Source organism: Salvelinus alpinus, chromosome 38, assembly GCF_045679555.1.
Source record: "Salvelinus alpinus chromosome 38, SLU_Salpinus.1, whole genome shotgun sequence".
Lineage (NCBI taxonomy): Eukaryota > Metazoa > Chordata > Actinopteri > Salmoniformes > Salmonidae > Salvelinus > Salvelinus alpinus.
Genome location: NC_092123.1, coordinates 4,836,354 through 4,980,532, shown reverse-complemented (window position 1 = coordinate 4,980,532; position 144,179 = coordinate 4,836,354). Strand labels below are relative to the sequence as shown.

General features: G+C 43.1%; 3 protein-coding genes across 7 annotated transcripts; 1 reads left to right on the top strand and 2 right to left on the bottom strand.

Moving 5' to 3' along the window:
- Positions 1–25,261: 25,261 nt before the first annotated feature.
- Positions 25,262–67,924, bottom strand: LOC139566343 (gamma-aminobutyric acid receptor subunit gamma-3-like). Of its 2 annotated transcripts, none has more exons than XM_071387458.1 (9): positions 67,047–67,924; positions 66,325–66,476; positions 55,781–55,848; positions 50,284–50,504; positions 48,297–48,379; positions 34,964–35,101; positions 32,799–32,951; positions 29,475–29,683; positions 25,262–27,036 (listed from the first exon to the last, which is right to left on the bottom strand). In XM_071387458.1, the coding sequence occupies exons 1-9, from the start codon at positions 67,097–67,099 to the stop codon at positions 26,725–26,727; spliced, it is 1,389 nt and encodes a 462-aa protein (XP_071243559.1). In that variant the 5' UTR covers positions 67,100–67,924; the 3' UTR covers positions 25,262–26,724. The 2 variants fall into 2 exon arrangements, with proteins under 2 accessions (XP_071243559.1, XP_071243560.1); XM_071387459.1 differs by having other exon boundaries at positions 25,262–27,006.
- A 1,163-nt stretch (positions 67,925–69,087) lies between these two features.
- LOC139566414 (gamma-aminobutyric acid receptor subunit alpha-5-like) lies at positions 69,088–104,763 on the bottom strand. The gene is made up of 10 exons (XM_071387572.1): positions 103,790–104,763; positions 103,085–103,169; positions 102,778–102,902; positions 101,187–101,254; positions 94,986–95,206; positions 91,902–91,984; positions 79,047–79,190; positions 74,471–74,623; positions 72,329–72,540; positions 69,088–72,064 (listed from the first exon to the last, which is right to left on the bottom strand). Exons 1-10 carry the CDS (start codon positions 103,806–103,808, stop codon positions 71,759–71,761), a joined length of 1,416 nt encoding a protein of 471 aa, XP_071243673.1. The 5' UTR covers positions 103,809–104,763; the 3' UTR covers positions 69,088–71,758.
- Positions 104,764–105,480: 717 nt separating this feature from the next.
- On the top strand, positions 105,481–135,078 carry LOC139566413 (gamma-aminobutyric acid receptor subunit beta-3-like). 4 transcript variants are annotated; one of them, XM_071387570.1, is made up of 10 exons: positions 105,481–105,539; positions 106,229–106,320; positions 106,459–106,526; positions 120,310–120,530; positions 122,525–122,607; positions 123,820–123,957; positions 127,174–127,326; positions 130,695–130,942; positions 131,114–131,197; positions 131,651–135,078. In XM_071387570.1, exons 2-10 carry the CDS (start codon positions 106,248–106,250, stop codon positions 132,005–132,007), a joined length of 1,425 nt encoding a protein of 474 aa, XP_071243671.1. In that variant the 5' UTR covers positions 105,481–105,539; positions 106,229–106,247; the 3' UTR covers positions 132,008–135,078. The 4 variants fall into 4 exon arrangements, with proteins under 4 accessions (XP_071243671.1, XP_071243670.1, XP_071243669.1 ...); XM_071387568.1 differs by lacking the exon at positions 105,481–105,539 and adding an exon at positions 105,697–106,142; XM_071387569.1 differs by lacking the exons at positions 105,481–105,539; positions 131,114–131,197 and adding an exon at positions 105,693–106,142.
- Positions 135,079–144,179: the final 9,101 nt, after the last annotated feature.

Sequence of the window (144,179 nt, the reverse complement as noted above, 5' to 3'; positions counted from 1 at the left end):
TGTTGACAGCCTCAAACTAGTGCCACCACTATCCTTAGAGGAAGTACACAAATATAGCCCTTTATTTTAGGACTTTGTTTACACAGATTTGGGTAGGCATGGGGGCCTGGCTGGGGTTGAGGTCATTTCCGATCTTTCTTTTTAATCACGTCAAATGAGAACAGAGAACAGATGATTCCACTGGTGGTGTGGGACAGAGTGACCCAAGCCAGACGGTGAACTTGGGTTGGCAGATGGGGGCACTGCATGCTTCTGTCTCGCTCAAATCACTCCATCCATCTGCACAGGCAGAATATATCTGATTTTAAAAGGGGAACCCACATTCACAGCTGTGGCGTGTTCAGTGGGGAGCTACTAGCTGAACTTATCCAATAAGAACACAATTTTTTTGGTTCAGTTGCAAAATATTTCATTAATGTGTGCCCAATAGAACACAACCCTGACATTCAACTTCAGAGATGTACAAGGACTACAGTATCTGGCCACCGTGTGGCGCCAAAGCCCTCAATTGAGAATCACCTCCTAAACTGATGGTGCCATATGAGACAGCCAGGCCTCGTACCCCACACAGGGCACAGTGGTCAGGTGCTTTGTCTGCTAGCTGGCAGAACACTTCGTTACTTTGGAGAAAGATCAGAATAGGACAGCTGTTGATGTATTAGTTGGATGACACTTTCATTCATTAGGGTTAAATTGAAACAATAAGAATCACAGATGTGCCCAATCATTGCTTTTCACAAGGGAACTGAAGACAGAGAACATTCTGTAATAAAAACAACCCAAAGGTATCCTGATGATAGTTGGGATTAAATATCATTTTCCCTTTCTTAGGTTACACCTTTCTTAAAGCTGTAGCATTTATGTTAGTGCTGGTTCCAGTTGTTGCATTGCAGCACCAAACTAATCATTTTAAAGCATTTGTTCATAGAGTCCTACAGTGGAGGTGTCATAATACCCATAAACCTAGCGGTCAAACAGGGAAATGTTTCCAATCGTTTTTCCACCATTCATTTTTCACATAGGGGATTTCAGAAACACTTAAAATAAGGGCTGTGTTTTGTGTAGGCTTACTCTAGCGTGACATTTTGAAAACCATGTAAATCTCTCTCGGACAAGGTGACTTTTATCAATATATTTGGCTCTATTTACTCTCAGATTCGAAAAATGCTAATTAGCATCAAAGTATACATCATGCAAGACTATGAATCCCTGCAAGCTCCTTCATGCCATCTCTAGCTGATACCTTTGCTAACAGGTATTGTGTCAACTTAAAACTTGCACAAGACAGTTCACAGAATTGTCTATTTAAAAAAATGTAGCCTATTTATTCATTACTACATTTAGCTAACATTAGATAGTTCATCCAGAGATTCTTACTTTAGTATTGATTGGGCAGTCTCATCCAGATCATTATGGGATTTGTAGTTCTTTATGATAGCCACGCAGCTAATTAGCATTTATTTTTTTGGGGGTAAATACAGTCGAATATATTGATAAAAGTCACCTTGTCCTAGAGAGATTTACACGGTTATAAAAACGTCAAGCCTGGGTAAGCCTACACGAAACGCAGCCCTTGTTTTAAGTGTTTCTAAAATCCCTAATGGGAAAAATGAATGGTGGAAAAATGATTGGAACCATTTCCCTGTTTGACCTCTAGGTTAAATGGGTATTATGACTCATACTGTGGTACTCTATAGCCTTTTCTAATGTTATGATCATATTCTCCCTATATCTATCAGCCTCAAGCCGCTGATACTGTAGTTTAGTAGTAGCAGGAGCTAAAGAATCCTTTCAATTAAAACATGCATTCATTGGGATGTGGGATTATTTGGCCCTGATTTAGCCTGCTGGGGTTTCATCAGAGTGTGCTCTGCTCAGGGATTAAGCACATAGGACCTGCTTAATCTTGGCCACAGATTACAGTGTTCTCCTATGGCCTGCCCTGTTTGCCGAGGCTACCCACAAACCCACCCACATGGATGACAGACAGATGATAATGCTCCAATGGGACATTTGTGCTTAGTGTTACATATCATTTACCTCACTTCAGACATGTCCACTCGCCTCATACCTTGACTGGAATGTACATGCATATGGCGAAGTGTGCATGGATGGAAAGATGTTCATAAGATTTAAATCAGGAAATGATTCTGTATTAGTAATACTGTGTACTATACGTAGCCTGCTTTCCATTAACTCACTACTTAGAGATTTGATGGGTTGAGGGGATTGGTTTAAACGATGACCTGCTAGTTCCATTGCATGAAGCTACTGCTTATCTAGCAATGTTTGGCTACCACGCGGTTCACGTGTGGCGTGTAGTGATTTCTGATTTCCTACCTCAACAAGTCCTTACCCTATGCCCCTCGGGCCAGCCCTATGTTGCACGGCTCGAGTGCCGTGGACAACATGAATCGAGTCACGTTTTTCCCAAACAATCTTATCAAGACAAGGGTTTTACCCACCATCCTGGTCGGTTATTAATCAGGAGTGCTGTGCAGACATGCACTCCCACCGTGCACGCTAGTGTGTATACACGCCCCCTGGACGTAATCTGCCCAAATATCAGTGACAACAGCACAGCTGTTGGAGAATCCTCTCGGGATCATCATCGGACTGGAGCGATAGAGCAGAACCGCCCGGGATTAGGAAGAGAGTATCACCCGTAGCCTTTTGCGCACAGTAAATAAGTGTGTGTGTGTATGCACGTGTGTATGTGTGGTGGGGGATGAGTGTGTGTGTGTGTATGTGTGGTGGGGGATGTGTGTGTGTGTGTGTGTGTGTGTGTGTGTGTGTGTGTGTGTGTGTGTGTGTGTGTGTGTGTGTGTGTGTGTGTGTGTGTGTGTGTGTGTGTGTGTGTGTGTGTGTGTGTGTGTGTGTGTGTGTGTGTGTGTGCAGAGCCATATATAGACTATAAATATATGGCCCTGTGTGTGTAGCTATGCATGTGTTTGTGCTTATGTGGGTGTGTCCAGAAGTGATTCCCTCAACTCATCCCCACTTGGTTGACCATACATACATTGTGGACACAGCCACTGCTGCCACATGCAATAAACAGACACCTGCTACAGCAGATATTATATTTTATATATTCCTCATAGTATTGATACATGTCTTGCTAATAGGGTAAAGACAGTACAGTATGATGCCGTATGTAAGTGCTCAGAGTAACATTGTTCCATAATGCACACACCGATCTTCATATCATTTCATAGATGGTATGACTGACAGGGGACTTCAATAGCAATGTGTTCTATAAATCCTTGCCACTGTAAGATTGGCCAACAAACCTTGACCCGTAGCCCTGCAGGTAGCCCTTACTGATTTAAACCAGGCCTCTGTCTCGATACGTTTTTTTTTTAAACTGCTCACATCATAGAGATGGATAGATGGTGCTTCTACATCTGCATTGCTTGCTGTTTGGGGTTTTAGGCTAGGTTTTTGTTTAGCACTTTGTGACATCTGCTGATGTAAAAAGGGCTTTATAAATACATTTGATTGGTCGATTGATTGATGGTACCCCTCCTATCTTTGCCATTGATCGCTCTGTGACAGCATGAGCAACACCATGGATGGCTATCTCCATATTAAAGTAGTCAATTGTCTTATTTTGTGTTTCAAACAAGCTTAAAGCCATCGTTGGCAATATACTGACATCATGTCATGCTGGAATGTTTTAACAGGAGAATACTTAATTGGCTGATCCCTCCTACAGACCTGGATTAAATTCTTACAAAGTACAGACAAACTCGTTTGAGGAAGAATAATATGCGTTGATCATTGGCCGATCACTCAGAAACCATAGCAAATCCCACCAAGTTAACTCTTTGAAAATGCTGAAAGCCCTTCATGGTGTTGCCTGTGCCATCACACCATCACAGTATTTTGTGGCAAGTGGGCCCTCTACCCATCTCTATGGCTCACTTCTACTACAGTTGAGTGGACTAAATTTAGATAAACTACCGATCAGATGAATTATAGATTTTTCCAACGCATCTCTGTGACCTGACCCGAAAAAAACTCAACACTAATGGTTCCTGTCATTTCCTTTATGCACTATGTGGTAAACTGTGATTTATCCTCACGTTGACAGGAGGACATAGCCGGGTCATATTGATATTTGCTCAGGGTTAGCTGCCAGGTATGTGGGGAGGGAGTGTTGTTTGTTGTTGTGGTGGAGGGGAAGCCATTGTGGTGGTCTGACAACCTGGATCCCCCCTCAGACGTAAGCCAGGCAAACCTTTCCAAATAAAAGCCCTATATTTAGGGAATTGAGCAGGGAGAGTTGTTTTGTTGTTAGTCGTGTCTGTTTCAGGGAGAGGTAACATATTCTCTTAAGTTTATTCCTCATTTCTATTCCTCCTTTTTGGTAGAGACAGATATTGGTTATTTGTTCTGTTGTTTGTGCTAAGCTAGTTTGTCAGAGGAGCAATGTGTTGCCTCAGTTTTAGGACGGGTGTGGTGAAGGTACAGTGGATGGGGGTGGCGGTTAGCCGCTACAGAGGCATGGAGATTCTGGCGGATGGATCAAACACAAGCCTGTGTGGTTGTGATGCAATCACAGCCGAAACTGAGCAACCGTGACAACATTCGACATTGTGACTTGTATTTAGCCTACTCCATCAACATACAGTACATGCACTCTCATTGGGTATTTATGTTACTGAACCACTAGCTATATGCAGCACGGGATGAACCCTCCGTACAATTACAACAAACAGTCAGTCATTGAGAATACATTATCTTTTACAATAATGACCTTGCCAAGATGGAGGAATGAGCTGTGCAGCAAGCAGACAGGTGACAACGTTACAGACAAAGCAGACAATATTTTTTTTAAATATAAATCAACTCATAAACGGAAAAAGAAAAATACATATTTACAACACATCGGTGGGGTGCAACACATATCATTAAAAACATAAAGGACACAGCTACAGTTAAGGCAATGTTTCCCAAACTCGATTCCGGGGAACCCAAGAGGTGCACATTTAGGTTTTTCCCTAGCACTACACAGCTGATTCAAATAATCAAAGCTTGATGATGATGAGTTCATTATTTAAATCAGCTGTGAAGCGCTCGGGGCTAAAATCAAAACGTGCACCCAGGGGGGCCCCCCGGGACGAGGGCCCCCAGGGACGAGTTAGGGAAACGCTGAGTTAAGGGCTAAAAGCAGTCACTGGATGGATAACCAGGTTGTTTAGACTGTTGACAGAACTGGAGAGATGAAGGGATCATTAAGTGATCATTGATTATGTATATATCTGGGTGGTTGAAACTCTGAATGCTGATTGGCTGACAGCCGTGGTATATCAGACCGTATACCACGGGTATGACAAAACATTTATTTTTACTGCTCTAATTACGTTAGTAACCAGTTTATTAAAGCAATATGGCACGATGGGGAGGTTTGTGGTATATGGCCAATATACCACGGCTAAGGGCTGTATCCAGGCACTCCACGTTGCATCACGCGTAAGAACAGCTCTCAGCCGTGGTATATTGGCCATTTACCACACCCCCTCGGGGCTTATTGGTTAAATATAAACCATGCGTGAGAAGAAACACCCTATAATGAGCCTTGTGTTAAGCTCCTCTCTGTCACTTAACCCTTAGCAGCAAATGGATCATTAGTGAGTGAAAAGCCCATATACATCCTAGTTGCTGGGATAATATCAGTAATGTATTCACTCAAGAACTTCAACCCCTCTCCAACCCCTGGTTGTGCAGGTTTTTGCCCCATCTATAATACACCTGATTCAGCTAATCAATGTGCTGAGGAGCAGCCGATCAGTAAAATCAGGTGTGTTATAGTAAGGGTGGAACTAGCTCCAACAGGAGTGTACTGCTCCCAAAAGGAAGATTAGCCACCCATGTCCTTTAATACGTTTCCACACCCGTATACTGGCCTCTTTTCACTCTTCTGTATTACTTATTCACATTTTAACAGCACTGTGGTGGCAAACGCCTGCAATTCTCACCGGGCGGATTCCTTCACAACAGAAGAATTGAAATGCCTCCATTATACCGAACCGTGTGTATATCCCGGTGTCCTTGTGTCAGTGAAAGAGGATTTGCTCATTTATCTGCCGTACAGGAACGAGCGATAAGGTTTCCTGGAGACGGAAAAACCAGGGTCGTGTTCATAAGGCACCAAACGAGAAGAAGAAAAGTCAAAGAAACAGGGAAGGACTATCTGAACTCGTCCAATAAGAAACACTTATTTTTGTTGTCCATTGCAAAACGTTTTGCTACGGTGTGCACTAATGAACACGCCACAGACCTGGTTGGCTGCCAAACACACCAAGCTTGTCGGCAACACAGCAGTGTCACCCACAAAGCAGGCAATTAACACGAGCTTCTCACCCCTTAATTATTTCTAAGCTTTCTTCCATTTTCCAAAGATAGAAATGTAGAGTTGTGCACCACACACCCACTTGTTATCACAATGGCAAATGTCCAGCCTCTACTTCGAGATATTTAGCTGGAAAGAGTCATCATTAGGATAATAGCGGGTATAGTAAATATGATCCCTTTGCATCGGTGCCTCTACGTTTTTGTATGTATTTTGTGTAACTCATGAAACCATTTCCCATTTCCCCCAACTACCAGGATACGTATGTGGCCCAAGGTGATTTTGTTATGGAATTTCAAACCTTTGTGTCTGATTGGTGACTGCATATCAACCATCCAATCAAAGGAGAAGGGAAAGTGGTGACTTCTGATTAGAGTTCACACTTAACTGTATTTGTTCTACTGTACATACTGGAAATGTACAAATAAAATGTGTTGAAAATCAATTTATTGTTGCGCAGCGGTCTGAGGCACTGCATCTCAGTGCAAGAGGCGTCATGACAGTCCCTGGTTCGTTTCCAGGCTGTATCACATCCGGCCGTGTTTGGGAGCCGCATAGGGCGGCGCACAATTGGCCCAGCGCCGTCCGGGTTCGGCCGGGGTAGGCCGTCATTGTAAATAAGAATTTGGTCTTAACTGACTTGACAAGTTAATAAAAAAAAAATGTAATATAGATTTTTTACCCCCCTAGAGTCTCTTGACGCACCCTTGCATCAATCGAAGTAACATAATAAAAAGAAATCCCTTTTCAAAATCCGTCAATTTAAACTAGAGATATCATTCTAGATATAGGACATACACGTCAAAACCTTATTTCTTATGATTTATTATTCACCATTTATTAATTCAATATTTTCTCTTTAAAAAAAATATATATCTAATGGAACATATGAACCCTAATGGAACATATTAACCTTGTGTGAAATGTTAGTAGGAAAACATAGGAAGCCCTCTCAGCTATTCCTGCCTCCCATTAAAGCTCAGCACAATGCATTTACACACACACACACACACACACACACACACACACACACACACACACACACACACACACACACACACACACACACACACACACACACACACACACACACACACACACACACACACACACACACACACACAGAGACACACACACAGAGACACACACAGACGGACATTAGGAATTGGTTTAGTGTGTGTTAACTACAACAGTAGTAATCTGATACAATTCTGCAGTCTGCACACACACAGACAGACGGTCTCATGCGCCGTATACAGAGATAGCTCCGTGGATTAGAGTGGGGGAAAAGGAGGTTACAGTAACAGGCTTGTATGCGTGTGTCTTTACCGGAGATTTCCCTGCATGTGCCTCCAGTGGATAAGAACTATGGGATCTTGGAGTGAGAGTCCTGCATATAAAGTTTCCTTGTTGGGACAGAACTGCAGGAATGTTACTACTAAGGCAGAGGGAACAGCCCGCCCTTGGAGCACCAAACCTTTCAAAAGGCTCATCACTTATTTAGACCGCTGAGCATGTAGTTCACGAGGGACTACTGTCAAGTTTGGCATGGTGAATCATTTGTTCTTGCCGTGTCGTGTATGCAATACAGTACTACCTCACCCGAAATGTCTCTTTCTCTACACTGACGTTTAAACCTTCTATTTTGCTTCAAATCTTAATAGTGAACTCCCTGACGACGGCCATTTGGTGTTGATGTCAGGGATGGGGGTCAATTCTTTATAAACAAGGAAGTGATTTTCAATTAGGAACGTTAACATTTTTGGGATTGTAATTTCAGTTTACTTCCTGAATTGACCAAACTGAAATGGAATTGGCCCCAACCCTGAATAGGGTGGTCTGTGTGTTCTACACTGAGTGTTCAAAACATTAAGAACACCTGCTCTTTCCATGGCATAGACTGACCAGGTGAATCCAGCTAAAAGCTATGATCCCTTATTGATGTCACTTGTGAAATCCACTTCAATCAGTGTAAACCAAATCAAAATGCATTGGTCACATACACATATTTAGCAGATGTTATCATGGGTGTAGCAAAATGCGTGTGTTGATGAAGGCGTTGGAGACAGGTTAAATGATTTTCAAGTCTTGAGGCAATTGAGACATGGATGACATGTCTCAAAAGAGAAAAGATTGAAGTGCCTTTGAACAGGGTTTGGTAGTAGGTGCCAAGCTCACCGGTTTGAGTGTGTCAAGAACTGCAACGCTGCTGAGTTTCTCAACAGTTTCCCGAGTGTTTCAAGAATGGTCCTCCATGCAAAGGACATCCAGACAACTTGGCATCCCTGTGGAACGCTTTCAACACCTTGTATGATGAATTGAGGCTGTTCTAAAGGCAAAAGTGGGTGCAACTCAATATTAGGAAGGTGTTGCTAATGTTTTGTACACAGTGTATATCTGACAATAGAAACTCTTCAGGTAGCCTACAGTACCTGTGGCAAACCACTCTGAATGCTAATCCAAAAACATGCAGTACCCAACTGAGAGTTGAATTTGATTCAATCAGTTTGGATTCAATTTTCCCACATCAAGTATGATGCACATATTCAAACCAATTATAAACTAAGGAGGGAGTATTTTCGTCCTTGATTTGGTATTCATGAAAAAGATCACACCCAGTTCTCAATCAAACACTTCACTGTAGTGGCTCAGAGTCTATCATACGAGTTAATTCAAAGTAAATCGAGTTTAGTGGGCTTTATTTTCCCTGTTTGTTTCTAAACAGAGTTCTACCAGTCTCTATAGCCTTCTGTTCTCCGTGCCGCCCCCCCATCTCCCCAAATCCGCAAGTGGTGTCTGTAATTGTCAGTGCCGATTGGCTAGTCTTCGCTCCACTCGCCAAGGGTGTTGGATGATTCAATCTTCACCTTCCGATGTCAGAGTCCTTTAAGAACAGTGGGCTGGAGTCAGTCGCAGAGAGAAGAGGGTTCGAATAAATGTACATTTTATTACCGGGAAAAACGGTCACGCCACAAACACAAGGCGCATAAACTGACCGGCCCATAAACAGGGCCCAAAAAGTCCGGAAAAACAAAATACAATCGAACATCCACAAACTAACAGAATAACAATCCCGCACAAACCTAGGCGGGCCTAACAGGCTTAAATAGACAAAAATCAAGAAACACAATAAGGAACAGGTGCAACTAATAAGACCAAACGAACAGAAAAGGAAAAAGGGATCGGTGGCGGCTAGTAGACCGGCGACGACGACCGCCGAGCACCGCCCGAACAGGCAGGGGAGCCACCTTCGGTGGGAGTCGTGACATCCGAAGCATAGCTGGTGGTATTTTAGACCAAACACTTGGTTTAAAGAAAGTACATTGCATTGCATTGGTTGTGGCTTTGTTTTTATGATAAATAAGTCACTTAGTCAGTGGTGTATCAATTTCAAAATCTGATTCCGCTAATTAGCACTTTTAAGTCCCTGAGTTTTTCAGTTTTCAAAGACCACTAATGATCTATGCTCTCTGCTAAATAATCACTTCACACAAGCATGCATGGATGACTACTATAGGTAAACAATACCTCTATGTAAGCTATGTAGATGTTTAACTGGAGTTTCAAATCTGCAGCACCACACTGCTGATCGTTTCAAAGCAGTTTAATCTCAAACAGGCACTTTTTGTCCTTAAAAAAAATCCCCTTTTTTATCTCAGTGGGACAAACTGGTAAAATTATAAAGGAAAAAAAAAGAATAATCCTGAAATATTCTGATAGTGTTGTGTTAGATAATAATGTAGAAACAGTCACAATGACCTAAACCCTTGTCCTGCTAGCAGACTAGCCACAGAGACAAAACACCCCTTGGTTTATGTTCTATTCTCTGCCCCACCACCACAGGGCATCTTTGGCTCCTCTCAGCTCCCATGGAAAAACATTACATAGCAGACCCCAACATCTCCCAGACTAATGCATTTTTCATTTGTCATTAATATTCATTATTGTCAACCGTACAGGAACAGGAAGCTCATCATACATCCTTCCCCTTTAATGCCCGGAGCCTGCTACCAACTGGTGTCATAGGTTATAACTGCATGTCTCAGTGTTCCGAATGAAATCTATCAAGGTTTTGGGGATATGTCAGGGATCGTTTTCCTTATGTGTTATTCATGTCATAAAAACATTTTTAAGGAGTTGGAGATTAACAGAAATAAAGGAAAAGGCATATTATTGACTTTGCAAATTACAAAAATCTGGTATCTCTCCACTAAGCAAGCTTTACCATCTATTGTTCCTATCTCCTAATCTTCCTATGTGCCCACTTCAATTCTTTACCTTATGGACTCATAGTGTAAATAGGCCGTTGGTGAGAAAACCTTATCTTTTTGAGTGTTCTGTTTTGGTCAATGTTGATTGAATGCTGTATACATTTACAGGGCGAGTGTAAACAGTTGGAGCAGTTTCCTCCCTCGTCATCCTTTCATTTCAATGTAATTTCCCATCGGCTGATTTATGCTGTTTGTCTGTAACTGAACCCGTCCCAGAGTCTCTGCTCTACGACTTTCTCACCGCTGCCTCCACCACTCTGCCTTGAATTATTATGGAATTTATGAACAGGAGGTTATATTTTCATTCCAGATATCACTCGGCAATATAATTTGAGAGTTTTATCTGTAGGAGTGAAGTAGAGAGTATTGTACTGTATTGTACTGTATATATCAATGATGTCGCTCTTGCTGCGGGGGATTCTTTGATCCACCTTTACACATACAACACCATTCTGTATACTTCTGGCCCTTCTTTGGACACTGTGTTAACTAACCTCCAGACGAGCTTCAATGCCATACAACACTCCTTCCGTGGCCTCCAACTGCTCTTAAATGCAAGTAAAACTAAATGCATGCTCTTCAACCGATCGCTGCCCGCATCTGCCCACCCGCCTACCATCACTACTCTGGACGGTTCTGACTTAGAATATGTGGACAACTACAAATAGGTGTCTGGTTAGACTGTAAACTCTTCTTCCAGACTCACATTAACAGGTAAACCATGGAGGGGAGTTCTCTGATTGTTTTACAGGTAAACCATGGAGGGGAGTTCTCTGCTTGTTCTACAGGTAAACCATGGAGGGAGTTCTCTGCTTGTTTTACAGGTAAACCATGGGGGGGAGTTTTCTGATTGTTCAACAGGTAAACCATGGGGGGAGTTCTCTGCTTGTTTTACAGGTAAACCATGGGGGGGAGTTTTCAGATTGTTCAACAGGTAAACCATGGGGGGGAGTTCTCTGATTGTTTAACAGGTAAACCATGGGGGAGTTCTCTGATTGTTTTACAGGTAAAACACGGGGGGAGTTGTCTGATTTTCAACAGGTAAACCATGGGGGGAGTTCTCTGCTTGTTTAACCTCTCTTGGGCACGTGAGACGGTAGTGTCCCACCCCTTCAACAGCCAGTGAAACTCCTGGGTGCCAAATTCAAATACAGAAATACTCAGAAAACAAAACATATTTTACATAGGTTTAAAGATTAACGTCTTGTGAATCCAACCACGGTGTCAGATTTAAAAAATGCTTTATGGCGAAAGCATACCTTACGATTATTTGAGAACATAGCCCACTAGACAAATCATTACAAACAGTAGCCAGCCAGATAGAACAGTTACACAATTTAGAAATAGAGATCAAATTAATCCCTTACCTTTGATGATCTTCATATGGTTGCACTCAGTAGACATTCATTTACTCAATAAATGTTCATTTTGTTCGATAAAGTCTCTTTATACCCAAAAACCTCCATTTTGTTCGTGCGTTTTCTTCAGTAATCCACAGGCTCAAACGCAGTCAAACAGGAAGACAAAAAAATCCAAATTGTATCCGTAAAGTTCATAGAAACATGTCAAACGATGTTTATATTCAAACCTCAGGTTGTTTTTAGCATAAATAATCGATAATATTTCAACCGGACAATAACGTCATCAATATAAAATGTAAACAAGAAACGCACTCTCTCGGTTATGCGCATGAAAAAGCTCAGTGAAACTTTAGGGTCCACTCATTCAGTCTGCTCTTACTTCCTCATTTTTCAGAATACAAGACTGAAACACTTTCTAAAGACTGTTGACATCTAGTGGAAGGCATATAAACTGCAATTTGAGTCCTAAGCCAATGGATACTGTAATGGCATTGAATAGAAAACTACAAAAACAAAAAAACAAATACTTCCTGAATGGATTTTTCTCGGGTTTTCGCCTGCCAAATCAGTTCTGTTATACTCACAGACACTATTTTAACAGTTTTGGAAACTTTAGAGTGTTTTCTATCCAAATCTATCAGTTATATGCATATCATATCATCTGGGCCCGAGAAAGAGGCAGTTTAATTTGGGCATGCATTTCATCCAAAATTCTGAATGCTGCCCCCTACCCTAGAGAAGTTAAGCATCTCCAATCCAAAATTAAATCTAGAATCAGCTTCCTATTTTGCAACAAAGCATCCTTCACTCGTGCTACCAAACATACCCTCGTAAAACTGACTATTCTACCAATCCTTGACTTCGGCGATGTCATTTACAAAATAGCCTCCAACACTCTACTCAACAAATTGGATGCAGTCTACCACAGTGCCATCCGTTTTGTCACCAAAGCCCCATATACTACCCACCACTGCGACCTGTATGGCCCTCGATTCATAATCATTGCCAAACCACTGGCTCCAGGTCATCTATAAGTCTTTGCTAGGTAAAGCCCCGCCTTATCTCAGCTCACTGGTCACTATAGCAGCACCCTCCCATAGCACGCACTCCAGCAGGTATATTTCACTGGTCACCCCCAAAGCCAATTCCTCCTTTGGCTGCCTTTCCTTACAGTTCTCTGCTGCCAATGACTGGAACAAATTGCAAGAATCACTGAAGCTGGAGACTCATATCTCCCTCACTAACTTTAAGCATCAGCTGTCAGACCAGCTCACAGATCATTGCACCTGTACATAGCCCATCTGTAAATAGCCCATCCAACTACCTCATCCCCATATTGTTATTTCTTTTTTTGCTCCTTTGCACCCCAGTATGTCTACTTGCACATTCATCTTCTGCACATCTATCACTCCAGTGTTGAATTGCTAAATTGTAATTACTTCGCCACTACGACCTATTTATTGCCTTACCTCCCTAATCTTACCTCATTTGCACATACTGTATATAGATAATTTTCTATTGTGTTATTGACTGTACATTTGTTTATTCCATGTGTAACTCTGTGTTGTTGTTTGTGTCACACTGCTTTGCTTTATCTTGGCCATGTCGCAGTTGTAAATGAGAACTTGTTCTCAACTGGCCTACCTGGTTAAATAAAGGTGAAATAAAATATTGGGATGTCTTTGAAAATTGAGGGTGTCGAAAGTATAGTGACCATAAGAGCATTCTGTGACTTTTTGTTATAATCGATCCATCACTCATAGTCCTGATCTCCCAAGACAACCCTCCAAGGCTGGACCTTCCGATAGTCCTTCAAGCTACAATACAAAACACTGTCTAGGAACTACTCTCATATCCAATCTACCAAGTTAATTCCATACATATTTTCATAACTGCCAATTCAGTTACTGTTTTTCTCTTAATCGCTTGATTTACTCGTCCCAATCACAGATGAAGATGCAGCCGTCAGTCAGTGCATAAATTATAATCACCATCAGTAATATAGAGCATCGCTCAGTAAAATGCTATGAATTGCAATTTTGCTGTCGCTTTTCCATGTGTGACTCTTTTCCTGAGATATTTAGTACAGTGTCCATTTTAGGACACCCTCAGCCTCAAGCCGAGTGAGGCAGAGGGTGTCCTAAAATGGACACCATAAAGGAGCTCTACTGAGAAGAGAAGCGGGGCTATATGCATTTATCTTCTCTCAAACCAATCAATATGCCACTGTAACCCAAGGCCATGCTATCGGAAAATTGCCAACGCAGATCACAATACCAGACAGCAGGAAACTCAACAGAAACTCACTTTATCGTATAGGCGGCAAAACAACAAATGACTTCTGTCTGTGCATGGTTTGGTCAACATGCCATCAATACCCTCGGGCTACAGACTGAGGTTTGAGGTATCTGAAATCCATCCCACTTTAGGCCTGGAATCCGTAGCAATCGACCCTTTGTGTGACCGCACCATCTTGCCTTGCTCTCGGCGACTGGTACGGGTTCCCATCGTATTTTAGTCTTATTATAGTGTCGCTCTGGAATCTCACCAACTGAACGATTGCCCAGGTATATCTAAAGGGCATGTCACATTTCTACACTGGACGGATATTGCGGAACGTGCAAAGTCAGTATTTGTACCATAAAGTGGGGAACAAATAGCCTGGTCCCAGATTTGTTTGTATTGTACTCTTATAACAATTGTTTAACAAATGTTTGGCATGACAATGACCAGGAGTTGGCAATACAGCACACACAGATCTGGGACCAGGCTAGGTAACAGATATGTGTTTATAAGGGCTCAGGGCCAGACCCAGATGCAGACACGGGAGGCAGATGGTTTGAGTGTTTGATATTTATTAGTTCCAAAAGGGGTAGGCAAGAGAATAGTTGTGGCCAGGCAAAAGATCAAAACCAGATCAGAGTCCAGAAGGTACAGAGTGGCCGGCAGGCTCGAGGTCAGGGCAGGCAGACTGGTCAGGTAGGCGGGTTCAGAGTCCAGCCAGGCAAGGGTCACAACCGGGAGGACTAGCAGAAGAGAGAATATCAAAAGCAGGAGCACGGGAAAAACACGCTGGTTGACTTGAAACAGACAAGACGAACTGGCACAGAGAGACAGGAAACACAGGGATAAATACACTGGGGAAAATAAGCGACACCTGGAAGGGGTGGAGACAATCACAAGGACAGGTAAAACAGATCAGGGCGTCACAGAAGTAAAATAACTGGACTATAATTTATGCAGTGAAAACCTCCTGTGTATCTCTTTTTACATAGTGTTGGCGCTGTAAACTACAGTATAAATCAGTGTTGTAGTGACTCAGACTCAAGTTAGGATTTTCATGACTCGACTCGGACTCAACCAGTGGTGACTCGGACTCAACCAGTGGTGACTCGGACTCAACCAGTGGTGACTCGGACTCGACCAGTGATGACTCGGACTCGACCAGTTCTCACTTTGTAGTCAGAAAATCTCTCCCTTTGTGACTTTACTACATCACTGATATAAATTGCAGCTGAAAATCAATCCAGTCCATTCAACATACTGTAGAACCAGCCAAGCTTGTCTTTTGATATGTGTCGAATGAGATTTTACACAGGTGACACTCAAGGCAGCTTGATTTGAAAAACGTTGATGATTGCCACGAGACAACGAATTTTACAGGGCAGTGACAAGCAGACAAGTCGGTCCTTTATGTGTATAGCTAAATATCTATTTTCGCTGCTGATTCTCCTTTGAGCCCCGCCACCTGCGGCTGTTGTTTTCATGCAGGCGCCAGAGGCAGATCTCTTGTGGTTTCACAGCTTTGGTAGCATCAGCAGTGCCACTAGAAAAAGGGGAAAAGGAACGAATACATGGCTGATTGGGTTATAAATAGTCTTGACGGGGGTCTCTGCCTCATAATGGGCCTTTGAAGCACAGAGAAAAGCAGAGTAAAAGCAGCATGCATTCAAAGTCACACAGAAATGTTTTATTCTACCTACCAGATATGCTGTAACAGTCTTTTGAGTAAGAATACAGTAGACTATTTTGCGATCTTGTCTCATCGCTACGACTCCCCAACGGGCTCGGGAGGCGAAGGTCGAGTCATGCATCCTCCGAAACATGACCCGCCTAACCGCGCTTCTTAACACCCGCCCGCTTAACCCGGAAGCCAGCCACACAGACCCGGGATCAAACCCGGGTCTGTAGTGACGCCTCTAGCAAAGCAATGCAGTGCCATAGACCTCTGTGCCACTCGGGAGGCCCGAAGGGATCTCACTTCTAAGTGAGATCAAGCATGAGAAGCAACATTCCATGAATACATTTATTTTATGTTGAGTATGACTGTGTTCTGGGGAAAGGCTAGCACAGTGTATCTATTGACTTACCCATTTTAGATATCTCATTTGCAAACTGAGACGTGACCATATTATAAACCTGTGGTTCAAAGACACGTGATATGATGTGACGTAGCTATGATAATAAGCAGTGTGTGTTTCGCTATGATACATAAACTGTGTGTGTTTATCTATGATACATAAGCTGTGTGTGTTTCGCTATGATACATAAACTGTGTGTGTTTAGCTATGATAATAAGCTGTGTGTGTTTCGTTATGATAATAAGCTGTGTGTGTTTAGCTATGATAATAAGCTGTGTGTGTTTCGTTATGATACATAAACTGTGTGTGTTTAGCTATGATACATAAACTGTGTGTGTTTAGCTATGATAATAAGCTGTGTGTGTTTCGTTATGATACATAAACTGTGTTTAGCTATGATAATAAGCTGTGTGTGTTTAGCTATGATAATACGCTGTGTGTGTTTAGCTATGATACATAAGCTGTGTGTGTTTAGCTATGATAATACGCTGTGTGTGTTTCGCTATGATACATAAGCTGTGTGTGTTTAGCTATGATACATAAGCTGTAGGTGTTTAGCTGTGATACATAAGCTGTGTGTGTTTAGCTGTGATACATAAGCTGTGTGTGTTTAGCTATGATACGTAAGCTGTGTGTGTTTAGCTATGATACATAAGCTGTGTGTGTTTAGCTATGATACATAAGCGGTGTGTGTGTTTAGCTATGATACATAAGCTGTGTGTGTTTACAGGGATGCAAACTAGTCATCTTTTGGCGAAATTCACCGTTTTGAATCCAAAATAGGCGACCTACGTGATTTGTGTAGATAGGATGAGAAATGTTTGGGAGGGAAGGCTTTGGATCACTACTGGCTGTATCCAAAGCTCAGCCAGTTGTTCACATAACAACATAATGCAGCACATGGCTGAAGAGAGAAGAGACAACCAATTTGCTAGTTACAGCATCAGCGTGCGCTCTGGAAAGACAGCAGAGAGTGCAAAGACAGTTTGCCAGTTACAGCAGCGCGTCCCCTGAATGATAACAAAGAGGTAGGTGAGAAGCTTGACCACGAAGACGGGGTGAGAAGGTGATGAAGCGTACTTCATGAGCTGTAACCGAAAAACAACTGGCATTTGGAAAGTTTAAGGTGAGGGAGAAAGTGTGGTGGAACAAATATTGTTAGCATTGTTAAGAACAGTATCTTGCTAGCTGGATCAAATTCTCGGTTAGCTAGCCAGATAAATGTTGAGCAACATTAGCCAACTTAACTGATCAACTAATGGAGTTTATGGTGTGAAAATTAGCTGGCTAACACAGTCAGACAGCTAACGTTATCTAGCTAACGTTACAACATCAGATGAGCTGGGCCTGGCTTAAACTGGATGCCATTATAAAGGTGAAAGGAACACCACACACTTTCTCACTTTTTCAACACAGCGGATAAAAAGGGGTATGCCAGGTGTACTCTCTGCCTGAAAGAGATCAGTTATGCCAACAAAGGGTATCATGCTCTGCTGGCACATTGTAGAACAGATGTCCACAGGCAGAAAGTGTACAATGTAATAATGTGCAGTGTAGCCCAAAGATATTGCTTTTGTTGTGTTGAACTTGACAGTAACACTTGTGTGAGTGAGGGGGGATTATTACATTTTTTACTCAGTGAACGTTATTTTGCACACATGTAGCATTTGATCGATGTCTACTATAGTGGGCCACTAAAATAGAGCAAAAATAGAATGTCCTGTTTGTTTTGTTCTATTTCTACTTTAAGATGTTTTTTTCTCCAAGTGCAATATTTAGCCTTCTATTATAAAGGCTTTCATTGCTAACTGCAATATTAGTGCATTATTCTTTCTCAAGACTTGAGTGTCATTTGCAGTAAAGTCTAGGCAACATATTACACTGGGTTGCTTTCTTTACATTTTTTTTAGCTGTGAGTTGGGTTCACATGAACCACTTTTTATTTTACACACAGAGACTGAACATGTTGATCATAGTCTTTGTTGTTTAATTAGTTAACCTGCATTTCCCCCTAGCAGGGAATTTCTGCATGTTTCAGTGCAACAAAAAAGTGTCACCTTTTTGGGCCCTCACCAGTTTGCATCCCTGATTTAGCTATTTTGTTCTGGTTTTATAGGTATCGGCCTGTTCTTCTTCCCGTGTCCTCTCTAGGAACCAGTATGCACACCACACACACATTTGTTTGACTATCAAACAATTGATTCCCATTCCAATTTTTTCCCCCCCTAACCCTAAATCCTACACCTAACCCTAAATCCTACACCTAACCCTAAATCCTACACCTAACCCTAAATCCTACACCTAACCCTAAATCCTACACCTAACCCTAAATCCTACACCTAACCCTAAATCTTACACCTAACCCTAAATCCTACACCTAACCCTAAATCCTACACCTAACCCTAAATCCTACACCTAACCCTAAATCCTACACCTAACCCTAAATCCTACACCTAACCCTAAATCCTACACCTAACCCTAAATCCTACACCTAACCCTAAATCCTACACCTAACCCCTAAGCCTAATATCGCCTTTTTCCTTGTCGGAACTGGCAAAATGTTCCTACTTTTTCTTGTTTTACTATTCTTGTGAAGACTTCGGGTCATGTTAGGGAAATGTTGTCATGTTTGTCATTGCATACCTTAGAGAGCTATTTATAACTTGTCAGAAATGTCCAGATCAACTAGCCCATGTCAGCTAACATTTATTTTTTATTTTTTTTGCCCATATACAGTATATTGTTGTAATTTTTTTGTCACTCAAATATCACATGAATACACCTTGTGAAAAAGTTTAGGATCCCCTGCTGTAGTCGACACAGTACAGGTGGGATTGGCTCTATACGCCAGCATTTTGGATTTGAGCTCAAATGTTTCATAACAGTACAGAATGTCACCTTTTATTGGCTTCCGTCTGGCCACTCTACCATAAAAGCCTTGATTGGTGGAGTGCTGCAGAGATGGTTGTCCTCCTGGAAGGTTCTCCCATCTCCACAGAGGAACTCTAGAGCTCTGTCAGAGTGACCATCGGGTTCTTGTTCACCACCCAACCAAGGCACTTCTCCTCCGTTGCTCAGTTTGGCCGGGCGGCCAGCTCTTGGAAGAGTCTTGGTGGTTCCAAAGTTCTTCCATTTAAGAATGATGGAGGCCACTGTGTTCTTGGGGACCTTCAATGCTGCAGACATTTTTTGGTACCCTTCCCCAGATCTGTGCTATGTCAATTTTGGGACCTTATACAGGTGTGTGCCTTTCCAAATCATGTCCAATGAAATTACCAAAGGTGGACTCCAATCAAGTTGTAGAAACATCTCAAGGATAATCAATGGAAACAGGATGCATCTGAGCTCAATTTCGAGTCTCATAGCAAAGGGTCTGAATACTTATGTAAATAAGGTATTTCTGGTTTTCATTTTGTAAAAATGTCTAAAAACCTGTTTTCGCTTTGTCATGGGATATTGTGTGTAGATTGCTGAGTATTCTTTTTAATCCATTTTAGAATAAGGCTGTAACGTAATAAAATATGGCACTGTATGTGTACAGTTGAAGTTGGAAGTTTACATACACTTAGGTTGGAGTCATTAAAACTCATTTTTAAACCACTCCACAAATTTCTTGTTAACAAAACTATAGTTTTGGCAAGTCGGTTAGGACATCTACTTTGTGCATGACACCAGTAATTTGTTTACAGACAGATTATTTCACTTATAACTCACTGTATCACAATTCCAGTGGGTCAGACGTTTACATACACTAAGTTGACTGTGCCTTTAAACAGCTTGGAAAACTCCAGAAAATGATGTCATGGCTTTAGAAGCTTCTGATAGGCTAATTGACATCATTTGAGTCAATTGGAGGTGTACCTGTGGATGTATTTCAAGGCCTACCTTCAAACTCAGTGCCTCTTTGCTTGACATCATAGGAAAATCCAAAGAAATAAGCCAAGACCTCAGAAAAAAAAATGTAGACCTCCACAAGTGTAACGACTTCCGCCGAAGTTGGTGCTTCTCCTTGTTCGGGCGGCGTTCGGCGGTCGTCGTCACCGGCTTTCTAGCTGCCTCCGATCTATGTTTCTTTTTCCATTTGTTTTGTCTTGATTGTACACACCTGGTTCCCATTACGTTATAATTATTTCCCTATTTAACCCTCTGGTTCCCATGATGTTTTGTGCGTGATTGTTCCTTGTCTAGTGTATTCAGTCTTCTGTGTTACTCCTCAATCACCTGGACCCAGTGGGATTCGGCTCTTGCTCCCGAGCGCATATGATGGGACGGCTGCCGGGTACCAAGGGTTCCTGCTTCAGTTGGAGCTCTACCTGGCGACCGTCCACCCGGCTTTTTTTTTTGTTGCCCATATACAGTATATTGTTGTAATTTTTTTGTCACTCAAATATCACATGAATACACCTTGTGAAAAAGTTTAGGATCCCCTGCTGTAGTCGACACAGTACAGGTGGGATTGGCTCTATACGCCAGCATTTTGGATTTGAGCTCAAATGTTTCATAACAGTACAGAATGTCACCTTTTATTGGCTTCCGTCTGGCCACTCTACCATAAAAGCCTTGATTGGTGGAGTGCTGCAGAGATGGTTGTCCTCCTGGAAGGTTCTCCCATCTCCACAGAGGAACTCTAGAGCTCTGTCAGAGTGACCATCGGGTTCTTGTTCACCACCCAACCAAGGCACTTCTCCTCCGTTGCTCAGTTTGGCCGGGCGGCCAGCTCTTGGAAGAGTCTTGGTGGTTCCAAAGTTCTTCCATTTAAGAATGATGGAGGCCACTGTGTTCTTGGGGACCTTCAATGCTGCAGACATTTTTTGGTACCCTTCCCCAGATCTGTGCTATGTCAATTTTGGGACCTTATACAGGTGTGTGCCTTTCCAAATCATGTCCAATGAAATTACCAAAGGTGGACTCCAATCAAGTTGTAGAAACATCTCAAGGATAATCAATGGAAACAGGATGCATCTGAGCTCAATTTCGAGTCTCATAGCAAAGGGTCTGAATACTTATGTAAATAAGGTATTTCTGGTTTTCATTTTGTAAAAATGTCTAAAAACCTGTTTTCGCTTTGTCATGGGATATTGTGTGTAGATTGCTGAGTATTCTTTTTAATCCATTTTAGAATAAGGCTGTAACGTAATAAAATATGGCACTGTATGTGTACAGTTGAAGTTGGAAGTTTACATACACTTAGGTTGGAGTCATTAAAACTCATTTTTAAACCACTCCACAAATTTCTTGTTAACAAAACTATAGTTTTGGCAAGTCGGTTAGGACATCTACTTTGTGCATGACACCAGTAATTTGTTTACAGACAGATTATTTCACTTATAACTCACTGTATCACAATTCCAGTGGGTCAGACGTTTACATACACTAAGTTGACTGTGCCTTTAAACAGCTTGGAAAACTCCAGAAAATGATGTCATGGCTTTAGAAGCTTCTGATAGGCTAATTGACATCATTTGAGTCAATTGGAGGTGTACCTGTGGATGTATTTCAAGGCCTACCTTCAAACTCAGTGCCTCTTTGCTTGACATCATAGGAAAATCCAAAGAAATAAGCCAAGACCTCAGAAAAAAAAATGTAGACCTCCACAAGTGTAACGACTTCCGCCGAAGTTGGTGCTTCTCCTTGTTCGGGCGGCGTTCGGCGGTCGTCGTCACCGGCTTTCTAGCTGCCTCCGATCTATGTTTCTTTTTCCATTTGTTTTGTCTTGATTGTACACACCTGGTTCCCATTACGTTATAATTATTTCCCTATTTAACCCTCTGGTTCCCATGATGTTTTGTGCGTGATTGTTCCTTGTCTAGTGTATTCAGTCTTCTGTGTTACTCCTCAATCACCTGGACCCAGTGGGATTCGGCTCTTGCTCCCGAGCGCATATGATGGGACGGCTGCCGGGTACCAAGGGTTCCTGCTTCAGTTGGAGCTCTACCTGGCGACCGTCCACCCGGCTCCCTCGGGATACGAGAGTATGAGTACGGGTTGATGAATGCTCCATCCGTCTTCCAATCCTTTGTAGACAAGATTTTCAGGGACCTGCACGGGCAGGGTGTAGTGGTGTATATAGATGATATTCTAATATACTCCGCTACACGCGCCGAGCATGTGTCTCTGGTGCGCAAGGTGCTTGGTCGACCGTTGGAGCATGACCTGTACGTTAAGGCTGAGAAATACTTGTTCTTCTAACAGTCCGTCTTCTTCCTAGGGTACCGCCTGTCCAAGTCAGGGGTGGAGATGGAGAATGACTGCATTTCAGCCGTGCGTAATTGGCCAACTCCAACCACGGTAAAGGAGGTGCAGCGGTTCTTAGGGTTTGCCAACTACTACCGGAGGTTTATCCAGGGCTTTGATCAGGTAGCGGCTCCCATTACCTCTTTGCTGAAGGGGGGACCGGTGCGACTGCAGTGGTCAGCTGGGGCAGACAGGGCTTTTGGTCACCTGAAGGCTCTGTTTACCTCGGCTCCCGTACTGGCTCATCCTGATCCCTCCTTAGCGTTCATAGTAGAGGTGGATGTGTCCGAGGCTGGGATAGGAGCTGTGCTGTCTCAGCGCTCGGGTACGCCACTAAAGCTCCGCCCCTGTGCGTTCTTTTCGAAGAAGCTCAGCCCGGCAGAGCGAAACTATGATGTGGGGGAACGGGAGCTGTTGGCTGTTGTTGGGGCTCTGAAAACATGGAGACATTGACTTGAGGGGTCTAAACACCCTTTTCTCATTTGGACTGACCACCGCAATCTGGAGTACATCCGGGCAGCGAGGAGAATGTATCCTCGCCAGGCAAGGTGGGCCATGTTTTTCACCCGTTTTGTGTTCACTCTATTCCACAGACCAGGTTCCCAGAACGCTAAGGCAGACGCACTGTCCCGGATGTATGACACAGAGGAGCGGTCCACGGATCCCACTCCCATACTTCCGGCTTCTTGCCTGGTGGCACCGGTGGTGTGGGAGGTTGATGCGGACATCGAGCGGGCGTTACGTGCGGAGCCCAGTGTCCAGTTGGACATAAGTACGTTCCGTTTGATGTTCTTGATCGATTGATCTGTTGGGCTCACACGTCACCCTCCTCTGGTCATCCTGGCATCGGTCGGACAGTGCGCTGTCTTAGTGGGAAGTACTGGTGGCCCACTTTAGCTAAGGACGTGAGGGTGTATGTTTCCTCCTGCTCGGTGTGCGCCCAGTGCAAGGCACCTAGACACCTGCCCAGAGGGAAATTACAACCCCTACCCGTTCCACAACGGCCGTGGTCCCACCTATCGGTGGATTTCGTGATGGATCTTCCTCCGTCACAAGGAAACACCACGATTCTGGTTGTTGTGGATCGTGGGATGTTCAAATTATCAGATATTTTTTTATAATCCAACCCTGATCTGTACTTCTCCACAACTTTGTCCCTGACCTGTTTGGAGAGCTCCTTGGTCTTCTTGCTTGGTGGTGCCCCTTGCTTAGTGGTGTTGCAGACACCACTCTGGGGCCTTTCAGAACAGGTGTAGATATACTGATATATATAGATATATATAGATATTCAGGCTCTGATCAGGCTCTACACCCAAACAAGGGCACTGCGTTCATCCACCTCTGGCCTGCTCGCCTCCCTACCTCTGAGGAAGTACAGTTCCCGCTCAGCCCAGTCAAAACTGTTCGCTGCTCTGGCACCCCAATGGTGGAACAAACTCCCTCACGACGCCAGGTCAGCGGAGTCAATCACCACCTTCCGGAGACACCTGAAACCCCACCTCTTTAAGGAATACCTAGGATAGGATAAAGTAATCCTTCTAACCCCCCCCCCCTTAAAAGAGTTAGATGCACTATTGTAAAGTGGTTGTTCCACTGGATATCATAAGGTGAATGCACCAATTTGTAAGTCGCTCTGGATAAGAGCGTCTGCTAAATGACTTAAATGTAAATGTAAAATACTGAGATCATGTGACAGATCATATGACACTTAGATTGCACACAGCTGGACTTTATTTGACTAATTATGTGACTTCTGAAGGTAATTGGTTGCACCAGATCTTATTTAGGGGCTTCATAGCAAAGGGGGTGAATACATATGCACGCACCACTTTTCTGTTTTTTATTATTTAGAATTTTTTGAAACAAGTTATTTTTTCCATTTCACTTCACCAATTTGGACTATTTTGTGTATGTCCATTACATTAAATAAAAATCTGTTGAAATTACAGGTTGTAATCCAACAAAATAGGAAAAACGCCAAGGGGGATGAATACTTTTGCAAGGCACTGTATGTTAGCATGTTTACACACACACACACACACCAGGGGTATCTATATTCCGTAGTGAGCTCCGGGACCGTATTCAAAAAGTATCTCAAAGTAGGTGCTGATCTAGGATCAGGAGTCCCCTGTGTATATGATCTCGTATGATCTACACTGCTACTCTGAAATTTTGTGAATACAGGCCCTGAACAATAACATCTGGTTATTTCTATATGGGGATACTAATTGTACAATGATCTACTCTGCAATAGACATGAATCGTGTGTAGAGTTAATTTCCTGCTGTGGGAATAAAAGGGTCTGTTTTGGATTTCCTTAGCCTACTTCCTAGATAGGTGTGATTATTGTGCATAATGACTTTTCATTGACTTGCCTCCTTACTTCGAAACAACAGGATGCACAGTGTGAGGTTTAAAGTGGGCTATCGCAACCACGTCAGAGACAAAACCATTCCTACATTTTGAAATATATTTCTATCTAAATAACTCTACAGTGTGTGTGTGTGTGTGTAAGTAAGATCACAGTTTGCTAATGATTCAAATGACCTACATGTGAATGCAAGCACCTACACACACACACACACACACACACACACACACACACACACACACACACACACACACACACACACACACACACACACACACACACACACACACACACACACACACCAGACCTTGAGCAAAGATAATTTTATTAATTTAAGCAATATCACAGACTGGATTCTCTAAAAAGCATAGCTGTACCTAGACAGTGGTTCTCTCAGATCTGCTTTAACAAAAGGGTGCGTTCCATCAGACTTAGAAAATAGTGTTTGATTTATTGTAAATACATTATATCAAACTAAGACACTTATGAAGTGCAATATTTGTGTTGTTATACAGAGTTGAAAACCACTATTTGTTGTTGGTCTAAAGTATGATCTACATTCAACTATGAAAATAGCATGAAAACATCTCTCACATACACGTTCTCTTAAAACATAGAATACAGGATACTACCATACTTCTAAGTCAAACCACTGCAGAAACAACAGTGTTACTTACAGTACATAAAACGATTTTTAACTCCAAAAACACACCTTTCACAATTCTTTGTGATGTTATTGTCTGTTTTCGTACAACGGCTACTATATGATATAACATGAACTATACATGTTCTTACTCAAGAAAATAGCAATAGTGTTGCTGGAGAGAAACCATTAAAAAAAATATTATTACTGTACTGAATACTAGCACAATATATACAGTACTGTATTGACCCAAATGCTACCCAGGCCCTCAGCCTATGATGTATTGTAGGCCTGCTGTATGGAGATAAATGTATGTCCACATTCTGTAAATTAATTAAACAACATCTCCATATTACTTTAGTTTGAAACCTTATCATACCTTGTCCTCAGACAATGTATTTAATTATCAAATCGTCTAGTAATACTTTCTGGAAAACTCTATATGTTACTAAAGAAAACTTTATTAGATACATTATTTTACAAAAGTAGTATTTTCATCTTTAAATTATTATGTTATGGTGTGTTGTAAGGTATACTATGCATGTTCTTGTTGTATCACCCTTGGTAGGAAACATAATTCAAATGTTTATGATATAAATGTATATGAATCTAAACCGAATCAATGTTATCAATGACCTAATATTTAAGATCCTGTTGATGCCTAAACTAAATCATATTGAAGTTCTATATATGTCAAATGGCTTGCAATGACTATGCAACTAACTAAGAAATACAAAGCAACAATAGAATCATTTCATAGTGCAGTCCACCCTAACTATTCATTGCTTTTAATGAACAGTATAGCATGCGTTGAAATGGCGTATGTGGGATAACCTATGTAGGAAAAACTCCAAAGCTTCTAGTCCCCTTATTGCACCTCTGTATAGGTGATGGCCCCTTCCTGAAGAAGGCACTATGGATGCTTCATTATCTCTTATCTGGCTAGCATCCTGGTGTTAGGGTCTCACAGCTGTCTATTGGTTGGCTACACTAACCCACCAACCAATCAAGTGTCAACGTGCACAAAGCTGCCACTGAGTGACATCGTATGTCTTGTGACATCTCCTCTCCCCATTTGAGTCTTGCCATACTTGTCCAAACGAATTCTATCAAATCCAACTGAAACTGCTAAAGGTAGAGGTAAGAGACCCAGTAGACGATGTTGAACAGGAGGAACGACGTAGGGAAGAAGACTCTCGAGTAAGCGTCCAGCTCCTTAATGTCGACATGGATGCGTCCTTTCCTCCACCCTCCCCCCTTGCACTCCTCATAACAGCAGAAGAAGCTCTGGCAGTCCTTCCCGTCCAGACACTCGTACACGTCCTCATAGTCCTGCCAGTATGAGTAGTTGTTGTTCAACGGAACCACGGTCGTGGGGGACCTGGGCCCCATGTCTAGCATCGAGTAGGTCTGTGGGAGGGGACAGAGGAAGGCCATCTCCTTAGATGTGTAAGCGATAAAGGGAGAGAAAGAGAGGGAGTGTGAGAGAGCAGGTAGGGCAAGAAATGTGGGGAGGGGGCAGAGGAAGGAAGGCCTCATACAGGGATGCAGCTTAAGCCCCACCCTCTTCAACATATATATCAACGAATTGGCGAGGGCACTAGAACAGTCTGTAGCACCTGGCCTCACCCTACTAGAATCTGAAGTCAAATGTCTACGGTTTGCTGATGATCTGGTGCTTCTGTCACCAACCAAGGAGGGCTTACAGCAGCCCCTAGATTTTCTGCTGATTCTGCCAGACCTGGGCCATGACAGTAAATCTCAATAAGACCAAAATAATTGTGTTCCAAAAAAGGTCCAGTCGCCAGGACCACATATACAAATTCCATCTAGACACCGCTGCCCCAGAGCACACAAAAAACTATACATACCTTGACCTAAACATCAGGTAACTTCCACAAAGCTGTGAACGATCTGAGAGACAAGGCAAGAAGGGCATTCTATGCCATCAAAAGGAACATAAAATTCGACATACCAATTAGGATCTGACTAAAAATACTTGAATCAGTTATAGAACCCATTGCCCTTCATGGTTGCGAACCAAGAATTGACAAAATGGGACAAACACCAAATTGAGACTCTGCATGCAGAATTCTGCAAAAAAATATCCCCGTAAATCACAAAATAATGCATGCAGAGCAGAATTAGGCTGGTACCCGCTAATTATCAAAATCCAGAAAAGAGCCGTTATATTCTACCATCACCTAAAAGGAAGTGATTCCCAAACCTTCCATAACAAAGCCATCACCTACAGAGAGATGAACCTGGAGAAGAGTCCCCTAAGCAAGCTGGTCCTGGGGCTCTGTTCACAAACACAAACAGACCCCACAGATCCCCAGGACAGCAACACAATTAGACCCAACCAGATCATGAGAAAACAAAAAGATAATTACTTGACACATTGGAAAGAATTTACAAAAACACAGAGCAAACTAGAACACTATTTAGCCCTAAACAGAGAGTACACAGTGGCAGAATACCTGTTCACTGTGACTGACCCAAATTTAAGGAAAGCTTTGACTATGTACAGACTCAGTGAGCATAGCCTTACTGTTGAGAAAGGCCGACGTAGGCAGACCTGGCTCTCAAGAGAAGACAGGCTATGTGCACACTGCCCACAAAATGAGGTGGAAACAGAGCTGCACTTCCTAAACTCCTGCCAAATGTATGACCATATTAGGGACACATATTTCCCTCAGATTACACAGATCCACAACGAATTCGAAAAACAAACCCAATTTTGATAAACTCCCATATCTACTGGGTGAAATACCACAGTGTGCCATCACAGCAGCAAGATTTGTGAACTGTTGCCACAAGAAAAGGGCAACCAGTGAACAACAAACACCATTGTAAATACAACCCATATTTATGTTTATTTATTTTCCCTTTTGTACTTCGTTACAACACTGTATATATACATAATATGACATTAAACATGTCTTTATTCTTTTGGAACTTCTGTGAGTGTAATGTTTACTGTTCATTTTTAATTGTATATTTCACTTTTGTATATTATCTACTTCACTTGCTTTGGCAATGTTAACATATGTTTCCCATGCCAATAAAGCCCCTTGAATTGAATTTAATTGAGAGAGGCAACAGGGAGGGGGCGGGGGGACAACAAAAGCCAGTCAGGAGACAATAAATACATGTGGGCAAACAAGGGAGAAAGACAGATGGAAAGATGAAAAGAGACAGAGAGAAAGAGATGAAGAGAGAAAGAGATCTGATGCGTTGTGAGTGGAGCTGTGCTGTCATGCATTAAAGCTCCGCAGCGGGCCGTGTCCTCCCACACCCAGCAGGACGCTGTCATAGCCCAGGCAGGCAATGAGATAGAACCCCTTGGCTTAGTGCTCTACCTAAGCTGGGACTCACTCACTGGCTCGACAGCACTACACAACATGACATGATGACATGACACGCTATGACACAACATTTACCAAGTACACTGTGTGACCGGTCGGCAGTGCAAGAGGATGGATATATGAAGGATGGGGGATAGACCAGACCTCAACCCTCACCGGGGGGGCAACCTCCCAATTTGCTACCATGCAGGCCAGAGACACTGACTGCAATACTATCACAGCCCGTGCACAGTGCGACTGATGCAAGAGGATGGAGATATGAAGGATGGACTAGACCTCCACCCACTGAGACCATAATCGCTACCATGGCTAGAGCTATTGACTGTGACAACACAAACAACCTCGGTCCATGTCTATAACAGCATTACACTGCATCGAGAAAAGATGCCCCATTTTGTCATATGGAGGAAAAGTACACCATTACATGGTACGGAGGAAAAATACACCATTACACCGTATGGAGGAAAGGTACACCATTACATCAATTACATGGTACGGAGGAAAGCTCACCAGTCTCTGTGTCTTGTTTGTCTTGTTGTAGCGGGGCTTCTGTGCCCTGTAGGCGTAGTAGTTTTGGATGGCGTACTCCATCATGGCCGCGAAAACGAACAAGAAGCACACAGTGACGAAGAGATCCATGGCCGTCACATAGGAGACCCTGGGTAGGGAGGTCCTGGCCACTGTACTAAGGGTGGTCATTGTCAACACAGTGGTGATACCTGAAAGGACAAAGTCAGCGTCATAACACAGATTTTTCACCTAGTCAGCTTGGGGATTCAAACTAGTGACCTTTCGGTTACTGGCCCAACACTCTTAACTGCTAGGTTACCTGCCACCCTGTACTAACGGTTTTGATATCTCTCTTGGCAAAACGGCAGCAATATTTTTGCAAATATGTTTTCAAAACATATTTGATCAATTACCGAGGGTAGTTTGTGTCTCTATGTAATTTTAACTTTAGAAATAAATGGACGTTTACATCAATACATTGTCAGTGCTTAAATATGCTGAACAAAAATATGAAGGCAACATGCAACAAGTTCAAAGATTGTACTGAGTTACAGTTCAGATGAGGAAATCAGTCAATTGAAATCAATTCATTTGGCCCTAATCTATGGATTTCACGACTCGGCAGGGGTGCAGCCATAGGTGGGCCTGGGAAAGCATAGGCCCACCCACTGGGGAGCCAGGCCCAGCCAATCAGAATTAGTTTTTCCCCACAAAAGGGCTTTATTACAGACAGAAATACTCCTCAGCACCACACCTCAGAGGATCCCGTATGTGAAGAAGTCGGATGTGGAGGTTCTAGACTGGCGTGGTTACACACGGTCTGCGGTTGTGAGGCCGGTTGGACGTACTGACAAATTCTCTAAAACGACGTTGGAGGCAGAATATGGTGGAGAAATTAACATTACATTATCTGGCAACAGCTCTGGTTCTCAAAACTTGAGACATATGTGCACATTTAAAAGTGGCCTTTTGTTCTCTCCAGCACAATGTGCACCTGTGTAATGATCATGCTGTTTAATCAGCTTCTGGATATGCCACACTTGTCAGGTGGATGGATTATCTTGGCAAAGGAGAAATGCTCACTAACATGGATGTAAACAAAATGTGTTCACAACATTTGAGAGAAATAATATTTTTGTGCTTTTAGAAAATTTCTGGGATCTTTTATTTCAGCTCATGAAACATGGGACCAACCCTTTACATGTTGCATTTATATTTTTGTTAAGTATACAGTATATAGTGAAAAGTGAGCTAAATGTACCGGCTGAGATTTTGCATGTATAGAGCCTTTGATATAACTCATATGCACACACCCTATATACAGTTCTCTCTCTCTCTCTCTCTCTCTCTCTCTCTCTCTCTCTCTCTCTCTCTCTCTCTCTCTCTCTCTCTCTCTCTCTCTCTCTCTCTCTCTCTCTCTCTCTCTCTCTCTCTCTCTCTCTCTCTCTCTCTCTCTCTCTCTCTCTCTCTCTCTCTCTCTCTCTCTCTCTCTCTCTCTCTCTCTCTCTCTCTCTCTCTCTCTCTCTCTCTCTCTCTCTCTCTCATCACCAGGAACCTCTCATTTGATGACTGAATGTGGTGCTGTTTCCTAGCAGTTACCATGGAGACAAGAAGGCCCATCTATTTTGAGCGGATATTTCATACTCAATCCCCCTTCCTTCAGACTCTGCTGGCCACGATGATTACCTTCACCTATTTCCCTTACCTTCTACACATACGTTGGCACTTAGTTAGTATTGAGTTCCTTCATAACTTTCAAACAGGCAAGGTGTAAGAGCAACTTTAACTGGTTCCTCCAAATAAAATGGCAAAAATTTTATAAATGACAAGAAGGTATTGTAAAAAAAAATACAAAATAGACCAGAAAATAATATAGATACAAAGAATGCATGTGGAAAGATGTCAGTACACCTACACTAAATTAGGGACACAAAGACCCATAGATGTTATTTGAACAGATACAGGACATAGAAAATAATACAGATAGAAAGAACATTGTAGAAAGATATCAGTCTACAGTGCTGTCGTGACACACAGAGAGAGAGAGAAAAGAAAGACAAAGAAAGTGACAAAAAAGAGGGAGGGGTCACACTGTATGAGTCACTGAACTGAGCATCCCCATCCCTTCCTGTACCTTACTCCCTGTCAGGTATATCCTGATAGTCATTACCATCTGTGGTGGCCCTTGCGAACCTGACTCTTTGGGAATGTCACCCAGTACACCCTGTCACTGCCCCCCAACCACACTACACCCTCAGGGGGCACCTGCATGTCAGCACCTGCCTCCTCCTTAGCCCCCTACCACCACCACCAGCCACTCTGACATATCTCCTGCTCTTTGCAGTCAAAGCCCATTTTCCTTATCACTCCTCTTTCTTTTCAACCCGCTATCGATCAGCGGGGAGGCCCGGAAAAATCAACGCTGCGCTTTTGTGCCCCAGAATAGACACTAAATGACTTCTTTTGTCAACGAGAATGGGATATTTATCTTTACTCCTACAGTCAGCATCCTTACCTGTTAGCAAGGGGAAAGACAAACATGTTTCCGGGCTTATCTTTGTACCGTGTCGTAACAGGTGTCAAGACTGTCGAGGGAGACTATTCAATGTGATTGTGGTGGTTCAAGTTTGGTTTGGTGATGAAATGGACTCGTTAATACACTTTAAGCTTTGACTTGTTTAACCACCATTGCAAATGTGGTTGTGTTGTCACTTAATTAAAGGCCATGTATAATGCTAATACTGTAATTTGGACTAAATGTGATATATTTGATCTTGAAGACAAAAAATGACCTGGTCAAGGTCACCTACAAGACCTGCCTGGAGGAATTGAATCGTACTTACCGCAAAGTTCAACTCAAACTCCAAATCACCTTCAACTACATAATCCAGACGAATGCACATGCACTAATGGAAAGCATGCATCGGGGGGGGAAAAAATCATGAGTGAATTACAAACGTAAACAAAAAGGTGATTGTTAAGCCTTGATGAATTACAAGCACATCGCATACACAAAATAAAACAGTACAAGAATCTGAAAAGCAGAACATAACATTGCGTAATTGGTCTCTAGTCTAAACAATAAAATATCGATTTTTCATGCAATCTTCCATTGTGGTACCCATCTTTTCAACCAACCAGCTAGACTCAGACGTATTTTTTTTCCTTTCAGAATAACACATGCAGAGGTAGTCATTTCTGAACACATACAGTGCACTACATAAACACTGGTGGAACAAGTTTGGTTGAACCCGTGGGGTTCTTCATCTACTTATTATCACATCAGTGTGTATGCTGCCAAATGGTATTCTTCAGATCAGGTACCTAGTGCTGTTCTGGCGGGGGCGGCATCGCTATTGATCCAGAAGGAGACCCAGGAGAGCACCACGGTGAGGATACAGGGGATGTAGGTCTGGATGGTGAAATAACCCATTCTCCTGCTCAGGTCAAAGTACACTGTCATGACCACATAATCACCTGGGAGTGGGGGGGTGAGAGGGAGGGGGATAAAGAGGGGGGATTTATATGGAGTGAGGGGTGAGCAGGGGTAGGGAGCAAGTTAAGGAGGAAGAGAGTGAGGGAGAGTGAGGGAGAAAGGGAGCGATTGAGGGAGAATCAGAGCATCAGGTGGAACAAGAACGAGCCAGCATGGGGAGGGAGAAAGGGGTGGAGGGTGGGAGAAAGAGAGAGATTGAGGGAGAATCAGAGTGTCAGGTGGAACAAGAACAAGCCAGCATGGGGAGGGAGAGAGGGATGGAGGGAGGGAAAGAGAGAGAGCGAGAGAATCATGAGAGATAGCATCAGGGGGAACCACAGAAGAAGGCACCATACACAATGCTTCAGGGAGTCTACTTTGGTGGGTTTTGAAGAGGGATGCTGTAACAATAGAAAAAAAGGAGGCAGATATAACAGCGGTAGAACCAGAAGTCCCAGATGGCAAGGTGGCATGGGAACTGTCCACTCGCCACTGTCCTCATTACCACGCTACAGCACAATACCTATTAATTTCATGCTGGATGAAGAACAACAAGAAGAAATTTAACGCTTTGTTTTCCGAGTTTGTTGAGATGTAAATTAATGATATGCTATTTTTAGCTGCAGGAGCAAGCTAGCTAATCATCATGCAGCATGATGCAAGCTGGGAGTCAAGAAAAAGTGAAAACAAGATGCGAAACGTCTCATTTCCTTGAACAGAACTGAAGGAAGATCTGTGGAAGAACTCTGGCATTCATGAGTTCTCCTTTCAGAACGTGGACTTGTATCACAGTGCACCAGACGCAGAATACATCATTTATTGGATCACCTGAGTTTTCAAGACAAGACTTCAAGACTTTCTTTTCAAAATGGAGATGAAATCATCGTTCTCCAAAAGGAATAAAGTACCTATGAAATTTGAGAATAGGGTCAATATGGGTTAATTACAGCTTGAGGATTCATACATAAGATCAATTTATCAGCCCCTTAAAACGCTGCTACATTAATCTTCAATGCTGCCACGAATGCATTAAAAATATATTGCAAAGTCATTCCAGCACGCACCACTCATGAGTATAATTAGATACCTGTTTGTAAAACACGACCTTAGTCGCAAGGAATGATTGTTGGAAATAAATAGATGTAGAATTCAGTATTAAAACCAACCCACATCCTAGGCCTCTGAAAATCATTTAAGTGAATAATTAAATATTTAGAATCTTTAATCCAAATGGTTTGTATAAAAATATGTTTGCCTTTATACCGGAGTGGACTACTGATGAGCTTCAAGCAGCCTACAGAGAAACAATATGTTAAATGTCACATTGAATTATGAAAACAGATAAATGCACTTTCATTGTGCACTATTTTATTACACAGTGAATGATAAAGACAACATCTACTCCCTGAACACTACTCTTAAGTTCTCTACCAAAGTACTACTCCCAAGTCTACCACCACAGTACTACTCCTACGTCTACTACCACAGAACTACTTCTAAGTCTACTACCGGAGTATTACTTCTAAGTGCAATTTCAACCTGTTTTCTGCCCTGCCAAATGCTGTCTTTGTCATTTCCATGGCACAATAATACTACATATCTTGACTATCTTCCAAGAAAAGGTATTGTCTTTGCTCTCTGGCAATATCTTGCAAAACTGGCAAAGCAATTGTCTTTGCAATGCGATAGCTAACAAAGACTGGAAAAGCAATTGACTTAAGCCAGAGTGGTGGCACCAGACCTCAAGACACCAGCTGGTAATGCCTGCTGTCTCACGCTGCTAACAGACAGATCATTTACAGTAAATGTAGACCATTTGATTAAAAAACAGCTAAAAATAGCACTTTGTCCTTTTTCCTTGGAATTTGTATGAGTCAGTATCTAATAATTCAGAGAGAAATTGGATGGAGAACACAGGAGCCAGCGAAGGGCTGTGATGAGGATTTATTTTATTGGTTGTGAAAAACAGGTCAGCTGTTTGGGTATTAAATGTACGATAACTCATTTACTGTACCTGCTGTCGTTTTTAGGACGTCTGTGGTATTCCGCAGGCCCATGAAGTCAAACTGGTAGAGGCGCCAGTACTTCTGGTCTGAGGTTTCGATGGAGTTCCTTTTCCATCTGTAAATCATTTCATCCTTGGGGTAACCATCTGTAAGTCAAGTAAATACACAGTGACCCTGTGACCCTATGGTAGCATTTCATTCTAATAATATAAGATTTATGTTTCAATCTGACCCTTACATGTTTCATTGTTTGATGGGTCTTATTGGACACATTCCTATGTATGTATTATATAACCTACTAATTGCATACTGTTAAATACACTTAAATACGGGAACAGCACACGCACACGCCGGCACACACACACACGCACAGTATAGCACCACTAGACTTTTAAAAAGTAAAAAACAGGGCCATAGTAAATCGCTGTAAGAGCAGATGAAAAGGGACACGGCCGAGTGTAATAGGATACGTTGAGGGACTGTGAGAGAGCGTTGTGTTGATGCTAGAGTTGACCTTCACTTTTCACAGAAGTGTGTGTGTGCCTCTGAAATCTAATTTGAAAGCCATGCAATGGAAATGAATCACTTCATTGTGCTCTGATGATTTCAAGCAGGTGAACTGTATCCCATTGACATGTTATTATGAGGTGTGTATCTCACACACACACACACAAAGCGACACTGTTATTCACATTAGCGAAAGCTACAACAAAGGGAAGCTGGTGAGATGATGTGGAATGTGCTGAGTGTATGTCCATATCTTCGAAACTATTATGCCGTGAAAGTACAATACAATAACGAGGAGTCAGAAAGCTAAGTTTAGGCTAGGGCTCAGCTGCAAGTTGGGTATCAGGGTTTGGCTCTGGAGTTGGCACTGCCTCCTAAAGGCGTGGTGTCCAGGGCATCCAGGCCAATGAGAGAGGAGGCTGCAGCTTCGTGGCCCTGCAGCTGATCCACATGGCGGTGGTGCACTTTACCGTCAGGCGTCCGACTCCTGTAAGAGGCCGGTCCAGTGGCTTCTTACACAACTGCAAGGACCTACATAGGGCCTCGAGAGTAGTTCCTCATGTACACAGACTCGTCAGGTAGAAAACGCCTTAAATGATCATGGCCCCTGTCTGCATCACCCTCCTGCCTTAGACGCATGTCACTTGCCATGTCCGGGTGCAGCCGATCTAAAGCAGTTGTCAATCGCCTGTTCATTAACAGCTCGGCTGGACTCTTCCCAGTAGACGCCGTCGTAACACGTTGAGACAGCAGGAACCTTGACAGTCAGGCCATGCCAGTCACCCACCGAGATCATAGATAGATCCTCCTTGGTTGTCTGAACCATGTGTTCAGCTTGGCCATTGGAGGATGGATGATATGGGGCTGTGGTGACATGTCTGATTCAGTTCCACCCAGCGAACTCCTTAAACTCAGCAGAAGTGAAGGCAGCTCCATTATCTGACACCAGGACGTCACACAACCCATGAATGGCAAACAGAGCAAATGGAGGGTGCTTATTACAGCACCACAGGGCATCAAGATAACCATGGCTACTTCCACTTCCATTTGAATGGGAATCTACTATAATGAGAAAAGTATTTCCTTTCAATAGCCCAGAAAAGTCCATATGAAGACAAGCATTTCTTTGTGGTCCACTCCCATGGGTGCAAGGCAGCCTTGGGTGAGCAGGGTGTGACTCCTGACAGGGAACACAGCGGCGCACCACAGCCAAAATTTCCATGTGCATCCCGGGCCACCACACATAGCTCCGTGCCAGTGCCTTCATCCTCACTATTGCATCATGGAAAAGACCCACTCGCTCGCCAGGCCAGGTACCACAACCCGACTGGCCCACAACACACAGTTCTTGTGAACCGACAGCTCGTTCCGACGACACCATTGAAGCCCAAACTGTCTGCCAGGAACCTCAGAGGCCCATCCATGCAGCACCCAGCGAAGCACTCGGGGCAGGACAGGATCCTTGAAGGTCAGTGTGGCTATCCTAGAAGCATGGAGAAGGGCATCAGGCACCACCTTCTACAGCATCACTTCCCAGGGAGGTGGTGGCTCAGACAAAGGGTTAGTGAGTGACAGGCAACTCAGGGCATCTGTATTAGCCAACTGCTTCCTTGGATAATAGCAGAGCTCATAACTATGTCCCAGTATCAGACTCCATCTGACCATGCACGTGAAAATACTTTTGGGCATGGGCTTCATATGATGAAGCACGCTCAGCAAGAGCTTGTGGTTGGTGTAGACCACAAAATGGCGACCTGACAAATACTGGTGGAACTTCTTGACAGCAAAAATGTTCGCCAGGGCCTATTTATCCGGCTGTGCATAGTACTGTTCAGCGACAGTTAGGGTCCTAGATGCGTAGCACACAGGTGCTTCCCGACCATCAGATTCCACATGACTAAACAAAGCTCATATGGAGATGCATCACAGACCAGTAGCAGGGGTTTTCTATCATCATAGTGGGCTAGCAGCCCATCTGCTTGCAGCAGCTGCTTAGCCTCTTTATAGACTTCTTCATGAGCGGCCGGGTCCAGTAGGCAACGCCAGGGCTGTAGCTTTCTCAAGCAGGAAGCAGTTGTAAAAATTGAGATGCCTCAGAAACGACTGAAGCTCAGACTTGTTCTGGGAAGAAGGTGCCTCCTGAATGGCCTTCACCTTATCCTGGGTTGGTCGCACGCCTTCCTTGTCAACGTGGAACCCCAGGAACTCAACACTGGGTGCAGCAAAAATAGACTTCTCCCTCTCAGGCTGTGGCCCCCCATGGGTACTAAAGACAACATACTTCTCAGGGTCTGGGTGACAGTTTACCAAGTGTGTTTGTTGTGTGGTCCTAGTGGGCATGAATGAACTGCCTGAGGCCTGGGACTGGGACCTTTGTCAAACAAAGTCGAGCTATATGTCCCCTCCGTTTACAGTAGGGACAGGTTGCAACCCGAAACCTACAGCTGTTGGAATTATGGGCACCTCCACATCTGAAACAGGCTTTGAAGTCCTCTCTGGACTCTGACTCCGCCCCCTCCGTGTGCACCGGCCTACTACGTTCAGTGAGATGAATGTCAGGCACAGTCAGAGGACCTGGTCGTTCAGGGTGAAGCAGGCAGGCATTATTTGCAGCAGTCTCAGCTGCCAAGGCTTTGACCTCAGCCACTCTAAATATCAGATTGGGCTCAGCCAATAGACTCAACTAACAATTCTGTCAAGCAGCATTGGCTCCAGTTGATCTCCAAAATGATGGTGCACCGAAAGCCTGTGCACACCAGCAATGAAACTGGAGATATTCTGATTTGCCTTTTGTTTACAATTATGAAAATAATATCTCTGCACAATTTCTGTTCTGGGCTGAAAGGTCGCTTCAAACATGCCACTATGTGATCATAACTCTTTGCAGTGGGCAGAGAACCTAATGTACACTGAACAAAAATATAAACGCAACATGCAACAATTTCAAAGATTTTACTGAGTTACAGTTCATATAAGGAAATAAGTCAACTGAAATAAATAAATTAGGCCCTAATCTATGGATTTTACATGACTGGGAATATTGATACAGATACCTTAAAAAAAATGTAGGGGCGTGGGTCAGAAAACCAGTCAGTTTCTGGTGTGACCACCACTTGCCTCATACAGTGCAACACATCTCCATTGCATAGAGCTGATCAGGCTGTTGATTGTGGCTTGTGGAATGGTGTCCCACACCTCTTTAATGGCGTCCCACACCTCTTCAATGGCTGTATGAAGTTGCTGGATATTGGCAGAAATGGAACACGCTGTCGTACAGGTCAATCCAGAGCATCCCAAACATGCTCAATGAGTGAAATGTCTGGAGAGTATGCTGGCCATGGAAGAACTGGGACATTTTCAGCTTCCAGGAATTGTGTACATATCATTGCAACATGAGACCATGCATAATCATTCCAAGATGGCATAGCAGTCAGACGTCCTTTGTCCTACTCTTGTCGTGTCCCGTGTATATATATATTTACATCTTTCTTCGCATATCTTTTACATATTTTTCTTTTCCAAAAACTCAACTTCAAAACACTCTCCTGCAACCCGCCTCATCAATTAAAAAAAAATATATATATTATTTACCTCAAATCTGAAATCCACAATAGAAGCTAGCCAGAAGCTAGCCAGTTTACTGGCTAACGTTAGTATTCAGCTAACCACGGTTTATGGTCATCAGCTATCCTTTAGCTCGAAAAGCTATCGCCAGTTTTGTACAACGAGACTCAGACCAGAACATACCGGACCTATTTTTCTCTCCATATCCCCGGATTTCAACCGCAAGCTGTGGACATTTATACCTGGATCTCGCAGCTAGCTGCTATCCGTGTGATTATTGGCTTACGTCGATCCCGGAGCAAACATCAATTATTCCGGAGCTAGCCAGCTGAAGAGTTCCATCAGCCACTCCTGGGCTACAATCACCTATCCGGACCCATTTTTCTCCCGATGCGGAGCCCCACCGGACCTTCACGACTGGACTACCGACATTATCTGCCCGAGGGAGTTATCCAACTGGCCCCTCCATTGCGACGTTACCTGAACGCCCATCTGCGGCCCGCTAATTGTAAGCTGTCTTATCGGCTGCTATCTGAATAGGTCTATCGGACAATTTTTCTTGGGTCACTATAACTATATATTTTTTGCCAACTGGATTGATCCCCTCTACCACACGGAACCCCACTAATCTACCGTCGGAAACGCACGAGGTGGCTAAAAACAGACCTCCATCTTATGCTAGCTTGCTACCGATGGCCCGGCTAGCTGTCTGAATCGCCGTTACCCCAACCAACGTCACTACTCACTGGACTCTTATGATCACTCGACTAAGCATGCCTGTCCTTAATGTAAATATGCCTTGTCCATTGCTGTTCTGGTTAGTGTTTATTAGCTTATTTCACTGTAGAGCCTCTAGCCCTGCTCATTATACCTTATCCAACCTTTCAGTTCCACCACCCACACATGCGATGACATCACCTGGTTTCAATGATGTTTCTAGAGACAATATCTCTCTCATCATCACTCAATACCTAGGTTTACCTCTACTGTATTCACATCCTACCATACCTTTGTCTGTACATTATACCTTGAAGCTATTTTATCGCCCCCAGAAACCTCCTTTTACTCTCTGTTCCGGACGTTCTAGACGACCAATTCTCATAGCTTTTAGCCGTACCCTTATCCTACTCCTCCTCTGTTCCTCTGGTGATGTAGAGGTGAATCCAGGCCCTGCAGTGCCTAGCTCCACTCCTATTCCCCAGGCGCTCTCTTTTGATGACTTCTGTAACCGTAATAGCCTTGGTTTCATGCATGTTAACATTAGAAGCCTCCTCCCTAAGTTTGTTTTATTCACTGCTTTAGCACACTCTGCCAACCCGGATGTTCTAGCCGTGTCTGAATCCTGGCTTAGGAAGACCACCAAAAATTCTGAAATATCCATTCCTAACTACAACATTTTCAGACAAGATAGAATGGCCAAAGGGGGCGGTGTTGCAATCTACTGCAAAGATAGCCTGCAGAGTTCTGTCCTACTATCCAGGTCTGTACCCAAGCAATTTGAACTTCTACTTTTAAAAATCCACCTCTCTAAAAACAAGTCTCTCACCGTTGCTGCCTGCTATAGACCACCCTCTGCCCCCAGCTGTGCTCTGGACACCATATGTGAACTGATTGCCCTCCATCCATCTTCAGAGCTCGTGCTGCTAGGCGACCTAAACTGGAACATGCTTAACACCCCAGCCATCCTACAATCTAAGCTTGATTCCCTCAATCTCACACAAATTATCAATGAACCTACCAGGTACCACCCCAAAGCCGTAAACACGGGCACCCTCATAGATATCATCCTAACCAACTTGCCCTCTAAATACACCTCTGCTGTTTTCAACCAAGATCTCAGCGATCACTGCCTCATTGCCTGCATCCGTAATGGGTCAGCGGTCAAACGACCTCCACTCATCACTGTCAAACGCTCCCTGAAACACTTCAGCGAGCTAGCCTTTCTAATCGACCTGGCCGGGGTATCCTGGAAGGATATTGATCTCATCCCGTCAGTAGAGGATGCCTGGTTATTTGTTTTAAATGCATTCCTCACCATCTTAAGCATGCCCTATTCAAGAAATGTTGAACCAGGAACAGATATAGCCCTTGGTTCTCTCCAGGCCTGACTGCCCTTAACCAACACAAAAACATCCTATGGCGTTCTGCATTAGCATCGAACAGCCCCCGTGATATGCAACTTTTCAGGGAAGCTAGAAACCAATATACACAGGCAGTTAGAAAAGCCAAGGCTAGCTTTATCAAGCAGAAATTTGCATCCTGCAACACAAACTCAAAATAAGTTTGAAACATGAGGTGATGGCGGCGTATGAATGGCATGACAATGGGCCTCAGGATCTCATCACAGTACCTCTGTGTGTTCAAATTGCCACCAATAAAATACAATTGTGTTTGTTGTCCTTGGCTTATGCCTGCCCATACTATAACCCCACTGCCACCATGGGGCGCTCTGTTCACAATGTTGACTTCAACAAACTGCTCGCCCACACGACGGCATGGTTACACGTGGTCTGCATTTGCGAGGCCGGTAGGACGTACTGCCAAAACGACGTTGGAGGCGGCTTATGGTAGAGAAATTAACATTAAATTATCTGGCAACAGCCCTGGAGGACATTCCTGCAGTCACAGCATGCCAATTGCACACTCCCTCAAAACTTGAGACATCTGTGGCATTGTGTTGTGTGACAAAACTACACATTTTAGAGTGGCCTTTTTTTGTCCACAGTACAAGGTGCACCTTTGTAATGATCATGCTGTTTAATCAGCTTCTTGATATGCCACACCTGTCAAGTGAATGGATTAGCTTGGCAAAGGGGAAATGCTCACTAACAGAAATATAAAGAAATGTGTGCACATTATTTTTGAGATATAACGATACGTTTTTTGTGCATATGGAACATTTCTGAGATCTTTTATTTCAGCTCATGAAACATAAAACCAACACTTTACACGCTGCGTTTATACATTACATGACCAAAAGTATGTGGACACCTGCTCGTCAAACCTCTCATTCCAATATCCTGAGCATTAATATAGAGTTGGTCCCCCCTTTGCTGCTATAACAGCCTCCACTCCTCTGGGAAGGCTTTCCACTAGATGTTGGAACATTGCTGCGGGGACTTGCTTCAAATCAGCCACAAGAGCATTAGTGAGGTGGAACACTAATGTTGGGCGATTCGTCCCAAAGGTGTTCGATGGGGTTGAGGTCAGGGCTCTGTGCAGGCCAGTCAAGTTCTTCCACAATTATTTCGACAAACCCTGTCTGCATGGACCTCACTTTGTGCATGGGGGCATTGTCATGCTGAAACAAGAAAGGGCCTTCCCCAAACTATTCTCTTGGCATCCACCGAACCCAGATTCCTCCGTCGGAATGCCAGATGGTGAAGCGTGATTCATCACTCCAGAGTCCAATGGCGGCGAGTTTTACACCACTCCAGCCGACGCTTGGAATTGCGCATGGTGATCTTAGGCTTGTGTGCGGCTGCTCGGCCATGGAAACCTATTTCATGAAGCTCCCGACAAACAGTTCTGGTGCTGACGTTGCTTCCAGAGGCAGTTTGGAACTCAGTAGTGAGTGTTGCAACCAAAGATTTTTACGTGCCGGTCCCATTCTGTGAGCTTGTGTGGCCTACTATTTTGCAGCTGAGCCATTGTTGTTTCCACTTCACAATACTCTACTCAGCACTCTACAACACTCTACGCAAATTGTATGTAGTCTATCACAGTGCCATCCGTTTTGTCACCAAAGCCCCATATACTACAGACCACTGCGACCTGTATGCTCTCGTTGGCTGGCCCTCGCTTCATATCTGTCGCCAAACCCACTGGCTCCAGGTCATATATAAGTCTTTGCTAGGTAAAGCCCCACCTTATCTCAACTCACTGGTCACCATAGCTGCACCCACCCATAGCACGTGCTCCAGCAGGTATATTTCACTGGTCATCCCCAAAGCCTTTGGCTGCCTTTCCTTCCAGTTCTCTGCTGCCAATGACTGGAACGAATTGCAAAAATCACTGAAGCTGGAGTCTTATATCTCCCTCACTAACTTTAAGCACCAGCTGTCAGAGCAGCTCACAGATTACTGCACCTGTACATAGCCCATCTATAATTTAGCCCAAACAACTACCTCATCCCCATATTGTTATTTCTTTTTTTGCTCCTTTGCACCCCAGTATCTCTACTTCCACATTCATCTTCTGCACATCTATCACTCCAGTGTTTAATTGCTCAATTGTAATTACTTCGCCACTACGGCCTATTTATTGCCTTACCTCCCTAATCTTACTACATTTACATACACTGTATATAGATTTTCCTATTCCTATAACTCTGTGTTGTTGTTTGTGTCGCACTGATTTGCTTCATCTTGGCCAGGTCGCAGTTGTAAATGAGAACTTGTTCTCAACTGGCCTACCTGATCTACCTGGTTAAATAAAGGTGAAATAAAAAAGACATTTAAAAAAACAGCTCTTACAGTTGACAGGATCAGTTCTAGCAGGGGAGAAATTTGACGAAATGACTTGTTGGAAAGGTGGTATCCTATGATGTTGCCATGTTGAAAGTCACTGAGCTCTTCAGTACTGGCCATTCTACTGCCAATGTTTGTCTATGGAGAATGCATGGCTGTGAGCTCGCTTTTATACACCTGTCAGCAACGGGTGTGCCTGAAAAATATACTTTTGTACATACAGTTGAAGTCAGAAGTTTGCATACACCTTAGCCAAATACATTCAACTCAGTTTTTCACAATTCCTGACATTTAATCCCAGTAAAAATTCCCTGTTTTAGGTCAGTCAGGATCACCACTTTATTTTAAGAGTGTGAAATGTCTAGTGGAGAGTAATAATAGTGGAGAGAATTTTTTATTTCAGCTGTTATTTCTTTCATCACATTCCCAGTGGGTCAGAAATGTACATACACTCAATTAGTATTTGGTAGCATTGCCTTTAAATTGTTAACTTGGGTCAAACGTTTCAGGAGTTTCCACAAGTTTCCCACAATAAATTGGGTTCATTTTGGCCCATTCCTCCTGACAGAGCTGGCGGTTTTGGAGCAGTGGCTTCTTCCTTGCTGAGAGGCCTTTCAGGTTATGTCGATATAGGACTCGTTTTACTGTGGATATAGATACTTTTGTACCTGTTTCCTCCAGCATCTTCACAAGGTCCTTTGCTGTTGTTCTGGGATTGATTTGCACTTTTCGCACCAAAGTGCATTCATCTCTAGGAGACAGAACGCATCTCCTTCCTGAGCGGTATGAAGGCTGCGTGGTCCCATGGTGTTTATACTTGCGTACTATTGTTTGAACAGATGAACGTGGTATCTTCAGGCGTTTGGAAATTGCTCTCAAGGATGAACCAGACTTGTGGAGGTCTACAATTTTTCTGAGGTCTTGGCTGATTTCTTTTGATTTTCCCATGATGTCAAGCAGAGAGGCGCTGAGTTTGAAGGTAGACCTTCAAATACATCCACAGGTACACCTCCAATTGACTTAGCCAATCAGAAGCTTCTAAAGCCATGACATTATTTTCTGGAATTTTCCAAGCTGTTTAAAGGCACAGTCAATTTAGTGTATGTAAACTTCTGACTCACTGGAATTGTGATACAGTGAATTATAAGTGAAATAATCTGTCTGTAAACAATTGTTGAAAAAATTACTTGTGTCGTGCACAAAGTAGATGTACTAACCGACTTGCCAAAACTATAGTTTGTTCACTATAGTTTGTTCGAAATTTGTGGAGTGGTTGAAAAACGAGTTTTAATGACTCCAACCTAAGTGTATGTAAACTTCCGACTTCAACTGTATGAGGTATTTTTGTTCAGTGTAGAATAAGTCACAGCCCTGCACACACAGAGCAGCACAGTGCAATTATTTTCGTCATTTTCAATGTCATTAGCCACAAAAAAAGCATTCCAGCCTTTCAACATACTCCTCCCAAGACCTATGCTTTTCATCAACAAACTCGTTAATCTTCCAATAAAAAGCCATGATCACGTCAGAAAAGGAAAATCCACTTTTATTTTATTGAACCTTTATTTAACTAGGCAAGTCAGTTAAGAACAAATTCTTATTTACAATGACGGCCTACCTCGGCCAAACTCTAACCCAGATGATGCTGGGCCAATTGTGCACCAACCTGTGGGACTCCCAATCACGGCCGGTTGTGATACAGCCTGGAATCGAACCAGGGTCTGTAGTGACGCCTCTAGCACTGACATGCAGTGTCATAGACCGCTGCGCCACGCAGGAGCCCATTTTATGTTTACTCACAAATCCTCTTCAAACATTCCAGTCCAGATCCGCCTCGTGTTCAGTACTATGTCCGTGACATAGTGAAAGTACGATCCAATAACGATGAGGCAGAAAGGCAAGTTTAGGCTATTTACTCCATGGTGCGGGCAATAAACATGAATGCCATGTCGGCAGGTGACTGAACTTTTACACCCACTGTATGGGGCGGGCACGCTATATAAGAGAGTGCCTGTGCGCGCTCCTTAACGTTCCCACAACAACATTACCCAATACACAACAGAAACCACATACTCTCCCGTCTCCATTAAGATGGTAGGAGTACACTGTAGGATTGACTCTTCACTGGTAAATGTCAGTTATTGACATATCCCCCTCTGTACTGTAGGTTACACAGAAAGGAGCCATGGTAGACAGCCCAGCCAACCTCCTCTCTCCTCTGCACAGATAATAGCTTGGGTCAAAGCAAAGAGAATGTATAAGGGACAGATGTCTATTAATCCTTGTATAGCAGCCTATATGCAATGTGGTCTAGGTTTGGTCGTATATAAACACTTCAATGGACAGAAATGACTAATCTCTTACCTGGGATTCTCTTTTTCTCATTAGATTGATTCACGATGCGCTTCCTGCTTAAAGGGATAGTTCACCCAAATTACAAAATGGCATTGGTTTCCTTACCCTGTAAGCAGTATATGGACAAGGTATGACATCAATCCATGCTTTGGTTTAGTTTCCCTGGCACTGTTTCCAAATGCTAACGTTTTAGCATTTGTGGCACAAAGCCCATTCAAGTCGTGGGCCCGATGTTAGCATTTTTCGGCTAATAAGTGACTTTGTTGAGCTTCACAACACATTTGAGATACTTTGGGATGATTTGGACGATGTGCAAACATTTGTAATATCGGTCCCATGACAGAAATGCTAAAACATGAGCATTTGAAACAGTGCCAGGAAAGGTAAACCAAAGCACGGATTTGCTGTCATATCTAGGCTGCTTACAGGGTAAGGAAACCAAATATGTAATTTTGTAGTTTGGGTGAACTATCCCTTTAAAAATCTGAAAGATGAGAAAGTCCACATTGATTTAATAACAAAATAAAATGTTTTAGAGAAATCAGTGGAGGCTGCTGAGGGGAGGACTGCTCATAATAATGTCTGGAACGGAGCGAATGCAATGGCATCAAACACGTAGAGACCATGGGTTTGATGCCCTTCCATTTTTTCCACTCCAGCCATTACCACGAGCCTGTACTCCCCAATTAAGATGACACCAAACTCCTGTGAGTTAAATGTGTTATTTTACAGGGTCAGCCATAGCAGTACGGTGCCCTTGGAGCAAATGATGTGCCTTGCTCATTAGCAGATCGTTCACTTTGTCGGCTCGGGTATTCAAACCAGCCACTTTCGATTGCTGGCCCAACGCTCTAACTGCCAGGCTACCTGCCGCCATTGTCGCCATGGGAGCACAACACGCCACATGTCCAATGTTCTTTTCCCTGGGGTAAGTGAAAATATCAAACAGCGAGGATGTGTCTGTCGGGTCTGCCACGCCAGTGGGTGGGTGGTGTGGAGGAATGGATAGCGTTTTCCCTTGTTTCCAGGTCAGAGATTAAGCCTATTCTCTATTGAGCATGCTTTTTAAACCAGGACTACGCTCAATCTGTGTCTGGGCAATCAGACCAAGATGTTGACTTACAACAGCAACAAAAACATTCAAATCCATAATAATATGATAGGACTATTTTCTGAAGGTGACATTTTGAGGATGACTTACTGTATGGATGTACATAGATTACATAGGCTGTGGGTGGTGAAGCAATGGCGGTTCATTGGAAGGGTGGGGAAATGGAGGAGGCATACGTACACTGGTGGGGGGGGGTGATTTATTGTAGACTGAATAGAACTAAGATCAAGGTCTTTATCTGGGAAACAGCTGGAAATCCATTAGCTCCAGCGTGCATGGCCTTCACATCCTGTTCCCACCAATCCTTTAATAAGGGTAGAAATTCAATGTTCTACTTCACTTAATAATAAAGCTCTATGTTCACTTCCCATTCTGCCTGAGCTGAATTTTGTCCCATTTTATTGCAGGTGACGTGCTGTTGTTGTGTTGTTAATGGACTGCCCAGAAAGCCTGGTCCTTTTCCATGTGGCTTTAAAGAATGGAAAAGAGGTACAGTAGCTTTGCATCAAGCGTTCACATTGGTGACCCACACATTCTCATGAAAAGCTGCAGACAATCGTTCAGGCTACAAACCTATATACCTTTCAGAGAATCTGCCCAACAAGCCTCCTACTCAAAACGGTTGTATGTGCATCGACCTCATACTGTGACACAATACAAAAGGTATCATTTGGATCTAGTACATTGGCCCTGTAGTGACCAACGGCGTTCATTGCAGGTACCTCCGTCGTTTATATAAAAGCGAGTTGTAAGACTACAGTACGTGGGTGAGATAGAAAATGCCCGGGATAGCATGGTCCGGCTTTCGGTGTCTATTGTGTATCATACTGTGATTGTCTTGTGCATACATAAGACGTTGATTGTTGTATATATTAGAGGTATGTGTGACAAGGGTGATGCACATGTCCAGAGTTGATTATTAGGAAATGGAACTGTACTAATTTGCTCAATTTATGAAACAAACAACAATTTTGTCTGTCATTGTTTGTTGCCAATACCATTGCTGCCTAACCTTGCACCCCCCCCCCTTCCCTCTTCAAAAGGATCTGAATAGAACTAAGATTAAGCTTTATTGTGTTACCCTAGATGATTTTCTTAAATTGTATGTGGAGGCGTCAATTAATCAATCTATATGAAATATATTTCTTCTTCTCATGTATTTTTCATATATCTATATGAAATATGATGTTTCCTGATGTATTGTTCATATATTAAATATATTACTTTCCCCCATATATTGTTCATGAATGTATATGATTTATCCATATATTTCTTATGTTTATACAAAATATGACATGAATGGGTGACATTATTGCCTGGCCGTACAATACTCACAGCTAGAGAAGACCAGGGGACAGGAGTGCTCATCCATAGGGAAGTTGTGGAGCTGCAGCTGGCACTCTGCATTGATGGTCAACCTACAGCACGAGTCACAGAGAGGCCGTGAGTGAGCATTGCCATCGTTTCTCACATACAGTTCACCTCTGCTCTGAGAGGCCAGTGCTACAACAACCACCACTGCGCTAAACACATACACCACTGGTGATGTGAACGTGTAATTTATTGATGAAGACAGCATAGGGTGTGAAATAAGGGAAGGCTGACTCTTGATGTTGTTCTTACATACTGCACATGCTGAGAAAGAGACAGATCGCCATAATGCTGAATTTCGCCGCTTCCATTTTTTTTTGTTAGTGTGAAAAGAATGAGCGATTGCGGGAATAACAAACTGGCACCTTGTTGCACGCCTGTGAGAGACCTAATGGGCCACCTATTATCCTGACATGACTGCCAGTGCCAGGGGGCTGGAGATTGCGCGTCGGCCGGCCGGCTGGTCGCCTCCAAGTGTGGTGAGCCCTTCAAATTGGTATTTTCCTTGAGTAACAAACTCCGACAGACTAGTTAAGAAAAATGAATGGATGAAGAAATGCTCTCGTCCCGGAGTTATGTAGGTCATCGGACCGAATTTCACCCTATTCGTCTTCTCTTTTTTTTTCTCTCCTTCTCCTCTTCCTCTGTCTCCCTGATAAAATGTCACTCTTGTTTACGTTGGCTTGACTGAAGTTCACAGTGAAGAGGAATTAATGGGAGCTTAGATGGGAGCTTGATTCTCTCCATTGTTTTAATCAGACCAGGATGCCACTCAAGAGGATTTATAGATCTGCTCAATGATAATGCTGATGAATAATGCTAACTGAATGCTTACTGAAAATGCTCATTAATAATGCAAACCGATATTGCTCACTGACAACGCTCAATTATAATGCGCAACAATAATCATCACCAGTAAATCAAATCACATTTCATTGGTCACGTACACATATTTGGCAGATGTTGTTGTGGGTGTAGCGAAATGCTTTTGTTCCTAGCTCCAACAGTGCAGTAATACCTAACAATACACACAAATCAAAAAAATCGAAAGAAAGGAATTAAGAAATATAGAAATATTATAACGAGCAATGTCAGTGTCTGGAATATAAATATTTATCTATATGACGGTGTGTATAGACATTATGGGCATTATATGATGCTAACTACCAAATCTCAGCGATAATGCTCAATAATAATGTTCAGTGATAATGCTCACACACTGTATAATGCTAAACGATAACGCTCAAAGATAACACTAACCGATAAAGCTTACTGAGAATGGCTGATAATGGCAGATCTTGTATGATTCCGCCTTGTGGAGACAGCCAGGTCAGTGCTGACAATAATTAACCTGCCCACACATTATTTTTCTTTGTCCTGTGCTTTGCCTGTTGCCAAGGGAATACCTCAGTCAGTGACGCAAACAGCAGGGTGATGTCTCTCTTTTCTCAGCGGAGGTGAGTCCACGGTTGAAAACGTTACAAAAAAAGGACTGAAAGGATGACATTTACGCCCTAAAAAGCGTGACCTCCCTAAGACAGTGTACTTCAGTGTGTAAAGCGAGTGTACCAAGTACGCTAACCCACATAGTGGAGCAATGATGAAAGAGACTAAACAATGTCTGTCTTATCGTGGAGTAGACAGATGTTTATTTTTGTGTATTGGTGTAGCAACAGTATGTGGCACAGACGTCAGTGTGTTTGTGCCACCTTCTTATACTGTGTTGAACTCTACCTGAGTTCTGAGGAAGTTAGAATATTCTAGATGTGATCTTCAGTGCAAAGACAGGTAGTAATGCCACTATTTTAATTTCTATTGTCTTTTTCTTTCCTTTCAAGGGAAAACCCAATGTTTGCTACGCTGTAAATTCTGAACTAAGATGGAACGATAGGTGGCTGCTCAAAACAAACAATGTCTGTGATATCTGATAAAGAAAAGCCATTTATTTTACCTCAGCGTGTATAATATCTTCCCATCGTTCCAGATACGCAGAAGCTGATTGGGCATCGTAATCCAATGAGAGTCTGCGTTCTTGGAGTTTCTGAAGATGGTGTCAGGGACCCAGATCATTCCCACCATGTTGCTGTTGAGAGTCAGGATCTTCATAGTGCTGTTGTATTGAAGACGGCTGTCGATCCACGTCTGTGCAAAAATGATGTCAATTTCGTATTCCTGTAACAAAACAGAAAAAATGTACCTTTAACCTACATATATTATTACATATTTTATGATACATTTTGGTCCCAACTCTGGAGAATAATTATTTTCTTTGCAATCCACAGTCATGCAACATATTCTTTTTCATTGAGAGAAGCTGCACATCGCTGTGTTGATGGTCTACCCGAACATAGAGGCAGGACAAGACAATACCTTTTTGTTCTCTTAGACAAAACATACCATAAATGATTCTATGATAAGACAAGTTTAAATTGCCTTAACATTTAAAAGTGCTAAAAAATAGAAGTATTTCTCTTTTCCTAATCCCTTATGTTGACGTCCCCCAGAAACCGCATCTTGATTCTGACGGGTGACCTTTTGGAAACTTTTACAGGCACATGGGACCTGACTTTAATGCAGCACTAATTAGAGTGTGATGGGTGCAGCACGACTGTAGCTGTTACCATGACCTTAAGGAGTAAAAGGACAGTCGATCACACAATATGTCAGTCTAAAGAGTATATTACTCAAGCCTCCCAGACAATAGCCACTGTAATTTATAAGATCTGGTTTGGCTCAGTTGGTAGAGCGTAGCGCATAGCACAGGTTTAATGGGTTTGATTCCCGCTGGGGCAACCCTAAGAAAAATGTATGCATGCATGACTGCAAGTTGCTTTGGATAACAGCATCTGCTAAATGGCATACATTAATGTATGAGAAATAAAGTGAAATGGGCTTGATCAGACAAACTAGTATCACAGATAAGATACATAATTTACCTACTGATGACTACATTTTGAATTAATAATGCTGATCTAACATTTTACAATGTTATTTCACCCATGAGTTTCTCACTAGCTAAGTTACGAAGATAAATGTGATATGAAATCAGTGATTAATCGCTAAGGAAATCTAAAAACCCAAAATACCAAGTATGCATTTATTCCGCTCTCTCCCCCTCTAACAGATTCTGTGTAGTCCTGTAATACCCTTTAAATGTAAGATGAAGGTCAATAAACTGTTTGTATAAATATGAATAGATATTTTCCTCAGAGGCATCACAATTAGTTTCACTTCAGTAAATTAATTACAACCTTAAGACTGCAATGACATTTCACAGTCTTGAAAAAATTGTTAAAACAAGAAGATTACTTGATTCCTAAACCATTGTTAGACCTGGCTTCCTTACATCATAAGGGTGTGTACAGTAAACTACCATGTCATCGGACAGTAATTCAGGGTATCTTTTATATGTTTTATTTATTTAGCCTTTATGTACACAGCGAAGTCGCACTGAGATCCAGGTCTCTTTTACAAGGGTTAGTGCTATCCGGAATCCTTGGCACGTCCCTACCCTAAACCCTAACCTTTAACCCCTAGCAATTACCCTAACCCTTGGACGTCCCAAGGAACCCAGTACAAAATGCACACATTAGGGAAGAGCTAATCAATCCAGGCATGTGCACTCATCACTCATCATGAGTAGCCTAGGTCTCTAATTAAGGTCTTAACACGCCTGTAGGGGACTACATTTTCCAAATTCAGTCTACCCTGGAGTCTATTCCATCTCTACACTAAATGTAAGGAATTTAGAAAAAGCCTTATTATCTACCTCAGATGAGGGCCATAAGCAGCGGGATATGAATGGGATATGATTGCTACTGTTAAAATCATCACTCTGGCGATAATATTTGGTTATAAAATACACGCTGTGCTCAAACAGCTAATCAATGTAGAGATGGAAAAACCACATCCTCTTTCCTCGTTCTGTGTCATTAACGATTATGGAAATCATTACGAAAGCTCATACCCACGCTTTTAATGACTGATGCTACAAGACGAGAAAAGGGCAAAGCAACAGTCTTACCACGATGAACGTGAGTTCAAATTAAACGTGTAAAAAAAGAGGTAACTTATGAATGTACCTCGGCCTCTCTGTCGGTCGTTACAAGGCTAAGAATTACTCCCAGAGTGCAACTTCCAGGCAAACATTAAGCACCCCTCATGAATTTAGAGTCCAACAGCAGGCACTAAAATGAGCACGTCAAATGCGACATTATGAAAGGTCGAGTGAGGAAAAAAAGATGCTCCGAGGACAATGACACGATCTGGAAATCCACAATATCAACCCATTAGAAGTACTCACAGTCGTGCGTATGATTCCTTACACTTTCTTCCACACACATTTCTGTTCTACGTTTTTTATTTAGCCTGGTCCCAGATCTGTTTGTGATCTTGCCAACTCCATTGTCAAGCCAAACTTTTTTTTTTGCAAATTAGTATTATTCTTTTTTTTTTTTTGAAAGGCTTACAGTGAGGGACCAAAAGGTCAGACTTGTGTAAAAGGTTGGCCAACAATGGGCAGCTTGCTTGTAGAGAGCTTTGAACTTTTGCATGTTGTGTATGGCTGGCTGTGGCTTCTGCTACGGGTAGCCCCGTTGCCTTGGACACAGAGTGAGCCTCCCAGATATAGCCTAAAAATAGCAATTCCTTTCGCAGAAAATTGTGAAGATGTCCCTTCAAACAAAATGTGTCAATAATTCAGTGAGTACATCAAGCAACCAGTGTCATTAAACGAGGGTCATTGTGGTTGAAATCTACAAACATTTTGAAATGTCTCACATTTCTATTTTCTGATATATACTGTACTAAAGTAATGGTATTGGATTAGTCCAAGGGACAACAAAAATATATACTTTTTAACACTAATTGTAACTGTAAATCCTAGTTGACAGCTATCAAACTGTATGAGTATGGATATTGGATAGCAAAGCTAATGTAATCCAACACACAAAGTATTTCCTATGCTCATTGCTCTATGATGACGGAGGTATGATGACACCACTTATTAGAAAGGGGAGATACGATCTGGGCCTGTAGCCTTCATATAGTCCCATATAATCCTATAGCGATCTATTGGAATCTGGAGGAGGGTAGACAAAGTCTAAAGTTCATACTAGCACACCGCATAGAATACACACCAAATTATGAATATTAGCTGTTAAAAGCAATGGGCCAATAACGGAAAGGTTGCTGGTTCGAATCCCGAAGCCGACTACGTGAACAATCTGTTGCTGTGCCCTTGAGCAAGGCACTTAACCCTTATGCTACTGTAAATCCCTCTGGATAAGAGCATCTGCTAAATGACTCAAATGTACATGTAAGTGGTATAGTATGGATATTGAGACAGATGTCATGATGCAATCCTTTAGAGATCTATCAGAAACGGAAGGTTAGACAGACTGCTTAATAGGATGAGTTCTCTGTTGGTCGAGTAAACACTACCCACTGATCTACTGTTGTTCCCCAGAGACCTGGTGTCACATCTTAGATGCACTCCATTTTAAACATGGCGTCGTCAAACATCTCTCTTCCTCTCTGTGGGGTGGCTCCTCACTAGTTAACATTATGTAACCCGTTGTTATCTAGGTGAGACGTTTTGGCAGACTCTTATCAATCTATTTTCATTCTGAGGAGAGCAAACAATCAGACAGGTTCTGAAGAACTTATTTTCGTCTTTATTGGCGCTAATCCCGTGGAACATAAAAATAACCATGCCCTGGAGAAGAATATTGATTCCTCATATTAACACAATCTGTTTTCACTCAGCGAAAATGCGCCAAATAACATCATAGATCCATCATTTTTCAATGGCACCACATGAAACACTGTAGCGTTGCGAGATCTCATGGAGAGAGAGTCATTATCTTTACTGTGGCATAGTGTCCTCTTTTGGTCGGCTAATTCCACGTGCTATCTTTCCTGAATAGCACCAGCAACTATATCCACTGCGCTCTGAGTTAATGGTACTTAAATCAGACATGCTCCCATCACACTCTGTCCTAGATTAATAGCTGCTTCAGTGACGTTGACTCATCCGAGGACTCAGTCCCGGCGGTGTAAATAAACCCTAACCATTCCCCGATGGCAAAAAAGACTCTCCTTCTCTTTGGATCGCTAACAATGCCGACGGAACATCAGGTCTGGGTGACTACATACTAGGCTTATACTGTAGATATGGCTTAAACAGAAACAATTATAGTAGAGTGCATACCATGAACATAGAACATCATGTCTGAGTGAGTAGCCTTCATTGACTATATAAACCCAATATATATTATTGTACATTATCAATATGGATGGGTAGTACACAGTTCCAAATTATATCAAATACTATGTCCATAGAACATCATGCTTGGGTGAGTCCATTGACTGCTAACCCTCCTGTATATGAACATGTAACAATTAGGGTAGATGATCAATATGGACGCCCTGTTCCATACAACCCATCGACTTGACCTACTGCTTTGTCTTCCAGAAACAGAGTTCTGATGATCTAAATGCGTTAAATGGACATTCAAGGCATGGGAGATCAGTTCACAGGGTGACGCTCGGGGTGCACTGAAGTGTGACGGGGGTTGCAGCTAAGCCGAGCTGAAGAAAACGGTTGTTTTTCTTTTCTTCCTGGCTTTGTAATGTTGCCAGGACAAACAGTTACAGGGGCGGGGCTAAGGGAGGGTGTTGGATGCTCCTATAGGCTATCGTAGTCTAGCCAAAGTCACATCGTGGTGGAGATCTGTGTGACTCACCAATCACTGTGTATCTGAAATAATCAGGTACAAATGCAAGGTGGGGTGAACATCATTCGGTTATGTGATGGTCTGGTGACTCACTAGTAGGTGTAGCTGTTGATTCTAAACAAAAATGGCTGTATGGCCTGAATGAACTGCACAACAATAAAAAATAACAGCACACTACACTACCCAAGATTACAAAACATAGGGATATTACCTATAGGATCGATTTAAGTAAATAAGCAACCAAGCTTAAGCACCCTGATGTATATCATGAATAACACACTAAGGGTTGTTCTTACTACAACGGGAGCTGGAGTTGTATTACACCCTCATACAGTATGCATTCAATATCCGTTGCGCTATCACTACGAAGCATTTGAGCCATGTACATTTGAGTCATTCGCCATTTGAGTCATTTACATACAGAGCATACTGATACAGTTACTACGGTATAACAGTTGTCTGAGCACTGTGACCACAGGCTCTATTTCTCATTCCATCAACCACACATCCCACTTCACCACCAGATACAACTGCTTTCCTGTGCAGCCCAGCTCACAGGGGATATGAAGGATGATGGAAAGTGCATCTTGCCTTAACTCGCTTGGCCCACAGTTGACCTTTTTGTCAAGCGGCACAGAAAAACAAAGTTTTATCAAATAATGTTCATGATAAGCAGGAGAGACAGAGAGAGAGAGAGAAATATTCACTTACCATGTCTATTGATGATACAGGTCCGATGCTATTGACGTATATGTCGACGTCGATAAGCGTTGGTTTAACTGTGAAAGACAGAAGGAGAAATCACTGTAAAAGCACATTTTAACACCAACCAAGTGTAGTAGCACTGCCAAGCCGAGGGTGCCATGTTGAGAGTGTTTGAAAGGACATGCCTACATATCTGTCGTTGACTCTGGTCAACTTTCAACCATGGCTGAGGGAGGAAAACACCAGACACATATTGATTTTGGGGGTGAACTATCACTTATCATAAGTGATGCTTATACGAGAAGTGGTTCACCGGTTCACCAGTTTCATTCCAGGCAGTCACCTTTCACTTGAGACGTATGACACTGTTTTCCGCACGGCTCAAATCTATTGAATAACATGCCATACACGATTCCAACCCTACATTTCACAATTCAATTTAAAGCCTGTTCTCTATACCTAATCTTACAAGGCGTCGCTGTAATGAGCAGTTCACGCTTGTGTGGCTAAGTGCACCTCTGTCATTGCACATTAGCCTCTTTCATAGGCTTTGGCAACTTCGGCAATTAACTGTTGAGGTGGTGCCGTACACTCACATCAGACTATGACAGAAAGATACGCACAAATACCTATTTTAATTGCGACAGGGTGTAATGGAGGAATAGATATGAGAGTTTTGCAGAATTCAGACGCAAGAAAATAGCAGAGTACATCTTGTCTTTTTTTAATTTGTCTTTTTATGTATTTATTGTTTACTTCAGTTTATTTAGTAAATACTTAAAAAAAACATTTCACTGTGTTGTATTTGGCGCATGTGACGAATACAATTTGATTTGACAAGACATTATTAAGTTCCACTTTAGCCACTATCATCAAATAACACAATGTACGTGTATGGCAGCAATTTTTTGAAGTCACTGGTAAAGTCCTTTCCTGGGCACCCCTGGGTGCACGTTTAGTTTTTTTGCCCTAGCACTACACAGCTGATTCAAATAACCAACTAATCATCAAGCTTTGAATCAATTGTGCAGTGCTAGGGCAAAAACCAAAACATGGACCCAGGAGGGGCACCAAGACTGAGTTTGGGAAACCCTGCTTTAAATGAAGTAAAATGGCGCTATTGGAGTATTATTCAAAGTAGTAGTACAGTACTTTTACTGTCAAATTCAATATAATCATGACATATGGGAAGGTGAATGTCACTTACGTCACTTACGCCCATACGAATCCTCTGTAGAGTTTCCCCATATGTTTAATCTACACTGCTTTGACTTGAGTTTGTCCACTTACTGTTATCTGTGATTTATTCGCGCCAAGGCCGGCGCTCCCTCCCTCCCCTTCCTGATCAAGCAAGCATGATTACAACTCCCCATCTGCAGAGTAAAATGCCCCCATGAGGGTTTTAATGGAGCAGCAGCTTTTACACCCAGTTAGCCTGTCAATGTGATGAGAAATACATTTGCCCTAGTCAGCCCCGCAGGTCTCATTCACCATGACCGCTCAATTCTCCTAGTTTAATTCCCCATACATTGTATTAAAATGTTTTCTGTTGCCTTTGCATTGCTGTCGTCTGGTCTGATCTTTTCTGAGCTGGCGTCATATGTATCAAGTGTCTCAGGTAGGAGTTCTGATTTAGGATCAGGTTTGATTGTTAGATTACATTGAATATGATTCCATGGACAGTGGGATCCTGATCCTAGATCAGCACCCTTATTTTGAGACGGTAATAAGCTATATGACAGGCTCTCCAGTGTCTTTGTAGCACATGGGGATGTGTAAAACGTACTACTCAGCCTGTGTTACCACTTGCGCCGCTGAATCATTAACTGTTCGGTGGCGCCGTTTGGTAAGACAATTCGGGAGGGTGGTCACGTGTGCCAACAAAGCAGATGTCCTGGGTTCGAGCCTTGGTGATCCACGTGACAGACATTATACCTTGTCCAAGGTCTGCGTCTCTAGCCCAGTAAATGAGCACAATACCCTCAGTAAAGCCACTCTCGTCAGCCTCCAGTCGCTTTCTTCCCCTCTATCTCCTGTCAGCCAGAATTGTGACAAGCTAATTTCATCTTTCACAACAACAATCCAAACACAAACATCTTCAGATGAGATCAATGGGCGCCGGGTGATATCTGTCATCTGTCTTAGGAGTTGTGTTAACAGTGGCTTCATCCCAAATGGCACCCTATTCCCCATATAGGGCTCTGGTTAAAAGTAGTGCACTACAAAGGGAGCAGGGTGCCATATGGGATGCAGTGAGGGTTAGATCGAGCCTTGCTGCACTCTGTCTTCTACTTCACTCTGCCAGACAGACAGAGGTCATTAAAAGCGAGGTGGTAGACAGACATGACCTAGTGTGTTCTGGGAGTTTGGGGACAGACTACATTAAAACAGGAAGTGAGACATCTCAAGTGCCTGTGTCCCTGGTCTCAGCTGCATCCTGAAACTAATATTCTCTACTTGTCTTTATCAAAAGAGAGACTAGGGGCGAAAGCCAGAGAGAGCTGTAGTTGATAACTACAAAGCATTTATTGGTGACAGTATTGCTGTGCCATTAAAAAAGTACATTTGAAAATGTTAATGAGACCCAATTCAATCAATCACACATAGTGGAAAATTAATTCTATGGGTATAAACATAATGTAACTACAGAAAGGACAGGTGTAGTTTTTGTGTTAATTTGCTGAGAAATACATATAGAATCCATACAGGATCTCTAAGACCTGATTTGTGGTGTGTTGGTTTTGTCACAATTAACACGCTGGCTGCATTTACCCAGGCAGGGCAATTCTCGTTGTTTTCCCACAAATTGGTCTTTTGGCCAATCACATCAGATCTTTGTCAGAGCTGATTTGATTGGTCTGTTTGGGCTGCCTGTCAAAACGCAGCCTCTGACTAACATTTTGAGTGAACCTGCAATGTGTTTTCTCCTTTATCTGCAATTGATTGAATTAGGGACTCAAGTCCACATCATCTCAACATAATTTCATGTTGCCTCTAACCATTGAATTGATTTTCATCCGCTCCCCATGTCTTGTTAGGGTCCCTAACAAGACTTATTAGGCCATTTTCTTGAAAAGTAGACAGACTGGGGACACCATGTTTTGGGACATGTATTTCGATCTAATCTCACCAATTACGCACCAAATAGCATGAGTATATGGGGCTGCTTTGGGAGGAGAAAATAATAGCAAATTAATCTGTTGCTGTGTTCCAATGTTTGTGAATGCCCCGGCTAAATTGCTGAGCGTCCCTTTAACGATAGCACAGGGAAAGGGTTAATAGCATATTAATCCACCAGGCCCTTTGACTTTGAACATGTATTGTGCACCTCTGGCGATCCTATCTTCATTAGGATGTGTGGTTCTGTTTCAGGTCCTGCCATTGTGGCTCCTGCTAACCTGATCACTGTAGAGCCGGAGGAGATGGCTGAACTTCATCTGATGGGAAACAGGTGACATTAGGTTGAGTGATTGCTGTTATTTTCTGATGGAGGGGAATCCAAGATGGATGCTCATTTGCTTGATATGACCAGTGAGGTTGTTTCCTCGATGTGTCTGTGGGTAATTTATAGCATCAATCTTGTACGGTCCAGAAGTGGGACAAGTTGGTTGATATACAGTACCAGTCAAAAGTTTGGACACAGCTACTCATTCAAGGTTTTTTCTACATTGTAGAATAATAGTGAAAACATCAGAGCTATGAAATAACACATGAAATCATGTAGTAACCAAAAATCGAAATATATTTTATATTCTTCAAAGTGACCACCCTTTGCCTTGATGACAGTTTTGCACACTCTTGGAACTTTCTTAACCAGCTTCATGAGGTAGTCACCTGGAATGCATTTCAATTAACAGATGTGTCTTGTTAAAAGTTAATATGTGGAATTTCTTTCCTTCTTAATGCGTTTGAGCCAATCAGTTGTGTTGTGACTTGGTAGGGTTGGTATACAGAAGATAGCCCTATTTGGTAAAAGACCAAGTCCATATTATGGCAAGAATAGCTCAAATAAGCAAAGAGAAATGACAGTCCATCATTACTTTAAGACATGAAGGCCAATCAATCCGGAAAATGTCAAGAACTTTGAAAGTACTGTATTAAAGATGTTTCGTCTTACACATTCTAAAAGGGCAGATGGGGAATGTAAAGAGTAAGCAGCACAGACAGACAGACAGACAGACAGACAGACAGACAGACAGACAGACAGACAGACAGACAGACAGACAGACAGACAAACAGACAGAGGCCCCCCACACACCCCACCACCCACCCTGAAGCATATTCAGTTCCATATTACATCCCCTCTTTCATAAAAAAAAAACGGAATAAAGATTAGCTGTGCATTAAAATCGTCAGAAACTGTTGCTTCCATTAGTATTATACTGTATATTTCACAGTAGATTCTGACAAAGTCTGGGGATTACACTGAGCTGGTTCCAAAGCCCTTTGCATTTCAACTGTGGAAATAATCATTTGTATTCCCCCCTTAAACACCCTAGTAATCCCTAACAATGGGAGGGTGGAAGACACTTAAGAAGTTGAACATCCATAAGGATAACCTCCATTCACACCCTTGCACCTCAGCAGTGCCCGTATCAAACCAATCAAAGTATTGCATGATTCTCTGGGCACCTGCTAGATTCAGGAAGTGGGGATGGCCATGGTAGAACTAAATGAGGAGTCAGAGATGAGTGCTCCCCTGATCAGATGTGGGTTCCATTTAATTGAGTGTCTGTCTGGGAATCTCGGCTCTCCTCTCCGGTGGGTGATCTAATCTAATGAAATTTCAGGGGGCTTAAAATAGAGAAAGGGGTATCAGGCATTCCCTGTCTGCTGAAAGGTTGCATCAATGTGTCACTGTGGAGAAGCTTGAGAGGACTGAGTTTTCCCAGATTAGCCAAGCTAAGCCTATAGTATTCTAAAAGTCTACTAATCTACGGCCATTATCCATCTACTACACCAGAAGTAGATACAATGACAAGACCAATTTTGTGGGCCCCTTTTTCTGAAATCAATTTAAATAGCGAACTGGATTTTGCGAGAGGACTGAGACTATCCAGTGCAGTCAAGCTAAGCCTTTAAGATTCTACAAGTTTACTACTCTCTGACCGTTGTCCATCTACTAAACCTGAGTAGATGAAATGTCCAGACCAATTTTGTGGCCCTCTGTTCAAAAAAACGTTCTGATAGAAAACTGGGTTCTGTGTCTCTGATGACATCACTTAAAACCGCGGATAATGGCTCTGGAAGAATACATAGCGATCATCAAGGATATTAATGCCTGATAGCCCTACAAACAGCACAAGAAAATCAATTGCAATACCGTCCAATAGCATACAGTCAAAAACAGTCTACACAATCCAGGTAAAGTTGCACCACTTCTCCAGCCAACCTTGTCGAAATATCTAAAACAGATTCCATCTGATTGTGATCCAGCCAATGCAGCTTTAGCACTGGAATCTCCATTCTGAAGAGATTGTCTGAAGACATTTGCCCGAGGGCAAATGTGGAGGCTGTGCAGTCACATCTGACCCAGTGGAAATGGGTCAGTGGAAATGGGTAGTGGGTGTGCTGTTCTGTGCTGTACAGCCAGTTGAGCATTGTGTCTGGGTGAGCAAGGTTCATCTCCCTGAATAAGTGCCATCCAAAGTCAGAAAGAAAAATGAGTGTTGGCCTTGGATTGTCTTCATTGTAAATCTGGATGGTGTGATTTTGAAAATGGTTCAAACTCAACGTGGGGCCAAACTTTGCATTGTGCTAAACTACAGCAGTGCTACCCCCCTCCAGAGTTATTGTCACAGGTGGAAATGCATAACTAATGTTTAAAATGCATCTTTGGGAGGGGATAAGCATTTCCGTTGAACAAATCGGCCGCCAGGAACAGGGATGTTCAGAGAAGAGCAGCCGCATTCATTTTAAATCCATTCGTGTCTGAGAGCAATTTATGTTTAACAGTGATGCACCTGCGTTTTGTCAGAAATCAAAGTCCCTCTTCAATCATTTCCAACAGCAGCCTGACTAATGCCGGGGATGTTAATTCATACTTCAAAAAGATAGACTGGAGTGAGGATCTCCTCTTACCCACCCACCCACTCTATGCAAACACACTCACACACACCTTCACATGCCATGCTCAAACATACACAGGCAAGCATGCTCTCTCTCTCTCACACTAAAACACACACACGATATATATATATATATATATATATATATATAAGCCATGTTTTAGTTACTTGTCAGAACTTTTTGGGAAGTAAATATGTTATCCCATTAGAAATCCTAACCCTAACTCTAAACCTAACCCTAACCTTAACCCTAAACCTAACCCTTAAACCTAAAATAGCATTATAACTTTTCAGGGCATGCAAAATGTCCTGACTTTTCAGAATTGTTCTTGTCTTCCTGTCTTGTCAGGACATTCTGGTCCAGACAAATAGGAAAACAAGTCCACACACACACACATAAACAGACTGGTGTAGGTACGTGTCTGATGAACATGACACTTTCCCATGTGCTACAACAGCTGGCAGCGGGTGGCCACGCCACTCAGACAATTAGCAGCATCAAGTGTTACTCACACTCTCACACCTTTCAACCTGGAAATAAACCCGTGACTTACATCTTTCAAGCGGACATGCCCTGTCAGTCATCAAACATAGCCCAACACATCCAGCCTAGCCCCACAGAGATCTAGAGAAGCAGCCGAGGTTCAACTCTGTTCTCTGTGAATGAATCCCTCTGAACTCTCCACTGTGCCCGTGCCTGCGCTGGAGGAGTGCCACGTGAGGAATGCTACTTCCTGAGTTTGATGCTGATGTACCGTGGTGTGATTCCCAAACTGGGTGGTGCATCATCTTGGCATGCTGAGGAATAATATTCTGACCCACTTTGCCTAGGATCCCCTGACAACCCAAAAGGAAGCTGACATAATAAGGACACAAAAGCAGCCACTTCCCCCATGTGAGCTGAACCGGGAGATGCATCAATATCCATAATCTGTGAGGTGATGTTGGAGCTCTGAACTCAGGGATTACAATGTTCCAAGGTGCAAAGCATTGTAGTATACAGCTTGTATAACAGGCATGTAATATATTCATACATGTTTATGAATATACAATGCATATTATGGCATTGTACATCATTCAAAAAGAGCATATGTCTACAGTAAATATGTGGTTTACATGGCCACATGAATAAGAGATAATAATGCATAATACAACTAGAATAAAGAGTACATTTGGCCCTATTTGTAATACATTACATCTGACCTTCAGACATTACTGTAAAACCCCTACATGCAAAAAGGGGCGGACTGGGACAAAAATTTGGTCCTGGTATTTTATCCACACCAGCCACATCACTGAGTGCACTACCAACTCAAAGCAAACTGTCACTTACCACATCCTCATGATGATGGTGGCAAATTACGATTTGCTTTTTGAAAGTTCTATATCTTGAAAACGTGATTGCTGACATGCAAAACATTATGGGACTGTATCAACAGTGGACTAATATTTTTTTTTTTTACCAAAATACAATTTTAAGGTGATTATTCCTTTAAGCTTTATACGTTATAAAAGCCAAGCTAATGACTTAGGATATATTGCAAATTAGAGCCTGTCATGTGTGTTCCCCTGAATCAACACATACCCTAAGTATCAATTACTAATTACTAACATTATCCCATGGTGTAACTGGTGCCACTACCTTTTACAGTGGGTGGCACCAGCCCCGGATTTGGTCGGACCCAAATCATGAGCAATCATCTTATGAAGTCATTCATAGTGATTTATTAAGAAGTGTTATAAATAGACTACTGAGGTAATCAAGTAATATGTTGTTTCATCCAACACATCATCTAATACATCCAATCAGGTATGATTCAATATATTTTGATGTGCAACCTGACACAGTGATTGTCATGCATTTTGGTATGACAACTAGACTATAGTTTACATATTCTACTGTCAAAATAGGACTCCTGAATTTCTAAAAAATGTTGTGCACCAATATCATAGGCTAATTACTTTGGGATTCAACTCCTGAGGAAGTAGAAACTCAAAGCTTATTAACTAGATGGCTAACTCTAAATATAACGGCCACTACTAGTAGCCATGTATTCATCCAACAGTACATTGAGCATTACAAAAACACGTTGCAGTTGTAGGCCCTCGCAATGGCCAGTGTGCATTTCGCACATGCCGCTCCATATGTCAAAGCCATATCAAATACCTTGGTTGTAAAATAGTTGCTATTGAGGTGAATATTGAGAGTTGAGAAAGAACAATTACACCTACAGAAAGCTGAGGCTCTCCTCAACAGGGACAATGGGACGAAGCTTCCAAAGCAGTGTTTTTCCCGCAATTGCATTTTGAAATGTTATACAATTAGAACATATTTTTCTCTCGAGTGCATGGTGGGAGAGGAGAGTGGCTTGGTCATCACAAAGGCAGGCCCCAGAGAAACATGGGCAGGGCAGACACTTTCATTACAGGAATCATGAGAATGACGCGCTTTACTCTTTGACCATATCATGGTTTTTAGTTGCCCCTCCAAAATTACGTTTTGAATGAGGTGACAATGTAGAATGTGCTCTTTCTGTTTTTTATGATCCATAATATTGGCTGTCTAACTGATGACAGAGTAGGAGCAGGTATCTTTGGTTATGCCGAATTTGACTTTGAATGTGTTTGCATGGCCTCAGCTCAGCCGATCAGAAAACCAGGCCGGAGAATCTTGGTAGGGGGGTTGGCTGTTGCCCACTGATCAGCCAAAGGCTCATTACAAAATAGTGTAGCAGAGAAATTAAAAAGTGTTAACAGGCCCATGGGCCGCCGGCCATGTGACCTTTTTCATATATATATATTTTTTTAATTCTTTTTTTAATGGTGTGTGTCAAATTTGACCAGTACACCCATCTACAAAATGGTTCAGCCCATCTGGCATCTGCTAGAATTGCCAGATGACCAATCTGCCCCTGACATCATCATGCAATGTATATTAGTCTCTCATGGACACCGCAAGATGTGGTTCTTAGTTGCCACGATTATATGTACATGTGAAACTTTTAGAATAGTGAATACAAATGAAACAGTGGTGGCGTTCATTATCATATTCATCAAATGATTGTATTGAATTATGCTCCTGCTGTATGTACGCTGAACAAAATTATTAACACAGCATGTAAAGTGTTGGTCCTATGTTTTATGAGCTGGAATAAAAGACCTAATAAATTTACTATACGGACAAAAAGCTTAATTCTCAAAAATGTTGTACAAAATTTGTATACATTCCTGTTAGTGAGCATTTCTCCTTTGCCAAGATAATCCATCCACCTGACAGGTGTGGCCTATCAAGAAGCTGATTAAACAGCATGAACATTACACAGGTGCACCTTGTGCTGGTGACATTAAAAGGCCACTCTAAAATGTGCAGTTGAGGTAGCATGCAATTGGCATGCTTACTGCAGGAATGTCCACCCGAGCTGTTGCTAGAGAATTGAATGTTCATTTCTCTACCATAAACGGTCTCCTACGTCATTTTTGAGAATTTGACAGTACATCCAACCAGGCTCACAACCGCAGACCATGTGTATGGCGTGTGGGCGAGCAGTTTTCTGATGTCAACGTTGTGAACAGAGGGCCCCATGGTGGCGGTTGGGTTATGGTATGGGCAGGCGTAAGGGAACACAATTGCATTTTATCGATGGCAATTTGAATGCACAAAAATACCATGACGAGATCCTGAGGCCCATTGTGAGGCCTATTTTGTGACCAACAGATGCATATCTGTCTTCCCAGTCATGTGAAATCCATAGATTAGGGCCTAATTAATTTAATTAATTGACTGATTTCCTCATATGAACTGTAACTCAGTAAAATCAATAAATTGTTGCGTTTATATTTTTGTTCAGTATAGTTCTATCATTTAGTTGTCAGACTCAGGAAGCTAAGAGAAACAGTATCTGTCTACTGTATGAAGATAGCCTTGTGGGAATAACTCAGTTTACTACCGAGATAATTAACATAAATATCATGAATCTGTCTTTGGCTGAATGTTATCCTCAAGTGCAAATGTTAATATTTTATGACCAGCATTCAGTTTCTGACAACTGCCTTTCATCTAGATTCCATTTGTAATCAACAAGGGACATATGCGGAGAGGGTTGTGTCACGGAAACTAACCTAGGACTACTGTACAATACAGTGCCCACTCATCGTTAATGACCTACTATTATTCCTGTAATCTGGGTTGACCATGTACCGGTAAACAAATAGGCTGCCAAAATGTGTATCTGTTTATCTGGAATGATTTCCTACTCCTGCTTAGTTGATTAGGTTGTCAGGTGAAGATCTGAGCGTGTTGGTGGAAAAAACACGCACAAAACCACCAGTGAGCGAGCACCGCGCCCGAGGAGGCCATTTCAACACCATGGACAGCGCGCTTCGCCATAGCCATTGAAGGTGCGCGTATCACCAAAACAATTTAGACACCCCGTTGAAAGTTTTTATAATATCCGCAGTAAAAAATACACAAATGTAACTCACCTCCAATATCAGGGCGTAGTGTCTTGTCGTAGTCCTTAAGTAAGTTATTTAATATGAGCGTTGCCTCGGCCTGGTGGTTTTTGGGAGCCAGCATCTGATTGACAGTAGTGTCCTCATAGTCCCCATCGTAGTCCCTTGGGTCTGGGTCGGAACTAAACATAATAGAAAATAGAAGTTCGCTTTATTAATAAAAACAAACTCCTCAAAATCACTGACATTAGATTATAATTCATGCATTAAAAATAGTCTTACAGGCCTAGGTTTTTGAATTCAGTGCATCACAAGCGCAGATGAAACCAAACTTTAAACTGAAATCGGTAATTTATTGAACAGAAAAAATATATAATCCAAAATCATTCACATCTCAACACAACAATTTTACAGAGGACGTTCCCGGTCTTACATACAGTAATTAAACTAGGATACCTACAGAATGTAACTACTTAGGCTACCTATTTATTATGTGATAGAATATACTATTAATATGAAAACACGTTCGACAATGAATAATGCAAATGGTAAGTATAAATAGCTATTTGGCCAAACAATGAATATGAAGTTCAATTAATTCTCTGCAAGCGCGTCGGTGTTGTTGCGTATCATAGACGCGCGCGACATACACAGCACATAATAGGCTCTAATTGATTTAATTCATTTTACCACAATTCACATTTCGACAATGTAAAAACAACACCCATTATCATACCAGTCAAGAGACTTACCGCACCCGTTGGACTGACAGAAGTAAGAAAGACACCAGCAACTTGGTTGTCATTGTTCATGAAAATGACTTATGATGAAGACGGTGGAGACTTCTGCGTTGTTAGAGCGGTGAGTAGAGGGAGCCAGGGAGAAGGAGCGGTACATATAAACTGGAACTATGCACCCCGAGTATAGTTTCTTATAGGAAATCCATCAAATCTCCTGATAGTCGACCATGGATTAGGTTGAATTCATCCGCGTTCGGAAATCGCCGAGATTGTTTGAGCCGCTCGGGTCCTTCTTTGCAACGTCAACGATCAATGTCTTAAACAGCAGCAGCACCCCACCTCCTTCCGTTCCATTCAATTACAGTAACCAGTTTATGCACCGACATGATGACGTTATCGTTCACAAGGTACAGTAGGGCGTCTACCTACAGAACGAGACTCGTAAAAAGCCTTTAACATTAAAGTACGCAAGCAACATCTTAACTTTGACTAGCCTATTCACTTTCACACGATTTTCATTGCAAATTGTAGCTCCTTAGATCACATATCATTAGCAATATTGCTATAAAACGCTTTTACTTTCAGATAAATTATCACTTGATACATTTCAAGCAGAAAGCCATGGAAAATGGCACCATATCCTCGCAAAGTTGCTCCCTTTCTGAGAAAAGGCTGGTTGCCTACAATGCTTTCCCAAACAAATTCGTGCTCTCGCTGTTTTTAGGATACACGAAAAATGTACAGTATCGCAGGCTAAACCCTGACACATAATGCTATTGGCCACTTCGTGTTGGTAGCGTTCGTTTTTAGTATCCTTTACTTTCGATTAAACCTATAAAATAATCAACAAAACGTGAGGAAGTTTGCACTGAGAAGCCAGACCACTTCCATTCGGCTGGCGGCACTATTGCAATTTAGGGCTACTATATCTGTCTGCCCAACCTGGTATCAGAGCATTTCACATTATTCTGTGCGTAAATCTGATATACTGTTTTTGGTATGATATGTTTGTTTCATATGGTATGTATTAATTAGTGAATGTCCACCACCCATTTTGTATGATATCCTACAAATTACAATTCTTATTATATGTTACGAATTTACAAAACATACAAAATGTTACGCTTTTTCAAATGTACAATATGTTACGGATTTGTAAAACGTTCGATATGTTACGAATTCTTGCTAGGTAGCTAGGTGGCTAACGTTAGCTAGCTGGCTAATGTTAGCTAGGCTAGGGGTTAGGGTTAGCTAAAATGGTTAAGGTTAGCTAACATGCTAAGTAGCTGCTAAGTAGCTCCAAAGTAGTTGAAAAGTAGTAAGTAGTTGAAAATAGCTAATTAGCTAAAATTGTCCATGATGAGATTCAAGCGCACAACCTTTAGGTTGCTAGACATTCTCGTTATACACCTACTCATCCCACCCGACCAACCACCTTACTTTTGGTTTTGCTTTAAGTAACCATCTGTCTTATACCAAACACAACATATCATACTAATTTGAGTGTCCCAGGTTTTCATTTACTATGTTACATCTTGTCTATGAGACCAGGCTGGTCTGTATGCCAGTGGAATAATACTGTACAGCGGATTTACCTTTTGATGTCTCAGACCCAATATATAATCTGCCCTAGTAGGAAATAGCAGCTTCCCGTGTGTGGAGCCAGGAGAGGGAGAGAGAGGCTTATTTTTCCCTGGATGCATATTATAATCCCACACCAATTAGAAAGCAAGCACCCATCTCTCCTATTTTGTCAAGCTAATGCATTTTGAAAGATGTTCATGACATATAAATACATCTGAATCAGGAAGTATTCTTCCAAATTCTCCAACCAGTAGATGAGTACCCCTGCTTTCTCACAGGTTTGATTCAAATAGATGGATTATGTGGCTTTACTGTGTAATACAAGTAGCCTGATATAGGCTACTGTATAGCCTATCTACATGCAACATGCATACACAGAGGATATAGGCTACTGTGACTGAAAACCATCCATTCTATTTGATAATTTCTCCCCCCTGAAAACAGAATATAATAATATGGTAAAAAGCGATTTCAGTGTACTAATTTAATCAAATAATGTACATACATTTATTGACACTTTTTAGTCACATAATCCATTGATGCATCAGACACACACATGGGTGGTAGTGTATGCACTATGCTAAGCTACGTCCTCATATCGATGAGCTATCATGTGTCTTTTTCTCAGCGTAGCATTGCAATTTTACATTTCTCCCTGCCTGCTAACACGCACCGCAGCTGTCCACTGCATAGGAGCACCACCATTTGTCATCAGTTAGGGCTTAAATTGGAGGGAAGCACACAGGGCTCCTGAATGGAAAAGCAACTTAAGCGGAACTAAATCCTTGACAAACAGATGTATGGCAGATGTGGCTGCCACAGTGACTGATGGGATGGAATCAGTCCTCTCTCTCCCTACACAACAGGACCTCATGGGCCAGTATTTCTGTAATCCATCGAGTCACCAGTGCAGTCCCTTCCTCTCCCATCCTTTGCTAGTTGCTATTAGTGACAAGGGATAGCTCATACATGACACCTCCATGGGGTCATGTACCATTTGTCCCCTTTAAGATGTACTTTAAGTCTGATTGGTGGATTTTCTTTCAGAGGGATGCTTCATTGTCAAGTGTTTAACAAAATTAAAACATTTGACTGCAACCTCAAATTATGTACACATTTACACTGGTACAAGGAGAATAGTACACATAACTAATTAATATACTGTATCTGAAATTACTTTAAATAGGTTTGATTTGTATTGGAATGAGAGCATGTAATGGTGTGGCTAGTGGCAATTTACTTTGTGAAAGTCCTTAATCTTGAAAACATGATTGCTGACATGCAAAACAATTTTGGGACTGTGTCAATAGTGGACTAATGAAAAAAAGACATACAAGTTATTTTTTTGTGGATTATTCCTTTAACACAAGATGTCACATAGAGACATACAAATAAAGAAGCATTTTAGTCACTGCCTCTATATACATGAAGAATGTCTTTGTTGCCTAGGAGATTTGAATATAAAATAATAATAATAATAATACATGTAGTTATTGCATTATCTACAACATGATACTTTAATGAGAACTGTAACGTCAGTGACATTTAAAGTATCCATCCATCACCAATATCATATCCATAATTATCCATCTATTCTCTCTCTGTACATGCTGTGTCGACGAGTTTATATGATTCTAAGGAACAGCTTGTTACATATAGGCTGTATCTCCATCTTTTACTGAAGTAGGGATTCTTTTTTCTTCCCAGTATGGTGACCTTGAAGCACAAACTTATTCTTTCTTGTTTCATCCATTATTCTTCTTTCTCTCTTTAAAAAAAAGATACAGTCTCTCGGTCTCTTGAGTCTGTAACAAGAAAGTAGGTGTTACCACAGAGGCACCATGCCCCAGAGCCATACCCACATGCTCTCCTTCCCGTACCCTGAACAAAGCGCCTGGGCCTGGGGTGAGGGTGGGTGGTCGGTCCCATGTGGTTGGTTCTCTCTCCAGGGGCCATATCAGATAGTGTTTAACAGGTACAAGCTCATTATCCCAGGCTAATTAGATCCTAGCGGACTTCGGGGACTGGGGCCAATCTGGTCATGACACAATGAGGATAGGACAGCAGTGTAGGAGGGCTGTGTTCAGTAGGGCAAAGTGTAGCAAAATGTTTTGAAACGGTAAATGAAAATAAGTGTTTCTTACTGGACAAATCCAGGAAGTCCCTCCCTGTTTCAGTCCGTTTCCCCCCCCATTTGATGCCTAAGGAACACGACCCTGAAAACGTATCCTGTTACAGTACATGAGTTCAATCTTTCACACCAAAGGGCAGCTCAATACTTCAAAGTAGGCATCCACTCCCTCTAGCTTAGGGAAAACACTTTCATTGCAATTGAAAAAGTCAGACCTAATCAACCAACCATTTTATAACTTGGTAATGATTAGAATGTTCCGACTGTGCACTTTCACCTAGGTTGATTAGACTGTACCATCAATTACATCACAGCGTTGTATCTTGCTAGCTTATTTGGCCTCTGTCTCTACAGTTAGACCCACGTTTGTCAAAAATTATTAATCTGTACATTATATAGAGGTAAGAAATAGTAACATTTTAAATTGTACAAACAGTACATGTGAGATGGGCAAAAATGACAAAAGTTTAACAACGTATGTATCCAATAGAGATAAGAGAGATTTGTCCGCAGTATTATACAAACTTTACAAATTGACTGGAAATTACACTGAAAAATCATTATTCGCCACTTTCCGTAACAGCCTAGCTTCCCCTATCTTACTTTATACTACTAACACAGCATGTGTTTCTCAGTCTCCTATTTCTTCAAGATGACAGGGTTATAAACAACAACATAATTGCCATGACCGTTTTCAATTCATTTGAGGCCAGGACAAATGTCCACACTGCAGCATTTCAAAAGGTCCTTGTCGAGTTTCACTTTCAAAATGCCATTGATTTTCACTTTCAAAATGTCATTGTTGAATTAAAGCAATGTACAGTAGGTATAAAGAGGGAACATCAAGGCAAAGATGGTTAGAGTATCTCTCTAAAAGCTTCATGCAAATGACAGTATGAGAAAGACAGAACCCATGACATCTCCCATCCTTTGGGACACAGTAGCATTTCTTTTTAGCAGTTTGTAGGCCAATATGGTTGAAGGTAGGGTCGTGTGTTTGACAAAGACACTATGTTGGAGCCAATATGTTGACTCCTTTGATGACCGGTTCTCTGTTGAGGTAAGTAGCCCAGTACACTAGGTTAAAGGTTCCAAATAGGACAGGGAAAACTATCCGGGACATTTTGTCGATTTTGCTCACGCTGTTGTAGGTTTTCTTGGGGTCCAGGACTTCTGTTTCAGATGATCTTAGTTGTATGGAGGTGCTGTTGGAGATGGTGGAGATAGAGATATCCTTAGTGATGTTGGGGGTGTAGTTCACTCCTGCTGTACAGACGTTGTTGGGCTTCTTAGAAAGCACCATAGGGTCCCTTTTCTGTTGAGATAAAACATTTAAAATGTATCATTTAATATTTAATACGGTGCTATTTGTGTTGGATGGATACAAATAGTCCGTGTTACACGTAGACCCACACAAACCGGGGCGAAACGTTTTTTTATTTTAACTTAACGATTTCTGTCAGTAATTATTATGCATGTACAGCGTCAACGTTTCCATCACGTCATCCCAAAAACACGACCATAGCTCTCTATCACTTTTCAATAGTGGGATACGTGCTGGGACCCTCCATGGACTCACCTTTGGGTGCTGAGCCTCCATGGCCTTCTTGCCATCCCACGCCCAGCTCCTCTTGGTGAAATAGTTGACGGTGGCAAACTCGATAAGCGCGGAGAAGACGAACGCATAGCACACAGCGATGAACCAATCCATGGCTGTGGCGTAGGCCACCTTAGGCAGCGAGTTGCGAGCGCTGATACTGAGAGTAGTCATAGTCAGCACTGTAGTGACACCTGGTAGAAAAGCAGAGAGGTCATGTTCATTAGGGCACACAGTGGAAAAGGTTTTCAAACGTTTTGCAATGGAAAAAATTCAATAAGAGTTACTAATTGGACAAGGCCATGTAGTCCCTCCCTGTTTCAGTCCGTTTTCTTTCATTCTCTGCCTAATGAACCCTACCCATGTATGATGAGTGAGCAACAGGTTGTAATATATTATTTAGTGTTTGGGAATCGAGTGGTTGACATAATCTGTAGTGACGTGTGGAAGCTGTAGACATTTTGGGATCATCAACTAGATTCAGCCACGGGCACATTTGTTCTTGAGCGTATGGTCAGGGGGCCGGAACATAATTACAAATCATTTGTATACTTCAAATTGACCGCAAGAAGACCAAACAAGTATAATATTTCACATAAACATAATAATTTCAAACATTGCTACATTTGTATTCAATAACATACAGTATACAGTATATACAACAGTATGTGGACACACCTTCAAATTAGTGGATTCTGCTATTTCAGCCAAACCCATTTGCAGACAGGAGTATAAAAGCGAGCACACCGCCATGCAATCTCCATAGACAAATATTGCCAATAGAATGGCCTTACTGAAAAGTTCAGTGACTTTCAATGTGGAACCGTCATACAACAGCTCAGCCGCGAAGTGGTAGGCCGCACAAGCTCACAGAACGGGACCGCCGAGTGCCGAAGTGCGTAGCGTGTAAAAATCATCTGTCCTAGGTTGCAACACTCGCTACCGAGTTCCAAACTGCCCCTGGAAACAACGTCAGCACAAGAACTGTTCATCGGGAGCTTCATGAAATGGGTTTCCATGGCCGAGCACACAAGCCTCAGATCACCATGCGCAATGACAAGCGTCAGCTGGAGTGGTGTAAAGCTTGCCGCCATTGGACTGGAGACGCGAATGCATAGTGCCAACTGTAAAGTTTGGTGGAGGAGGAATAATGGTCTGGGGCTGTTTTTCATGGTTTGGGCTAGGCCCCTTAGTTCAAGTGAAGGGAAATCTTAACGTTACAGCATACAATTACATTCTACACGATTCTGTGCTTCCAACTTTGTGGCAACAGTCCTGTTTCAGTCCCGTTCCAGCATGACAATGCCTCCGTGCATAAAGAGAGGTCCATACAAAAATGGTTTGTCGAAATTGGTGTGGAAGAACTTGAGTGGCCTGCACAATGCCCTGACCTCATCCCCATTGAACACCTTTGGGATGAATTGGAACGCCGACTGTGAGCCAGGCCTAATGCATCTTGTGGCTGAATGGAAGCAAGTCCCCGCAGCAATGTTCCCAGAAGAGTGGAGGCTGTTATAGCAGCATAGGACGTACCAACTCCATATTAATGCCCATGATTTTGGAATGAGATATTCGATGAGGTGTCCACATACTGTTTTTGGTCATGTAGTGTGTCTTCTCTATTATGGGTGAGAATACTTTGGAATAGATTTTCAAAATTAAAATCACTTAGAGCTGATTTGCTGGTGTTTTTACAGTCTTATTTCCAACAATAAATAAATAAAAGTATTAAAAAAACAATGCATTTATTTTTGCTCAGAAAACAAATAAAATCACCCGCCAGTTAGGGAACCCTGCTGTAGACATTCAGTTTTTTTTTAGGGAAAAGAGAAAGGTGGTCATCACCTGTGATGTCTATAATTGCCTGAAAATCTATTTCAAATTGGCGTCATCATGGATGATACAGATCATTGTAGTTTAACCAGGTCGTTATTGTGAAAGATAATGTGTTCTCAATGACTTATCGGGCTAACTAAAGGTTTAAATAAAAAATCTAACAGGATTCATGAAAATTGTGATAAGTGTATGTGTTGGGTGACGGGGCAACACATAGTGTCCATTTTGAGTTGAAAGTACACTTTTAGCTAGAGTTGATTCAAGTGGTTGTGTTGAGGTCATACTAACCAAAAACGGTCCTGGCTGGTACAGATTCACGGTTGAGCCAGAAGGACACCTGGGACAGGATCACGGTCATGAAGCAGGGCATGTAGGTCTGAATGACAAAGTAACCAATCTTCCTCTTCAGGTAGAAGTGACACATCATGACGGTGTACTGTCCTGTTGGTTTAGAGGACGGTGGGACAAAGAAATGAATTATTGAGGTGGTAACAATGATGGAGATATACAGTAGAAGGACATAGTGAATCGCTAAGTCATCCTGCATTTTTATATAATTGTATTATATATTTGATAATTTTATCGAACTTTATAATATGCATTTTTGTAAAAATGCATTTAAGCGTTATATAAAAAAAAACACATGACAAGGATGCAACAATCGGCAACAAATATAATTGTCTAAGAAAATAACTATGCAGATGAATAAAATATGATAGAAAATGGTGTCGCTAAAATATGTATGTTTTACACTCAATAATGTGACAGTTGTTGTGTGAGGTAACTGTTTAGTGGTAAAAAAGCGGAGAGGAAAAAAACAAACATATCCTGTTAACCAACTGAAGATTGCATTTGAAGCTTTATAAAAAATCCTTTCCAGCTTCCCACAGCCGGCGCCTGATAAACTATAGAAAATCCACTGATGACTGCTGCGTTCTCCAGGCAAAATCCGATTTCTGTATCTCACTAATCCCCTGTCACAATCTGCATCCTGCCATCAGGGAAAACGCTAGCTCAGTCCTGCCCACTCACTCAGCTCGGCTCTGCTCTGCTGTGCTCTGGCCTCTCACAATCGACAAGGACGCGACGCTACCAAATCTCCAGCGACTGACGGACAGATACCTGCACACCTCCTAGTTAATCACAATTCTCCCAGGGGTGTGATGGAGGGGGGCTGACCTGGTGCCCCATGGGAAGTTTGTGTTTCTGTGAGCCAAAAGGACGCAGGGCCAACGCAGGCACCATGTCTCCAACCCCAGAAGCCCCAGCTCGCCGGCGTCTTCTCGGCCCCCCGGGGAGACACCCATGACTCCCAGCCTCTCTCCGCCTCGAGCGAGCGAGCGACCGACTGGGGACCGATCCTCCATCCGGACTGTTTGCTATTGATGCATGGAGCCCGATGAGACTCATAGAGGAATGAACATGTACCTTTGGTGGATTTTACTGCAAGGATTTTGGAGCGTTTATGGGGAACTTCCATTCATTGCAGACAATAACGCAGCCATGTTGGTCAACTGGTGAGTACTAAGGCAACGGTGGTCCCAGAATGTTCTTGAAATACTAAGTAAAAAAATGTACTTACATGTAAATATGCAAATATAAAAAAGAAAACTGGGAATGGGCTGGGTTTTGGGATTATGTCCAAAGGAGACATTGCATAAAGGCACACTGTTCTAAACCCAACTAAGGCACTCCATTTTGCAGGATATACTATATTTCCCTCTTTTAACAAACAGTGTACTATATCATTTTAGGGGAGTACGGTACTTATTTTGTAAATGTACTGTGAGGGGGTATAGGATGTCATGTCCCTAAACCGAGCCGTTTGATAATCTCATCTTGATTTAGCCATAGAGGGATTGTACCTAAGATTAGGCACATGCTAATTCAAGAACCACAACAGAACTGACCCAGTGGATTCCCATCGGGGACAGTGAACTCCACAGACTTGGCCCTGGGCCAGACAGACGGCCTACAGCCACCGCCTGACCTCCGCAGCTCCCATTTGTCACTGCTGGCAAGCAGAAAGGAGCAGGTGGAGGAAAGGAGATGCACAGAAACACACTTTTAGCTCGCGGGCCTACTGAAGTTCGGGGTCAGTCCACAAATGGACTATAGTTTACACTTTACAGTGGCCCCGCAGGGAAGCTTATAGGATCCCGCTGCCTACTTAACAGGCAGGGAGGGTTTTAGGTCTTATCCATGATCAAGGGAGATTGCCATGGAGGGACTGTCCTGCCTCTCCTCTCCTTTCATGGCCAAAGTGTTAAACGGCTATGATGATGACTCTGACTGGGCTGGATGGTTTCTGCTATTCTACGCACAATACCAGGGAAATCCACACTTTTAATAGCCATTCTGCAGACAGCAGCTGATGTGTAATACAGTTCCACTTTACATAAGGGAATTAAGCCTTTCAGTCCCACGTGTCCCTGCCGGGGGCCTGGGATGTCCGATCCCTGCGGGCGCTGTGATGTCGTCCTCTTATGCAAAAGCCTGATGGGACAGTCAACACGGGATTAACCCTTGACTCAGGACAGGAATAAGTGAGTCCATGTGTAGCCTAAGTGACAGCTGGCTACTTCCCTTCCTGCTCTTGCTCCTTCTCCAAACTATTTCCTTTCCCCCCCTCTAGCCTACAGTGAAGTACAGTGGAGTTTGGAGAAGTCAAACTAAAAATGACATTTGAAAGGAATAGGATACTTTCCCCAAAATATAAATTCCCCCAACGTAATCGTTAAGAGTCTAGTGACGCACCTGTGCGTCAATCTAAGTAGCATCATAACAAAATCCCCATGAAAATCGGTCAGTTTAAGATGGAGATATTTGCATGGGCTGTGTCTTAATCCACCTCGTCCACCTATGTCAGCATTCCGCACCTGCGGTGGAAGGTGGCCGAGCTACATCGGTGTTTGTCAGACCATGAGACATCCCGGGCTTCGGTCTTCTCACGAAAACGTCTGTAGCGTCCGAACGGTTTGGCCTACCAACTAAGATGACCACTCTATGGAAAGATGAGACTTTCGTTTTGCTCTACGACCCCCACTAGTGTCACGGGACTCGTCTGAAGGTAACCCATACAAATGAACGGAAGAATGGAGGTAGTTTTGTGGCAACAAAAATAATGGGTTAAATGTGTCCAAAAAAACATATTTCCTGAGCTTTCTTATGTCTCCTAGATATTGGACAGACAATTCAAAACCTTCTTTTTAATTAATTTTGAATGTGTTACTCAATGCGTTTCTATGGGCTATCGTAGTAAATGCCAAAATACAATATTTGATCATTTAAAAAAATATATATTCTTTGATACCTAAAGGGGTCCTACAAATCTAAATCAAAATGTCTCAGTCTACATTCCATTCCAACATCCATATGTGCATAGCAATTAGAATGCATACCGTAATACATTGCTTAATTCTAGGGTATGCTAGTGTGGATATTGGAAGAGACCTGGGACAGGTTGAGTGTATATACAGTTGAAGTCGGAAGTTTACATACACCTTAGCCAAACACATTTAAACTCAGTTTTTCACAATTCCTGACATTCAATCCGAGTAACAATTCCCTGTCTTAGGTTAGTTAGGGTCACCACTTTATTTTAAGTGTAATGTCAGAATAATAGTAGAAATAATGATTTATTTCAGCTTTTATTTCTTTCATCACATTTCCAGTGGGTCAGAAGTTTACATACACTCAATTAGTATTTGGTAGCATTGCCTTTAAATTGCTTAAAAGCTTCCCACAGTAAGCTTGGTGAATTTTGGGCCATTCCTCCTGACAGAACTGGTGTAACTGAGTCAGGTTTGTAGGCCTACTTGCTCGCACACGCTTTTTCAGTTCTGCCCACAAATGTTCTATAGGATTGAGGTCAGGGCTTTGTGATGGCCACTCCAATACCTTGACTTTGTTGTCCTTAAGCCACTTTACCACAACTTTGGAAGTATGCTTAGGGTCATTGTCCACTTGGAAGACCCATTTGTGACGAAGCTTTAACTTCCTGACTGATGTCTTGAGATGTTGCTTCAATATATCCACATAATTTTCAGTTAGCCATGCTAGCTAATAAGTTAGCACGTTAGCGAGCGTACTCGGCAAGTAGCCAATACTATGACCTTCCTCATGATAGAATCTATTTTGTGAAGTGCACCAGTCCCTCCTGCAGCAAAGCACCCCCACAACATGATGCTGCCACCTCCGTGCTTCACGGTCGGGATGGTGTTCTTCGGCTTGCAAGCCTCCCGCTTTTTCCTCCAAACATAACGATGGTCATTATGGCCAAACAGTTCTATTTCTGTTTCATCAGACCAGAGGACATTTCTCCAAAAAGTACGATATTTGTTGATTTGCACTTTTCGCACCAAAGTACGTTCAGGCGTTTGGAAATTGCTCCCAAGGATGAACCAGACTTGTGGAGGTCTACAATTGTTTTTCTGAGGTCTTGGCTGATTTCTTTTGATTTTCCCATGATGTCAAGCAAAGAGGCACTGAGTATGAAGGTAGGCCTTGAAATACATCCACAGGTACACCTCCAATTGACTCAAATGATGTCAATTAGCCTATCAGACGCTTCTAAAGCCATGACATCATTTTCTGGAATTTTCCAGGCTGTTTAAAGGCACAGTCAACTTAGTGTATGTAAACTTCTGACCCACTGGAATTGTGATACAGTGAATTATAAGTGAAATAACCTGTCTGTAAACAATTGTTGGAAAAATTACTTGTGTCATGCACAAAATAGATGTCCTAACTGACTTGCCAAAACTATAGTTTGTTAACAAGAAATTTGTGGAGTGGTTGAAAAACGAGTTTTAATGACTCCAACCTAAGTGTATGTAAACCTCCGACTTGAACTGTACCTCACCTCGACTGGTGTAGATGTCCTCAGAGCCTGCGGTCTGGCCAATCAGGTGGTACTGGTTGAGACGGGATCCGTCTTCTGCCACCACTACAGACTTGGCAGCACCAGTTTGCCAGAGGTACACCACCTCAGAGACTGGATAGGCATCTGAAAGAGAGAAACAGGACACTGTGAGGACGCTAATGAGATATTATACAGGCCAGGGCACATATCAGGAACTAGCATGTCTCAGATCGAAATTATAGTTGAAACTCAGATGTTGAGTCAATCGACACTAGGATGAAGCTATTTCTAGGGCTAAACGTTCTTCTGGCAACACAATCGGAGGCCTATATCGTGTAAGCATGACATGCATGCTGGGAAAGGAACATAACAGTTTGTTACTTATGTCCAGGACACAAGGTTCCTCATATCCTACTCTAAGTGAAACTAAGTATTGGTTTGGTGTTCAAGTTGATTTATTTAGCAAATGCAAAGTCCCAGTGACAAAAAGTTGCTTCTGATCCTGCTGTGTTGAGTACAGCTAGGCACCCATTGCGTTTGTGGATTTGTCAGTTATGTGGTGAATGGTTTTCTCTCTAAGAACAGAGCTTAAGAGACAACACGGCTATACCCAATCTCTTTTCCTTTACCATAGTAAGGAAATCCACCGGAAGCTGTACAGTATAGACTAGAATAAGGGACTCTGCCAACTTTGCCCCTCTGGGGGCTTCAGGCTTGGATTGAACTGTGGTTGAGCGCATGTTTGCACCGCAACACAGCTTGTTAATCACATAGCCACAGTGGCTGATTGGCGCTGACAGTGTCGGCTAACACTGACCCCCAAGGTCTGGTCCAAATTACGCCTCTGCCACAGCAGAGAGGGTCATCAGGCATCGTGACATACAGAAAGACAAGGATGCATACGTAGACAGACAGACAAATGGGCAGACGGACAGGTAGACAGACAGGCATACACACACACAAACCCACCAACTTCAGATTGTAGCCTACTAGTTTTCTGCTCAAATCAGTGATCTGTAATCAAATTATTTCCCAATTAATCTAAAAGGGAAATGATTTCTCTTGTCAGCTCTCTGTGTCGATTTTCCACCCTTAGGACCTCATCCCTCTTACCTAGAGGATTACAGGAGGGTCCAGTGTGGAGGTCACTCTAAAGCTGGGACAAAGCCCTAAAGACTCATGACATCCACAAGGAGTTGCATTGGCTCCTCTCCTGAAACACTGACCCAAGATAGAACACAAAGGCCTGCCAACCATTAGGATCTCTTAATAGGCTGTATCAATAGAACAGTCTGGATCGATGAGTAATACAACGTTCAGGTCAGCTATAGTTTACAGTAGCCAGGTAGGGCATATTAAATATGAAGATTTTGGAGATCTGTTACAACCAGAAACACACTTTTACACTACTCATGATGTATCTATTTTTCCTTTTTTAAATTAATTAACAAAAGTATTGTTACCCTCAAATTTCCAATCATCAGATATATACTATGTACATTCTACACTGAACAAAAATATAAATGCAACATGTAAAGTGTAGGTCCCATGTTTCATGTGCTGAAATGAAAAGATCCTAGAATTTTTCTAAACACATAAAAAGCGCAATATGGTTTCTCACAAATTTGTTTACATCCCTGTTAGTGAGTATTTCTTCTTTGCCAAGATAATCCATCCACCTGACAGGTATGGCATTTCAAGAAGCTGATTAAACAGCATGGTCATTACACAGGTGCACCTTGCGCTGGGTAAAATAAATGGGCATTCTAAAATTAGCCGTGTTGTCACACAACACAATGCCACTATAACGACACAGGATAACACCCAAATGCAGACACAGGAGGCAGATGGTTCGAGTCGCTGATATTTATTAATAGACAAGGGGCAGGCAAGAGGCAGGTCGAGGACAGGCAGAAGTCCGTAAACCAGGTCAAAGTCAGATGGGTACAGGACGGCAGGCAGGCTCGAGGTCAGGGCAGGCAGAATGGTATGGCAGACAGGGTCAGGGCAGGAAGAAAAGGTTGGAACCGGGAGGACTAGAAAAATACGCTGATAGGCTTGACGAGACAAGACGAACTGGCAACAAACAAACAGAAACCACCGGTATAAATACACAGAGGATAATGGGAACAAATAGAAGACACCTGGTGGGGGGTGGAGACAAGCACCAGACAAGTGAAACAGATCAGGGTGTGACAGTACCACCCCTCTAGGGGCGCCACCTGGCGTCCTACCCGGGCGCATACCTGGTTGACCGGGATGCCGGCGGTGAAAGTCAGCGATGAGGGCCGGGTCCAGGATGTCCTTAGCGGGGACCCAGCACCTCTCCTCCAGTACATAACCCTCCCAGTCAACCAGGTACTGGAAACCCCTGCCCCGAGGTTGAACACTCACGAGGCGTCTCACCGTGTATGATGGATGGCCATCAATGAGACGGGGAGGGGGGTGGGCCTGGAAACAGGAGACAAAGGGCTGTGAGACAAAGGTTTAATCTTAGACACATGAACCATGAGATGTATACGGAGGGAAGCAACAGAAAACGAACAGCAGTGGGACTAAGGATTTTAGAGATGGGAAAGGGGCCGATAAAGTGGGGGGAAAGTTAACGGGATTCCACCCTGTGGGGCAGATCCCGAGTGGAGAGCCATACCCTCTGCCCGAGACGATAACGGGAGGAGTTCTTAAGAAGAGTGGACCGGAATCTCTTCCATGTACACCGACAGCGACAGACTAACATCTGGGAAGATGTCCTCTTGCTCTGGGAAGAGTGGAGGCTGGTAACCCAGGGAACACTCACAAGGTGAGAGCCCAGTGGCCGAGCAGGGAAGGGTGTTCTGGGCGTACTCCACCCACACGAGTTGCTGGCTCCAGGTGGTGGGATTGGCCGAGACGAGGCACGGAGAGTCGTCTCCGGGTCCTGATTTGCACGCTCCAACTGGCCGTTGGACTGAGAATGAAACCCGGAGGACAGGCTAGCCGACAACCCAATGAGGGTGCAGGTAACTTGCAGGTAACTTGAAGGTAACTTGGGGAGGGGAATGAAATGGGCGGCTTTAGAAAACCTATCCACCACTGTAAGGATGGTGGTGTTGCTATCAGACAGAGGGAGACCAGTGACCGGGATATATGGGACCAGGGGCGATGAGGCACAGGGAGTGGTTGAAAGAGGCCAGCCGGTGCTTGCCGCTGAGTCTTGTTCTGAGCGCACACAGTGTGGAGACATCAGAAACCATAGCCACCAAAAACTTTGTCGGATGAAAGCCAGGGTCCGGCGGGAGCTGGGATGATAGGTAAGCAAATCAAATCAAATCAAATTTTATTAGTCACATACACATGGTTAGCAGATGTTAATGCGAGTGTAGCGAAATGCTTGTGCTTCTAGTTCCGACAATGCAGTAATAACCAACAAGTAATCTAACCTAACAATTCCACAACTACTACCTTATACACACACACAAGTGTAAAGGGATAAAGAATATGTACATAAAGATATATGAATGAGTGGTGGTACAGAACGGCATGGCAAGATGCAGTAGATGGTATAGAGTACGGTATATACATATGAGATGAGTACTGTAGGGTATGTAAACATAAAGTGGCATAGTTTAAAGTGGCTAGTGGTACATGTATTACATAAAGATGGCAAGATGCAGTAGATGATATAGAGTACAGTATATACATATGAGATGGGTAATGTAGGGTATGTAAACATTATATTAAGTGGCATTGTTTAAAGTGGCTAGTGGTATATTTTTACATAATTTCCATCAATTCCCATTTTTAAAGTGGCTGGAGTTGAGTCAGTATGTTGGCAGCGGCCGCTAAATGTTAGTGGTGGCTGTTTAACAGTCTGATGGCCTTGAGATAGAAGCTGTTTTTCAGTCTCTCGGTCCCTGCTTTGATGCACCTGTACTGACCTCGCCTTCTGGATGATAGCGGGGTGAACAGGCAGTGGCTTGGGTGGTTGTTGTCCTTGATGATCTTTATGGCCTTCCTGTGACATCGGGTGGTGTAGGTGTCCTGGAGGGCAGGTAGTTTGCCCCCGGTGATGCGTTCTGCAGACCTCACTACCCTCTGGAGAGCCTTACGGTTGTGGGCGGAGCAGTTGCCGTACCAGGCGGTGATACAGCCCGACAGGATGCTCTCGATTGTGCATCTGTAGAAGTTTGTGAGTGCTTTTGGTGACAAGCCGAATTTCTTCAGCCTCCTGAGGTTGAAGAGGCGCTGCTGCGCCTTCTTCACAACGCTGTCTGTGTGGGTGGACCAATTCAGTTTGTCCGTGATGTGTACACCGAGGAACTTAAAACTTTCCACCTTCTCCATTGAGGAATGTTCCAATTCCAGGACTTGGGGAGCGGGTCCGAATCAGGGCCCTCTGGGGTCCGGCTGGGAATGCTGCACGTTGCTCTTGATTCCCCAGACAAGTGTAGTAGGGAGACAGGAGGTAGGGGAGGATGGTCTCTGGATCTGCTGGTGTAGCCGCAGAACTATACAGGCGAGAGAGAGCATCAGGCTTAACATTATTGGACCCCGGGCGGTAGGTGATGGTAAAGTTAAACCGACTGAATAACAGAGCCCAACGAGCTTGTTTAGAGTTCAGGAGTTTGGCGGTGCGAAGATATAATATAATATATAAGTTTCTCAGTCCAAACTAAGAATGGGTGTTCTGCCCCTTCAAGCCAGTGCCTCCACTCCTCCAGCGCCAACTTGACCGCAAGAAGCTCTCGATTACCAATGTCATAGTTCCTCTCAGCAGAATTCAGACGATGAGAAAGGAAAGTGCAGGGGTGCAACTTTTGGTCCTGGGCCGAACATTGGGACAAAATGGCCCCCACTCCAATGTCCGAGGAGTAAACCTCCACCGCGAACTGACAGGATGCCCTGTCGGCAGCTTGGGACCATGGGAACCGTAGGAGAAGTGAGTGCAGAGAGGGATGAAGCCAGGGTGCTGTGGCTCCGAATGAAGCAGCAGTACAAAACATTGCAGCTGCACTCTAGAGGTGGGTTGGGGCCAATCCATCACCACTCTCACCTTGTCAGGCTCCATCTGAATGTCCCTTTCAGCGATGACGTATCCCAGAAAAAAGATAGTGGAGCGATGGAATTCACACCCTTCAGTTTTCACAAACAACTGGTTCTCTAGGAGGCGCTGGAGGACTTGTCGGACATGGAGGACATGCTCTTGAGCAGAACGGTAGCAAACAAGGATGTTGAAGGCGTTCTTCCACTTGTCTCCCAGCAGCCAGAGAGGGAATATAGCCGCCCACGAGGCAGTGTGGTGGAGGAAGTCATTGGCGCAATCATGGGGCAATGTGGAGGAAGGGAGGTGGCGCAAGTCTTGCTGAAAACCTCCAGGAGGTCCTGGTTCTCCGTGGGAACGGCGGAGAAATCCAAGGCTTTTCCAGAGCCCGCAGGAGGACATCCCGGGGCAGACTGCGCCGCTTTAAGGCAATGTGAGTGGCAGAACGGACTCCAACCCAGGATAGAACCAGTGGTCCAGTCAATCAGGGGGTTGTGCCTCTGGAACCATGACAATCCCAAAACAACAGGAACATGGGGAGATATGTAGAAGCTGTATGGACTCAATGTGATTGCCCGACACTCACAGGTTAATGGAAACCGTACTATGAGTGACCCTGCCAATGGAGCGTCCGTCCAGTGTTCTGGCGTCCATGGGAATGGAGAGGAGTTGTGTGGAGATACCCAGCTCAGATACTAGAGTAGCGTACACAAAACTCTCATCAGCCCCAGAGTCAATGATCACCCAGAGAGATTTAGACCAATCACCCCACAGCAGGATAACATGGAAAGGGGTACGAGTAATAGGAGTTAGAAGACTCCCAGTATGGCCCACCAGCGTACTCAGATCTACTGATGAGCCTGGTCTTTTACTGGACAGGTGGATATGTAATGCCCTGTAGCACCACAATACAGGCAACTGTTGGAGCTCAGCCTGCGTAATTGTTCCATAGGCGACAATCTAGCCCTGCCCAGTTGCATAGGCTCTGGAGTAAACGAGTCGCCCGTCCCTGATGATTCCCGAGGGGGCTCGGGTGACTTGGATCCTCTCGAGAATGCAGGCGTCGGGGAATTCCTGGGTTCTTCGGAGGCGAGAAAGCGGTCATGGACCAGTGTGGTCGAGAACAGATCTCCCCCTCCTGCGTTCCCAAAGGCGCCCATCGATCCTTATGGTTAAGGCTATGATGGAGTTGTGTCTACGGGTAACTCCCGAGCTGCGAGTTCGTCTTTAATCTCCGCCAATAATCCATGAAGGAAGATGTCGAACAGGGATTCCATGTTCCAGGCACTCTCGGCGGCCAACGTGCGAAAGTCTACCACGTAGTCTGCCACACTACGGGAGTCTTGACGTAGTAGAATTAGCTTTCGGGCCTCCTCTCTCCCAGACACCATTGAATCGAACACCTTCCTCACCTCCGCCACGAAATCCTCCAGACGAAGGCAAATGGCAGATTGTTGCTCCCAAAACCCCGTAGCCCAGGTGAGAGCCCTTACAGACATCAGCGTTATTAGATACGCTATCTTCGAACGATCCAAAGGAAACGAAGAGGGTTGCAGCTCAAAAGATGAGGGCGCACTGGGAAAGAAATGCCCGGCAGTTTCCAGGATCCCCAGCATAGCGCTCCGGAGGAGGTAAGTGGGGTTCTCGGGAAGCCGGGGTAGGCTGGACAAAATCACCACTGGTAGCACCATTACTGAGCATCTAGGAGGTCTCCGTTGTGGCATGCTGCCTGATCGATAGTCCACGGAATTTCTCCAGTAATGATTTGAAACCCTGGACATGGCGTTCCGCCAAAGTATGTCCTTCCATAAGGTTCTGGAGTAGCTCCTAATTCTTCCAATGGTGGCTCCATGTAGGGAGAGTGCTGGGTCAGTCATGGCCAGTTCATACTATAACGACACAGGACAAGACCCAAATGCAGATACAGGAGGCAGATGGTTTGAGGCTCTGATATTTATTAATAGACAAGGGGCAGGCAAGAGGCAGGTCGAGGACAGGCAGAAGTTCGTAAACCAGGTCAGAGTCAGATGGGTACAGGACGGCAGGCAGGCTGGAGGTCAGGGCAGGCAGAATGGTATGGCAGTCGGCTCAGGGTCAGGGCAGGCAGAAAAGATCAGTACCGGGAGGACTAGAAAACAGGGACTAGGAAAACAGGAGTACGGAAAAACGGAGACGACGAACTGGCTACAGATAGATGGAACCACCGGTATAAATACGGAACCACCGGTATAAATACACAGCGGATAATGAGAACAAATGGGAGACACCTGGTGGGGGGGTGGAGACAAGCACAAGACAGGTGAAACAGATCAGGGTGTGACAGCCACAGATGTCTCGAGATTTGAGGGAGCGTGCAATTGGCATGCTGACTGCAGGAATGTCCACCAGAGCTGTTGCCAGATAATTTAATGTTAATTTCTCTACCATAAGCCACCTCCGACATCGTTTGAGAGAATTTGGCAGTATGTCCACTCGGTCTCACAACTGCAGACCCCGGTATGGCGTCATGTGAGCGAGCGATTTGCTGATGTCAATGTCAATGTCAATGCTGATGTCAATGTTGTGAACAGAGCGCCCCATGATGGCGATGAGGTTATAGTATGGGCAGGCATAAGCTAAGGGCAATGAACACAATTGCATTTTATCGATGGCAATCTGAATGCAGAGATACCGTGAAGAGATCAGCTCATGTTTCAGCATGGCAATGCACAGATTAGGGCCTAATGAATTTATTGCAATTGACTGATTTCATGATATGAACTGTAACCAAGTAAAATCTTTGAAATTGTTGCATGTTGCGTTTTATATTGTATGTAAAGTATAAGGGTGCAACCTTTAGGCTAGTCAGTAACCTAGTCTCGGGATTCAGGAAAGCACTGGCTAGGACATTACCTGCAGTCCAACAAAGAGAATTCAATCAAGTGCAGATGAAGGATTTACGCTTTATCAGAGGTGTTAACCTCATTTAAACTGAAACAACTAGCAAGCTGTTCCTCTCTTGAACACTGTCACTGTTGAAACAGTGTCGGATATTTGACGTGAAACCCCACCTGTCCTAAAAATACAGCGCCAACATTCTGAGAGAAACCTCAGAAACAGCATCTTTCCTATCTGTATCAATTTGAGGCCTAGGTCTCTTTAAGCATGCAGGGAGATGCAGAGGAAGGTGGATAGGGAGGAATAATGGGCCAGTCAGAACCATGGGAAATACGTGGAGGTACAGATATAGGATCTTAATTTGAGACAGTTTGCTATAGCAGGAAAATAATCCAACAGCAACAGGAAATTTGAATTGTTATTTCGATTGTAATTAACGGACATTTTTCGTAAGTTAAAATCCAGTCTGAAATGAATTTCCAGGTGGAAATTACAAACTTCAGAAGCCTTTTAAATCCTCAAATACACTACATGTACATGTTCTGCATTGCAGAAAAGTTCTCCTGCAACAGGTTGATCAAAATGAATATCCTGCATCTGTATCGATTCCTCAGCATTTGTAGATGGTTTGTATATAAAATTGAAAAACACAAAGGCCTAGAGAACCAGGTTAAGAAAGGGAGGAACCACAGGAACCTGGAAGAAAGAAAATGAGACAGAGAGAGAGAACACTGAGAGAGAGAGAGAAAATGTGAGGGTGAGTCATGTTCTTCAAGGCTATACACTGTACCAGTCTACTTCATTTCAACTTAATTTCCATGTTCCATGTCATTTAAAAAAAAAAGATTTTTTTTTTTTTCTAATTAAGGATGAAAAGAATGACTGTAGTTTAATCCCCGGATGACAAAGTGTCTTTCTGGATTAAAGAAAATAATCAAAATGAGGTACACTGTGAATGTTCCTAGGGACTAAACAAGCATTTCTCCCTAGTTGTAGGAGGAAAATGCCTGTGTGTGTGTGCGCGTGTGTTGGGTGGGAAGAACAAAGAAAAAGAAAGTGATGGATCAATGTAAAGTGCAGTAACTAAGCAACCAAGCTCAATAGCATGTCATAGCACTTTGCTGTAGTACTGGTACCACTGGCCATGCCTAGTGGATTGCTATTTACAGTCAGACTTCTTGGATGGCTTTAGCCGAAAGCCAGGGCCAAAATGTAAAGTTGGGTGGGTTTAGAAGCATTAAGGATAATGACGCGGGAGATACCACGATTTAGTTGTAGAGCTAAAGGATTTGGCAGGCGGTGCCTGTCACCTATGCCAACTTAACGGCAACCTCTTCCTGACTGAGATTGCACGATACAAACCCATCTATTACGTAACATGAACATTAGGAGTTGCGATTGATGAATGAGTAACTGAATGAATGGATGAATGTGGCAAATTAATAAATGAACGAACAAATACATGAACAATGAACAAATGAACAAATGAAATGATGGATAGATTTGATATAATCTTTGTTTAGATACTGTCCACACACTCATATATCATAATCTGAAAACCTGAGCCATCTACTGTACCTGCGAGGAGACTGTGCTTGTACCTAATAGTAATAGGAGGGTTTACCAGCGTCTAAAACCAGCGTGATTTACCAGCGTGATTTTAATTGACCATGGGAATAGAAAAGAGCTACACTGTGTATACAGCAATGCACTGATTGAGCCTTGCCTGTTATATGCAACCCATTTAAATCAGCCTCGTATATCAAAAGAGGCTGTGCCTAGGTCCCAAATGGCACGCTATTCCCTATATAGTGCACTACTTTTGACCTGGGTCAAAAGTAGTGCACAAAATAGGGAATAGGGTGCCATTTGGGGCGCATGCGGTCCTCTGTACTCTCCACACAGATAACCTTGTGTTAGTAATGCATGGATGACAATAGAGAACCCAGCTCCTAAAAGCACTTCAGTTCACCACAGCTCTGATTGGTTGAAGACTGAGAGAGACTTGAGTGTCATCATTCCATAGACTTCAATGACTGTTTATTACAGCACTCTTGTAGATTATTACTGCATCACGATATAGTTTTTTACATCAATTTAACCATTTTATGAATTTACATGTGGAATAGTGTCAAAAGGGCCCATTTTTGACCTGTGATGTATTTTTGCTGGTCATTTCAATATTTCACTGTTCCTTGTAGTACAGTGCACTAATTATGAGTTCATCTTAGAAAGAGTGCCTGCTAAAAATACAATATACAATAGTGTGTCAAAAAAGCTGAAGAAGGAGATCCCACGTCTCAAGTATGACGTTGCATTGACCCCCGAATGACGTCTTACCAGCAGCAGCATGGTAAGGTCAGACATTTTCCATGCTAATCCACAGACCTATACAAATGTAGGCTCTTAATTTGTTCCAGTTTGTTATAGCAGGAAAATAATCAGGAAACAGGAAATAATTAATGGACATTTTTGTAGAGGTTGATACATTTTTTGTTAGGGCAAATCAAATCTAAAATTTCAAAGTGGAAATGACAAACTTCAGAAGCATTTTTAACTCTCAAATAGACTACACATTTGAAATGTCCTGCAACAGTTCTCCTGCAACAGGGTGATCAAATTACAATCCCACATCTGTACAAACATACACACACTCCCTCCTCCCCACACACTAGCACATACATTGTACTTATCATGAACATTATTTGATAAAACTTTGTTTTTCTGTGCCGCTTGAAAAAAAGGTCAACTGTGGGCCAAGCGAGTTAAGGCAAGATGCACTTTCCATCATCCTTCATATCCCCAGATGCACTTTCCATCATCCTTCATATCCCCTGTGAGCTGGGCTGCACAGGAAAGCAGTTGTATCTGGTGGTGAAGTGGGATGTGTGGGTGATGGAATGAGAAATAGAGCCTGTGGTCACAGTGCTTAGACAACTGTTATACCGTAGTAACTGTATCGGTATGCTCTGTATGTAAATGACTCAAATGCAAATGTTTTTTGAGTGTCTGTCCTTTTTCGTTAGGGCAAATCTAGTCTGAAATTTGAAAGTGGAAATTCTAAACTTTAGAAGCCTTTTTAAAACTCAAATACACTACAAGTGTGTGTTTCCTGCTTAGCAGAAACATTCTCAGCAACAAAACAGTGATCAAATTAAGATCCTACATCTGTAGGGGCAGTCCAATCAGCTAGATAATCTGGCTATATACGTCCTATGGTGTGACAAAGCCCAGGGTTTACTATAGTGTGACATGCTCAGCGTATTCCTATTAGCTTCCCTGGGACTATCCATCTGTGGTGTCCCCGTCTAAAAGGTCAAGGTACGGCTGAGCTATTTCAGGCCAGCACTTAAACCAGGCAGGCAACACCCATATACCTTGCCCCAACCCACAACACTTCAGGAGAATGTTAACATAACAGGATGAGATGCTTAGCCGCAGATGCTGGTGTGACTGCTGGATACAACAGTACAAGCAGTTTCCAGTTCTGGAAATCCTCTGGGTTTCGGAACTTATGGTTTTCAACTTGAGAGGGGGTTGAGGGGGTTTCACCTAACTGTTGAGAATTCAAATAGTAGAATACACGGGGTGCAATTTCAAAACTCGTTTGTGCATAAGCAGTTTTTTTGTTTGTTATGCCAGTCACTGACAGTCACTCAGTTAGCCCATGTCAGCATAAAAAAAAGGTAAATAGATCTAGCCAGCTATTTAAACTTGTAGAAGTGGCAGCAGGTAGCCTGGAGGTTAAGAGTGTTGGGCCAGTAACCGGACGGTTGCTGTTTGAATCCCTGAGCCGACTCGGAGAAGAATCTGTCTGTGCCCTTGAGCAAGGCACTTAACCATAATTGCTGCTAAAAGTCACTCTGGATAAGAGCGTCTGCTAAATGACTAAAATGTAAATGTAGTAATCATGGCTGAATTACCGAGCAGGCACGAAGGGCCATTGATTTTGTTAGTCACTCTCACTCAAATATTACATTAACATGGCATAAGTTCTTGCAAAATGTGTCAAATTTCTGGACACTAGCTTTAAAACTGCAAATAATTTGCTCCACCCCAATAGCAAAATGTGTAGAATTACAGGAAATTAGCTGTAAAACGACAACTTTTTTTCTCCGCTCCATGGCAAAATGAGTAGAATTGCATAGAATGAGTTCTAAAATTGCTAAATGTTCTCTTCGCCCCATGGCAAAACTTGTAGAATTGCAGAAAACATGCTTTAAAATTGCTACATTTTTCCTCCTATGCCCATGGCAAAATGTGTGCATATGCAGGAAGTGTACTTTAACTTTTTCTCTCCGCCCTCAAGAGGGGGGGTTACTAAAATGTTTTGCCAGCGGTGTGTGGGGTCCCCCAACCAAATCTCACTGAGGGTGCACAAAAAGGCTAGGGCCAGCCCTGCCTGACCATAGTCTGCTTTTAGGTCTAATTGGTAAATGGTAATACAGCCCTGGGAGCCCTGGCGAGGTGGTACAGTAGGATAGCCCAGGTGCCGAGGCCACAGGCCACGTGCTAGGTTACCAAAGGTAATTAAGGGCCAGGTTACCAAAGGTAATTAAGGACAAGCAATTTGATTAAAGGATGGATAAACCTTTTGACCCTCCACCTAGTTTAACTGAACCAGGTTTATCTCGTCCGGTTTCACGATTCAGGTTATTCCTTATTATTCCTTACTCCTTATTGCGGCGCAGTCGTTGTGGCTGGATTCTGTGTTCTTTCCTTGTTCCATATGTACCATCCTATACTGTCCAAGCTCAATTGTCTCTTTAGAGGAATTGATTTGGTAGTTTACTGAGTTGGAGGTTTACCGAGGTATATATAATGCTGTCATTGACTCATACGCCGATCATAAGAAGTCTGGGCCAAGTAATGTTTATATGTATGGGATCAGTGCCGTTGTATTATTAGTGTGGCAAAGTGTAATACACAAAATATCAACAACATGGAATTTTACTCACAGCTTCCAAACTTCAAAGGGCAAGCATGAGCATCCATTGGGAAGTCCTCCAACTGCATGGGACACTCTGCCGATATGGTTAACCTAGAGAAAGACCCAAAAGATCAAGACAATAAACCCAAATCTCTTACGGATATACTATAATAATCCTGTTCATTTCAAATCCAGTGCTGCCGTCATCATCGACATCTTCATCTCCAGCGCTAATGTTAGTTGCATAGATAGTACAATGCCTGTACGATTACATCACAGGCCGAATTTTTTTATTTGATTTGTTATTTTTATCCCTTGTAGGCCTCATCATTTCTAGACAGAAACACCAAGAATTCACCCTGATCCAAGCACATGGCATTACATAGATTATACTGCCATCTTGTGGTGGTTGTATTATTTGTAAATTCCCAGCTGTGGTTCACGTCAAATCCCCCATGTGCTGTATGTCAAGAGTGTATTCACAGAGAACTTCTCCACAAAGTAACCACATATAGTGACACATGTAAACACATTGATATAGCAATGAAATGAGGCCACCTCTAGTCCTTGAGGACCATATGGACTCAGGTTCTGTTCACTTCACTGCATTATTATTCAATGTTATTACTTTGCTTATATTGTGTCAAAAACAGCGGACATGTTTCAAGATCTTATTGGGTCATATGAAGTCCAATTCTCATGGGTCTGTATTATGAACAGGGAAGGCTGCCATCATGTGGTTACAAGAGAAACTGCAGGACTGGAAATTGAATAACCTGATTGTTCTGTCTCACAAGGAAAGTATACTGGTATACAGGTATGATTAGCTATATCCTAATGTAGGTCCATGCATAGAGAGCTGCCTTTTTCCCTTACAAAAACATGGAACAGTAACAGGTGGCATCAAGTAACATGGAACAGGTGTCATCTATTCTAAAACATCCCATTTAATCAATTTTTCTTTGCATTCACAATAATGAACCTGCATTTGTTGTGCGATGAACATTTACATGTTATGTGTTGATGTCACCAGTGCACGTCAAAGTAATGAACATGCCAAAAAGACTGCACCAGCTCCTTAATATCCATATTTCATGCATCAGAGGTACAGTTTGCTATGGAAATAAGAATACTACATGATGCTCTCTTGCTTCAACCTTTTCTGCATCATAATATAATGGGGTGCAGCCTGACCTTGTTAAGCACATACATTATGATGGAAATGGATTAGAACACTGTATGAATTATTTGTGGCGACAAATGTATGACTTGCTCTGAAAACTCTGTTGCTCTCGGGCTAATGTTTCGGGAATCGGGGGGGTGAGAATGCAATCACATTTAGTCATTACCTCCACTGGAGAGAAGGAGCTTTCCCCTGATGTCGGTGGATTCTGAAAGGCTGGTACCATGCAATAAATCTAGGTAGAGCGCTAATCTCTTTCCTGGTAATGGAAACACATTAGGAGACAGGAGTAAAACCGGACCGATTAAAAGCAGAAACGTCCTGATGTTTCATTTCCTGAGTCGTTGGGAAATCTATTATCTTTTCAAATGATGGGCCTGATATCCGCTTCTTCTTCTTCTTCTTTCACTCATCAGACTTTGATTCCAGTGACGGCGATGCCTGATCGTGCTTAATAGTGTCAGGTCACATGGCTATAAAGGGGTTAATATGGTTCATCTATTTCTCTTGCATCTATTTATCTGGCATTAAGATGATCTTAGTGGGTGGTATTGATCTGGAATAAATGATACCTCCTAAAATGATACCAGGAAGTCCTGATCTATTCGTATGATTGCTATTGGTTGTCATCACTTCCTGTTCCTGCCTATTATGAATTCAAGGGTGAATATTTCATCTAATCTGCCACATATTGGTCAGTGTTCCATAACATACATAATACAGCATCACAAAGAACAAAAGAACAGAAAATTGTATCAGCCTACGTTACCAAGAGCTGGACTGAGTAGAATAGCTGTGCAGAGGCTCTTGTTACCTCCTACACACACAACAACAATAACCAAACCAGTTCAGGGCCATATGTGAATCGTGGCTGGCTGTATTTCAGTGAGCATAACGTTTGTTTTTCAGACACAAAGCTCAGATATTATTCTCTATAAGTCTAAGCCTTTGGGTGGGGAAGGGGAGGTTCAGCTAACATATGGAATTGTTTTAAGATGGTCATACCATGGATCATTTAGCTATTTGATTTGGAATTTTAGGACCCCTGTAGGTATTCCACAAAAATATTTCATTTGGTCTTTACTACTATAGCCCATAGAAACGCATTGAATTACACATTCATAAATGGCCAAACAGACAGTCCAAAAATAAAACGGGGAATACGATTTTGAAGTGTCTTTCCTTTATCTAAGAGATATAAGAAAGCTAAGGAAATATTTTTGTTTTTTGGATACATATTTAACCCCCCTTTTTTTCTTTCTTTCATTCATTTCTTTTTTTTACCAGTTACCTTCAGACGAGTGACACTTGTGGAGATCAAAAATCCAAAACGGAGAACACCATCGTATTTGTGAGAATCTCTCCTTTCCATAGTAGGGTCATATTAGTTTGTAGCCCAAACGGTTCAGACGCTACAGAGGTTTTCGTGGGAAGACCGGTTTTCGGGATGTCTCATGGTCTGAAAAGCACTGCTGTAGCTCGGCCACCTTCCACCGTAGATGCCGAATTCTGACATAGGCAGATGCGGTAGTTTGAGACGCAGCCCAATCAAAGAAACGGATATCTCCAGTTTAAACTGACAGATTTTGATGGAGATATTTTTACTATGTTATTTAGTTTGACGCACGGGTGCGTCAATAGACTCTTAAGGATTATGGTTCAGGGTCAGAGTTTCTCTTGGTCAGTCCACATGGTCAGAGCTCAAATACAAGGATGTATTCAGTGAGGTGAAACATTTAGAACGTTGCAGATGGAAATGTGATGAATGATTACTGATTTAGAATGACAGACAATCCTATCTCTGTTCTACACCATACCTTTCTATCAGATAGAAATGTGATGAATAGACTTGACACGACCGGGACTCCTATCTGTCCTATGTGATACATTTCTATCTGAAATAGTAGTGAACGGTCCCGTGGTTGGTACCTCATAGTGTAGAGCAGCGTCCCGTCATCCTTCAGTCTCAGTAGCTTGTTGGGTGTGGTCATGTTGTGGGCGATAGACTTTTTCCCGTTGAGGAAGAATGTGTCTGGGGTCCAGATGTTACTGGCCAGGAGGTTGTTAAGAGGCAGCATCTCCATGGGTCCTTTGAAACACAGGCGCTCATCTTTCCAGCTTTGTCGGAAAAACACATCAATGGTGTATTCCTACGGTGGAGAGCAACATGGTGTTGATACATGGTGATAACACTCAGAGTCAAACCCCATGGGGCCAATTACATGGACACATACAGATTTGCTATTTTAATTTGATCACTCTGACTCAGAGGATGTTCCTGTGCAGGAGGAAATGCAACGTGTGGTGTTGTACCTGAGGTTTAAAAAGGTTTTAAAGTATTTTTTTTTTTATTATTATTATTTTTTTTAGATGTATTATTTTCTACTAACCTTACAACCCCTCTCCTAATTGGAGTAAACTAACGAACAACAACACTTAAGCTTCTACTTCCAGCTTATACATGCTATCTTCGGGAAAGTATTGACTTTTTCAACATTTTGTTAAGTTACAGCAGTTTTCTAAAAATAGATTGACAAATGAATAATACTTCGCAATCTACACACAACACCCCATAATGACAAAGCAAAAACAGGTTGACATTTTTGCTAAAAAAAAAATATATATATATATTTACATAAGTATTGAGACCATTTGCTATGAGACTCAAAATTGACCTCAGGTGCATCCAGTTTCCATTGATCATCCTTGATGTTTCTACAACTTGATTGGAGTCCACCTGTGGTAAATTCAATTGATTGGACATGATTTGGAAAGGCACACAACTGTCTATATAAAGTCCCACGGTTGACAGTGCATGTCAGAGCAAAAACCAAGCCCTGAGGTGGAAGGAATTGTCCGTAGAGCTCCGAGACAGGATTGTGTCAAGGCACAGATCTGGGGAAGGGTTCCAATTTTTTTTGCAGCATTGGAGGTCCCCAAGAACACAGTGGTCACCATCATTCTTAAATGGAAGAAGTTTGGAACCACCAAGACTCTTCCTAAAGCTGGCCGCCCGGCCAAATTGAGCAATCGGTCGAGAAGAGTCTTGGTCAGGGAGGTGACCAAGAACACAATGGTCACTCTGACAGAGCTCTAGAGTTCCTCTGTGGAGAAAGGAGAATCTTCCAGAAGGACAACCATCTCTGCAGCACTCCACCAATCAGGCCTTTATGGAAGAGTGACCAGACGGAAGCCATTCCTCAGTAAAAGGCCCATGACAGCCCACTTGGAGTTTGCCAAAAAGGCACCTAAAGACTCTCAGACCATGAGAAACAAGATTCTCTGGTCTGATGAAACCAAGATTGAACCCTTTGGCCTGAATGCCAAGCATCATGTCTGGAGGAAACCTTGCACCATCCCTACGGTGAAGCATGGTGGTGGCAGCATCATGCTGTGGGGATGTTTTTCAGCGGCAGGGAATGGGAGACTAGTCAGGATCAAGGCAAAGATGAACGGAGCAAAGTACAGAGAGATCCTTGATGAAAACCTGCTCCAGAGCGCTCAGGACCTCAAACTGGGGCGAAGGTTCACCTTCCAACAGGAGAACGACCCTAAGCACACAGCCAAGACAACGCAGGAGTGGCTTCGGGACAAGTCTCTGAATGTCCTTGAGTGGCCCAGCCAGAGCCCGGACTTGAACCCGATCGAACATCTCTGGAGAGACCTGAAAACAGCTGTGCAGCAACGCTCCCCATCCAACCTGACAGAGCTTGAGAGGATCTGCACAGAAGAATGGGAGAAACTCCCCAAATACAGGTGTGCCAAGCATGTAGCTTTATACCCAAGAAGACTCGAAGCTGTAATCGCTGCAAAAGGTGCTTCAACAAAGTCCTGAGTAAACGGTCTAAGGCTGTAACCTAACAAAATGTGGAAAAAGTCAAGGGGTCTGAATACCTTCTGAAGGCACTGTACTTTTTAGACACAATATATCTTACAATAGTTATCTTTTGTTTGTTTTTACTCCTATCCTTCCACTACCCTCAACCCCTCCCGTCTATTTCTGAAGACCATCCAGTTTGATTTCTATTTGCCATATATTTTTTACTGTGCTTTTTCACTAAAGTTTTGAACCTATATACATTTTACGGACACAGTGTGTATTTACATTAGTTATCTTGTTGTTATTAGTCCCACCCTTCAGCTCTAGTCAACCCCTCCCATACAGTTGAAGTCAGAAGTTTACATACACTTAGGTTGGAGTCATTAAAATTCGTTTTTCAATCACTCCACAAATTTCTTGTTAACAAACTATAGTTTTGGCAAGTCGGTTAGGACATCTACTTTGTGCATGACACAAGTAATTTTTCCAACAATTGTTTACAGACAAAATATTTCACTTATAATTCACTGTATCACAATTCCAGTGGGTCAGAAGTTTACATACACTAAGTTGACTGTGCCTTTAAACAGCTTGGAAAATTCCAGAAAATGATGTCATGGATTTAGAAGCTTCTGATAGGCTAACTGACATAATTTGAGTCAATTGGAGGTGTACCTGTGGATGTATTTTAAGGCCTACCTTGACATCATGGGAAAATCAAAAGAAATCAGCCAAGACCTCAGAAAAACAATTGTAGACTTCCACAAGTCTGGTTCACACCTTGGGAGCAATTTCCAAACGCCTGAAGGTACCACCTTCATCTGTACAAACAATAGTACACAAGTATAAACACCATGGGACCACGCAGCCGTCATACCATGGTCCCGTGTGGCTCAGTTGGTAGAGCATGGCGCTTGCAACGCCAGGGTTGTGGGTTCATTCCCCACGGGGGGACCAGGATGAATATGTATGAACTTTCCAATTTGTAAGTCGCTCTGGATAAGAGCGTCTGCTAAATGACTTAAATGTAAATGTAATACCACTCAGGAAGGAGACGCGTTCTGTCTGCTAGAGATGAACGTACTTTGGAGCGAATAGTGCCAATCAATCCCAGAACAACAGCAAAGGACCTTGTGAAGATGCTTGAGGAAACAGGTATAAAATAATCTATATCCACAGTAAAACGAGTCCTATATCAACATAACCTGAAAGGCCGCTCAGCAAGGAAGAAGCCACTGCTCCAAAACCGCCATAAAAAAGCCAGACTGCGGTTTGCAACTGCACATGGGGACAAAGATCATACTTTTTGGAGAAATGTCCTCTGGTCTGATGAAACAAAAATAGAACTGTTTGGCCATAATTACCATCATTACGTTTGGAGGAAAAAGAGGGTGGCTTGCAAGCCGAAGAATACCATCCCAACCAAAATAGATGGCAACATCTCAAGACATCAGTCAGGAAGTTAAAGCTTGGTCGCAAATGCGTCTTCCAAATGGACAATGACCCTAAGCATACTTCCAAAGTTGTGGCAAAATGGCTTAAGGACAACAAAGTTAAGGTATTTGAGTGGCCATCACAAAGCCCTGACCTCAATCCTATAGAAAATTTGTGGGCAGAACTGAAAAAGCGTGTGCGAGCAAGGAGGCCTACAAACCTGACTCAGTTACACCCGCTCTGTCAGGAGGAACGGGCCAAAATTCACCCAACTTATTGTGGGAAGCTTGTGGAAGGCTACCCAAAACGTTTGACCCAAGTTAAACATGTTAAAGGCAATGCTACCAAATACTAATTGAGTGTATGTAAATGTCTGACCCACTGGGAATGTGATGAAAGAAATACAAGCTGAAATAAATCATTCTCTCTACTATTATTCTGACATTTCACATTCTTAAAATAAAGTGGTGATCCTAACTGACCTAAGACAGGGAATTTTTACTGGGATTAAATGTCAGGAATTGTGAAAAACTGAGTTTAAATGTATTTGGCTAAGGTGTATGTAAACGTCCGACTTCAACTGTATCTCTTAACACCATCAATGTTGGATTTCCATTTATTTTCCATATACAGTGGGGAGAACAAGTATTTGATACACTGTCGATTTTGCAGGTTTTCCTACTTACAAAGCATGTAGAGGTCTGTAATTTTTATCATAGGTACACTTCAACTGCGAGAGATGGAATCTAAAACAAAAATCCATAAAATCACATTGTATGATTTTAAGTAATTCATTTACATTTTATTGCATGACATAAGTATTTGATACATCAGAAAAGCAGAACTTAATATTTGGTACAGAAACCTTTGTTTGCAATTACAGAGATCATACTTTCCTGTAGTTCTTGACCAGGTTTGCACACACTGCAGCAGGGATTTTGGCCCACTTCTCCATACAGACCTTGTCCAGATCCTTCAGGTTTCGGGGCTGTCGCTGGGCAATATGGACTTTCAGCCCCCTCCAAAGATTTTCTATTGGGTTCAGGTCTGGAGACTGGCTAGGCCACTCCAGGACCTTGAGATGCTTCTTACGGAGCCACTCCTTAGTTGCCCCGGCTGTGTGTTTCGGGTTGTTGTCATGCTGGAAGACCCAGCCACGACCCATCTTCAATGCTCTTACTGAGGGAAGGAGGTTGTTGGCCAAGATCTCGCGATACTTGGCCCCATCCATCCTCCCCTCAATACGGTGGAGTCGTCCTGTCCCCTTTGCAGAAAAGCATCCCCAAAGAATGATGTTTCCACCTCCATGCTTCACGGTTGGGATGGTGTTCTTGGGGTTGTACTCATCCTTCTTCTTCCTCCAAACACGGCGAGTGGAGTTTAGACCAAAAAGCTCTATTTTTGTCTTATCAGACCACATGACCTTCTCCCATTCCTCCTCTGGATCATCCAGATGGTCATTGGCAAACTTCAGACGGGCCTGGACATGCGCTGGCTTGAGCAGGGGGACCTTGCGTGCGCTGCAGGATTTTAATCCATGACGCCGTAGTGTGTTACTAATGGTTTTCTTTGAGACTGTGGTCCCAGCTCTCTTCAGGTCATTGACCAGGTCCTGCCGTGTAGTTCTGGGCTGATCCCTCACCTTCCTCATAATCATTGATGCCCCACGAGGTGAGATCTTGCATGGAGCCCCAGACCGAGGGTGATTGACCATCATCTTGAACTTCTTCCATTTTCTAATAATTGCGCCAACAGTTGTTGCCTTCTCACCAAGCTCCTTTCCTATTGTCCTGTAGCCCATCCCAGCCTTGTGCAGGTCTACAATTTTATCCCTGATGTCCTTACACAGCTCTCTGGTCTTGGCCATTGTGGAGAGGTTGGAGTCTGTTTGATTGAGTGTGTGGACAGGTGTCTTTTATACAGGTAACGAGTTCAAACAGGTGCAGTTAATACAGGCAATGAGTGGAGAACAGGAGGGTTTCTTAAAGAAAAACTAACAGGTCTGTGAGAGCCGGAATTCTTACTGGTTGGTAGGTGATCAAATACTTATGTCATGCAATAAAATGCAAATTAATTACTTAAAAATCATACAATGTGACTTTCTGGATTTTTAGAGATTCCATCTCTCACAGTTGAAGTGTACCTATGATAAAAATTACAGACCTCTACATGCTTTGTAAGTAGGAAAACCTGCAAAATCGGCAGTGTATCAAATACTTGTTCTCCCCACTGTATATTTCAACTGTGCTGTGATGTTTCACAAAAGTTCTGAACCTTTCTATTGTCATAGTTTCTACAGATTTGCAAAGTCATAATCAATCGATCAGTAATATAATAATATTTTTAGCAAAAAAAAATATTTGATTTACAATCTGTATAAACTATGAGAATAAAAAGCTTTTAAAGTTTGCAATTTCCACCTTAAAATGTCAGACTTGATTTGCCCTAAAGAAAAGTGTTTCAACGCCCACAAAAATGTCCATTAATTATAATCCACATAATAATTCACATTTCCTGTTGCTGCAGGATTCTTTTCCTGCTGTGAGAAACTGGTCAAATGAAGATAATAAACTGTAAACCTAGTCCTGGACAACAACAAAAATACTAAAAGCAGATTCTCCATTGAAATAACGTTTCAGTCCAGGACTGGGCTTAATCTGCATCCAGGAAACCGGACCATCATGTATTTCTTTATAAGATATTGATTTATTACTTAACAAAAAACTATGAATACATGTCATTTATATGCATCTAGGATAATTGTTGTGTGTTCGTAACATTTACAGGAGGGTTTGGGGTTGCTCCTATCGCAAATAATTACATTAATGGGCGTCATTGAAACAGTGCATTATGAAATGGGCTGTAAATTGACTCACCATTTCAGTATCTGAAACTGGGCCAAAGCTTGTGACAAATATATTGGTTTTGATCTCCGTGACCTTTTCTGTGGATAGAATGGGATTTGGAATATGACAGTGAACATGAAGAGACAAGGAACAGGGACAAATTCTATTTATGAGTAATCATCATAGAGATCTCCATTTCAAATCTTTACAGCCTTCAATGACAGAAATAATTCTAAGGAAGTGAGTGCAGCTCTGTTCTCCAACCCCATTTGGCAAATCCATGTTGGATGTATCCATGTTACATTAGCGACATTATAAGACAAGATTTAGAAGGGGGGAGAAAAAGGGATAAAAAAAATCACTAAGACCAAATCGGTGGAAGAACATTTTATTTTCTCTAAGAGATGCAGGATATTTCTATCTTCCAGTGAACACTCTTCGACTCCCTCTCTCTCTCGTCTGAATAGAGGTCTGGATCTCAAGGTTACTTTTTGCAGATGGAGGTGGTGGTCATGAGGGGGGCTGTGTGATATATGGCGTGTTGGCAGTGCAGTTCCTTCTCACTTAGGATTGATCTATTACTGTGATTGCTTTGCTCTTGGAATATATTCCAGTCAATGCAAATCAGTATATTAGAACAGTCTCTTTTATTTTTTCTCACTGAATCCAAGAAGTCTATCGAGTGTGATTTTACAGAGGGGGAAAATGCTATGCTGGATCACAAATTATGTATGAGGCTAAGCATTGGCATACTGCAGTTTCACGAGGCCCCCCCGCAAGGTCCGAGCAAGTTTAATAGCTTATCTCATGCAATTCTAAACCTTTTGCCATGAAACCGAGAGAAAATGTTGCATTATTAAAGTGAATTTGCCAAACATTTAGCCATGGACTATGACGTGTTCATATGCTATCTGGGGGAGAGGTGACCTCCAGGGGGCCCCCAACCAAAAAGAAAACGCCCCAGAGCTTGCCCCCCCCCCCCCCCTCCCTGCAAGTGAGGGGGTGTTTCCAAAGCATATAGTTGGTCCCACGTGGGGCCACACAGCACATCTCGATATGGAGCGCAGTTCACTATGCATTTATCATCTCATCAGCTGGTGACTTTTTTTCTTGTGACAGGTCAATTTGCTGCAGCAGAGCCTGCATAGTCTTTAGGCTCCAGTAATATAATTGCTTTAAATCAGTGCACACGCAGGCACACTCTCTTAGTATTTATCTTCCCCATCAAATCCCTTCAAGTTGCAAAAGAACCACAATACATTCAGTATAAATTCTAACAAAGACAAACTGTACGTTGAAAGAGAAACATCCACATTTCACACTGTGTTTTGGTTCTATAAATCTCCTGCATCAACATGCTACAATGGTTCTGCTGCACCTGGCTTGAGTGTACTCTGAGGAAACCTAATGACAAATAAGGGATGTTCCAGAACACAAGAGTATTAGTGAATGACATTTGCCCCAAGAAAATGAATACTGATATAATACTGCATTGTACTGTATTGTATTGCATTGCATTGTACTGTATTGTACTGTATTGTATTGCATTGTACTGCATTGTACTGTAACCTCTAGTGATATGAGTTTGGATCAGAGTGGTCTGTAAGTCGGTATACGTTACCTCCAAGTCCTGGTCTGAGTCTGTTGTCGTAGCCGTCCAGCAGTCCGTCCAGTATCCGTGTGAAGATGGTGATGTTGTCATTAGCCTCCGCCTCTTTCAATGCCTCTGCTGTGGTCTGGCCAAGACTTGGAAAGACAGAACATCAATCAGGCTGGTTAGTTCCACATACTGTAACATGGAGACTGCTTGACAAGGCTAGTGTCGATGTAAATAAAGCACATCATAGTTGGACATGTACAGTATATCTGCTGTTCAAATGAGGATGCAATGCGGTGTAGACAGATTGGATTGTAAACGTTTCACTTACCCCACGTGACATGTAATACACACCACCAAGACAGAGATCCACACGTGTTTCATTGTAGAAAAGCTGGGAATTTTGTCCTCTATGTCTGGAATAACAACATATAATCCACAATCAGTACTTTCAGTAGTATGTATTGTCATCATACTTACACTTCTACTTCTCCTTCTACACTATACTCCTACCAGACAATTATTACTACAGTACTACTAACACTATAGTACACTAATGATACCGTAGGTACGTTGGTGTTATACTGTACCCCACCCTCCCCCAATACATACACCTGACCACACACACCTTCAACTAGCAGCCCTATAATGGACCTACAAGAGTAATCAGTAGGCTAACCGTGATACAATAACTGTTTGGAACTGTGAATATACCAATCGTGTCTTTCTACATTCCTGGCCGACGTCCTTGTGTGCATTCATTTTGCCCAATGCTAAACACCTTGTTGCAGCAGTATTATAACATCTCCCCATTTTGCTGCAACTGTTCGTGTTCGCAGGAGCATTGTATTGGTGATCCTCACTGCGTATGAATTCGCAGGCAGTGCAATAGGTTTTCAATGTAGGCTAATGATGTACCCTCGCTGTTCCCTTTCCCCAGACCCCCCCCCCCCCCCCCCTAACAAAAGAGGGAAGGAAGGTGGGGGGTGCTTCTGATGCCATCCTCGTGCATAAAAGAGGGTTGAAAATCAATTACCTGTAGAGAGAGCCATCATCTTGATTTAAATCCAGGTTAGAAAACGATACAAAACCCGCAGCAATGAAAGTCAAGGGTATGCTGCGGCTCCTTCAGAGGGATATAGATATTCTCCGTTTATATTTGCCACCGCAGGCAGTCTCGATCGTGTATTGTTCTCTCCTGATTTGCTTGACTGACTTCCTACTCATATCAAGCAGCTGTTTGCGTCTTGTGCTGCCACCTCCTTCCCGCCTTTTGGAGATGAGAGGTTTTAATGCCGAGCCCTCATCTTCGGTTGTGACAACAACGTTTTTCGTGTTACATACCCTTGGTCTCAAGTCATTTGTCCACTCAGAGCGGAGTTGCGGCCCGGCGCCCCATCTAAATCAGAAATCACACTCACCTCCAGTTGCCGCTCACATGCACACACTGCAACGATTTGCTAACCGGTGCGTTATCATAGGTGCGACAGTGAAAACGATCCTCCAGGAACTCCAAGCGTCACTTAACTTTCCCCTGTTATCTTACTTGCCACTGTAGGCTACTCTAGCCTATGCACATTGCTGTGGTTAGTTAAAACGTCATCCTCTCCCGCAAGCTAATAAGCTGTCTAGTCGAATTCAATTTAATGAATGAGGGGCAGTGGGTTGATCCATCCAGAAGGAAAAAAATAAGGCTATATCCCAAGGACCCATTAAAACGGTATACCTATTCACCTACATGTTCAATTTTGGTCCTCTCTGTTCACCTAGCCTTTTCTCTCATTCAGTGGGAAATGCGTCAGCTTTGTCGAGAAGAAAATTACCGCTTATAATTGCTTTAATGCACATGGTACTGCTGCCTCCAGAGTACTGCCTATGATTTCGATCCGACCTATTATGCCACGATGACTCACCAGCCTAAGGTCCATCATTGAGAATTATAACGGTAATGACCAGAGGAAATCGAGAATGAACGCACTCAAATGCTAAAAGAAGGATCGCAATACATCAGTCTATCAAACGGTGTGATTACGCAATCGTTCCTGAAAAAAAACTACTTTTTATTTGTATTGTTTTACAGTTAGCCTACATCAAACAAAGTCGTTATACCAATTGCCATAAGAGGGTACTCTAACTCCATATTTTCTGACAGAACATTGTGCTGACTAATCATATTTCACTCTACTGTAGCACGGTATTCATTACAATCAATAGTTGACAGTTCAGTTTGACATATCTATAATGCGTGAATTATTTGCACCAAGTAGACACATGTTGCACTGTCTTGTAAATTGCTAGGTACGTCTGAGTTATTTAAGTGGTGCTAAGGTGTTTCAGCCCCATGTTTGAGCTGTACAGCTCCGTCCCTATAGCGCGTTCTGACCCTACCATAATTCCATCGGGTGGTGCTGAAACTAACTTGTGCATGGAAAACAGTAATTCCTAAAGTACAATGCTTATCATGTAAAGCACTTCCAGTGTTTGGGAAAGAGAGTATGCCAAGTGTGTCCTATTATAAGAACATCACATGGTCCAAAAACAATTAACCCACTGCATACCTCCTATAGCTACGCCTAAAACTACATTGACTCAATAACAGACTTTACACTGTGTTGTATGTTACCAGGTGTGAGTTATCACCGTATATATAAATCATAATCACCATGTGTGACTGTGCAGGTGTAAATGAAAGTGTTGTATTGAGTCATATTTCCTCTTGTTTCTCCCCCCCCCCCCAGGAACGCAGTCGATGGAAACAAGAAGTTGTTTGCAATCTATGATACCAGGTAAGATACCAGGTATGATACCAGTAAGATACCAGGTAAGTACTGACAGCCCCCACGGGCTCGAGTGGTCGATTTGATTATTGAATGGGACTTGGAGGAAGGGAGATAGACCCCTTATGACACTTTGCATCAGGTATAGCAATTCAGTCTAGGCCTACTATTTGGCCCATTATGTGAAATCTTATAGAGATTAGAAGATATTCAGGTTTATAGTCAATTAGATGAATATCTGGAGTGAGCGGGGTTGGCTCCAATCCAAGCCATTACCTTTACTGCCTCCACCGGTGGCGTCTTTGCCAGTAGCCTATATTCATTTCAGTGAGGAGTATAGTTCTTTCATGTCTCCCGGTTGCATAGAGAGAGAGGAGAGAAATCCGAAATACGAGGGATGTCAAACCGAACAGATCTGAAGGGTCTGAAAAGCCAACGACTTCCTCCACGAGAACTTGCCAATGGAATAATCTGATTTGTAAACATATTGTACCGTTTTTGCGTTGCACTTTTTTCACCTAAACAGTAAGGAATGTGGGCTTTTCTGAGTGGAAAATTATTTAGTGTTCTTTCAGCACCAGTGATTGTAGCTGTCGTTTGTTGCGCACAAAGGTGAGTGATTTCTCCAGTAAAAGTGTGACGGGAAAAACGAACGTGCAAGTTTTGTAGTAAACACAATCTTTTTGTTGTTGTTTCAGCGTGAATGAACCAGGGAACATGTCGTTTGTGAAAGAGACGGTGGACAAACTACTAAAGGGATATGATATTCGTCTTCGACCAGACTTTGGAGGTACGTTTTCAAAAGTGGGGCAACCATGTTGCAGCGTGTCCATGTTTACTATGCAGATTCGCACATCTTGGGCTCATATTGCAGCCATTTTTCGAATTCACTGTCATTGTAAATGATACCATTGCATTTGCATTACAGGGGCCCCTGTTGCAGTTGGCATGAGTATAGATGTGGCGAGCATAGACATGGTATCGGAAGTCAACATGGTGAGTGAACCCCCCCATAATGTAAACATTGGGACTCACACAATTGTGCTTTTTGCTTTGCTCACTTTCATATAGTACTTGAATATGTTTCTCCTGGGATTCACGAACTGTGTAAACTTTCATTCAAAATCATACAATAATGTCCTACAATTAGATTTATTGTGCGCCTAACTATGTTTCACAATGTTTGTATTCGGCCAATATCACGTTAGATACCGGCCGCTGTCCATCAGACTAGTGCTGAAAATGGTCTACATTTAGGATGCAGAGTGGTACTCTGCTCTGCACTCTTTTGTCAGTTGTCTTGTGTTTGTATGTGTGTTTTTACTCTAACTCAATTAACATTTCTGAGTCATTCTCCCCTTGATCTTGTTCGTCAGTTGTGCTAACTCTGTTGGTATGTGGCATTGGAAATTGAAAAGTACAGTATGTTCAGCAACTCCAACACTTCAACGAGGAGTATTAGAAGCTCTCTCTCTCTCTCTGTCTGTCTCTGTCTCTCTCTGTCTCTCTCTCTGTCTCTCCAATTTGCTTTATTGACCTGAAGTAACAATGTACATATTGCCAAAGCTTACTTTGGAGATTTACAATATTAACATCATTAAAATAATAATAATCTATTGTCAACAGGACAACAGCAACAATGATAATCAAGGGTCAAAATAACCATACATTGAACAATGGCTTAGAGGACATGTGCTGGTTGGTTGGTCTGACAGACACTGTACCTCATCTTATGCCAGGCAGCAATGAAGTGCGCTGCCAACGCAGAGCTCTCTGCGTCCTCCCTCAACAGGACGGGTAGTTTGTTCTCATCAGAGAGGTCTTTGAAACCTTGAATAAGGTTTTTTTCTCTCTCTCTCTCCCAGCTCTCCCTCTTTCTCGCTCTCTCTCGCTCTCTCTCGCTCTCACGAACGCACGCGCACACACGTACTTCTATACCCGCACACACCTTTACCACCCCCTGCATCTGTGGCTTGTCTTTGAATACACCTGCCTGGGCTCAACTTCTTACAACTGTGCATGTGCAGTGTGTATCCTGTAAAGTGGCGCAGCATGTGCACAGCAGCTGTTCACGTTTCTATCAGAAATAATGATCTCTGGGCTGCTCCCCTATCTGGGACTGGCATTTCAGGTGAGAAGCGACTTAATTCGCCATGTGCGCAGGATACAACAGGTGTGAAACAGTACAGTGAAATTCTTACCCTGAGAATGCAGTGTTAATAATAATTAATAATAATAATATAGATAACAAAAAATCTTTTAAATAATAACTACGATGTGAGATAAATAAACAAGAGAATACTGGAGTGGTTGAGATGGGTTTATACATAAAAAGTGAATGTTATTAGGATATACATGTGAACAGGACTGAAAAGTACCTGGTAGTTTGATATAAAGTGCCTTCGGAAAGTATTCAGACCCTTTGACTTTTACAAATTTTGCTACACACAATACCCCAGAATGACAAAGCAAAAACAGGTTTTTAGATTTTTTTTGCTAATTTATATGAAAAAAAACCAACATATCACATTTACATAAATATTCTGACCCTTTACTCAGTACTTTGTTGAAGCACCTTTTGCAGCGATTATAGCATCAAGTCTTTTTGGGTATGACGCTACAAGCTTGGCACACCTGTATTTGGGAAAGATGGGGAGTTTCTCCCATTCTTCTCTGCAGATCCTCTCAAGCTCTGTCAGTTTCGATCGGGAGCGTTGCTGCACAGCTGTTTTCAGGTCTCTCCAGAGATGTTCGATCGGGTTCAAGTCCGTGCTCTGGCTGGGCCACTCAAGAACATTCAGAGACTTGTCCCGACGCCACTCCCATAGACTGCCAGAGGTCCAGACAACAGGCTCCGATTTGACACACTGAACTCTATCTGAGAAGTAGTTAGTGAACCAGTCGAGGCAGTCATTAGAGAAATCAAATTAAATCAAATCAGATTTTATTTGTCACATACACATGGTTAGCAGATGTTAATGCGAGAGTAGCGAAATGCTTGTGCTTCTAGTTCTGACCATGCAGTAATATCTAACAAGTAATGTAACAATTTCACAACAACTACCTTAAACACACAAGTGTAAAGGAATGAATAAGAATATGTACATAAAAATATATGGATGAGCGATAGCCGAACGGCATAGGCAAGATGCAGTAGTTGGTATAGAGTACAGTATATACATATGGGATGAGTAATGTAGGGTATGCAAACATTATGTAAAGTGGCATTCTTTAAAGTGGCTAGTGATACATTTATTACATCCAATTTTTAATTATTAAAGTGGCTAGAGATTTGAGTCAGTATGTTGGCAGCAGCCACTCAATGTTAGTGATGGCTGTTTAACAGTCTGATGGTCTTGAGATAGAAGCTGTTTTTCAGTCTCTCGGTCCCAGCTTTGATGCACCTGTACTGTCCTCTCCTACTGGATGATAGCGGGGTGAACAGGCAGTGGCTCTGGTGGTTGTTGTCCTTGAGGATCTTTTTGGCCTTCCTGTGACATCGGGTGGTGTAGGTGTCCTGGAGGGCAGGTAGTTTCCCCCCGGTGATGCGTTGTGCAGACATCACTACCCTCTGGAGAGCCTTACGGTTGTGGGCAGAGCAGTTGCCGTACCAGGTGGTGATACAGTCCGACAGGATGCTATCGATTGTGCATCTGTAAAAGTTTGTGAGTGTTTGTGGTGACAAGCCGAATTTCTTCAGCCTCCTGAGGTTGAAGAGGAGCTGCTTCACCTTCTTCAGCACGCTGTCTGTGTGGGTGGACCATTTCAGTTTGTCCGTGATGTGTACACAGAGGAACTTAAAATGATTTACCTTCTCCACTACTGTCCCGTTGATGTGGATAGGGGGCTACTCCCTCTGCTGTTTCCTGAAGTCCACGATCATCTCCTTTGTTTTGTTGACATTGAGTGTGAGGTTATTTTCCTTACTCCACACTCCGAGGGCTCTCACCTCCTCCCTGTAGGCTGTCTCGTCATTGTTGGTAGTCAAGCCTACCACTGTAGTGTTGTCTGCAAACTTGATGTTTGAGTTGGAGGCGTGCATGGCCTCGCAGTCATGGGTGAACAGGGTGTACAGGTGAGGGCTGAGAACGCACCCTTGTGGGAGCCTAGTGTTGAATATCAGCAGGATGGTGATAGTTGTTTCCTACCCTCACCACCTGGAGGTGGTCCGTCAGGAAGTCCAGGACCCAGTTGCACAGGTCGGGGTCGAGACCCAGGGTGACGAGTTTGGAGGGTACTATAGTGTTAAATGCTGAGCTGTAGTCCATGAACATCATTCTTACATAGGTATTCCTCTTGTCCAGATGGGTTAGGGCAGTGTGCAGTGTGATTGCGATTACGTCGTCTGTGGACCTATTGGGGCAGTAAGCAAATTGGGGTGGGTCTAGGGTGTCAGGTAGGGTGGAGGTGCTATGTTCCTTGACTAGTCTCTCAAAGCACTTCATGATTGCGGAAGTGAGTGCTATGGGGCAATAGTCATTTAGCTCAGTTACCTTAGCTTTCTTGGGAACAGGAACAATGGTGGCCCTCTTGAAGCATGTGGGAACAGCAGACTGGGATAAGGATTGATTGAATATGTCCGTAAACACACCAGCCAGCTGGTCTGCGCATGCTCTGAGGACGTGGCTAGGGATGTCGTCTGGGCCGGCAGCCTTGCGAGGGTTAACACGTTTAAATGTTTTACTCACGTTGGCTGCAGTGAAGGAGATCCCGCAGGTTTTGGTAGCGGGCCGTGTCGGTGACACTTTAATGTCCTCAAAGTGAGCAAAGAAGTTGTTTAGTTTGTCTGGTTTTCTTTTTGTAGTCCGTGATTGACTGTAGACCCTGCCACATACCTCTCATGTCTGAGCCTTTGAATTGCGACTCCACTTTGTCTCTATACTGACGCTTAGCTTGGTTGATTGACTTGCGGAGGGAATAGCTACACTGTTTGTATTCGGTCATGTTGCCGGTCGCTTTGCCCTGTTTAAAAGCAGTGGTTCGCGCTTTCAGTTTTGCTGAAGGTAGCCATGTGGAAAGCGTGGCCAGCCATAGAGAAATGCTTATTGAAATTCTCACTTATCGTGGATTTATCGGGGTGACAGTGTTTCTCTAGCCTCAGCTCAGTGGGCAGCTGAGAGGAGGTGCTCTTATTCTCCATGGATTTTACAGTGTCCCAACATTTTTGGGAATTAGTGCTGCAGGATGCAAATTTCTGTTTGAAAAAGCTAGCCTTTGCTTTCCTAACTGACTGTGTATATTGGTTCTTGACTTCCCTGAAAAGTTACATATCGCGGGGACTATTCGAAGCTAGTGCAGTGCGCCACAGGATGTTTTTGTGCTGGTCAAGGGCAGTCAAGTCTGGAATGAACCAAGGGCTATATCTGTTCTGGTTCAACATTTTTTTAATGGGGCATGCTTATTTAAGATGGTGAGGAAGGCACTTTTGAAGAACAACCAGGCATCCTCTACTGACGGGATGAGGTCAATATCCTTCCAAGATACCTGGGCCAGGTCGATTAGAAATGCCTGTTCGCAGATGTGTTTTAGGGAGCGTTTGACAGTGATGAGGGGTGGTCGTTTGACCGCGGACCCATAACGGACGCAGGCAATGAGGCAGTGATTACTGAGATCCTGGTTGAAAACAGGGGAGGTGTATTTAGAGGGCAAGTTGGTCAGGATGATATCTATGAGGGTGCCCATGTTTACGGATTTGGGGTTGTACCTGGTAGGTTCCTTGATAATTTGTGTGAGATCGCTTAGATTGTAGGACGGCCGGAGTGTTAAGCATATCCCAGTTTAGGTCACCTAACAGTACGAACTCTGACGATAGATGGGGGCAATCAATTCACATATGGTGTCCAGGGCACAGCTGGGAGCTGAGGGGAGTCTATAACAAGCGGCAACAGTGAGAGACTTATTTCTGGAGAGATGGATTTTTAAAAGTAGTAGCTCGAGCTGTTTGGGCATAGACCTGGATAGTAGGACAGAACTCTGCAGGCTATCTCTTCAGTAGATTGCAACTCTGCCCCCTTTAGCAGTTCTATCTTGATGGAAAATGTTGTAAATGGGGATGCAAATCTCAGAATTGTTGGTGGCCTTCCTAAGCCAGGATTCATACACGGCTAGGACATCAGGGTTGGCGGAGTGTGCTAAAGCAGTGAATAAAGCAAACTTAGGGAGGAGGCTTCTGATGTTAACATGCATGAACCCAAGGCTTTTCCGGTTACAGAAGTCAACAAATGAGAGCGCCTGGGGACACACAGGGCCTGGATTAACCTCTACATCACCAGAGGAACAGAGGAGGAGTAGGATAGGGGTACGGCTAAAGGCTATAAGAACTGGTCGTCTAGTGCGTTCGGAACAGAGAGTAAAAGGAGCAGACTTCTGGGCATGGTAGGATAGATTCAGAGCATAATGCACAGACAAGGGCATGGTAGGGTGCGAGTACAGTGGAGGTAAACCTAGGCATTGAGTGACGATGAGAGAGGCTGCATCTCTGGAAGTACCAGTTAAGCTAGGTGCGGTCTCCGCATGTGTGGGGGGGTACGGCAACTGAGGCATGTAGAGTGGCACTAGGGGCTCCACAGTAAAACAAAACAATGAGAGCTACCCTTAACAACAGTATACAAGGCATATTGACATTAGAGGGAGGCATAAAGCAATCACAGGTGTTGATTGGGAGGGCTAAGACAACAACGGTTAAACAGCTAACACAACAACAACGGGTAAATGGCGATGAATGGGGGGTCAGTTAGCTACACACAGGGCCTGAGTTTGAGGCTAGTGCCGACAGATAAACTAAATGAAGTACCGTGTTAAAGAACAGTCCAGTAGGCATCAGCTGTGTTGCCGAGTGATCATAGGGTCCAATAAGCAGCAATGGACTAAACAGGGAGCTGCTCGGCAGTCGTCACTACGTTAGGCGAGCGGGAGACACGGTGCTCAGATAGTTAGCGGGCCGGGGCTAGTAGCTGGGTCCTCACTGACATCAACGACGCAGAGGCCGGTTGAGAGCACATCGTCCGAAATACGTCAGCAGACCAGTCATGATGGATCGGCGGGGCTCCGTGTTGACAAAGGGTCCAGGCCAGTTGGCAAGAGAGGTATTGTAGTTGGTGTACTTCGTTTGCTAGCCGGCGGAATGGGACTAGCTCGAGGCTAACTGATGCTTGCATCTGGACAAAGGTGTTAGCCACGATAGCCACTCGGTAGTAGTGCGTCATGCGTCCTCCGAAACACAACCCAACCAAGCCGCACTGCATTCTACAGAAGATAATGGTATAGGAAACCTACAAAATAATAGCAAGAACCCCCTCTGCAGTTTAGAAAATGCTGTCATAATGCTGTGCTGATAAACATTTACAATACATGTTTAACATTTTAAACATGGCTTTCGACCTTCGTCTCTGCGATAATCCGGTGTAATGGTCCAGAGCATGCGGCAGGAATCCAGTGATATAGTGGGGGGAAAAAGCAGTTCGATATGCTCAGGGCTGATATCGTGCTGTGCAGACTGGCAGATATTATCCGGGGCTATCCAGGCTAAAGCGGCTGGTGTCTGTGCTAAAGGTTAAGACTGCTAGCAGTGGCTAACAATAGCTAGTAGCTAATTAGCTGGCTAGCTTCTGAAGGATAGCTTCTGATGCAGGTTTCAGTTATAAGGTAAAAAAAAAATAGCAGATCCGTACCACGTTGGGTGAGGCGGGTTGCAGGAAGGTACAGTGGGGAGAACAAGTATTTGATACACTGCCGATTTTGCCGATTTTCCTACTTACAAAGCATGTAGAGGTCTGTAATTTTTATCATAGGTACACTTCAACTGTGAGAGACGGAATCTAAAACAAAAATCCCGAAAATCACATTGTATGATTTTTAAGTAATTAATTAGCATTTTATTGCATGACATAAGTATTTGATACATCAGAAAAGCAGAACTTAATATTTGGTACAGAATCCTTTGTTTGTAATTACAGAGATCATACGTTTCCTGTAGTTCTTGACCAGGTTTGCACACACTGCAGCAGGGATTTTGGCCCACTCCTCCATACAGACCTTCTCCAAATCCTTCAGGTTTCGGGGCTGTCGCTGGGCAATACGGACTTTCAGCTCCCTCCAAAGATTTTCTATTGGGTTCAGGTCTGGAGACTGGCTAGGCCACTCCAGGACCTTGAGATACTTCTTACGGAGCCACTCCTTAGTTGCCCTGGCTGTGTGTTTCGGGTCGTTGTCATGCTGGAAGACCCAGCCACGACCCATCATCAATGCTCTTACTGAGGGAAGGAGGTTGTTGGCTAAGATCTCGCAATACATGGCCCCATCCATCCTCCCCTCAATACGGTGCAGTCGTCCTGTCCCCTTTGCAGAAAAGCATCCCCAAAGAATGATGTTTCCACCTCCATGCTTCACGGTTGGGATGGTGTTCTTGGGGTTGTACTCATCCTTCTTCTTCCTCCAAGCACGGCGAGTGGAGTTTAGACCAAAAAGCTCTATTTTTGAATCATCAGACCACATGACCTTCTCCCATTCCTCCTCTGGATCATCCAGATGGTCATTGGCAAACTTCAGACGGGCCTGGACATGCGCCTGCTTGAGCAGGGGGACCTTGTGTGCGCTGCAGGATTTTAATCCATGACGGCGTAGTGTGTTACTAATGGTTTTCTTTGAGACTGTGGTCCCAGCTCTCTTCAGGTCATTGACCAGGTCCTGCCGTGTAGTTCTGGGCTGATCCCTCACCTTCCTCATGATCATTGATGCCCCACGAGGTGAGATCTTGCATGGAGCCCCAGACCGAGGGTGATTGACCATCATCTTGAACTTCTTCTATTTTCTTCTATTTTCTAATAATTGCGCCAACAGTTGTTGCCTTCTCACCAAGCTGCTTGCCTATTGTCCTGTAGCCCATCCCAGCCTTGTGCAGGTCTACAATTTTATCCCTGATGTCCTTACACAGCTCTCTGGTCTTGGCCATTGTGGAGAGGTTGGAGTCTGTTTGATTGAGTGTGTGGACAGGTGTCTTTTATACAGGTAACGAGTTCAAACAGGTGCAGTTAATACAGGTAATGAGTGGAGAACAGGAGGGCTTCTTAAAGAAAAACTAACAGGTCTGTGAGAGCCGGAATTCTTACTGGTTGGTAGGTGATCAAATACTTATGTCATGCAATAAAATGCAAATTAATTACTTAAAAATCATACAATGTGATTTTCTGGATTTTTGTTTTAGATTCCGTCTCTCACAGTTGAAGTGTACCTATGATAAAAATTACAGACCTCTACATGCTTTGTAAGTAGGAAAACCTGCAAAATCGGCAGTGTATCAAATACTTGTTCTCCCCACTGTATATTTAATTTGAAAATGGAAAAAGAGGGGCCTCCCGGGTGGCCCAGTGGTCTAGGGCACTGTATCGCAGCGCTAGCTGCGCCACCAGAGACTCTGGGTTCGCGCCCAGGCTCTGTTGCAGCCGGCCGCGACCGGGAGGTTAGGGTTAGGGAGGGTTTGGCCGGTAGGGATATCCTTGTCTCATCGCGCACCAGCGACTCCTGTGGCGGGCCGGGCACAGTGCGCGCTAACCAAGGTAGCCAGGTGCACAGTGTTTCCTCCAACACATTGGTGCGGCTGGCTTCCGGGTTGGAGGCGCGCTGTGTTAAGAAGCAGTGCGGCTTGGTTGGGTTGTGTTTCGGAGGACACATGGCTTTCGACCTTCGTCTCTCCCGAGCCCGTACAATTTAAAAAGGAAAAAAAGAAGAAAAAAGAAAATGGAAAAAGAGATTGAAATGTATACAGAAACATTAAAAAAGCTGAATATTTACACGGTACAAAAACAAACACGTCTTGCTGCTACGCCATCTTGGTTGAGGCCACTGTGTTCTTGGGAACCTTCAATGCTGCAGAAATGTTGGGGAACTCTTACCCAGATCTGTACCTTGAGACAATCCTGTCTCTGAGCTCTACGGACAATTCCTTCGACCTCATGGCTTGGTTTTTGCTCTGACAATGTAGTAGTATAATAGTGGCCAGTAGCAGGATAAATAGATACAAACTAATGGTAATGACAATCAATAATCAATGGACAGCAGTGTGAAAAATGTGGCAATTTTTCATACACATGACATTCTCAAGAACGAGGTGCAAAATTGAAAATACAGAGAGCCAAAATAGAAAAAAGAGATGAACTAATTAATTCACTGATTACACAATGAATGTTCTGGGTGATGTTCAATTAAGACAACAAGTTTTGGATTATGTAATATACATCCTGGAGGATGTTCAAGCGTCTCAGGACGCTGATCGAGGATCTGTTTTGCCCTTTAGATCATAACAAATTGAGGTGACGTTGACACGGAGGACCTAAACCTGGATCAGCACTCCTCCTTTTGAGCCACTTGACACATACGGACCCTGGTCATGTAGTGATTGCGATCCTTCTAGTAAGCACTGTAACCCGACCAAGTAAACCATTCATGTTCTTTGATCTTCCTGAAACCAGGGACAGTTGTTTACCTTGGAACAGGAGGCACTTTTGCGCCGCGACAATGGAAGTAGCCTGTAGGAAATGTGTAAATGAGATACTCCTCTTTCCCTTTGATAGAAGAATCTCTTTGAAGATAATATGTAGTCCCATGGGGACTCTATATCTTTGAAATGGCAGAATTAGCTCTAAAACGATGGCTGGTCCTACATGTGTAGGTAAATACTGCTTTGTGTATAGTCAGTGATCTTGGGTCAATAAGCTGTTCTCTCTCTCTGTGAGAACCTCAGTGATGGCTACATTTGCAGTTTGTCTTCCAAAGGGATGTTTTCTCTCTACTCTTAACACTGCATGGAGGAGGCAGGGGAGAGACTGTCATAGCCGTAGCCATCAGTTACCATGGGAACTAGGGTAATTACTAGCACATACTGTATGACTGTGTATTGACTGCACCCGGGTGATGGTAGAACTTGAAAAACAGTATTGACCAAAGCAAATTGATGAACCATCTGAATGGCCACTCTGCACTTTCTTTGTTATGTTTCCGCAGTTTATTGAACAATAGATTTTTACTTAAATGACTGTCCATTTCAGGTTAGTTGAATCTCAAGCAACTGGAGTAGAAAGAGAAGAAATGTTGTAGGGTAGCTTCAGTCAAGTTGTTGTTGTATGGAGAAGATACGAACCCATAAGGGACTGCAGAAATGGAGAACGATTTGAGTTCGCTATGAGATAGCCCGAGTAACCAGCCGTCAGTCCCTCTGCAGAGTGTGTGTGGGTGGGTGGGTGTAGAAAATCTGTCATATGAAGTGGATATTTTTCCTCTCTCCAACTGTTCCTGTCATTACTGTTTGCTTTTCTCTGTCTATCGGAAGAAATCCTGCCCATAGACCATACTGACCCTGGAATTTGCATATAGGTTCATTTTAATGTTCCATCAGGAACTATGTGTAACCAGATGTCGAAGGGCACCATTCTCACCATAACCCCTATGAATATTGGCAGGTCTACTAGGGGTTGTGAGGCAATTGGTCTCCTGAAGTTACGGCCGTAATTCCCAGAGTGCTGTAGGAGAGTTATAAGAGGTGTAATGGGGTTATGCTTAAACGTTGACCCCCACTTTATCATTTTGGATTGCTATCGGACATGATTCTATCGATCCATGAAGCCAGCTCTCTGCAGTAGCATGATCCCTCTACAAAGTCTATATAGCGAGTGTGAGCGTGAGCGTGTGTGTGTGTGTGTGCAAGGGCCTTCTTTTGTGCATGGCAATGCTGAAGATGAGTGCCCACATTTCCGGTGCAATGCTTTGGCCCAGCATCTTATCATGTTATTTGTGTCGGTGTACACAGGCAGCTATTTATCCCATCAGTCTTCTGTGTAATTCTTGGTCGCTTCCTGCCCCTTGGGAATCACTTGTAAATCCTGTATGAATCCTTTTATCACAGTTTTAATTTATCTATCAAACCCCACTAATGCACATACAGAGAGATCCATTGTTATCGCAGCCAAAGCTCTGTGTGTTTAGAAGCCATTATTATCCATTACATCTCTATATACGGCTCTGGGTCTCCCCTCTCATAGTGTATTTAAGATCATTTCTGGGGTAATCAGCTCCTCCTACTAAAGGACATTAGAGTAGATCAGAGACCATGCATGCTATTTTTAATATGATTTTGAGGTTCACCACAGAAGTGGGGAGTGAGGGTGATTTCCCGCAGTGAAAAATGGGCTTCCAAGAAGAAACCTCTTGGGGAATCCTGTGGAATAGCTTTGAAAATGACCGACTGCGTCAAATGATTCTTTACTGAGTTTGGATTGACAATAATGTATAACCGAATTAGCTACATTGATTTGTTTTTATAACTGTGTTTGCAATTTGAGGGTCACTGTTCGTGTAGTTTATCGCCGTTTGGCTTAGTATGTTGTTATTGATGGTTACTGTGGTTATTAAGATGGCTATTATTTCTAACACTAACCAAAAGGCGTTTTAGCTAAGAGACTTCAGTTCAGTTATGAGCGACATACTGTAGTTAATAATAGAGAATGTTTACGATCCGTCCGTCAGCTGACTATTGTCACTGCACTATGAATATCTCATTTTATGTATTTAATTTAACTAGGCAAGTCAGTTAAGAACAACATTTTATTTACAATGACAGCGGGTTAACTGCCTTGTTCAGGGGCAGAACGACAGACTTTTATTATGTCAGCTCAGGGATTCGATCCAGCAACCTTTCTGTTACTGGCCCAACGCTCTAACCACTAGGCTACCTGATTTACATCAATCTGTTTGATAATATATAGCTAAGCACCTTATAGAGGTTGTGTTTGTGCCTACAGTACATGATGGCATGTGGGGACCGCATGCAAATAAGCCTTACATATCTACTCACAATGTCAATTGGAATTGTATTGGCTAATGACCTTGGGGTCTACGCATAACTTCCTCTTTCTACGAATGCATGATGTCACAAGGAGACCATTTGTAAATGCACTAAACGTACACGGATTTACGGCAAGGGGTGAGATCATAGAATTACGGACGTTGTTGGTGGGATAGGGCCGGTTCATAAAGAGTGGTTTTGTGTGAAAGCATGATCATGATAAGCCAGTTGTTTGATAATGAGGAGCATCTGTTGGAGACAGGGAGCAGATGCAATGACAAATGAGAATAGTAGGCTACTGCGTCGGTCAGTATGCAGGGATCATCACACACTGTAGGCTGAATAAACGACGCCACCAAACAAGAGCAGGTTCAACTCCCCCAAAGGCCACGTCCCAAATGGCACCCTATTCCCTATGCAGTGCACTACTTTTGCCCAGGGCCCACTGTGTAAGGAATAGAGTGCCATTTGGGACGCGCCCAGTGTCATCAGTAACATTGGGTCACTAAATGAATTACAGAAGGACAAAAAAAAAAAACGCTGTCTTGGAGAATGTAGTAGCAGTAAAATCGCAGTAATATGGACGCCCATGACTGATAAGTCCTTACAGGGTGCGTTATTGAATGAAAATAAATCAAAGGCTATACACAAGCATGCACGCACACACACACACACACACACACACACACACACCAACACACACACACACACACACACACACACACACACACACACACACACAGCTAAACAGTGTGCAGTAAACATGCAAAGAGCCTTCCCCTCAGTCCTTCCAGGTAGATACTTTGAACGGAATTGAAACTGCAGATTCCACCTTTAAGGAGATCACCACAATTGCCACTGTAGCATGGCAGCATCAGTGTGATAAACTGTCTGATTCAGAGTCAGACTTCACAAGGTGAGCAACTACTCCTTTATTTGAAATGATCTGTGATTGTCTCCGTGCAAGATTTATAAGAATTCCAAGGCAGCTGCTGCTTTGAATGCAGGACCCGGCTACAGTGGTTATTTAAATCATTCATGCTCTTTCATGTAAAGACTTATCTAAAACTACATCCCTGACTGGTTTACACTTCTCACCCCTGGAACACTCCCATCTTGAAATATCTGAAATAATCTCCAGGGACATCATTGAACAGTTGGTTGGAGGTATACGGAGTCATACATTTAGTGTACATTTTGTATCTCTTTATCCTAAAAACTGATCAAATGGAGGGAGTACGTGCCCCCTCACTTTCAATTGGCATGATGTCTTGCCTCTGGCTCTCCTCCATAGCAAGCTGCAAGGACTGAGTAGGCTGCACTGAAATATTGGACCCAATACCACACAATGTAATTGGCTTTAGTCAGAGACCATGTGGTTGGCTCCACTCATAACAGTGCTGCTGGCGTAGAGAGAGAAACACATTGCTGTTGGGTATTTTGGAGTGTGTGGCGGAGCCACTTGGACAGACTCCTGGTACAGCCTGGCCCTGCCTACAGTATGGCTGTTGTGTAATCGCCATTAGGACTGTGGCTGAATCACACAGCCATGCCACACTGTTCCTCCTGCTACCTGGTGGGAAGCGTTCTACTGCGGCGGCCATTTTGACACAGAGGGTCGGTATTGAGGAGAAGTGGAGTGGGTTGAGTGGGTCTGAGGGGAAATTTGGAAAATCAGTTTGGTTGGCAGGAGGATGTGTCAGAGTAGAACACTGTGCGCCATCACGTTGCAACCTTTCCCCTCACCATTCAGACAGCTTGTGACTGTAAACTCCTCATCTCTCCTCCCCAAATAGGCTTATCTACAATCATTCTCAGAACTATGGGGTGCAGACTCAAGAAACACACACACACACACACACACACGCACTGTATGTCAATAAAAAATAAGGAAGTGGATATACTACAGTATACTAACATCACCATATGTTAATCTCCTTCCAGGACTACACTTTAACCATGTACTTCCAGCAGTACTGGAGGGACAAGAGGCTGGCGTACTTAGGGATCCCACTGAACCTCACCCTGGATAACCGGGTAGCAGATTCACTCTGGGTCCCTGACACCTACTTCCTGAATGACAAGAAGTCCTTCGTCCACGGTGTGACGGTCAAGAACCGCATGATCCGCCTCCACCCGGATGGAACAGTGCTCTACGGCCTGAGGTGGGTTCCAAAGCAGGGGAACCAATGGGTTCTAGATTAATGCATCCAAGACTGATTCATTTGAAGGGATATCACAATATTTTATTATTTTATAGTAATAAATGCTGTATGGTATGTATGAGCTGCTAGGTTTTTTTAAAGAAGTGGGGCATTCCCACTCCTCTCTTTTTATGTCTGTTGGATAGCATAGACGGAGAGGAATACTAGAGGAGAGAGCCCAGAAATAGCAGTGGACCAGATTTTTAACCATGCTGCAGTGATCTTTGTGTTCCGGAGGCAGTGGCTTAGACCACTGGACCACCTCTAGGCCACCAGCTGCTATGTTTTTGGCTAGTAAATATAATCCCTTCCTATAGGCTCAATTTAGCTTTTCCCTCGACATACTGGTGCAGTAGCGTGTACATTGTCGAGCTTTGTTGAAATGTGCATTTTTAAAACATATGGTAAGATGAGAAGAAAACAACATAAAACAAGAAAATGTATAGATGATGATGCAAGCTCAGCTGTTGCTTTGTTATGATACCCTGTTTCAATATCCATAGCCATTGGTCTTTGTTGTTTGACAAGTCCTGAATTGTTCATCGGGCTAATAAATATGTATAATGCATGGTTTTCTTCCAAATTGAGCCATCCAGCATGGAAATTCAATAATTTTTGCATACTAATAATTCGCACTGGACTAGTTTTGAATTATACGTAGTTGGATTCAATACAATGCATTGATTCTGTTCTTTTAACATCCTGTCAATCTGTTTCATGTACCCCCTCTAAAGAACATGCGTGTGTGTGTGTGTGTGTGTGTGTGTGTGTGTGTGTGTGTGTGTGTGTGTGTGTGTGTGTGTGTGTGTGTGTGTGTGTGTGTGTGTGTGTGTGTGTGTGTGTGCGTGCGCGCGTGCGTGCGTGCGTGTGCATGTGTGCATGCTTGCACGTGCGTAGGTGGAATCATCCATCTTGTCTAATAGCTTCTGACAAACACACTCGTCTGGATGTAATGCATTTCTGAGATGACAGTATAGCTATGTGATCTGGCATTCTTATCCATAAAGACGTATATGACGTATTGTTTTAGATTGTGCTTATACTGTCTAGTGGTTACAGATTTACTAATGGAGTCCAGGAATTCAGCAACTTGTGCAAACATGATTTGATTTTGACTTCTTCAAGCCAAGGGCACGTCAGGAAGATCAATTGTTGTTGTACCGAAAATATTCAACCTCATGATCTGACCAAAAGAACAAAACCACTAGGGTTCATAGCTATACCATTTAGCAGACACTTTTATACAAAGCAACTTACAGTCATGCGTGCGTATATTTCACGTATGGGTGGCCCTGGGAACAAACCCATTATCCTGGCGCTGCAACACCCTGCTCTACCAACTGAGCCATACAGGACCACACAGTCCACATCCCAACTCAATCAATCACTCACCCTGAAACCTACGGTCCACCTGTAAGTGATAATGTATGGAATGGAATGCCAGAGTAGGATCTCCAGACATTACTATGTGGAATGTTCAGATGTTACATTACCTGTCCAGTAAAGTAACCGAGGCGTGAGTGTACTGTAATGATGAGTTCTGGTTCTGAAGGCTTATTTCGTCATATCTTAAGGTAATCTGGTCTACCTGGCTGAACCTGATACCAACTGAAACACTATGAGTAAAAGATCAATGCACATATATAGTTTCTCTTCAACAATTATAGTCTATACTGGAATGTATTCAGTTTCAGCTCTTCTTGCTTACAAGTGGGAGCAGAGAGCTGTCCTTTCTCTCTGTGGAGTTGACTGTGGTTGTTCAGGAGATCATAACGTGATGGTGAATAACATTATACTGTAATTATATGGTTTCATGCACAGGTGAGAAGTTAAGGTGGATCCACAGCAGACACTATGGCTGGAGAACGTGTGTGTGTGGGCTCCGGTAAAAGCTTAAGTTAACGTGATCCTCTTTCCCCCTTGTGTGTGTGTGTGTGTGTGTGTGTTGACCTCAGGATCACAACGACGGCAGCCTGTATGATGGACCTGAGGAGGTACCCTCTGGACGAGCAGAACTGCACTCTGGAGATCGAGAGCTGTGAGTGACCTCAAAACCATCAACCTCTAAAATGACTATTTCTCTATTAGATTTCAGTATTTCAATATATAAAACAAAATGATGTGTATACCATTTTACAATTTCAGTATAAAAAATATTTTAGTAAAAGATATACAACCACAATGGAGATTACTGTGACACTGTATGTTAAAGGGCCAATGCAGCCGTTTTTATCTCAATATCAAATCACTTCTGGGTAACAATTAAGCACCTTATTTTCAGTTCAAATGTTAAACGAGAAACAAAAATGGACTCTTTGGGGGTGTTCGGAATGGGGAGGGGAAAACAGAAAACTAGCTGTTATTGGCAGAGAGGTTTGGAACTCTCTTTCTTATTGGTCTATTAACTAATTTACCACATGGTGATGTCACCAGCCAGGCCAAAACTCCATCCCACCAAAACACGCTGAAATTTCAGGTGGTCTTTTCAAATAGCTCTTACTCTAAAAGGGCATTATCATAATTTTCACAATTTCACAGTATTACTGCAACCTCTGAGTATGGAAATATACACTGAGTACACCAAACATTAGGAACACCTTCCTAATATTGAGTTGCAAGGACTCTACAAGGCATCGAAAGCATTCCACAGGGATGCTGGCCTATGTTTTAACTACATTGGCAGCACGTTTCCTCCATGTGCTGCCAATGCTTCCCATAGTTGTGTCAAGTTGGCTGGATGTCCTTTGGGTGGTGGAGCATTCTTGATACACACGGGAAACTGTTGAGCGTGAACAACCCAGCAGCATTGTAGCTCTTGACACAAACAGGTGTGCCTGGCATCATCTAGCATACCCTGTTCAAAGGCACTTACATTTTTTGTCTTGCCCATTCACCCTCTGAATGGCAGACATACACAATCCATATCTTGTTTGTCTCAAGGCTTAAAAATCCTTCTTTAGCCTGTCTCCTCCCCTTTATCTACACTGATTGAAATGGATTTAACAAGTGACATCAACAATGGATCCTAGCTTTCACATGGATTCACCTGGTCAGTCTATGTCATGGAAAGAGCAGGTGTTCTTAATGTTTTGTATACAGAACACAGAAAAATCACATTTTTGATTGCCCTGGGCCTTTTTAGTGGTTCAATTGAGAGAGTGGAGATGTAATGATCTGTGACTTAGTTTCTTCACATGGTATCCCACTCCAGGAGGTTCATTCTAACCCTGTCTTTCTTTCTGTGGTTCAGATGGATACACGACAGATGACATTGAGTTCTACTGGAAGGGAGGAGACAATGCGGTGACGGGGGTGACACGTATTGAGCTGCCACAGTTCTCCATAGTGGACTACAAGCTGGTGTCCAGAAATGTTGTCTTTTCCACAGGTAAAAACACATTCTCAGAAAATACACATCCTTACCATGTTATTGTACACTCTCGTTGGCTGGCCCTCGCTTCATACTCGTCGCCAAACCCACTGGTTCCAGGTCATCTACAAGACCCTGCTAGGTAAAGTCCCCCCTTATCTCAGCTCGCTGGTCACCATAGCAGCACCTACCTGTAGCACGCGCTCCAGCAGGTATATCTCTCTAGTCACCCCCAAAACCAATTCTTCCTTTGGACGCCTCTCCTTCCAGTTCTCTGCTGCCAATGACTGGAACGAACTACAAAAATCTCTGAAACTGGAAACACCTATCTCCCTCACTAGCTTTAAGCACCAGCTGTCAGAGCAGCTCATAGATTACTGCACCTGTACATAACCCATCTACAATTTAGCCCAAACAACTACCTCTTTACCTACTGTATTTATTTATTAATTTATTTTGCTCCTTTGCACCCCATTATTTCTGTCTCTACTTTGCACTTTCTTCCACTGCAAACCAACCATTCCATTGTTTTTTTTTGTTTTTATTTTACTTGCTGTGTTGTACTCACTTCGCCTCCATGGCCTTTTATATTTTTATTTATTTATACATATATTTGTTTGCCTTCACCTCCCTTATCTCACCTCACTTGCTCACATTGTATATAGACTTATTTTTTTTTTTTATATTTTTTTTTTTCACTGTATTATTGACTATATGTTTGTTTTACTCCATGTGTAACTATGTGTTGTTGTATGTGTCGAACTGCTTTGCTTTATCTTGGCCAGGTCGCAATTGTAAATGAGAACGTGTTCTCAATTTGCCTACCTGGTTAAATAAAGGTTAAATAAATAAAAAAATAAATAAAAATTTTCCATCTAGCTTTTTACCAAACCAGTGCTTCACTGTGAAACTCTTCACTGCTACTTCAGTTTTCTAGTGGCTGTATCTTCCAGTTCAGAAGAAATGTTACCGGTATCCTTGACATCATTTGGTGCGTGGGTGCGTGCATGTTCGTGTATGCGTGCACATGCATGTCAGGGTGTGAGAGTTTGTATGTATATGCACTTGCTTGTATGTGTGAATTCCTCACCATCCCTACCTTTATTTGAGAACCCGATGGCAGCCATTAAATTTGAGTGTCTAGTGTGGCCCCTCTATACTCTTTCCTCTCTCCCTTCTCCCTGGCTCCTCAGTGTGGGCCCCCCTCTTCCCTCTCCCTGGGTCCTCGGTGTGACCCCCTGTCTCCCTTCTCCTCTGAGGACCCCTGCATCATACTTCAAAGGCCTGTCTCCCTCCCCGAGCCTGGCCAACTTTCCTCCATGTGCTGCTGTTGCTGGCTTCACTCACAGAGACTCACACAGGAGCAGTGAATGATGGTAGGATGGCAATTACCCAGCTGTTTTCTTCAGCTCTTTAAAAGAGAGACAGCATGGAGAAGCAGCCTGGGGAACAGGGCATCAGACATTCATGTGGAAAATCAGGCCCAGAGCATCAATTATTCCCCTCCAAGCTCACAAGGAAACATTGACATAAGGATTTAAAGTTTTAATGTCATGTACACGAGTACAGTGAAATGCCTTTCTTGAACCCAACAATGCAGTAGTCAATCAACAATATAGTGCTAAAAATAACATAAGGTAGAACAAAAACACACAGGAAACAGAAATAAGAAGAACACAAGAAAGTAAGTAAGCATACTATATACAGGGTTAGTCAGTTCCAGTACCATATTTACAATGTGCAGTGATACTGTAGCGGTAGAGGTAGATAAGTATAGGGGTAAGGTGAGTAGGCATATATGATAAACAGAGTAGTAGCAGCGTATATGATGATTGTATGTGAGTGGGTGTGCAGGTGTGTAGTCAGTATAAATGTATGTGCATAATATTATGTGTGTGTGAGCAAATTATGAATTGAGTGTTTGTGTGTTGGAGTGTCTGTGTGCGTGAGTGTGCAGGGCCCTGTGAGTGTGCATAGAGAAAGTACAATGTAAATAAGTGAAATACAAAGGTCAACTCCGATTGGTTGTTTTCACATGCTTTTTTCCCCCCTCTCACTTTAGTAGTGGATAAAGGGGATCTGTGTTGAACTGGTGAACGTTGTCGGACATCGCACACCTTACATTATGAGAGTTTTCACGGTCGTGGTCGTCATGGGTGTTGTCATGGTTACCATATCACCATCATCACCATCCTCCTATTCCTTCCTCTCCTCCTTCTCATCCCCCTCTTCCTCCTCCTTATAACATATGGTGTACTCTCCCACTCGCTGACGTACGTCCAGAGACACAGCTAGTGTGAACGCTTAGTTGCACACCTACATCCTCTGTATCACCAATCTTCATTCAACACCTACTTTCGCATCCCACTATTCCTTGCATAATGTTACCTTTTTTAAAGGGACAGTTCCCTCCCATGACGAATGTGCCTCATCTCACGTATACAGTACACGGACAGCAATCCATGGATCCAGATAGTTTGTGATTCGAGAGTTTTGATTGGTTTGTTTAGAATGTTTGTGTGCAAATCAGTGGGAGTGGTATGATCCGTGTTAGCGTGACTCAAACCCCGTGCTTAAATAAATAGCCATGGTAATGTGTAGTATTGGAGAATAGGTACACTTTTTAGGTAAACTTTTCCTTCTGGTACTCGTTTTGTCCTTGGCTCTTAATGGATCAATAAGTGTCATTGATTGGTTGAGGAGTCCACACACTTGGATACCCAGATGTTAATTTGTCTCTGATTAACAAGGCATGGGCGAAAACCAGCAGACGCTATGAGCCTTGAGGACCAGAGTCATGCATCACTGTTGTAATGCTACGCAGAGAGGAATGTGCAACTCAAATGAACATTTACGATGACAGATATGTGATAAAGTGTGTTTTTCATAAGCCAGGTCAGAGAAGAAATACGTACATTACCAAATGCCTAACAGATCAAGCTCTAAGACTTTTATACATGCATAAATTCTGAAATTGTTTAAAATAAATAATATATGTCGATTGAAAGTGCAACATTTTCTATCATCACAGTTTTATTATTTGCCTTGCATTCAGCCACCGTGTGTCAAATTGTTGTGAAGTATGGTTCAAGGATGCTTGTTTCCATAGCGATAAATCCAACCCATGCTGCCATTGCCATAGAAACAAAAACAAAAACACGAGGTCTTCCAGTATGCTCCTCGAACCAAGAAGTCGTTCATTCTATTCAACCGCTCAACATCTTGTTTTCATAGGTGCCTATCCACGACTGTCTTTGAGCTTCAAGCTAAAGAGGAACATCGGCTACTTTATCCTGCAGACCTACATGCCCTCCATCCTGATCACCATCTTGTCCTGGGTCTCCTTCTGGATCAATTACGATGCCTCGGCTGCAAGAGTGGCATTAGGTTGGTGTCAAAGCCCCATATGTTACACATTGTACAATATTAACAAGCCTCTGAATCCCGTTTCCCTATCATTGTGACTGATCACAACATCCCACTAATTATACACTCTTAGCACCTTTTCTTCTATCTAGAACTAAAAAGGGTTATTTGGCTGTCCCCATAGGAGAACCCTTTGAATAACCCTTTTTGGTTCCAGGTAGAACCATTTTGCATTCCATGTAGAACCCTTTCCACAGATGCTTCTACATGGAACCCAAAAGGGTTCTACCTGGAACCAAAAAGGGTTCTCCTAAGGGGACAGGCGAAGAACCCTTTTGGAAACCTTTTGTAGGGTCACACATACGGTCTAGTCCGTGAGATAATTATATTCTAATTATATTTTGATGGTCTGCTCTGTATTACTGAGTGGACAGATTCCCCTGCACTCTCTCATGAACATAAAGCTGAGAAATGGGAGGTCTTTGCAAAGGCCTGCAATATCCGGTGGCTTGCTAATAAGGAGTCCACCAGAAAAAAACATGAACTCCCTCAGTGATGGATCGTTATGGGATTTCCGTTGCCACCCAGAAGGGTGCTTTGTGGAGGCTGCATGCCGGTAAGAGCAGCAATCAAGATATCAATGCAGGGGGAAAACAATTGAATTGTTTGAAGGTAAAATTGATTAGGGAGCAGTGTTACAGTGAATTCCAAATCCAGACGACCCACTTGCCCCTAATCTTATTCCAGCACATTTTCTTCACTCTCTCGTGGTGTACCTTTACTCAATAACTCTGAGCAAAAAGAAATAAAACTCCCCATTGAGTTACAGTGCATACATTTTAGCAGACTTTCTTATCCAGAGCGATGTACAAGTGCATATATTTTCATCCTCTTTTTCATACTGGGTCCCCCGTGGGAATTGAACCCTTAACCCTGAGCATAGCAAGCACCATGCTCTACCAACTGAGCCACACAGGACCTACAGCACATTCAGTGTAGCTCACCTTCTCCATGCATTCAGTGATATACAGGATGCACGGTGTGAGTAAAGCAGGGTACAATAACCTGGACCTGTGCATGCAGTGTTCAGCGATATAACACTCCGAATGTTTGTTCAAAGTACCAGTGCTGTTCCATGTACTGATACTGTTTTAAAGTACTGCATGCCTTTGGTTAATGTCCTCTAGAGTTGCTAAGGCTCTGTGATCATACTCTAGTCTAAAAGTGAGGAAGTATCTTCTGACACTTAAGTGTGGACCAAATCTCATTTCTTGATAACCTCGTACCCAATTTCAGAGAACAGATGATAGGAATAATGTATCAATAATGCCATTAGCAAGCAGAGTGCTACAGGATCTGAAGTCATTTGCGCGATGCTTTAGTGGCTCCTTCATGATGATTATGCAGCAGAAATAGAGTATGGGGGCTGTCTGAAACATACAATTAGAGAGACGTTAAAGGGGCAGTCTGGGATTGGTGGATCAATTTTTTAACTTTTAAATAAATTATATGTACCCATTGATTCTTATAAATGCCTCATGAGCTTAGTTCAACTGTCATACCCCATCAGAAACCGACGTATTAGCTTGTTTAACGCCATAGTTTGTAAACAATGAAATGTTAACATACACTGTATAGCCTGAAAACATGGTCGCAACTATGATTTTGGTATCATGTATGGTCAGTCCTTAGCACCAAAGTGACTTACAGTCATGCGTGCATACATTTTACGTATGGTTGGCCCCGGGAATTTAACCAACAACCCTGGCGGTGTAAGCTCCGTGTTCTACCAACTGAGCCATACAGGATCACAAAGGCTCTATACCACAGTAATTACCAGTAGAATAACCCATATAGTGTATTGTTCAGTAGCAGACCAGTATGTTAGCAGATGTGGAGTGCCTACCACTTTCTCACTTTGGGAGGTACTATTTAAATGCATAATACCTACACACCTGACATTTTTCCTTTGAAAGTGGCTAGAGAGAGAGAGAGAGAGCGCAAGAGAGAGAAAGAAAGAAAGAAAGAGAGAAATAGAGAGACAGAGATAGACAGAGGCGGATAGAGGCAGTGAGAATGAGAGAAGCTCCATAAAAATACATTTATCCCCAGAGAGTCCGGTCTCCTGATGAAAAAGGAGGGAGGCCCACGGGCACATGGCCCTGTGATTAAATTGTCAGGTCGGCGGGTGCAGTGAAGGACAGAGAGTAATAGAACCACAGAGGGAACACCGATAAAGAAGATGGCTGCCGTTCAGCAAAACCCCAGAGATCTCTGCAATGAATAAAAGCAAAAGGGGGAGAATGCTGCTGTTCCTCAGAGCGAGAAAAACACACACACACACACACACACACACACACACACACACACACACACACACACACACACACACACACACACACACACACACACACACACACACACACACACACACACACACACACACACACACACACACACACACACACAGCAAACCGGTAATACTTAAAACTGTCCCCTTTAATGTACCAATAAATCAAGGAAAGGGACAGATTGATCCTACACTCTAACTACCTCCAATGTTGCTTTATGACAGTACTAGCTACTGGTGCACATGGTTTATATTTCTTGTAAAGGAAAATACATTTCTGCATGGACAACAGATTAAGCATGTGCAAATGTATTGTCTCCATAAAGAGACCTTTCTTTAGGACATAACGTATAGTATATTTAACATGAGACATTCAATTCAACTCCTTCCACGGTTAAAATGTCACTCACAGCTGGAGGCTGTGAGTGAATGTACACAATTATTCAATGAGTTATTTGGGGTTGGTGGTGTCCAAGGGGCAAGTAGAGGACACATTTTTGAATTTCTACTAGGGGAAGCTATTTTGGCTCAGAGCACAACAAGACCAGCCAAGTCCCATTCGTTATATACTGTAGCCAACTCTTCTACCATTGTCACACCATGCGTGTTTTGGAGGAGGAGTTCATTGGCCAAAGCACAAACAGACTGGAGCACCAAGCTACAATGAGGCAATCCAAAATTCTATCAAATAATATTCTGCTCTGTCCTGGGAGGTGGTTTGGCCAGAACGTAATTACAAATAATTAATAGACTGAAAAAGAATCCCAAACAGACATAATGTTTGACTAAAACATAATTATTTAAAACCTTGCTTACATTTGAATATGATCACGTGTCTCTCCATTAAACGTGGGAACACATAAATAATTATGTTTTAGTTCCCATACTTGGGAACATATTTATTTAATTAAAATCACTTGGAGCTGATTTCCTGGCTTTTTTACAGTCTTTATGTCCAACAATAAAAATTCGAAATATTCTCAGAAAACTTGTGGGGCCAGTTGGGGAACCCTGCCTTAATCTGTCTGTTGTAATCCAGGGATCACCACTGTGCTCACCATGACCACCATCAACACCCATCTGAGAGAGACGCTCCCCAAGATCCCCTACGTCAAGGCCATCGACATGTACCTGATGGGCTGCTTCGTCATGGTCTTCCTGGCCCTGCTGGAGTACGCCTTCGTCAACTACATCTTCTTCGGCCGAGGACCACAAATGCAGAAGAAGCTGGCAGAGAAAGCCGAGAGGGCCAACAACGAGAGGGCGGCCAAATACGACACCAATCGGGTAAGTCTTCATGAAGATCTCTGTCGAGATGCTCTAACTTCTTAAAAGTTCTTCCAAGTTTCTTGGGTTTCAGGTTAAGAAGTTATCGGGTGTTATCTTTGCGGTCCGCACACTCATGCGACGGCAGATTCAGAAACTCTATAAATATGGTGTTGTGTTTCTTGTGGTTAGTCTCCTCAGGAAGGAGGTAAAACGTCATCTCTTAAGCTGACTAAGCAGCCTAATAGAGCAAAAACGCTCCGTGTCTCACAGTCGGTGAGTCTTGACCAGCGGACACGTCTTTTTTCACTATCTGTCTGACTTGTCTGTCACCATTGACTGACATTACATGTTTCATGTCCGCATGAGAATTGAATGAGTCTGTACGTGTCGCTTGTTACCCAAGTTGTCATTGTCCTTTGTTCAACTTCTGGTTTGACGTTTGCACGTCCAATGCAAGTCTGCAAGCCCGCTAATGTCTATGTTCCATAGTGTCGCTACAAAAAAAAGATATTGTGCTGTGATGTCCATTCAAACGTTCCTTCAAAGTGCCTTGTTCTCATTCCTGCATAGTCTCATATCTTGATTCTCCAATGTATGTCATTCGTCTAAATGGGTTTATAATGGACATAGTTCCGGTTCTCATCTCACCCGTGAACCTGTCCAGAGCAGGACCATCATGTTGTCGTAGCTCCAGATCAAACATCAATCCTCTACTTCTATCTCCAGGCGGAGTCCCACGGTAATATCCTGCTGACCACCCTGGAGATCCACAACGAGGTGGCAGGAAATGAGGTCACCACCAGCCTGGCGGACAGCAGGAACTCCTCCGTCATGGGATTTGACAACACCAGCACAGGTACCGGCGTCCAGTGCAGGAAGGCGAGCCGGGCCTCGGTTCCTCGCCACAGCTTTGACAGGCACGCCCAGCTCAAGAGGCACAAACTGCGGCGGCGCTCGTCGCAGCTCAAAATCAAAATCCCTGACCTGACGGACGTAAACGCCATCGACAGGTGGTCGCGGATTATCTTCCCCTCCGTCTTCTCCCTCTTTAATTTAATCTACTGGATGTATTATGTCAACTGATTGACTGATTTTAGGGTCAGGTGGTGTTAGAATATTTTTTTTCCCTTCGTCATTGTTTTGTCTTTTTTTACGTGACAGGAAATGTTTTGCTATCGAAAAACAAAGGACTGCCTCTATGTAACACGGACAAAATGCTTTGACTTCTTTGTTAAAGTTTTTATATTTGCAGTCATACTCAAATTATGGATTGTGGTGGATTGATAATTCTTAAAACTTTGTACAGAACTATGTAGATAAATACCCATACTGTAGGACTGGGACTGTACACTTCCCAGTCTTTTTGCCCTCTCTGCAGTTTAATAATGGAGATCCTTTATACACAATTCAATATGTGCAATTTGAAAGAAAGAAAAGGTAACACTGACCTTTGTTTTTTTTAACAAACCCAAATAAAATACAAATGTTATGTAATGTATTATGCATATACATAATGAATTGTAATGTATACTTTATAATTATTTACATATTATTTGTCATGAATGCGGATCAATGCAAAAAATATATACTCATGTTTTGTGATGCTTTATCATGTATATATTTTTTGTCTTGGTCAGATAATATCATTTTCAAGTGCACATACAGTATTTGCAAATTTGACAGTGAAGTGGTCCTGTTTATGTATGTCTATGTACAGTGTATTATTATTAGTAGCAGTAGTATTGCTATTATTATTATTATCATTATTATTACATACTGAAGTATACCATTTTAACATAGGTTCAAATTAATGTTGAGGGTTTAATATCTCAGGTTCTGTATTTTGCTAATTGGCAACCATTACGTTTTCAAAATCCTGTCAAACAGTCTTGAAATTGGAATATTGATTGGCAATCTAAACACACTGCACTCAATGAATCTGTCACGGTTCACATCTTTTCTACCTGATATTGTGAATGCTTGACAGGATTTCACTCAGTAAATTGACGACATTCCTTGAAATCAGCTCCATCTTTGATAGCTGTCGAACTCTCCTGCCAACGGCCTAGTGCTATATACTGTATAACATGTCTTTGTGAAATGTTCTGATATTTTTGTAAGGTGTAACGTTGACTAAAGCTACAGTATATTAACTCCCTCTGTTGCGCGCTAGCATTGTAGGAAATAGATTCCCTCTGTTCACAGCATTCCATGGAAATGGGAGGGTTGAGGGTTTGTTTGGTTTGGAGCATTTCACTGATCTTTACTGCTGAAATGACCTCCAACTGTAAATATAATGTATATAACAGATTTGATGTTGTGTGCAAATTTATGTGTGCAAATTTTTATTTGGGGTTGTCGAATTAGTTGTCTGTTTTATAAGACAATGTGAAATACCGATGACATTTCTGTCCTCTTTAAATGCTTGAAAATCTATTGAATGAACATGTCTACTGTTGATCATATTTGTTTTGATTCCTTTCTTCAGGTTTAGAAGCGATGAATGCCATGAGACTATCTATCAAATGCACAGACAATATAAATAATACAACGAAACGCATTGTAAATCAAGGGCATTGCGAACCACTGATAAACACAGTATATCATCCATTTCTATATTTCTATCATCTATTCTGCACAGCTATCATAGAAGCACATGCGACGTGTTAGTCTCTCAGTTTACAACTGATGCATGAATTCTGTTTCTACAGGGCAAGGACAGTGAGCCATAATCATTAGATTGTGACAAAACATCTAACGCATGCCATTAGGAAATGTAATCAAGGAAGTAGCTACCATTTGGTGAAACATTGCCGTTGTTCATATCATGCTGCTCTGGGCGAGAGACAATGCCAAGATGGCACTGTCTCTTGTTTCTCTATGCATGTTATATCGCATGAGTAATGTCGATTTAAAAAAAAAAGAACCTTAACCCTATCATCTTAAACCTGTATCGCAGGTGACAAGTACAGTTCAAGAGATTGTGATAAACTGCCATTCTCTGGTTGGTTACAGAGCAACCAATCATATCATGGGGTCAATGGCTGGGATTCACAACGACAGTCTTCAAATATATAACACATTTATATACGCTTAAAGAATAAATCGTGTGCCCATGTATTTTACCGTTACCAACTTGCAGCCAATTGCTTATAGCAGTGACATGTATCTCTGGTATGTGAATATGCTTTGCTACTTGATCATTAAGCTTGTTGTGTGTTTTGGTTTTGAGTGATATAATGGTAATGTGTGTGGTTACACACGCTGGCCTAGAACAGTTACAGACCCTGGGGTTTCCCTTCTCTACTGTGTAGATGAGGCAGTGTTTGTGTAAGATGACTAATATCCCTTGTTCTTGGTGTAAGATGAGTCATTTCTCTTGTTCTTGGTGTAAGATGAGTCATTTCTCTTGTTCTTGGTGCAAGATGAATAAAATATATTGGTCTTGGTGCAAGATTAATAAAATATATTGGTCTTGGTGCAAGATGAATAAAATATCTTGGTCTTGGTGTAAGATGAATAAAATATCTTGGTCTTGGTGCAAGATGAATACAATATCTTGTTCTTGGTGTAAGATGAGTAATCTTTCCCGAGACGTAAAGACTTGAGTTAGCCCTTCAGAGCTAATGCCTAGTCTTTAGCTCAGAGGGCTGACAGTCATGTGGCGTGCAGGAGACCTGGGTTTGAATCCCAGTCAGTCACATTGGCACATTCAATCGGACACTGTTTCATGCATTAAGAGCACTCATCATTGCTGGCTTCTAATGTTGTCTGGCCCATTATGGAATGTCAACATGTTCCGTTCTGCCATAAATGTATATTTAGGTATAGATATCTGTGTTTATGTTTTTCTCCCTTATTTCTTTAGGTTATAATGTTGCTCTATTAATGAAATAATATCAATTGTATGACAGTAATATCGGGTTTTGCATCCATTCAAATCCATGTTTTCTGTAACACATCTGTTATAACCTATAGCAACAGGATGAACAATGGACAGATTTCAGAGGCGACATTTCTTGTTCCTGATGCATTTCTGTTGAATGATTGAATCTAGACAAAGAGCAATAGTTTATGATTTATATGTCAGGTGAAGATAAACAAATGATTACCAGTATTCCTGGATTGTGATTAAAACTGCATTTATCAATGAATATGTGTGTGTGTGTGTGTGTGTGTGTTGCATGTTCTGATGCCTTACGTGACTTTAAATACACAAAATAGGTGTTCATAGCCATGAACACTGAATATAAATGCATTTGAACTCTCACAGTGTACAACTTCATGTGTACACTGAAAGTGTTACATTTAACACTGTCCCAGTTTAATTTGCTATGTACAATTATGATCTTCGACGGTAATCATGGACTGTAGGTCTGTGCCTCCTACAAATTGGGTATTCATACTCAGGTAGATGTCCAAAAAATGCTTCACACTCTGCCTCTCCACCATCCAGCCACCTAGCTTGATTAAAGCAAGGGCCCTGGGCTGTGACCTACAGTACAAGTCGTCCATTACTCTGAAGTTGGACCCGCCAGACATACTATAATTTTATCAGAGTAAGGAACCATCCACACTTTAGGTCAACCTGCCTGGGGCACAGAAACAACAACACACTTAACCTGCATGGCCGAGGGATTATACTAGTCATGAAGTGCCCCAAAACACAACCCTTTCCCTTGAAAGTTACGGCATCAATGAATCATGTGACTCCAACTCCTGAATTTATCCTTGTTCAGGGGCAGAACGACAGATTTTTTACCTTGTCAGCTCAGGGATTTGATCTAGCAGCCTTTTGGTTACTGGCCCAACGCTCTAACAACTAGGCTTATTGCCACCCCTGTTACTAGTAAGGCCAATAGGGTTTTGTATCCCAAAGTGCAGCCTACTCATCGTGGTTGCCGCCAACAAAACAACACATCTAAGGAGACATTGAGATGTAGCCAATAAAAATCACTCATACAATATAGGCAATATAACACGATGGAGTCATAACTGTTATGATTCTGATTATTACCAGTATCCTTAGGGGGCAAGTGGTGTGATTGTGGGGGTTGCCATAGAGTAGGCCTATGTTGTGTAGGAGGTGTGGTTGATAAATTGGTTGTAATAACGGGCTGAGGGGAAATGATTCTGTATTTCCCGGAGGGGATCTAAACCCAGCATTAGTGTACAGCTGTCAGAAAGGTGACAGAGGCAGCTGTGGAATAATTGTCACACCCTGATCTGTTTCACATGTCTTTGTGATTGTCTCCACCCCCTCCAGGTGTCACCCATCTTCCTCATTATCCCCTGTGTATTTATACCTGTGTTCTCTGTCTGTTGCCAGTTCGTCTTGTTTGTCAAGTCAACCAGCGGTTTTGTCTCAGCTCCTGCTTTTCCCAATCTCTCTTTTTCTCACCTTCCTGGTTTTGACCCTTGCCTGTCCTGACTCTGTACCCGCCTGCCTGACCACTCTGCCTGCCCCTGAGTATGCCTGCCGACCTGTACCTTTGCCCCACCTCTGGTTTACTAACCCCTGCCTGCCTTGACCTGTCTATTTGGATTATTAAACCGTTGTTAATTCGACGTTGTCTGCATCTGGGTCTTACCTTCATACCTGATAATAATGGTGATATTCAGGCTTTGACTGACCAATAGGCACCATTGAACTAATTCTAACTTTTATTACACCAATGATCAACCTCATTTGATCCATTACTATTATGATTCGACAGATATGAATGCACAAATCCCATGACAAAATACAGCCAATCACAAGCACTCTACGTTGTGATTAAACTTTACGTACTATCGGTATAAAATACCTAATATGCAGTGGTTTCAAGAGTTAATCATATACAGTATGCAATATTTATCCACCCTCAGGTACCGTGAGGATCTGGCGACTACATACAGACTGTGGAAATGAATTTCTTCGCAGCCTACCAGTTCTCTCAGGTAAAAAACAATAGTGTATATGAATAATTACAGGGGAAACTGCTGCGGTAGGCAGTCAAACCCCAGGCACCCCCAGCTTCAACAGGGTTGCTCATGATAGATTTGTATACTTTCTTATTTAAAACTTGGACTCCATGGATCTCGATCCCAAAGTTGCATTACGTAACATACCATTATTAAAATCATCTAAAAATAACAGGACTCAGCACTTTGAGCAGGCAGAGGTATGGTAATTTGCCCACCCAGTTTGTTTCATGAAATAATTATCAATACATCCAACCCTGGATGATATTCCTGTAATGTTGAAATTTGGCATACGTTCTTTGAGTCACCTATACGTAGTCTAGGATAGGGCTACCAAATTCTCCCCAAACAGAACACTCTCTCCTCCCTTCTCCCCATACAGTACACTCTCTCCTCCCTTCTCCCCATACGGTACACTCTCTTCTCCTCCCTTCTCCTCACACGGTACACTCTCTTCTCCTCCCTTCTCCTCACACGGTACACTCTCTTCTCCTCCCTTCTCCCCATACAGTACACTCTCTTCTCCTCCCTTCTCCCCATACAGCACACTCTCTCCTCCCTTCTCCCTATACAGTACACTCTCTTCTCCTCCCTTCTCCTCATACAGTACACTCTCTCCTCCTCCCTTCTCCCCATACAGCACACTCTCTCCTCCCTTCTCCCCATACAGTACACTCTCTTCTCCCCCCTTCTCCCCATACAGTACACTCTCTTCTCCTCCCTTCTCCCCATACAGTACACTCTCTTCTCCTCCCTTCTCCCCATACAGTACACTCTCTCCTCCCTTCTCCCCATACAGCACACTCTCTCCTCCCTTCTCCCCATACAGTACACTCTCTTCTCCTCCCTTCTCCCTATACAGTACACTCTCTTCTCCTCCCTTCTCCCCATACAGCACACTCTCTCCTCCCTTCTCCCAATACAGTACACTCTCTTCTCCTCCCTTCTCCCCATACAGTACACTCTCTTCTCCCCATACAATACACTCTCTTCTCCTCCCTTCTCCCCATACAGTAAACTCTCTCCTCCCTTCTCCCCATACAGCACACTCTCTCCTCCCTTCTCCCCATACAGTACACTCTCTCCCACGTTCTCCCCATACAGTACACTCTCTTCTCCTCCCTTCTCCCTATACAGTACACTCTCTTCTCCTCCCTTCTCCCTATACAGTACACTCTCTTCTCCTCCCTTCTCCCTATACAGTACACTCTCTTCTCCTCCCTTCTCCCTATACAGTACACTCTCTTCTCCTCCCTTCTCCCTATACAGTACACTCTCTTCTCCTCCCTTCTCCCTATACAGTACACTCTCTTCTCCTCCCTTCTCCCCATACAGTACACTCTCTTCTCCTCCCTTCTCCCCATACAGTACACTCCTTCCTCCCTTCTCCCTATACAGTACACTCTCTTCTCCTCCCTTCTCCCCATACAGTACACTCTCTTCTCCTCCCTTCTCCCCATACAGTACACTCCTTCCTCCCTTCTCCCCATACAGTACACTCTCTTCTCCTCCCTTCTCCCTATACAGTACACTCTCTTCTCCTCCATTCTCCCCATACAGTACACTCTCTTCTCCTCCCTTCTCCCCATACAGTACACTCTCTCCTCCCTTCTCCCCATACAGCACACTCTCTTCTCCTCCCTTCTCCCCATACAGCACACTCTCTCCTCCCTTCTCCCCATACAGTACACTCTCTCCCACGTTCTCCCCATACAGTACACTCTCTCCCACGTTCTCCCCATACAGTACACTCTCTTCTCCTCCCTTCTCCCTATACAGTACACTCTCTTCTCCTCCCTTCTCCCTATACAGTACACTCTCTTCTCCTCCCTTCTCCCTATACAGTACACTCTCTTCTCCTCCCTTCTCCCTATACAGTACACTCTCTTCTCCTCCCTTCTCCCTATACAGTACACTCTCTTCTCCTCCCTTCTCCCTATACAGTACACTCTCTTCTCCTCCCTTCTCCCTATACAGTACACTCTCTTCTCCTCCCTTCTCCCTATACAGTACACTCTCTTCTCCTCCCTTCTCCCTATACAGTACACTCTCTTCTCCTCCCTTCTCCCCATACAGTACACTCCTTCCTCCCTTCTCCCTATACAGTACACTCTCTTCTCCTCCCTTCTCCCCATACAGTACACTCTCTTCTCCTCCCTTCTCCCCATACAGTACACTCCTTCCTCCCTTCTCCCTATACAGTACACTCTCTTCTCCTCCCTTCTCCCTATACAGTACACTCTCTTCTCCTCCATTCTCCCCATACAGTACACTCTCTTCTCCTCCCTTCTCCCCATACAGTACACTCTCTCCTCCCTTCTCCCCATACAGCACACTCTCTCCTCCCTTCTCCTCATACAGTACACTCTCTCCTCCCTTCTCCCCATACAGTACACTCCTTCCTCACTTCTCCCTATACAGTACACTCTCTTCTCCTCCCTTCTCCCCATACAGTACACTCTCTTCTCCTCCCTTCTCTCCTCCCCATACAGTGCACTCTTCTCCTCCCTTCTCTCCTCCCCATACAGTACACTCTCTTCTCCTCCCTTCTCTCCTCCCCATACAGTACACTCTCTTCTCCTCCCTTCTCTCCTCCCCATACAGTACACTCTCTTCTCCTCCCTTCTCTCCTCCCCATACAGTACACTCTCTTCTCCTCCCTTCTCTCCTCCCCATACAGTACACTCTCTCTTCCTCCCTTCTCTCCTCCACATACAGAGCGAGCACTCTTCTCCTCCCCCCATACAGTGTGCGCTCTCTTCTCCTCCCCCCCATACAGAGCGAGCACTCTTCTCCTCCCCTCATACAGTGCTCGCTCTTCTCCTCCCCCCATACAGTACTCGCTCTTCTCCTCCCCCCATACAGAGCGAGCACTCTTCTCCTCCCCCCATACAGTGCTCACTCTTCTCCTCCCCCCATACAGTGCTCACTCTTCTCCTCCCCCCCATACAGTGCTCACTCTTCTCCTCCCCCCCATACAGAGCGAGCACTCTTCTCCTCCCCACATACAGTGCTCACTCTTCTCCTCCCCCATACAGTACACTCTCTTCTCCTCCCTTCTCCCCATACAGTACACTCCTTCCTCCCTTCTCCCTATACAGTACACTCTCTTCTCCTCCCTTCTCCCTATACAGTACACTTTCTTCTCCTCCCTTCTCCCTATACAGTACACTCTCTTCTCCTCCCTTCTCCCCATACAGTACACTCTCTTCTCCTCCCTTCTCCCCATACAGTACACTCTCTTCTCCTCCCCCCATACAGCGCGAGCACTCTTCTCCTCCCCCCATACAGTGCTCACTCTTCTCCTCCCCCCATACAGTGCTCACTCTTCTCCTCCCCCCATACAGTGCTCACTCTTCTCCTCCCCCCATACAGTGCTCACTCTACTCCTCCCCCCATACAGTGCTCACTCTACTCCTCCCCCCATACAGTGCTCACTCTTCTCCTCCCTCCATACAGTGCTCACTCTTCTCCTCCCTCCATACAGTGCTCACTCTTCTCCTCCCCCCATACAGTGCTCACTCTTCTCCTCCCCACATACAGTGCTCACTCTTCTCCTCCCCCCATACAGTGCTCACTCTTCTCCTCCCCCCATACAGTGCTCACTCTTCTCCTCCCCACATACAGTGCTCACTCTTCTCCTCCCTTCTCCCCATACAGTACACTCTCTTCTCCTCCCTTCTCCCCATACAGTACACTCTCTTCTCCTCCCTTCTCCCTATACAGTACACTCTCTTCTCCTCCCTTCTCCCTATACAGTACACTATCTTCTCCTCCCTTCTCCCCATACAGTACACTCTCTCTCCTCCCTTCTCCCCATACAGTACACTCTCTTCTCCTCCCTTCTCCCCATACAGTACACTCTCTTCTCCTCCCTTCTCCCTTTACAGTACACTCTCTTCTCCTCCCTTCTCCCCATACAGTACACTCTCTTCTCCTCCCTTCTCCCCATACAGTACACTCTCTTCTCCCTTCTCCCCATACAGTACACACTCTCCTCCCTTCTCCCCATACAGTACACGCTCTTCTCCTCCCTTCTCCCCATACAGTACACTCCTTCCTCCCTTCTCCCTATACAGTACACTCTCTTCTCCTCCCTTCTCCCCATACAGTACACTCTCTTCTCCTCCCTTCTCTCCTCCCCATACAGTACACTCTCTTCTCTCCCTTCTCTCCTCCCCATACAGTACACTCTCTTCTCCTCCCTTCTCTCCTCCCCATACAGTACACTCTCTCTTCCTCCCTTCTCTCCTCCCCATACAGTGGTCACTCTTCTCCTCCCCCCATACAGTACACTCTCTTCTCCTCCCTTCTCCCCATACAGTGCGCGCTCTCTTCTCCTCCCCCCATACAGTGCTCGCTCTTCTCCTCCCTCCATACAGAGCGCACGCTTTTCTCCTCCCCCCATACAGCACACTCTCTCCTCCCTTCTCCCCATACAGTACACTCTCTTCTCCTCTCTCACATACAGAGCGAGCGCTCTTATCCTCCCCCCATACAGTGCTCGCTCTTCTCCTCCCTCCCATACAGAGCTCGCTCTTCTCCTCCCTCCCATACAGAGCTCGCTCTTCTCCTCCCTCCCATACAGAGCTCGCTCTTCTCCTCCCTCCCATACAGAACACGCGCTCTTCTCCTCTCCCACATACAGAGCGGACGCTCTTCTCCTCCCCCCATACAGTGCTCGCTCTACTCCTCCCTCCCATACAGAGCTCGCTCTTCTCCTCCCTCCCATACAGAGCTCGCTCTTCTCCTCCCTCCCATACAGAACACGCGCTCTTCTCCTCTCCCACATACAGAGCGGACGCTCTTCTCCTCCCCCCATACAGAGCTCACTCTTCTCCTCCCCCCATACAGAGCGCGCTCTCTTCTCCTCCCCCCATACAGTGCTCGCTCTCTTCTCCTCCCCCCATACAGAGCGAGCACTCTTCTCCTCCCCCCATACAGAGCGAGCACTCTTCTCCTCCCCCCATACAGTGCGCGCGCTCTTCTCCTCCCCACATATAGTGCGCACTCTTCTATTCCCTTCACTTCTCCTCGCTTCTCTCCAACTTCCATGCTAAAATAAAATGGTGTTTCCACTTATGAGAACACTATTAATTTCTGTCTCAACATTTTAATTCCAGATGTTTGTCTTGGACTTCACCTCTCTTTGACCTTGTGATACCACCTCAATACTTCGCGAATAACCCCGCCAACACGAGAAGAGCCAACCCAAATGCCATTACCAGCTGGGTTGCTGTTTCCAAAGCCTGCCAAGTGAACTGAACTCAATTACAAACATGTCTTTGGGGCTTGAGGAAATGGTGCAATTCTCTAACAGTATCCCTTGCAAGACGATGAAACGCCTCCTCCATAGAATGGTCCTATGTTTGTGTACAGTCAGTTTACTTTTCCTGACCATTCACAGCCTTTCCTCTTGACCAGAACACCCTGGTCTAATCCATTGATCTGCTAGATTGACAAAACCTGCTTTATGCTGCATTCTGTTATCTAATTCACAATCTCTCACCAAAGTTTACCTGGCCCTACATCAATCAATGTGACAGTATCTAAGTGCATCAAACACAGCTCTTTGTGAAAGCCAGAAGAGTCAAAGCCAGTAGCTTGCAGGGCACCAGATAACAGCAAGGCTGTTTTGAACCACAGGGATCACTATCCAATAAAGCTTGAAAAGCTAAAAACATGTTGTTGGCCTGAGAGAAGTCCTCATCTGGCAAGACAGTACATGGCTTGTCACCAAGGGAGTATGAACATATTTACATTGAGAGTATGAGAGGAAGCTGTGTTCGCAGTCCTTGCATTATCACATAAACCCATTATTTGGTGGCAGAAAACATTTTGAACTTGAAGTTACTTGAAGTCTACGCTTCATTTGTGCAGTTGTTTAAATGCAGAGTTGCCTTTGAACTTTGCAAGAGATTGTTCTATCGTGAGGTGTTACAGTTTAGGGTTCCTTATATTCAATATCGGAAGTGATGGCTCGGGTATGTCACCGGTTTTGACATCCATATGGTCAATATTTGTTGTTGTGTCTGAAATAGCAGTCCTAGTTCCTGTCAGGACGTGTCACAACTAATAACAACATTAGTTTCCTTTAATCTAGGGACCTTCCAGCTTGTTCATTTTCATAGATACAAGGGGGTCTTTGGAGGGATGACAGGCACATTGTGATAGATGGCTGAAATGTTTGGCCCCGGAAAGTCACAGAAACCACTCGAGGTCAGTAGACGCCATGTTGTGGAAGAAAAATATCTACCTCTGTATCTACAGAATCTAACCCAAAGTTTGTCCTTCACCATATTGTCCTTGAAAAAGACCAAATTCCAAATCCTACCTTTACTCTTAGATTTATAGTAGACAAGACCCTGTGGATCAGAAATTAATTGTGTACGGCATTTAACACACAGTTGAAGTCGGAAGTTTACATACACCTTAGCCAAATACATTTAAACTCAGTTTTTCACAATTCCTGACATTTAATCCTAGTAAAAATGTCCTGTCTTAGGTCAGTTAGGATCACCACTTTATTTTAAGAATGTGAAATGTCAGAATAACAGTAGAGAGAATGATTTATTTCAGCTTTTATTTATTTCATCACATTCCCAGTGGGTCAGAAGTTTACATAAACTCAATTAGTATTTGGTAGCATTTCCTTTAAATTGTTTAACTTGGGTCAAACGTTTTGGGTAGCCTTCCACAAGCTTCCCACAATAAGTTGGATGAATTTTGGCCCATTCCTCCTGACAAAGCTGGTGTAACTGAATCGGGTTTGTAGGCCTCCTTGCTCGCACACGCTTTTTCAGTTCTGCCCACAAATGTTCTATAGGATTGAGGTCAGGGCTTTGTGATGGCCACTCCAATACCTTGACTTTGTTGTCCATAAGCCATTTTGCCACAACTTTGGAAATATGCTTGAGATCATTGTCCATTTGGAAGACCCATTTGCGACCAAGCTTTAACTTCCTGATTGATGTCTTGACATGTTGCTCAATATATCCACATAATTGTCCATCCTCATGATGCCATCTGTTTGCCATCTGTGAGCGGCCTTTCAGGTTATGTTGATATAGGACTTGTTTTACTGTGGATATAGATACTTTTGTACCTATCTGTTTCATGAAATAATTATCAATACATCCAACCCTGGATGATATTCCTGTAATGTTGAAATTTGGCATACGTTCTTTGAGTCACCTATACGTAGTCTAGGATAGGGCTACCAAATTCTCCCCAAACAGAACACTCTCTCCTCCCTTCTCCCCATACAGTACACTCTCTCCTCCCTTCTCCC

Coding starts and splice junctions, on each gene's coding strand:
- LOC139566343 (XM_071387458.1), bottom strand. CDS start 67,099: ATGACAACCAAGTTGCTGGTGTCTTTCTTACTTCTGTCAGTCCAACGG. Junction 55,849..66,324: donor ACTACGCCCTGATATTGGAG/GTGAGTTACATT, acceptor TGTCTTTCACAG/TTAAACCAACGCTTATCGAC. Junction 29,684..32,798: donor CCCCGCCAGAACAGCACTAG/GTACCTGATCTG, acceptor TTGTCCTTTCAG/GTATCACCACTGTGTTGACA.
- LOC139566414 (XM_071387572.1), bottom strand. Junction 102,903..103,084: donor TGTATTACATGTCACGTGGG/GTAAGTGAAACG, acceptor TGTCTTTCCAAG/TCTTGGCCAGACCACAGCAG. Junction 79,191..91,901: donor CCCTTTGAAGTTTGGAAGCT/GTGAGTAAAATT, acceptor TCTCTCTTTCAG/ATGCCTATCCAGTCTCTGAG.
- LOC139566413 (XM_071387568.1), top strand. CDS start 106,063: ATGTGGGCTTTTCTGAGTGGAAAATTATTTAGTGTTCTTTCAGCACCA. Junction 106,321..106,458: donor TCTTCGACCAGACTTTGGAG/GTACGTTTTCAA, acceptor TTTGCATTACAG/GGGCCCCTGTTGCAGTTGGC. Junction 130,943..131,113: donor CCAAATACGACACCAATCGG/GTAAGTCTTCAT, acceptor TCTTGTGGTTAG/TCTCCTCAGGAAGGAGGTAA.